This window comes from Anopheles coustani, chromosome 2, assembly GCF_943734705.1.
Source record: "Anopheles coustani chromosome 2, idAnoCousDA_361_x.2, whole genome shotgun sequence".
Taxonomy (NCBI): Eukaryota; Metazoa; Arthropoda; class Insecta; order Diptera; family Culicidae; genus Anopheles; species Anopheles coustani.
The window spans coordinates 76,419,204-76,526,409 of record NC_071289.1 but is presented as its reverse complement, the minus strand read 5'-3'; the positions used below and the strand labels follow the sequence as shown (position 1 = coordinate 76,526,409).

General features: G+C 44.2%; 18 protein-coding genes and 1 long non-coding RNA gene across 19 annotated transcripts; 7 read left to right on the top strand and 12 right to left on the bottom strand.

The window, feature by feature from the left end:
- Window positions 1-22,337: 22,337 nt before the first annotated feature.
- On the bottom strand, window positions 22,338-25,609 carry LOC131265060 (uncharacterized). The gene is made up of 2 exons (XM_058267321.1): window positions 25,493-25,609; window positions 22,338-23,432 (listed from the first exon to the last, which is right to left on the bottom strand). The coding sequence occupies exons 1-2, from the start codon at window positions 25,607-25,609 to the stop codon at window positions 22,338-22,340; spliced, it is 1,212 nt and encodes a 403-aa protein (XP_058123304.1).
- A 6,975-nt stretch (window positions 25,610-32,584) lies between these two features.
- On the bottom strand, window positions 32,585-42,270 carry LOC131265059 (pro-resilin-like). The gene is made up of 3 exons (XM_058267320.1): window positions 42,262-42,270; window positions 41,764-42,176; window positions 32,585-33,083 (listed from the first exon to the last, which is right to left on the bottom strand). The coding sequence occupies exons 1-3, from the start codon at window positions 42,268-42,270 to the stop codon at window positions 32,585-32,587; spliced, it is 921 nt and encodes a 306-aa protein (XP_058123303.1).
- LOC131262881 (uncharacterized) lies at window positions 40,563-41,660 on the top strand. The gene is made up of 3 exons (XR_009178237.1): window positions 40,563-41,321; window positions 41,392-41,440; window positions 41,520-41,660. It is a non-coding gene; the product is annotated as an uncharacterized LOC131262881 (long non-coding RNA).
- A 1,484-nt stretch (window positions 42,271-43,754) lies between the features above and the next one.
- Window positions 43,755-44,187, bottom strand: LOC131262876 (cuticle protein 19-like). The gene is made up of 2 exons (XM_058264962.1): window positions 44,179-44,187; window positions 43,755-44,108 (listed from the first exon to the last, which is right to left on the bottom strand). The coding sequence occupies exons 1-2, from the start codon at window positions 44,185-44,187 to the stop codon at window positions 43,755-43,757; spliced, it is 363 nt and encodes a 120-aa protein (XP_058120945.1).
- A 402-nt stretch (window positions 44,188-44,589) lies between these two features.
- Window positions 44,590-45,058, top strand: LOC131265058 (cuticle protein 19-like). The gene is made up of 2 exons (XM_058267319.1): window positions 44,590-44,637; window positions 44,699-45,058. The coding sequence occupies exons 1-2, from the start codon at window positions 44,590-44,592 to the stop codon at window positions 45,056-45,058; spliced, it is 408 nt and encodes a 135-aa protein (XP_058123302.1).
- A 1,148-nt stretch (window positions 45,059-46,206) lies between these two features.
- On the bottom strand, window positions 46,207-46,648 carry LOC131262875 (cuticle protein 19-like). Its single transcript, XM_058264961.1, has 2 exons — window positions 46,640-46,648; window positions 46,207-46,575 (listed from the first exon to the last, which is right to left on the bottom strand). The coding sequence occupies exons 1-2, from the start codon at window positions 46,646-46,648 to the stop codon at window positions 46,207-46,209; spliced, it is 378 nt and encodes a 125-aa protein (XP_058120944.1).
- Window positions 46,649-47,772: 1,124 nt separating this feature from the next.
- LOC131262873 (cuticle protein 19-like) lies at window positions 47,773-48,228 on the top strand. The gene is made up of 2 exons (XM_058264959.1): window positions 47,773-47,790; window positions 47,860-48,228. The coding sequence occupies exons 1-2, from the start codon at window positions 47,779-47,781 to the stop codon at window positions 48,226-48,228; spliced, it is 381 nt and encodes a 126-aa protein (XP_058120942.1). The 5' UTR covers window positions 47,773-47,778.
- Window positions 48,229-49,371: 1,143 nt separating this feature from the next.
- On the top strand, window positions 49,372-49,764 carry LOC131262870 (cuticle protein 19-like). The gene has a single exon (XM_058264956.1). The coding sequence runs from the start codon at window positions 49,372-49,374 to the stop codon at window positions 49,762-49,764; it is 393 nt and encodes a 130-aa protein (XP_058120939.1).
- Window positions 49,765-51,684: 1,920 nt separating this feature from the next.
- On the bottom strand, window positions 51,685-52,077 carry LOC131262872 (cuticle protein 19-like). The gene has a single exon (XM_058264958.1). It carries the CDS (start codon window positions 52,075-52,077, stop codon window positions 51,685-51,687), a length of 393 nt encoding a protein of 130 aa, XP_058120941.1.
- Window positions 52,078-53,614: 1,537 nt separating this feature from the next.
- On the bottom strand, window positions 53,615-54,001 carry LOC131265057 (cuticle protein 19-like). The gene has a single exon (XM_058267318.1). The coding sequence runs from the start codon at window positions 53,999-54,001 to the stop codon at window positions 53,615-53,617; it is 387 nt and encodes a 128-aa protein (XP_058123301.1).
- Window positions 54,002-55,104: 1,103 nt separating this feature from the next.
- On the top strand, window positions 55,105-55,491 carry LOC131265056 (cuticle protein 19-like). Its single transcript, XM_058267317.1, has one exon. The coding sequence runs from the start codon at window positions 55,105-55,107 to the stop codon at window positions 55,489-55,491; it is 387 nt and encodes a 128-aa protein (XP_058123300.1).
- Window positions 55,492-59,140: 3,649 nt separating this feature from the next.
- LOC131262871 (cuticle protein 19-like) lies at window positions 59,141-59,533 on the top strand. Its single transcript, XM_058264957.1, has one exon. The coding sequence runs from the start codon at window positions 59,141-59,143 to the stop codon at window positions 59,531-59,533; it is 393 nt and encodes a 130-aa protein (XP_058120940.1).
- A 1,422-nt stretch (window positions 59,534-60,955) lies between these two features.
- On the bottom strand, window positions 60,956-63,295 carry LOC131265055 (histidine-rich glycoprotein-like). The gene is made up of 2 exons (XM_058267316.1): window positions 62,906-63,295; window positions 60,956-61,396 (listed from the first exon to the last, which is right to left on the bottom strand). The coding sequence occupies exons 1-2, from the start codon at window positions 63,293-63,295 to the stop codon at window positions 60,956-60,958; spliced, it is 831 nt and encodes a 276-aa protein (XP_058123299.1).
- Window positions 63,296-65,163: 1,868 nt separating this feature from the next.
- Window positions 65,164-68,625, bottom strand: LOC131265054 (uncharacterized). Its single transcript, XM_058267315.1, has 3 exons — window positions 68,617-68,625; window positions 68,164-68,538; window positions 65,164-65,514 (listed from the first exon to the last, which is right to left on the bottom strand). The coding sequence occupies exons 1-3, from the start codon at window positions 68,623-68,625 to the stop codon at window positions 65,164-65,166; spliced, it is 735 nt and encodes a 244-aa protein (XP_058123298.1).
- A 2,447-nt stretch (window positions 68,626-71,072) lies between these two features.
- LOC131265053 (uncharacterized) lies at window positions 71,073-72,331 on the bottom strand. The gene is made up of 3 exons (XM_058267313.1): window positions 72,323-72,331; window positions 71,400-71,901; window positions 71,073-71,302 (listed from the first exon to the last, which is right to left on the bottom strand). The coding sequence occupies exons 1-3, from the start codon at window positions 72,329-72,331 to the stop codon at window positions 71,073-71,075; spliced, it is 741 nt and encodes a 246-aa protein (XP_058123296.1).
- Window positions 72,332-78,765: 6,434 nt separating this feature from the next.
- On the bottom strand, window positions 78,766-79,964 carry LOC131262874 (cuticle protein 8). Its single transcript, XM_058264960.1, has 3 exons — window positions 79,854-79,964; window positions 78,947-79,139; window positions 78,766-78,875 (listed from the first exon to the last, which is right to left on the bottom strand). Exons 1-3 carry the CDS (start codon window positions 79,962-79,964, stop codon window positions 78,766-78,768), a joined length of 414 nt encoding a protein of 137 aa, XP_058120943.1.
- Window positions 79,965-89,856: 9,892 nt separating this feature from the next.
- LOC131262867 (adult-specific cuticular protein ACP-20-like) lies at window positions 89,857-90,438 on the bottom strand. The gene is made up of 2 exons (XM_058264952.1): window positions 90,141-90,438; window positions 89,857-90,062 (listed from the first exon to the last, which is right to left on the bottom strand). The coding sequence occupies exons 1-2, from the start codon at window positions 90,436-90,438 to the stop codon at window positions 89,857-89,859; spliced, it is 504 nt and encodes a 167-aa protein (XP_058120935.1).
- Window positions 90,439-96,686: 6,248 nt separating this feature from the next.
- Window positions 96,687-102,080, bottom strand: LOC131265052 (uncharacterized). The gene is made up of 4 exons (XM_058267312.1): window positions 102,054-102,080; window positions 100,386-100,585; window positions 99,751-100,264; window positions 96,687-96,808 (listed from the first exon to the last, which is right to left on the bottom strand). Exons 1-4 carry the CDS (start codon window positions 102,078-102,080, stop codon window positions 96,734-96,736), a joined length of 816 nt encoding a protein of 271 aa, XP_058123295.1. The 3' UTR covers window positions 96,687-96,733.
- A 496-nt stretch (window positions 102,081-102,576) lies between these two features.
- On the top strand, window positions 102,577-103,109 carry LOC131265051 (cuticle protein 19-like). Its single transcript, XM_058267311.1, has 2 exons — window positions 102,577-102,585; window positions 102,660-103,109. Exons 1-2 carry the CDS (start codon window positions 102,577-102,579, stop codon window positions 103,107-103,109), a joined length of 459 nt encoding a protein of 152 aa, XP_058123294.1.
- Window positions 103,110-107,206: the final 4,097 nt, after the last annotated feature.

Sequence of the window (107,206 nt, the reverse complement as noted above, 5' to 3'; positions counted from 1 at the left end):
GCTGCACGTATTTTTCGACGTTGAATTTGCTTCTTCACTGATGTCACTTATTTCCTTTGTTTTTTATTTGTTAGGCTTCGATGATTTGTTCGAGCGAATAGTTTAATGAATGTTAATTAGGGAATTCACCGTTTGACGAACAAGTCTGTATGAGAGTCATATTGTTCACATTTAGCATAGTTGTTGAACTGTATTCACATTTTTGCTCAGCAAAGTCCACTTCGAAAACTACAACATAGTAACACTTAGCATAGGCTCACCACCATTTATTGATATATCTGTACGGAAATCGCGAGGGCAACTTAGCCGCTAAATTGAAGAGTCTCTTGAGGAAAACTGATAAAATACGTCTGCCTTTCTGCACGGCTTCGTAAAGACTGATACGGTCGGCCACAATTTCGGCTTTATTAAATTGGCCAGAGATGGTCCAATCGAGTGACTCATCACCGACCGGCCCCCACGGGTTCTACTTTGTACTGCCGTACCTCGGATGACGTTATGGCTCGCATGTGTTATATTTAGCGCACAGATCCCATAGGCTTATTTACATTTTCGAGCATCCCATTATGTTCAATTCGGACACCGGTTTTATGCTCGTGCCCCTGGGACACACCATCATTCTGGTCGACTTGATCGCAGTATCATCTTCTGGTAATCCCTTCCACTGCAAGCCCAATCCGTTGGGCGCACGAGGTATTTTAGAATACCTTCCATTCAAGCTTGATCAAAGAATAGATAAAATACATGTTTTGAGCGATGAGTTGATCGAGATATTTTGTAGTTTAATTAAATAACCTACCCTAGCTGGCAATCGGTGGAACCCGCTGGAATCCACCATCCAGCTCCGTGTTTCTTATTGTGACGTGTTGTTCCTTGATGTGACTTAATTTGATTTGGTTCATGTCGTTCGCATAGCGTAAACGGGGCACCTTCCTGCTGCCTCATTGAATCCTCAGCCGTTCCGGAGTGCTGGCCGAGCGATTTGAGTGCGTATTTTTCGTCCTCGTTTCCGATGGTAAAGTTGCTGTAGTGTGCGTATGTCACTACACCGTTCAAGTCTTCTAGAATGATTAGAAGTTCATGTGTACCATACCGCACCCTTTCGAAGATGTTCTGTAATCCAAGCCAAAACTCTGTTGGGGCTTTGCCGAACCCATCCTTATATTTTTTCCACCGTCTGTCGAAGCTAACCGTTCCATTAACACGATGTTGTATAGTGATACAGTCTAGAATACGGAAGTTTATATTGCAATACAGCTGATTTGAACGACCGTTCATTGAGTGTTGGATTACTTCAGCGCCCTTTTCAATTGAGTTTGCTTCTTGTTCCCGGTCGGCATTCGAAGTAGATTGCAGTGCCCCCAGTTTTTCAACTATGTTTGATAAACGTTTTTCCTGTGCGTTAAATTTTTGAGTCACTTTTGCTAAATCTTTCCTTAGCTGTTGCAGTGTCCAATCCTGTTTTTCAACATCATTTTTCACTTTTTCGATTTCTTCGTGTATTTTGCTTTCTAGATTGTTCAAATCATTCGAATCGATACTGGCAACTTTGCCCGGTACCAGTGCAGCTAGAATCACCATGAGTAAAACTTTTCCCTTGTCTAGCCACATTGTTTTCTTCGTTCGCTGCTGTTGGATCTACTCTTGATACCACTTTCGCCGACAAATCGCAGAGACTAACTGAGACGCCTACCGGTAGCGAAGTAGGTGTCGCTAATCGATTGATTCTTTTTTATCGGGAGATAAGTAGATAGTACACTTCGGTCGATAAGGTAACAAGAAAAACAGCTACTTTTCTATAGAAGTAAAAATTATATGGGCGACATTCGTCATCCAGTCGGTTCCGAGAAAACTTCACCGCTCAAGTGATACAGTTGGTAAACAGATGAAACCAATTGAAAAGAAATTATTAATAAAATCAGTGCATTTGGTGCAAAGATCGAATTGTGTTGCTCACTGGTTCTTAGCCATTGTGGACCGAGCACTATCGTGAGTTTTTAAGTGTACTACCATCAAAAATGAACTTTTGACTCGCCATCGGCTACATGGCAGTGGATAGCATATCGATCGATAATAGTGTTGTGCTTTATGAATCTTTTGGCGAGATTTATTTATGTGAATCTTTCACCTAAGATTCATTCAAATGGATTCATGAAGCTTTTGCGATTCGAATCTCCAAACGTTTGAATCTTTCGAAACTTTTACGAATCTCCATGATTCTTTCAATGGCGTGGATCATGAAACAAAAAAAAACAGGGTTCCCACTATCCATTTTTTGCTCATTACTGCCGAATTTTTGGAATTCATGAATCTCTCATGAAAAGAGTTTTGAACCTCTAAAACTCTCTAAAGAATCATTAAGATTCATGAATCTGAATCTAAATTACACAACCCTATTATCGCTCGATAACGTTCATCTTTCACCGTTCGCGATAGCAATATCGGACGATCAGGAAGTGGTTTTGACGTCCGAGGCCGTTGCCTTTATTCACGAATTGACCAATTCGGGGAATCCCCGATTAGTCATCGTCTCCGATAAGCCTCCAAGACCATGCCGTCTGCAACGGCAGACGTAGACTGTTGCTGCGTTGGCTGGTGAGTTTGGTTTTGCAACTACAGTGGGCAAATCGGTATGTGGGACACCTAAAAAAAGAACTTTTATCTGGCTTTGCGATCAATTTTTTAGAGTTCTTAGAACTGATAAAAATGAATTTCACTTATCATATCTTCTTTCTTTGTGTTCGTTTGGCTAGTAAAATTATGACTTTTTGCGTTTTTTCTTTTTGATTTTTAAGCTCTTTTTTTGCTCACGCTTTGTAGAAACATAGAGAAAGAAGATGTAATTAGCGAAACTCATTGTCATCAATTTTAAGTACTTTAAAATTGACCGCAAAGCCATACAAATATTCTTTATTCAGGGGTCCCACTCACTGATTTTCACACTGTATATACGTATTTTGAATATATGCGTCTGGGGGAAGGATAATCTACATACATATTCATAGTCCAATCTATCGAGTTCGATATGCTTTGCCATCGTAAAGCGCTTCGTTTTCTTCTGTTTCTTCTGGTTCTTCGCACCAATCAACGTCATTTATGATCGTCTGGCGATTCGGCCGGATGCTGGACGTCATTTTCGCGCCCATCATTTTGCGTGGGTTTTACTTCCACCGCTTCCCAATATCAGCAAGGTGTTTGCCGATCTGCATGAACGAGTTTTTTTCGAGGTAGTACCACATCCGGTAGGCTTGTTTTGCCTGCTGGCTTGTTTTGTTGGATTCGTCTGTTGGCTTGGTTTGTCTATGTTGCGTTTTAAAAATTGACCGCAAAGCTAGACAAACGTTCTTTGTTCAGATGTCCCATTCACTGATTTGTACACTGTATATACGTATTCTATATATATAACCCAATCTATCGAGTTCGGTAGGCTTTGCCATCGTAAAGCGATTCCCTTTCTTCTGCTTCTTCTGGTTCTTCGCACCAATCAAAATCATTTAAGATCGTCTGGCGATATGGCCGGATGTCATTTTCGCGCCCCTCTTTTTGCGTAGGTTTTACTTGCATCGCTTTCCAATGTCGGTAACGTGTTAGTAGTTCTGACTGAACGGGTTTTTCCGAAACGATCGCACATCTGGTGGGCTTGTTTTATTGATTTCGTCTGCTGGCTTGTTTTGTCTTCGTTGCATTTCTAAAGCGTGAATCATTTCGGATGCCTATTTAATTGATACATCTCATCCTTAAGTAGATCTTATAAAAAAAAAACAAAATTTACACCCCTAGACTTTAGCAGTAATGGGTTACTATTAGCGCATGATGTAATCTCAAATATCTATCGTTTGTCCCGGATGGTGTGTAACTGTGACCCTAACTGGACGTTTTTAACAGGTATCCCGTAGCTGTTAGCCGAGCGTTTAATTCGTTTAACACTCTTTAGCAAAGTGGAAGGACAGACGGACGGGCGGACGGACGGATTCAATCTCGAGATCGCGTACCTTTCTTTCATCTTTGTGCCGCGGCTCTGAAGGGCTTTGGGGCGATCCGTAGAGGTAGCCTTGGAGGTGTCCGTCCGATCCACCGAGAATGGGCGTTCCGATAGAACGTACGAGGCGGTGGCGGTGGCGGCGGTGTTAGCTGCGCACCTGTGTGACGTTCACTCGCGCCACGAAACCAGATCAACCTTAGTGGACTCCTTTTGTGCCTGTGTACGCGTGTGCGTCTGTGTGCACGCCAAGATATTTGATTCAAGACACACGCGAGAACATAATTTTATTTAATTAAAAAATAATATTAAATGGAAGTGTTCGATTCGAAACATCATGCTCGCCCGCGGTGTCAACACCACTCTCGCCCGCGTGGCGGCTATTGATCCACCGAGGTCTGAAACCTGTTACCAGCAGCCACGAGTGGCTGTCTGTGTACACCTGTCGGCCAGTCTTGCCGAGGGTCACCACTGTGGAGGCTGACTTCCAAAGGACAATGCAATTCCGTCCACTGGTGAGAGCCCTTCGTACGACCCTGGTTGCTTTTTATTGGAACTTGCTTTGTAGATAACTGATTTCGATCTATTTTCTTTCAAATACATCACTTTAAAAGTAGAATATAAGACGAAAGTGAGAATTTTCATAACACTAAAGGTCAGCTCAAAGAGCATTGGTTTATTTCATTTTCATTCTTTGTCTTCAAGAGCCCGACATCTGTAATAAGCGTGAGAACGGTTAGACGGTTGATTGTTCAGAAGCAATCAAATTTACGATTAATTACTGCCTCGAGGTGCCGCCTGGCGCCTTCCAATTACTACTGTTCGTGTCGCAGGCTAACCCTGTTGACATCTAAGATAAAATTAGCATGGGTTTTCCCTCTATTTTAATTCCTTTTTCTGTATATGCGCTCATCCGACAAGCCAGTCTCTATTGAAACAATTCTTCTACCCACGCAAATGACGGCTTTCGGTAAAAACATCAACAAATCGCGCAACAAGCGGTAATCGTACTCAATCACACCTACGCCCTCTCGTGCGGTGTCGCTTGTTATGTTTGCCAGAGGTCCGGGATGGAGATATGTATAATATGGTGTTGGCCTATGTTTGGTAGCGGGATAGAATGAGTAAAGGCCACAAGTGGGACAAATGTTAGAATCATTGACGTGAATTTACAATCAGCTCAATGTCTCAGAGAGGGTGACTAGTTTTTTTTTTTTAAATTCAACAAAGGTCATCGTCTTTCGTAGTTTTAAGCAATGTACTAATCAATTGAAGAATTATTACACTCTTGTTTTGCAGGAAATTGTAAGTACTTAAGAACGAAATTGAATTTACTTGTACTTGTCGGGGAGTAAGGGGTTTCGAAAAGAGCTACCCAGCAACGTTTCGGTGAGCGTCGAATTGATCCTGGGAAGGTATAAGATGTAAGATAAGAAATTCAGATAAGGAACACCCTCCAAACGAGGGCTCCCTTTGGTACTGCTTGCAACCTAGAACTTTACCGATTTATATTTGCATGTTCCCTTGACTCGTTGAAGTGCAGCGTCTCCTTATATGGCAATTGCAGATTACTTGTATATTACAAATACGTTGTTTTAACATTCATTACTACGGACGTGGCCTTCAAACTAGCAAACTCTCTTATATAAGTGCAAGAGAACAAGATAAACCAACAAAAAGTCGATTCGTTTGATTAATGTTCCTGGACCGATCGGTCGGTCGGTCGGCGAGTGTATGGCGAGGCGCTTTCAGCTGACCCCATTGATGATTAGGTGTCCGAAAAAGGGCAATTTCGTCTGACATTTGACAACTAATCCATCAAGTGGAAACTTTTTACCTCTCGGATGACTCAGCTACCGATTTTCGACACGGGTGCGCTCTTTATTCGCGCTTCGTGACGGACACCCAATCGCCCTCGTTGGTCAAATGGTTCCCCAAATCCCCCCAAGTTGGCCAGTTTGGGCCAGTTGGCGCGTAAGGCAAGCCGAACTTGAGGGAAGTGGCCAATCGATGGAAAACGGTTCGCACAGCAAAGGAGAAATAACAAAATTCAAACCGACTACCGACACCGGCCAGATCCAGTTAAAGGTGCCAAGGCACGTGACCTTTCCTGTTGACATTGGTTTGGCGCCTAAGCTGACGGACGACCGGAACGGATGGGGAGTATGTTTGGCTGTGTGTGTGTGTGTGTGTGTGTGTGTGTGTGTGTACTAGCTTGGGTTCTGGACCCAGTCGAGAGTGTGAGGAACCCTGGCAACGCGTTTGGCCGCTGCTGTGTGACCCTAACCTAACTAACCTCGCCGGATTAAGTCGTCTAAGGGGGGCCGCGGCACCACATCCTTTGCCCCCGATCGTTCCCCAGCGAGGAAAGCATCCTAATCGCTCCATTCTATCGTCGGCGCTTCGGGGGCGGCAGTTGTGATCGACGTATCATAATTTATTCTCGATGATCGATAGCCGTTGCCGCTGCGTCCAGGTTGCCGGCGACCTTTGGCGGCAGGCGAAACCCACCCGGGTGAAACATATTGATTCCACCCTTGGACGGGGGGTGGATTGAACCATGGCGCCCGATGTATGATAGCTTTGCTTTAAATTAAATTAAGCATTAATAAAGACTTGATTGACGGCTACCTAGGTGGTGCCCGAAGAAAAAAAAATCCACCCCGAATTTGCTGTGTGTTCGTTCCGCTGTCTGATTTTTGACAGTCAGGCCAATTCTTTACTTTCCTCTCTTCCTCCCTCCCCTCTTCGAGAATGGGACGCGGTTCACGTCTTGATCTCTCTGCGCGCAAGTGTTTGTTTGACCCCGATCGCGTGGGGCGTCCGGTGATTGCGGCTTTTGGCACACGCCCCGAAATGTCACAATTTTCGTGCCACCTTTCGGTGCACTATTGGTGTGGTGGCGGGGGATGGGTGCGTGGCCGGGCGGTGGGAATTGAGGTCACGTGCGTGCGGTGCAGCATGCGGCCTTCTCTCCTGCGCTCCCACTTCCTCTTTCGCGACACTTTGCAAAACCGTACAGCGTGAGTTCTCGGTTCTTAAGTCCCTTTCCCTCCCCACCTCGCTACACTGGACTTACCACCCTCTCCACCCTGTGCCCGGCATGTAATCGAACGCGGTCCGATTACGATCGCGCGATCTCACATTCCACACGCAAACGGTGAACTTGCCCAGCATAATTCAAGGTTAACCCGGGTAAGTCCGGGGCCCGCCGTTCGGCTCTTGGGCAGCTCTTTGATTTATGTCCAGTCGGTTGTCCCGGCGGCCCGCAGCGCACGGCAAGTACATTCTAACGCTGGCGTCTGCAGGCGGGCCAGCAGGTGAAACATATGGTTCACAGGCCCCGTTGATTGATCGTGCCCCGTACACGTACGCCACACATCGGTCGTGATACTGCGGGTGGTCGGCAGAATGGTGTGCGACGGCAGTGTGCGTGCAGTCACGTGATCTGCACGGCACCGCTGATCGCGTACGGGTATTTTTAGTTTTATTATTTTTAGTATTGCAGTTTTCCGTTGATAAGTTAATCACGCCCGGGCTTCATTAAATAGACCAACAAAAGGACGTTCCCCGAGCTGATGATAGGTTTGAAAAGTTCGCCGTAAAGAATTTTCTCCATCGTCTTTGTTACAAGTGATTTCAGTGATAGTAAGCGGCAAACTGGCGTAACGAAGGAATTGTTAGTCCCGCTCTCTGGCTGGACCAATTTAACCTTTCGCAAATAATTGCATATGCATTTCACGACTCGTTTTGCTATAATTGACATTATATATTCGCCTTTTGTATCGAAAGATTGCTCTGCACGGCGAATCGGCGGATCGATAATGTCCCGAAATTGAGTGACCCGTTTACGGACCGCCGTTAAGAATTGCTCAACACGGTGCCGTGCAAATTTCATGCACCTCACCCATAAAGTGGACGGTTTCGCGAAGGCTTCGGTTTGGCGCTGGCGAAGATAAAAGCTTTTGGTAAACCACCCCCAACCCCCACTCCACAGCATCCCCAGAATAGCTGCTTGCCAACAATTGGGTTCCATATTCGGATTTTTATCGTGTGCCGTACCGTTTTCGAGCCGACCACGAACCGGGCTCGGGCAGTTTCGAAGATGAAGCTGTCGATGGCTGACCGCCGGCCCCGAAACGCCAAACGCACTCCAAAGGTCCACGGACCGCTGCTCCGTTGGCTCGCGATCGGCTTTTGCCGCGGTTCCCATGGTACACATTCTTAGTGGTCGATCTTTATCTGGGTACCCTTCGAAACTGGAACGGTCGGTCCCTTTCACAATGGCCGCTGGTTGGCCGCGGCGCGCAATGATTAGATCGAGTTGATCTGGTTCTGTCCAGCCCTGTTTGCCGATCGAAATCGAAGCCCGTTTGCCGTTTGTGTTGTGTTGTGTTGGTAGCGGCCGGAGCTGGGCTGGGGTTTGCTTAAATCTTCGATTGTCGAATGAGCTGCTGGAAAGGCAAACATGAATTATATAAAAATCTTTTCTGTTTTTCTTTTTACTTTGTAAGGTCGTACATTACCATTTCGTTTTTTATTTGGCATTTTTCGCAATGCCAAAATAGACTAAAGTTGGTGTGAATAGTGGCCTTGCATTCTGTTGAATACATATTGAAAGCAGTGTGGACTTGTGCTTTTTAAGTTTTGGTTTCCTACGTCCTTTCAAGTCTTCTAATTTGTAGTAGTTAGAAGGTATTGGGAATTGATTTTTTAATGAATGTTTTACTTTTTATTTCGCTGTTTTTCGAATTTTTCATGAGATAATATTGAGAGAGCTTATTTAACCAGTCTTCTCTTCTCCCAAGTCTTCTAATTTGTAGCAGTTTGGAAGGTATTGGGAATTGATTTTTTAATGAATGTTTTACTTTTTATTTCGCAGTTTTTCGAATTTTTCATGAGATAATACACTGCGTCCCAAAATGATAGCCTCACCCAGTTTCTTCACTCATATGCTATTTTAAATGATCGCAAGGTAAAAAAAACGACAGAAACATATTCCTTAATCTAAAAGAAATGTGTTTCACTTCTAATTTATCAGAAAAAAATTTAATTATATCATTTTGCTCAAAAACTTAAAAAATGGAGTGTCCCATAATGATAGCCTCACTTCAAAAATCATTCAAATTAACAAAGCAACCCAGTTCCTAGCCACGTTATCCGTTGCCAAAAGTAATTTTTAAGTTCTCTTACTTTAATTTGTAATTTAATTTGAACATTGGAAGCAGAAAACAACTCTAGGAACGAGAAAAAAGTCAAATTGATGCTTATCGCTTTAATGGCAAGTCAAATCATTAGATTGGTGTGCTAATAAATAGATTCACAAACGTCATTAACGATTATGTAAAAGATTCCAATTAATATGAGCTTCAGAAGTCTCCTGGTCGTCTTCAAAATCTTTCCTCGCGTGATAATCGGAGGATTTTTTAAGTTGCTTTCAGTTCAACCAAAGGTTGCCGTAGGACGAAAAACGATTTCTGGTTGAATGTGCACAAAAATGCTGTGTTACGAGCTTTGAATTCATTTTCTGATATTGTAAGAGAGTGCATGAAGAAAGTTTCTACCCTCAAACTTCACCAAAAAGTCGATAGATTGGAGTTTGCTACAGCACATATGACATGGAAGAATGAGTGAAGAAACGTAAGTTGTCACTTTGTAGTCTTGTTCAAATTTTAAATTGATAATTCATGTTAGGTGGATTATATTGATGAAAAAAAGTTAAATATTGATGGATCGGATGGTTACATCCATTAATGGCGAGATTTAAGACGATAGCACGACTTTTCTATCGTCGCAATTTTGAAGGTGATTCGGTCATGATTTGGGCTGCGTTCAGCGGTCATAGTAGAAGTGAATTGGCTCTTGTACCAACACGTATGAACAGCGATCTGTTTATCGACATCCTGGCGAATCATTTGTAGCCTTATCTGGAAAATCACAACACTCAACAGCTCATTTTTAAGCAAGAAAATGCTGCCGGACACGCACGCAAGACAACAAGTACTCACCTTGCACGGTCGGATATCAAAACAATGTCTTAGCCAGCCGTTTCCCCAGACCTTCATCCAATAGAAAATGTTTGTGGAAGGTTAGTTCAAGAGATTTATGAAGATGGGAGACATTACGAGACCATAAAGGACCTTAAACTTGCTATCTGAAATGCTTGGCGTTCCTTATCAGTAAATACGTTAGAAAAATTATCGGAGAGCATGCCATCACGAATTTTTCAAGCAATAAATCGTAATGGGGGACCCACTGATTATTATATCATGACTTTTGAATCCATTTATGCTATTTTTGTTGATAATTTAATCAAAATCCTAAGTGAGGCTATCATTTTGGGACACCACAGATTTTAGTTTTTTGGACCGAAAGGGATTGTTCATTCGTTTTTTTCAACAATATTTATGCAAAGTAGTCAGTGTATGCTTATACAGCGTTTTACAGCTCACCTAGCAACCGGGGCAGTGTATGTAGAACATCAAGAATGATAGCTTACTGCAGAGTATTTGATGTAGAATAGCAAAACCCACAAGTGGCAACACAAACTGGTAAGTAGAATATCCATCACTTTCTAGGATCTACCAGAATGAAAGTTGTCTCATGGATGTTCGAAGTAGTGACGACCAGTTGAAAGGAACAGGATAAGGTAGGCTATGATCGCTTTTTCGCATCAGAAAACGAGCGCGAATCACAACAATCCTCGCAAAAGTATGTTTTCGACCGGAAAGCGATTTTCCCCTACTTTTACCTGCACCCCTAGACTGGTCGTGCCTACTTCGAACATCCACGCGACAACTTTCATTCTGGTAGATCCTAGAAAGTGATGGATATTCTACTTACCAGTTTGTGTTGCCACTTGTGGGTTTTGCTATTCTACATCAAATACTCTGCAGTAAGCTATCATTCTTGATGTTCTACATACACTGCCCCGGTTGCTAGGTGAGCTGTAAAACGCTGTAAATATTTGTGTATTTTTTGAAAAAAATTATATGCTCGGTATTCGCCCTGCACAGAAAAAACTAGGTGAGGCTATCATTTTGGGACGCAGTGTATTGAGAGAGCTTATTTAACCAAAAAAACCATGCAACCCAATCAAAATACCGTAGTCAACCTAAAAATAAGTTACAAGATTTCTTGTTATTGTGCCGTTCAGTGTAGCTGTTTAACCTTTGTGGTAAATGATTTGTTGAACAAATCGATTCTATTGTGTCGATCGGTGTTTTCGCTATTTTTTCCCTTCACACACGCACCTTGTTCGCATACGTCGAAGCGCATCGACTATCGGCACCCATTAGTCATGCGGTGGATGCATACAATTTGCATGAAATAGCACTTAACTGTCCTGTCTACGAGGCACTTTATCACACCACTGACAACGAACTTTGCCTCCCGACGCCTTTCGTATCCCTACCGTCACAGGTGCATTTCGTTTCGCCAATTTTTGCGTATCATTCCAGGCCCCAGCGCCAGAAGGCGATCGGGTCGGGTCAAGTGGTCCGGAGCCGCTCGTAAGCCATCATAATTCTTTCGAGCTCGCGCATAATCGGCAGCGACCGTTTGTTTTGATGCCCAGGCCGCGGTGTGGTCCGGGTCCCCGTGGCACCGAGTGAATTGGTTAATTTTTTGACGCGTGGCTGACATAATTGAGCGCTTGATTAATGGTCCGGCCCGGATGGGGTTTTGTAGTACATGTTGTCAGTATTTTGGCTACCAGCAGGCGGGAGGCGCGCGGAGTGCAATGGTGGCATTGTGGCTGACAAGGGTCAAGCCTAAGGGCGCGATCCCGAGCACGCGCTTGCTGGTACTCCCAGAGTCCTTGTTGATCGGAACGGGCACCTCGTGCGAGTGAAGGAAATTGTCTTTTCGATCGTTAGTTGTCAAACGGTCCATTTTGAAAGTGTCCGTTTTTCGGTGGAAACCGTGTTGAAATTCACACAGTGCTTGCCAAGGCGCAATCTTTCGGTTACTCTTTGACCGAAAGCGAGCGCGGAGGAGGGATATATTGAAATCATAAATACATGCAACATAGTTGACGGACTCGAAGCTGATCGGTTTTTAGTGAAAGAAATCCCACCGCAACCGAAGTCACCCTTGGGGCACAATTACGGCTTATCATACGGAGTTTTCTCCGTCCCTCGAACCGTTTCTCGGGTTCAACGGAAAACTGCTTATCGAATCCGACCGCTGGCAGCAGCATTAGTGTCACAGCGGGCGCCACTCCTTCCAGTGTGTGTGTGTGTGTGTGCCGAGTGTGATGCTTTTTCTGCTGGACGCCCCACGATCGGTCGAAAAGAAGTGACCGAGTGGATGGAAGGATTAAACGGGCGAACCAACGGGGGGAGCCGGGTGTGCGGCTGTCCGAAAGGATCCACACCCGGCCGAGTGAGTCCGCGCCAGGAGTTCGAGATCGGCGTCGGTTCGGTCACGGATTAGGAGTGCGAAAAATGTCAACTGGATCGCGAGACGGACGCCGCACGCGGTGGGTCGTTTGCGGTTTGAAAGCTGTGTGTGCGCGCAAAAAAGCGTTACGGGTACAGCATTATGCAGTGAGGTACCCTTCGGGCGCATTCGGTGCACCGCGCGGTGCAGAAGATAGCCGGTCCGGCCGCCAAAAGTCGAAAGCCGTTGGGTTAAAAATTGCCGCCGCACCACGAGCCGGGTGAACCGAACGCTTCAAACTTGCCGTCAGCCCACTGTCATGCTTTATTAAAGTGGAGATAAATTTAAATAGCATAAATGTGTTTCACGTTCGACAGAATCGGTGTCAGATCGTTAGCGCGTGGAAAACCCCGTGCAAACCGGGGATTGGGGAGGAGGTTGCTACAGAAGTGGTGGCGTTGGAGGGGTTTTCATGCCATTTGGAACAAGTTTAGCAAGTGTTCTAGTGGCCGCCACCAGAGTAAGGCCCGCTTGCCACCCCTTGTCCTCATCATTATCCTTCGTTCTCGTGGTGGAATGTGCGATAACAGCTGTACGGACGGCGGGCTTATCAATGTGGAGCAGGCGGTTGATGGAATTTTAATTTGTCTAGATGTGCTAGAATGGGTTTCTTTCTTTTATATCACGTCAATCATTTTTGACAAAACAGATTAGAAAATATATCTCGAACAGTAATGATTTGGTTTGGTTTCCACAAGCAGGGATAAATCGGAAACTTTATCGAAGTTGGTACAAGAGGTAGTTATCGTGTTTACACGATATTTAACTACTAAATTTCTTCCAATATTTTTTACTAGCTTGACGCCCCGGCGTTGCTCGGTGACGAAGGGATTGAGAAAAGAATTATGGTTTTAACTAACTATTACTTCAATGATATGTTTGAATTTAATGGTTACAATAACGACATATTTAAAATGTTTGATATTTTATCAATTTCCCCATAATGTACAGACCTTAGGGTAATATGTTGGATACACCTTGATATTGCATGCATAAAAAAAAAATCTAAAATATGCAGTAGATTTATTTTCACCGTTAATTCGTTTATTCTGCTCCAAAAGAGGTAATTATGGCCAAAAATGGCTTCGAGCAATGGTAGGAAAATGTAATGATATGTACCATCAATGTTGCCCCACAACATCCATTTTGGTCTAATCGTGATCTCTTTTCGAAAGGTAGCCAGCTTTTCGTGCCACGCATTTGGGTTCGGTTGGTTTGGTTGACTCGGGCGTGCAATAAAGATATGGTAGAATGAGAAGTGACATTCTGGTGATCCGTGATGTATGTTAAGGCTATCGTGTTTGCTGTTACGCCAATCTTAATACCATGGCGCCGCTCAATGTTAGCGTTCGATTAGTCTCCCCTGTTTTTTATTTTAAGAAAATGGCCCTCGCAATGGCCCGGTTCGGGTCACGCGAAAATCCCGCGCTCTTCTAATCCCGCGGGTCAGCTCCGAAGAATCCGGTGCTATAAATCATCGCGCCCATAAATAATCATTCGCGGCCCCGGCGGACAAGGTCCTGGCACACGCGCCTGGATTACGCCTCACGCGCAAACACGCGCCAACTCCCGATGTCCCACGCGCCCGACGCAGGGGTTTTCGTGCCGCACGCACGCGCGTGCTGATTTTGGGCGCACTTAGATTCCTTCGAGGGAGAACATTCTTTGTCGTTCGATGCGATGGCGGGTGTCGTGGGGAGGAGGAACACCAAAGTGGCCGCGAGTGGGTCGATCGAGGTGATCAGCACCCTCGAGCACGATCTGCGTAATGACAGCGGTGATGCCGTCCATTTCCTCTGGATTACCGCACCGATCAAATCGAAGCAGGTATCAATATGATAATGATACCGTGCGCATCGGCACGGGGGCCACCGGGAGACGGTGTCTTATGCTGGAGAAGCATACGCCGGGAATCGTATAGGAAAGGACCGCGGTAAGACCGTTTGTTCGCCGTGCAATTAAAGTTCGAGATAAAGATCGTGAAAAATCAGGTGAAACGATGAGTGCGTGCGAGGGCCGCCGAGGCGAAGCTTGAAGCTGGTCCGACTGGCCGGACCGGAGGTTTTCCTCCCCCGGGGGCACGAATGCGACGCGTATCTGCGGTGAAGGGGCCCCGGCTAGAAGTGCAACACCGATGTGTTATAACCACCGGCTGAGGTACAACACGTTTGTGGTGCTCAAATGTCCACGGAAAGTGTGTGTTTTATTCTTTTTCTCGTTTTATTCGCCTCCCATTCATCTCGTTAGGGAGGGAGCTATGGAGGGGGTGGGAGCGAAACATGCCCCCTTCGTGGGCCGAGGGAAGGAAGGTGACGCAGGGGGGTTATGAATAAATAGAACAGCAAACATTACACACAGTGTATGGCGATCGTTATCAGGCTAATACACTACACATGTAACCAGCCGCTATGCTGTCTGTAATTGTAACAAATCAATTTAGATCACCGGATAATGATTGGTTAGTGTGTGGCGGAGACCGGTAGATCGGCGGTCCGCTGCTGAAAGCCTGAGGAGTCGCCACGCCACGCGTGCACACAAACGGGCGACTTCTCGACTAGCGACCCCTTCCAGGTCGCCATGTTGGCGCAAAAGGGTGAAAGAACAAAACAAAGCAAAACAAAAAGCAAATGGATTACCATCTCTCGCTTAGCCCGGCTTTTTTTTTGTCCGCGCCTTGAAACCCGGGGTGAGTTTTCGAGCGTGGAGGTGTTGATCGTGCGTACGAATCCTATAATTTGAACTTTGCACCAGGCGAGGCGGATCGCCGCCATTGCTGCACCGTCATGCGGACGGGCTTGGATGGATGCTGGAAAAGTACTATACTTAGGCTAAACGGTGCTGATTTGGGCACGTTTTATCTCCGGTTGGGATCGCGCGGGGTAACGATCGGGCTATTTGACGGTGTTTATGTGTGGTATCGCAGCGAGCGGGCGATTTATCGCTCGCCGCGAATTGGTGTTTGGGTAAACATTTGAAGAAAAGCGAGTAAACCCGATGTTGCATCGTTATCTGATTAATGAAGCTTTTATCTTCCACAGGTGACAAGGCCTTGGTATGAATGAATGAGTTCAGTTCGAGTAAAGGTCATATATCTATAAGGTATCTGGTGTATGTTGAATTATCTAAAATAGTTTACAATAAGCTTCACAAAAACCTCTATAAAACTGGAGTTTCAGATAAAGTTGATCACTTTTATCGAGAGTGCAGAAACAATTGAATATTTTTCCAAACAACCGGTCTACCTCTACAAATATCTCAACAAGAGCTAAATGGCTTGTATCAATACATGAATCAATCCGTAACTAGTCAGTTCTAAAACGTTTTTGACCGATAAATAAATGAAATGCAACATAAAAACTATAGTTATACACAAAACAAGTTCTTTCGGGAACTAAGTCTTTTTGGCTTGACCTTTTGAATAAATTTTATTAAAAACGACTGCACTAAAATAGTGCGCTAAAACGCTTGGCAGTCAACGTGTAAAAGGGCAATAAATTAGTATATAAAGTGGTGAAACAAGCTTTCGAGCAACAATCACATCATTACTCAATTTTTGTTGATCTCTTCAAAAGATGTAAGTTATTTTCTAAGTAGCTATTATCCTGTTAGGGAAGATCTCTACGCATGTAAATATTTTATTTACACTAAAGTTTCAATTTCCTCAAAAAAAGTTACATCGAATATCTTTCTGATTCCTGGACAAGTTCTTTTTCTTCTTGGCGTAACGACCTCTTGGTCATGCCTGCCTCCGTTAAGGGCTTACGAGACTTGTTTCCCTGTTGTACGTGGATAGTCAGTCCTCTCGTACAGGGGAGGGTCCGGTCTAGGTTGGGATTCGAACCCACGCCGTCGAGGTGGTGAGCCCCGGCGCTCATGGGCCGATGTTCTAACCGGCGCTACCGCTCGGCTGTCGCGGACCCCCCGCGGATCCTGGACAAGTTGTTACATTCAAACTTTGCACTGACCAAGGAAACTTTGCCTTGAAGGATTCTACAGAATCCCAAATGAACGTTCCGTAGGTTATAGATATTGAGTGGACCACAAGAAAACGCTGATTTCACCCTTGCATGTGTACGTTGCGATAGTTTTTCGCTTAGAAAATGTTAATTTGAAAAAAAGTTATGAAGTCCTCTTAAGGATACGCTTCACTTCGTTTCCTAACAATTGACTTTATTCTGATGGTCTCCTTCAGAAAACGAGCCCATTAACGCTCCTTGCATTAAATCACCATCTCGCTTTGTCACCTTTCCTACCTGCACGCCCAATTAATCTTCTCATTCACTCACGCGGCGCGCCGGTTGTGCAAATCAATTAGCAACGGTTGCAGATTCCGTTTAATGAATACCGTACATGTCATCGACAGAATCGAACGGTCGTAATGTCACCTTTTGACGTTTCCGTTTGTGGCTCCGGTATCAAATTATGGCCTGTAATGGACGCGAACAGGTTCGTGGTGGTGCGTACTCTTATGCAGTTTGCTGGCCCCTCGCTTCCCTCCCCAACGGTATCGCGACCGGGTGCCCGCCGGGGGTCGGTCGTTGAATGGTGAATTTTCGCCGAAGAGGTAATTGCAGAAATCTTTCCAACCTGCTCCTTAGCGAAACCGAGCGCCACCATGGAACGAGACCATTTGCGACCGCGCGAGGTTTCGACAGCCAGGGCTGGGGTTTGATCCGATTTGATGGTCTTTCCAGTCGATTTCGGCTCAGAATTAGATTCTTGCTCGGGGGTTCTGGTGGTCCGAGTGGACGATTTCATCACAGTGGAAAACAGTGTTGCGGTCCGTCAGGTGAGACCTCGACGATCGTTAGCCCGATCTTCTGGGGCCCTGTTGATAAATTATTAATTGGCTGTAAGAATGTACCGTTTCGACCAGGACAATGTTGGTCTAGTTGGAGTATCATTTGCTAGTGATGGAGGTATTGGGCCCTACGGTAGCCTCCTAGAAGCTTGTACTCTCATGTTGGTTTGAACTGGTACTCGGGTTTTTCCATAGCCACCCGGCCCAACGAAAGGGCAAACCAGAAAGGTAAACCTGCGTTATCGACTAGTAAGAAAAGTGCCGGCTGATGACTCTTGCCCTTCTTGCTGTACTAATCTGATTTAAATTTTCTTTTAATTGCTTCATTTATATTACTTAGAGTCCGGTCCGGACGGTCGGCCAATTTGTACTGGTTTTCCCCCCTGGTCGTCGATACTACTTCCCCGCGTCGGCTCGATTACACCGGACCGTGAACTATGAGCGCGAAGAATTCCGACGTTCCAATTGTGGCGAGGCTCTCGTGCATGCGTGTCTATTAATCCAGGTTTCGATTTCGTGACTAGAATTAATTCGATTGGACATTCTTGTGCTTGTGCTTGGGCAACGACATCCTTGCCCGACCGTACCATCGTCGGCCAGCGATGCTTCCACAGGCGATGTTCACGAGGTGTGGATTTGTCTTCAGATTTTGATCCGTTTCGTTGGAGCAATGGGTGATATGCACTCGATCGCTGTACACCAGATCGTGCCGTAGGAATGGAGAAGGTAGTGATGGAGGTTCTGGACCTGTGGACTGTACTATGGACAGCACTGGGTGCACTGGTCTTTGATGTTTAGCTGCATGCCGCACTGCGGACGGTGCAGTGCGTTGCATATTTCGCTTTGCTGCAGGCACCTTTAGCACAACACACACACACACACACACACGCTCGGAGTAGCAATTTTCATGACAGAAACATGTCAAATCAAGACTTGATCGCCAGCTCGCACACCAGCTATGTGTGGCTGGAATTTGGACGTGCGTACCTGCTCGAGGTGGCTTGACACGGTGAAAGGTTACCACCGTGCGCTGGTACCGGCTTGTCTGGGCTGTCCTCTGTACCTCTGGCCGCAGCGAACAAGGATAGAAACAGTTTACCGTGAACGAGAAAGAGGATCACACAGCGATCGATCAAGTCTCGCAAGAGCCCTTTGGGTGCCTTCCTTTACCATACGCACTGGATCTTGGTTCTTATTGCATAAAAATAAAACCTTTCCTAATGATACCGATCGATTCGCCGATAATGATTGCCCTCGTACCCTCCCCCGAGGGCCCTAAAGTCCAAACGACTGGACGTAGGGTGATGGTGGTGCACACAGGGAGATAGTTTGCAGAAGGTAATATAATTTTTCCGCTCGATTTAATCTCTTTAATAGCTCGCTAACACTCGAGGGACATAAGAAACGGGCCTTTGCGGACATTTTTTTCTCTCTATTTTATTAAAGAGCCTTAAGCTCCTCGATTGCCGCGACGGTAGCTGCATGGTGACTGTAAATCATCCAACACAAACTGCTACTTACCTCGTCTAATGGATAGATAGCAGGGAATGATGGAGACTTGTGTATGTGTGTTTTTTTTTGTTTCACCATTTCATTCGGAAAGTGATTGGAATTTGCGCAAAAAAACAGTAACAAGACCTAACGAAAGCAATCGGCTACTTTGTTGCTGACAAATCCGATTGGACACAGGCGAATTGGAGGTCTCTCCGATGGCGCAAAAGGATAAGGACCGTGCCGATAAACTGCAGTCTTTTTGACGTCTAATGAAAAGCTCGTTAAATAGATTACTTCTATTGATTCGGTTGTATATTATGCATTGCATTAAGTGATAGTTGGGTCATGTTTGCAACTCTTGAGGAGAACTACACTTTCTTTGCAGCATTGAGCCTAAAAGGTGTAATACATTCATCTTTTATTGCATTGTTGAAAATTCATCAGTATCTTTCTCTGCTAATTTGAATATTTGGAAAGGGGTTTACTTCAATGCCCCATAGGTTAAGTATTGAGTCAGGTCCTTATGTTTGGAATCAGCCATGCAGAACTAATTCTTCTGGCTGGAGGAATTTATCACACCCAAAAGTCTTCCGTTCAAGTTTTGTCATTGCGAGATTGACAAGTTCCACCACAACAGATCGATGGCATTCCAGTGGGCCAGAAAAAAGAAACAGAATCGAAATGTGACCGAATGTGTCGCCCAGTTTTATCTCCCAGCAAGGTTGTCTGCCAGGACGCTGGCCGCGCCGGGCTTCGCTGTGACATTGTGTTGTCAATTTTTGGAATCCAACACTTCACAAATGCGTGTGTGTCGTTTATCGGTGGGTAGGGATAGACGAGTTTTATGATGTTTACCTTTTTGTTTCCCTCCCGACGGCAAACATTTCGACATCCGATATCGATCGAGCCGGGGAACCTTGAGTGGCATTTGGGATTGTTGTTCGATGGTCTCTGGTCTACTTGCAGACATTACGTCCGCAGAAGGTTCTTTCCGAGGGTCCACCTACTATTATTTCGCGCGCTACCACAAACGTTACCATTCTGCTGGAAGTGGTGACCTCAAAAAAGTCCAGCCACTGGAGCTACATGCCCCGGAATAGCTCCGTTCGGCGTCTCGTGTCACCTTGGCTGAGTCACGTTTTGGCCGGTGCCGCCAAAACACGCAACACACGTTCCAGCCAGATTTGCCAGACTTAAGTTGGGTTCCTTATCCTAGCTGCTCTTACTCCTGTTATTTCTTGCACCAATTCATCCTTCTTCATTCACCACGGTTCGCGGAAAGAAAAATCTTGCCCCGAGTGCAGTGTTCCGCAAGTTACCGTAACGGCCGTAACGTCTGAGTGACCTTGCACATTCGGTTCACTCCACTTTCCCTTCTAAAGTTGGGGCGTGCGAATATCTGGAACTGGAGCATTCGCTCGGCTTAAGTCTGGTGGAGTCAAGGACGGGGAACCGCGGACTGGTAAAACAAAAAGAAAAATGATCCGCCGACTGGACGCCACCACCAGACGAAACCGGAGGTCGTTGGGCCATTATCCAACCGCCAGGAAAGGAGTCCGTTTGTATTGTTTTGGTTTTGTTTGATCGGGAGTTTGAGAACGGGAGGGAGCTGTGCGGAATTTAAACTCTTGGTACAAGTATTCATAAGAAAGCTAGAAAAAAGGGTTGCCCAAAGCAAGCCGATAATCTAAGCTTACATGTGAAGGTTACATCGAGATTACTGGAACTACAGGATGTTGCCAGACTCTTCTGCTGCCGGATCTCCGCTTCAAAATGTAGCTCCAGTTTTTATCCGGCTTCCGAATAACCATAAGTTGACCCTGAGGCATGGCTGATGAAATCAGCACACGAAATTTTGATAACAAAACAGACCTCGGGGTTTGGCGCTGTTTTTTTCCCCGGATCTCCGGTTTCAAAGGGAGCTCCGGTTTTCGTGCGGGTTCTGGTATCGCACAAGTTGACCGTGAGACATGGCCTTTAAAACGGGCCAAATATGACGCAAACGCGTACAAAATTCGAATTACTGTGCAGACGCTAGAGGTAACGCTCTTCTTTTCCGGGGGTCATGTGTTTTTTACCGGTCTCCATTCTCAAAGGTGGGTCCAATTTTGAGTTGGTTCCAAGCAAATCCAAAAATTTTGCCTTTGGGCATGGCTGTTAAAATCAGCTACACGTCATTCATAAGTGCACAGAATTCCTATGCCCATGTCATGAAGGCCCCACTGGTGCCAACGATTAGCCAAAGTACGGAATGATTATTATAACTATTGCGTTTATTTGATTCCATCTTTGACCTGCCACGGTATCCGCGACACTTTGATGCGATAACTCAATCGTTAACCCTGGCACCATAGCTGTCTCCATGATTGTCATATAAAATGTAATGCAAGGAAAGGCGAAGACGCACAAGAAGCACAAGTTATTGACATCATGGTTGACTAGAACTGAAAGTCCCCTGATCGGCAATGTAGACCATTAATGCCAATAATAAGTGGTAGTCTGGAAAGTAGCAATGCGTGCAGCTGCGTTCTCACTCTATGTCAATTTTTTCATTTTAGTAGGCTCTCGACTGCCTGTTCGATTTAGATCCGGCATTGGGTAGTCCTTTCGATGGGTTGTCCAGTGCTTGCTGCCGCGTGTTAATTATAAGGTTATCCGCATAGTCGATCGCGCAGAAAGCGACGGCCATAATTTATCTCCGCATTTTGCGAAGCCCCCACCCCCCCGGAAACGAAGGTCGATCGATCGAGAGACGACTGATCGGTTGGAGTGCGCAAAGAGAGGGATAATTAGACGGACACATTCCGAGGATGGAATGAGCGTGGGGGTGTTCTGGACGGAATGGATCCACTTTCTGCAGTCGTTCCGTTGTGCTTGTGTGGCGTATCCGGTTCGCGGTAGGGTTCGTATGACTCCGTATACCGCACTCTCGGTAAGGGTTGCGTTGATTTGCGTCGGTAGACATGGTAATAGGTGAAGCTAATGGTGTATTTATATGTAGACCTTGTCCAGCGTATACTACTATGATCAGCACTTTGTCCCATTCTGCACTGGAAATTGGATCTCACTTAGCCACATTGTGGGTGCAAGAGATCACCTCAATCGCGCTGCTGGTCGCCATATTGTATGGAAATTATCTACGCTGTAAAAAATGTATTGACTGTTTAGTCCAAGCCATAGATTTAAATTGTTCTCTGATACTCGTTAATTGTATAAGCAAGGTAGGATTACATTTTCCAATCCGTTTTCGACAACTACCCGAAAATCAATCCTGAGGTGTAAACATTTGAATATCATACTTCTTTCTTTCCCTCTGACTCTTGGCAGTTTTTATAACATGTTTATTAAATAGATAACGATCCTAATATTCTAATAAAATCAATGTACTGTTTACAAGCACATACACACAGACTGGTTGGTTCGCGAGCGAATATTAGGTTATGCCCTTTTCTCAGTCCAACTGTCCGTTGGTGTTCGGGCCATAGTTAAATAATGTATCATCCAGTCATACTCCAAGCATACCACTGGTCATCCAAGCGGAACACTCCTTACTACCCTAGGGTGAGAACCCTAAGGGATTTACTATTGCACTATCTGGAACCTGGACATCGAACGAGTCCCTTAGGCGTAGTTCCTCGCGTACACTGGCAAGTTGCGAGTTGGTTGGCGGGACAGCATCGATTGAACCATCCGCAGTGAGGCCCGCTTCTGCTCGTCCGGGTGAAACAGGACGGGACCGGTGCGGGCTTGGCGGGTCGCTTTCGCCTTGAAGTAGCTGGCATAGTCTGGCCTGGTCTGGGGACCGCTGCGGGCGGCGAATTTGTACACGGTTGGCGTGGCGAAGTTCTTCAGACCGGGTGTGGTCAGCGGCTTCAGTAGGTTCTTCTTCGGTTTAGTGTCCACCTGGATGGTGTGCACCTTGGCCTTCTGCAGTGTCACCGGGTGCGACACGTGGTTGCTGTACTGCGCGAACGGCCGGTAGCTATCCTTCGTGTAGTACGGCCCGAGATCGCTCTCGGAGAGCTGCGAAAAGTCGACGTCGGGCGAGATGGGCTTCAGCTTGGACAGGTCGGGCGCCTTCACCTCCTCGATGCGGATGCTTGGCTTGAACAGATCCTGCTCGGCGTCGGCGGCCTCGGAGAAAAAGTTCGACGGGTCGCTGGAAGAGATGTAGTGCTTGTGGCTGTGCTCCGTCTCGACGGTGACGTGCGGCCGCAGCTCGTCGTACGCGTACTGCTTGTAGAGCGTCTTCGGCGGTTCGTAGTGCTTGTACGCTACCAGCGGCTTCTCGAGGTTCACGTGCGGCTTCAGCTCCAGGATCGACGGTATCGGGCGCTTCTTCTCGCTGATCTCCGCGATGTCCTTCTCGCGCTGCGGCAGATCGGAGCTCAGTATCAGATGGTCCTGGCCCTTGCTGAAGTGATTGATCTTCGACTGCGAGTGATGCTCGTCGTAGTGCTGGTGATGCTGGTGGTGCTGGTCGAAGGAAGACGGTTCGTCTCGCACGGGATGTGCGTTCGGGCCGTGCGTTTTCACCACCGCGTTGAACCCGGTCTTCGAGTCGGCCGTATAGTCCACCTCGCGGATCGAACCGTCCGGCTCGACGACGCTGTAGTGTCCTTTGACGATGCCATCGTCACGCGTTTCCCATTGTGACTTTACATCGCCACTGTGAAGATCCTTGACGCCGTAGCTGAAGGAGTACGCAGGATGTGCCTGTAAGAGGTGGAAGAAAGAAAATTAGTAAGAATTTCGGTAAAAGATCAAAATTATTTGTCCGAAACATTTGTCAGATCATTTGCCCAAGATTGTGAAACGATCCTTGGGTTGTGTAGACGAAACAACAAATGTCAAACATGTGCTCTAACAAGCTAATCATAAATCCAATGAAGATACTACTGAACGTTTTGTGGAAAGAAAAAAAGGTGCAGATACAAAATAATTAGACCATGTCACAGATGTACGAGCAAGTGTCGTAGAGTAGCGCGAAAAGAAGGCACGACCGCATGCAGGTGGCAGGCTAAACATGCATAATTAATCACGTGCAAATCACGGCGGAATGCATGTCAATGAGGCACCTGAAAATGTGCCACCCCTGGCGTATCTCGTCGGCGGTACTTGGTCTAATTTAATTCTCCACCGGCTTTGAACCGCCCATTTTTTGCCCCTCGCGTTTTGAGATCGACCGCCGTCGAGCTGCCTTTTGGCGATGCGTTTTCATGCAAATGACACACACACACAGACACGCATACGCACGATTCGCGGAGAGGTGCACATAGCCCCGGTTGCGGTTTGAACGGTTTGCTTGGTTACAATGTTGCGCGTGCCGTAGCACACATCGGATAATAAGAAGTTTATGATAATTTTCTTAATTTGAAAAATATGTTAAATCTAACGCTAATAAAAAGCTTTATTTGTTACGATGCGATAGTGCGTGCGTGCGTGCGTGAGAAGGACACGTCGGATGGAGGGTTTGTTTATGCTCACGGTGTGGAAGATGTTGCGAGGGATGGCAGGGTTCGGTGTTGATTTTATTAGCTGCAGTACGGCATCGACTTGGGTGCTCGTGCACTTGTCTGTGTGTGTGTGTGTGTGTGTGTGTGTGTGTGTGTGTGTGTGTGTGTGTGTGTGTGTGTAAAATTAATAAGACATTTCCTCTTGTTCGATAATTTTGATTAAGTACTGCTACTTTGCTACGGGACGTGCTGTGTTACGTTTAATTAATCAACCGAAGTAGGCGATGATTTTATGTACGTTTCGGCTCACTCCGTTTTTACTAAACGCTAAAAATAAGATACGCACGCGTTCTAAAACCAAACCAGCACACTGGTTTGGCCGGCAAATCTTGACTTGGCAGACCGTGAGCCTTCGATAAGGGTGATTTATTTTTCAGCTACAATTCTTGCTGTTTATTTATGGCGCCAGTGCAAGTCTGTCGAAAAAAGTGGTATGCGGCTTAAAATAAACTTTACAATTTTGCAATGCAAATCCAAACTGCATGCAGACTGGCCGCGGCCATGACGGGATAAGTCGTTGTTACTTATCGCAATCGTTGAGTACCATTCGCAATCCAGTTCGGAGTGAGCTTGCTAATGAGTTTATATTTGGACCGATAAGGTAGCGATATCTTTTGGGAAGCCTTTCGTGGGAAATGAAGTGGAGCTCGGGTTCGCGGAATTGCGTCTCGATTGAGTGGGGTTTTTTGTTTCTCTACCAGCCGGATGATTTTCATTACGATCAACCAGCCTCGAGGGGTAGGCTTCGTTATCGCCACCAGTGTGTTTATACAATCATGCCCACTTTTTGGTGCAAAACAGTTTTTGGGAGATTGAAGCATGTTTGTGAGCACCAAAATTGAACGCTTGAAGGAAAAGCGAATGTCGAGTAGGCTTCATGCACGTAATAATTACTTAACCCGAACGATATCGTTTTGAATCACGAGTTTAATTTTGCATATGGCAGAGTGCATCACCCGGAGCCCGGTCGATTGTAGTTTCATAAGTCAACCCGATAACGACCGCACCGAGGGTAAATCGCATATTTATGCCTCGCTTGACCTCCGCCGGGTGTGGGTTTTGCCGTAAAGTGCCGAATTTATCGATTCCGCCCGGTGGAAGTAACGGCAGCTAATGAGATCGCGCTCTCGGGCAGCGCTAATTACCGCACGGAATGGACTCGGTTAGTGACTCAACGCGCTCGATGAACGTTTGATGAACGGTTATAGGCTGGGGCTCTGGGGCCAAGGTCGATCTAGGTGTTGAGCAATAGTTACTTACATACTCCGGCGCGTAGGCGTGCAGCGAGTCCTTGTAGGAGGCTACCAGGCCGAAGCAACTAGCCGCCAGAATTGCCAGTAGAGAGTGCTGAAAGTAAACGATAAAATAAATTCGCATGAGCTACAGCGTCGGTCGGATTGCATGAGTCAACGTTCTTGATCCTTCGAAACGTGTTTTAAAACACGCGAGAAATTAATGTTTGGACATAATAAAATATTACTGCTATATGCATTGCATTTTCGCTACAAAGTAGGCCACCGATTTTCCCCCAGCATCGTCAAGTAAAGCTATCATTCGGAGGGAGGTCCTTCAGTGTCACTCGTAAAATAGTGTACGACATCGGTTGGCGTTGAAAGAAATTTCATTGATGATTTATTAGCGCCGAACTGCTGTTTCCCATCCAATTAAAATCTAAATTTACTCGCCCCCCCCCCCCCCCCCCCCCCCCCACTCGACTCCTTCGAGCCACCCCGGGGTCTCGCGCTCACAAACCAGAGCAATGCATGCGACAAAACGCACCTATTTCTGTCTTTGGGGCGTTATTAATTTGAACCACTTCGAGCAGCTTTGGGCCTGAGCTCATGGAACGCGCCGAAGAACGCTGTTCATAAATCTTCAATTCGGCATCGTGGCGCGGTTTTCCCAAGCAGTGGGAGAGTGGCCCCGCGCCGCAGACAATCACAGTGGACGGTGACAGTTTGATAAAATATCTGTGTGCCCATCTGTGGGTGCCTTTGATCAGGTTTCGGTGCAGGAAAAGTGCAACATTGCAACTGGCCGGAGCCGCTAAATCATGTTCGTTTTTGGAGCGATACGGATTGGGCCGAGGGCCAAAAATGGGTGCTCCCCACACGTGGGGTGATTGTGTGTGTGTGTGGACGAGGTTAGATGGCCGAAGATGGATTTTTGGGGTGTGTCGCTGTGAACGGAATGACCTGGGGAGGTTTGTGGTAAGTTATGTTTCCATGCTGTTTTACGTGGAACCAAAGTGGTGCTTTGTTATAATTGTTAATCGTAAATATCGTGTAAGTTTTAAGTCGAATAACAACGCAAACTCAGACACTAACAACATTAATGAAACTCATTCGTAAAAGGTGTTGAACCATGTGTAGTTCTTCCTGTAAAGTTGTTTACAAAACCAATCCTTGTTACGATGACACAAATTGTGCAACGTCGCAATGATGCAACCCGTTATGCCATCAAGCGAACCGGGTACAATTTGTCAAGATTTGGCAGCCGGTCCAGGAAGTGTTTAGTACCCGGGAAAAGTTTCCCCCATTTTATTTAAAACGCTTCACTGCGATAGGATGCACGCCCCGGTTTCCCTTCGGCCGTCTGCGTGAAAAGATAATCATCTTACTTCGCCCCGGACCGGTTAACGATTTGCAAACAATCGCGGTTCGAACTGCACGCGGGAACCGGTTGGCCGGAGGGCGTAGTATAGTTCCCGGACTGCGAGCCCCGCCGGATGTGGCTTTCCAGCGCCGGTTTATGGCACCGCTTTCCAATCCGTTGCCTGCATACGCAAACGGTCCGTCCCTGGCCCTGGCGATGGTTTGAAGGAAACGGGTTTTGCAGCACCCCTTCGATGGCCGCATGGGATGGATTAGGGGTGTTTTGTTTCTGCCGTTCGGTCGGTTTTTTTTATTTTCTCCACCCATCCCGCCCGCTTGGGGTGAGTGTGAAGTCCGGTGCATGTGCAATTGTTGGATAACCATCCAAAGGAAAGTAAAACTCAAAACCGGTGCCGGAAGTGCATCGAAACGGACCGGCTGCACACTATCTTGAAGGTGGCAGCCCGTTTGCTAATCTTAAACGTAAATCATACGGACACCGTCGGGTGCATTCGAATGAAGCAAACGATACTTTGTCACGATCGGTTAAGGAGCAGCAGCTAGGGTCGCGTCTGGGAACGAAAAATTCGCCAGCTTCGCCAGGGGAAATTGTGTGGCTTTCGCGAATTAAAATGTTGCATCAGCGGACACCGAGTGGATCGAGCGACTGACAAGTTGATGGGAAGGGGGAGGGGGGACCAGTTCCGGCTTCGGCAGTATGCTGACGAAGTCCCGGACGGAAGGAAACATTTTGCTATGGCAGGGCGTAATTGAAACGCAAACACATAGCGACGTAGGAAGAGATTTATTAAATGTTTATTTTTCAGCAAGTTGTTAACTCGCGGTGACATGACATCTAACGGGCTGGTTGACTTATGGGAAATCACACTGGGAGAATGAATTGATTATTTATTCCAATCGTTCCACAAATATCCATATTCATTTCTATACCATCAAATTCGATTTTGATTCGTTTTCAGTAGCACCTGTCTGTTAAATTACTCCGAAGAGAAATATCTCTTTGTATCGTAATAATTCTCCATTCAGAGATGTCATCTCTTCTGTCAATAATGTATGGTTAAACTGTTTGACAAGTTTATCGTGACTAAATTACCATTTCTTACACCTTTGCCCAGTCATCTTGCATGACAATTATGAAGTTCTCTAACGAATTTGAGTAAAGATTGGCGCGTCACCATTAGCCGGTATGGGCTAAGGTAAGGATACGTAGGTGGCTGGGGTTCCTTGATAGTAGGCGGAAGCAGATGCGCTGCTTTCAAGAGGGACATCCAGAATGGGAGGCGAATTGTGAGAGAAAGAAAGGAAATAAAGTGCGGTGGTCGAAATCAAGAAGGTAGAAAAGAAGCGATAAAAGCTGTGTTCCAAGATGCTCCGAATCACGTCACAGCCATTCAAATGCGTTCAAAGCTCGCTAAACATATGCTAAAATATGCCAATCGCATTCCTACGTCATCGGCGGAACCCATTTCTTGATTTCCTCCACTTTGTTTTTTCGTACGCGCCGAAATGTTGTGTGAATGTTTTCTTGTTTTCGTTTCGTTTCTTCATATTTCATTTCCAGTCAGGCTGAATCATCTTGATGCTTGGATCGAAGACGGGCGTGGATTTGAACTGGTGGAATCGATAGTAACATTCAATCACAAGCACGGAAGAGATGCGCGCGACTATCTGGCATCGTTTTGACGTTTGGTTCAGCTTGATGAAAGGTAATTTGAGAGGAGGGTTTCTGGTGAACGGAAAAGCGATTGATGTGATTTTCAAATGGGCGCCCCACAACAGATGGATCGTGGCAGCGACAGGGCATCAACATCAAGACATTACAGTGGAAGCTTTCAGCTAACGTGATTTATGAATCCTCATCGTTGAATTCATTTGAACACAGTTTTCTCCATACGAAATTCGGTAAACATGCCTTCTAATCTAAATTAACAGCCAATATGGAGCCTTACGCAGCGTACCGACGCGTTTAATTTCCATTCATTATGCGCCGATTATTAAATTTTATGTATTTCTAATCAACACTAATAGGCGCCCTAGACCGTATGCTTGGTGTCCGATGGCTATTGAACATGCACACGCCAGCATAATGCACCCTCCGTACCCTGTGGTACCTCCCCGTAATTCCAGCAGTCGAAATCGATATGTCGTTTGCAGAGGGAAAAACTTCTCACAGTTTCCCATTCGGATTGATCGATCGATTGACCCACTCAATCGAACGAAGTAATCGCTATGATTAGGCCACGATTGAGTGCTAAACGCACGCAATTGAGTGGGGTTGAGGGCGTGAAAATGGCCCGGGGGGCTACGGATTTCCACGATTATCGACCAGTTTTGCGATTTGTCCTTCTGTTTATCTGTGATTCGATGTGTCGATCTCTGTCCATAATCAATCGTCTGTTGTTGATGTGTTTGTTTTTGCGAAAATTTTCTCGTTGTGACATGCACATGAAGGAATGCAACCACAAGAGCCTGACCGTGTCAAACCGCACGCGGGCAGGGCCCATAATTAATTGTTTGAACCCATTACGGTGGCCGCAATGCTTTGCATCCGCAAGAGTTACGGGTTTTGCGATTGGCAAACGCATTATCAACATTCTGGGACACACTGACACACACACACACTCTCTGCGTGCGATCGCGATCTTGACGGCACTTCGGAGCGTGGAAATAATTACAGCTTTCGCGGGGCCGGCACCGAAAAGCTCTGCGCTTGCCATTAAACGATCGATTTATCTACCCCTCCACATCCCCTCGTCGCTCAGTCGTTTCCGCTCCTTGAATTTTTACGAAAGAGGAGGGTTTTTTTCTGCATCGTCGCCGAACGCCGGTTCCAAGCGCATTCTGCCACCCAGCGTGCAGAACACCTCAACCACGACGACGACGGCGACGACAACCACCGGGTAAATGTGGCCGCGTTTGACGAATGTTAGATTAAAATCACATTTAGCATGAAACGAGGTGCAAAACTTGCCAACCATGGAGTGTATACACAGTGTGCGAGGACGGGCATCGGCAACGGTTCTTTCCGGCGATGTGCCTGCCAGGGGAAGGTGGAAAGCTGGAGTTCCTTTGGCAAAGTTGCAGCATCAAGGCACGGTGTGTTGAACTTGCGCCAAAAAGCACAAGTCTGGTGAAATTCCATACAAATGTGGTAGAATAGCTTCCAAGCAAACAGGGACGTTAAATGAAGGAGACTTATCGCACCTTACTTTTGGACAAGCGAAGGATTTTCATCCCAGGGATGTTTGGTTTGCTGTTTGAAAATTACGGACGTTGATAACTAAGAGTTGAGAACGGATTACGTTTTACTTTTCCAACCAAGATGTGTATACATGCTGATGTTTGTATATTTCGTTTTGGCAACACTTAACTCACCTTGAAAAGCAACATTTTCACCAACCAGCCGATTGATGAAAAGCCGTTTGATGCTTGGTTCACTAGAAAGTTTTGGATTTTCACTTGAAATGGTCCTTTTCAGCACATTAGCCCGCGAAAAATCTTTGTCACAAATTTTCAAACCGATTTTCTCACTCTTATCACTTTTCACCAGATAGTTCGATGCACTTCAATTGTGTACTTTAAATTACTTCTCCTCCAACGCACTGCGTAATAGCGGGTCGAATTTTTAAATGGCCACAATTCGCAACTGTTTGTTCACTGCAACGTCTGCACCGTTTGAAGGTCTTTTCGCCAGTCAAGCGGTGTGCATCTTCTTTGCACGTTTATATACACGCCACCAAGCAGCGCCGGTGCCAGTCCACGGTAGGCGCACGTCTGCGAGGTGGAGCAACACAAAAAATAACCACCCCAGCCTGCTCGGCAAACGGTGCAAAGGCACCGAGCGGCTTCGTGCGTTAGTTTTCTTGGGCAAGATCAAGAGCGAAGTTTTCACCGAACGGTATGGTAAAAGCCTTTCTCCCGTCCCGAGCTGGCTGATGTCTTGCTGTCTTTCTCGTGCACCTCGGTTCCACCATCGACTTGGACTCTTTAGTGACATCACGACGGCGATGACAACGACGACGTCGAACGTGGCCACGTTCGGGCCGGATCGGGAGGATGTGCGCAAGCGCGACGGAAACGCCGGGCAAGCGAACAAACGAATGGGCGCGCGCGAACGATCGTAAAGAGCGGCAACTTCCTTCAAGTTGTGCGCCCCCATTGGGAAAAGGTCCTCCCTGAAGGGTTGGAATGGCCCCTCGGTAGGAGAACCATGCCCGCGCACGGATGGAAATGGAAAGTGGAAAACCGGTTCGCGTCGTTCGCAACCATTTTTCCCATCCCTCGCACATCACTTTCCCGGGCGTCTTGCAGCTTCCGTCCGAAAGACGTATATCGTCCAGTGGGATGAATTTCCCTTTCGATCGTGGGGTGCAACATTTTACCGGTTGCGAACGGTTGCTAATGGAACGGGTACCTAATGGTTGATTTCGAAGTTTGTTCAATTGACGAGCAGGACATTATTTTCATTTATTGCGTGGTTCACTGTTCGGTGGAAAGAAATATGGTGCACTTTTCTCTGGTTAATGATGATTGTTTGACACTTTGTGAGGATGAGCAAAAAGAGAAATGCTTTGAGGAGCGCTAGCGAAACTGTGTATTTTCTATGAAACTATACTGGTTATGATTTGATTCATTCCTGAATTTGGTTTGCGTTAATAATATATAATGAATCTATATAATAACAAGCATTTAGTAACCAAAACTAATTACAATAAATAATTAAATTAGCAGTTTGTTGTTAAAGATATGACAAAGAAGCACAATTTCGTCAGTCCAAGGCAAAAGACTTCAATCTCCGATAAAGCGACGAACTCAAACAGAAGAAAGTCTACCACTTCTGAACGATAAAATCCGCATGGAAAAAGCGGGCCCTAGAAACTAGTGCGGCCCTTGCCCCTGCCTCGATGCACTAGGTTTAGGTCGGGGCTAAATTCCCCTCATTCCTGGCCGGCCATATTCGCAAAAAAGGGAAAACGGTCAACCACCATCGGGTCGGTTACCCGGGCGTGCGTAACTGCGGTGACGCAGCCATCGCCGAACTTGCTCGGGGTTGGGGGAAAAAAAGGAAACCTCTCGATCGCGCAGGAACCAGTTTTCCCGGGAGTACACTTTCAAACGGTTCAACGTTTTGCGGGGCAGTGATGCGAGCGTTACGCCGTGGCCAGTTTTTCCGTTGTCTTCCCTTAACCGGGCGAAGGGTTTTGTTTTACCGGAGCTGGTTTTAATTGCTTAATCAGCTGGTCGATTAAACTTAAGCTCCTTCCGAGGGAGGGAGAGGGGTGGTGGAGTGGGACGTGCTTGATTTGATATCATTATCAATGTATGTCGACCGGGTTGCTCGAACGGTCAGTTTCTTGGCGGTGCGCAAAAGACCTCAAACAGGACAAGGGAAACCTTGACCAGTTACGTGTCATCTCATGATTTATACATGTGTTAATTTTTCAAACATAAGAAAGCAGGGTTTCTGTTGAAGCCAAGATGATCGATACACTGAGACAAAAATGTACAGATGGACGTTCTTTCGCTAGACGTCGTCTCAAGCTGTTAGCATCAACGGCAGAAAACTGGTATATTTTCTAACACACGCTATGTTCAGCGCAATTGCCTACATTTAGGCTTGTTTATTTTCAGTCGAGTAAGTAAGTCGAGTACTTTAAAAATTTCGACAGAAAGCAGATTTCTAAGTAAAAGTGAATAAATAAAATATAATAGAAGGTTTCCTGCATTTTCTTCAACCTCACAAATGTTGATTGATGTTGCTGTAGCTATATCCGGCCGCTTCCTCATAGCCTCCACCGGAGATTCCGTGCTCCGTCTTGTACACCTGCGGGTGGTGCGCGTGTCCTACGCGCTTCACGTGCGCCTGGAATCCGTTGTGCTTGTCCGAGGAGTACTCCACCACCCGCTTCGTACCATCGGCATCGTACAGCGTGTAGCCACCCTTCACCACGTCGCCATCACGGATCTCCCACTGGCTCTTGTGGTCCCCGGTGTGCGCATCCTGTACTCCGTAGTCGTACTTGTACTTCGGGTACGTATAGTAGTCACTGTGGTCGTATCCATTTTCTGGGTACGCCTGCGCATCCTGCGATGACTTGTAGCCGATCAGACCGGCCTCGCTGTAACCGGACCCGATACCCGACGATTGGTACGAGTCGATGGCGTTCGCCCCGTTGCCGAAATACTGCGACGAATGTTTGGTGAGTATTTTGTATCCATTACCGGCGACGTACGCACTGCCCGTGGCCACCAACATAAGCACCACCGTAGGAACCTAGAAGACAGACACGATGTTATTCGTTTTCCACTTGCACCGCACGGTTTTCACTCTTGTCGGTTGATTCGTTTCTCTTTACCGAAATCATATTCATCTTGGATATATTTAGATCACACAGGACAAACGAATAAACTTTGTTTTGATTGATTCAACTCAAAGAGCAGAGACTGACTGATACCGTTCTGAGACATTGGCTTAAGTATATATACTGTTCTGAAAAACGTGCGCCCCTACCATCTGTGAAACAGATCACCCTAAACACACATCCCTCGGCAAGGGATTTCACTTTGCGTGAGAATTGTTTTCCCATCTTGGTTACACCTCAACCGGCGCAAAGAGAATCATGTCCGGAAAATTGGCAATTCTTCGCGGGTTCTGTCCCATCCATGTGAGTTCCAGCTATCGTGCCGCCAGGTGTCATACCCACGATGTATTGCAAACCGGTCGCACACGCATTGTATTTAAAATTTAGCCGAACACACACAATCGAAGGCCAGCGTGTGGACGGGAGCCTTTTTCTATGGGAAATTGCAGAAAGTGAGAACGAGTTCGTCTTGCGTGGTGCGTGTGCAGCAAACTCCGGTTGCAGCGTTCAAGGCACGAGATGGAGGCGTATGCAATTATTGTTCTTTGGCTGGTTTCGCTATGCCGAAACTGGAGCACAATAGTGCCAATGCAAACGAATGCAACTCAGGGAAACGAATCGGAGAGTGGGAGTGAGAGAGGGGCACACAAGATGTGGAATTTTTTGGGGGTGCTTTGCTGCCTTACGTACCACTCGGCTTGCTAATAACTTTATCGTTTGCCCCGCGTAGCCGGGTAACTGCGCTGCGTGACTAATTTATGAAAGTGACCGAAAAAATGGACAAATTTGAAGGTGGAGTAAGTTGATTTTGGACGTAATATTGTTCGGTTTGGGTGGGAAATTATAATCCATTCAAAGCGGTAGCGAAAAGTAGTCGTAAAAGAGGAAGGAAAATGCCAATAACTTTGTTGATTGGGTGCTATTAGCTCATTTATGTTCGACTAATTGATTATTTTCAAGTTTTCCAAAGTGTTTGCCAAAATGATCCCTATTTTTAAATAACCGTAGATTTAATTATTATTGTGCAATGGAAGAAAACATTTGAATTCATTTTGGCACCTTAACTGACGTGAATAAATTCCTTTTATACCTTGTTTAATCACTTTGTCGTTACACAACATGAGTTTGCTTACAGTTTTTCGATTGCCTCTATTATCACTTTGTGGAAAACGTTCCATCCCAAGGTGTGCCGATGAAAAACAACCAATTTCAATTGGCACCGATTTGGCATCGATTTGTTTTCCGCATGGTGGGAACCCTCATCTGAGATCGCTACCCATCTGCACTGACATTTCCACTGTTATCGACCGTTTAATGAGACGATCCATGAATGGGTTGTTTCACGTTGCGTAGATTTTTTCCGCCTTCGTCTGCAATTGTCGTTGCGCATACCCGTCTCGTCGTTTGGGCCGCCCATCTCCAATCGTTTTGTCGAGCGCGATCTTTACCGCGGATCCCCGGCAATAGAGAAAATGAATGATGAAGTGCAAACGATTTCACAAATGGTTCGATTTGCTCGTCGGTCTGTTTCATTTCCAGTCAAAACGGTACCCTTCAGCTCGTGGAGGTGTAAATTGGCACCGTTTCGAACGCCGAGCTCATCACCAAAGGTTCGCCTACGCCTTTACATCGTTTCACCTTCATCAGGTGCGTGTGATCTTTTTGGCGCAACCAGCGTACGTAAATTACGAACCTAAAGCCACACCACCCTCCACTGGGTCGATAGGTTTTGCAGTCCAACATTAGACAGCATCTAAAAAGGGGAGCCTCAAACTAATACAGATTCTGCGTGGGATTTTTCTTATGATACATATGTGTCTTCGTGCTCGGATCAACTGCGAATGCGTTGCGATGCTTTAGTTTTGTTTTGGAGAGTTTTCGAGGGCTTTCCGTTCGCTTAGCGGGGAGAAGAAAAAATGAAAGGGGCACGAAACAATGAAACGTCAATTACTTCATCGGTGAAGTGAACCAGAGTCTAGTGGCCCGGGGGGCGCCAGGAAACGAACCGGTTTGGATTAAACGATCTCTTGTACAGCCATAGAGCACAAGGCACGTGGCACGTCCACCGTCGAGCACCAATTAGGAGGAAATCCGTGTTAAGCTTCTTACGGTGGATGGCTTATGGCCGGTTTATGACCGGTGCATGAAAATTGGAACAATATAGCTGACCGCGGGGGCCATGCTGTATTTTTGTTGTTCGTGTTAGGTTTTTTGGATGATTTCGGCCCTTTGAGCTATGTAACATTTTTTCTGTGCAGCACTTCGAATGAGTGAACATGATCACTCAGTAGTGTTATTGTATCCACGTTTCCTAAGACGAAATTTGTTTTTTTAAATGCTTTAAGAAAATATTAGGTCTGCAATTAAGTTCTCGCTGTTTGTCAAAAAATATCGCTTGTAATGACAGTTGGCCGATATTGGCGTATCTGAATCGCCATAATTTTACCTTAGACATATAGTGAACAAACTGTCTTATCAGATTGGTGATTTAATTGTTGCATAATATAGTTATACAAGCTGACCCAACGAACTTCGCCTCGTCAAATTTTAATAACCAGCTAATTTTGAAATAACAAAGCATTGGAACTCAAAGGAAGTCCCTTATGTTCGTTGATGTCGACACATATCAATAGCAGATCCATCTTTAGGACACGGCATATCAGGCAAATCCAAAGAATGTTATAAAATTCTGCTAAACGATTCTTGACTTAGTCTTCACTTATATCACGATCAAACAATTTATATGAGAGCAATGGTCCAATGGCATCAGTTTTTAAAGGCAGCTAACGGCTGCACGCGCATTCAACCATTCGTAGTTTCGATACTATGCGCAAAGTTTAGATAAAGATTTGTAATGAGTTCAATTTTCGATGAAGTGTATTGCAAAATAGCAACACTCACGTTACAATCCACGATCCAGTACAGATTTAACTCTACAATTCTAATTTTCATTTGTAATTTTTGAACTTTTCGTTTTCCTAATTTTTGTTTGGCCCAAAAGGAACAATTGATCCCACAACATCGTTAAGATTGAGTCTCTTAGTTTTAGTTGTAAATTGTATATTTGATTATATTATGGAAAAAACCGTTTTTACAATTCTTCCCATTTTCTGGATTTTCCTTAAATAATTTCACATTTTTTCTAACTCTTCCTTGGTTAAAAAGGAACATCATCCCATGACATCTTCAAGATTGGCTCAGCCGATTTTAAATATTAGCGTTACAAACAAAGAAACATTAATTTTTATATGATTTTTCGTATGAAAAAAGCCCTTTTTCGAGTTTTCTAGTTTTCTTCCTTTTTCTTAGAAATTTAAAAAAATATTCACCCTTATAAATTCATAATTGAGTCAAAAGAAATCAACCACCAGCAGGCTTCGTACGAATTAGTCCAGTCGTTATTCAGTATCCGTTATAGAAATTTTTTTTATATGGAAAAAGCCGTTTTTACAAATTTTCGAATTTTCCGGCTTTTTCTTGAGAATTTTCAAATTTTCTTTTTTGCTAAACCTTTCTAAGGTGAGAGGAACAAACTATACAAAGATTGGTCGTACCAATGATAATGATTCCAGCCGATTTTAGCATTCATTTTTATAGATATTGATAATTACTTTTATGGAAAAATTATTTTTATCGAGTTTTTTTTTTATATTTTCTGGCTTTTCCTTGAAAATTTTCAAACTTTCCATTTTTCTAAACCTTAGTTGGACCAAAAGGAATAAGCCATAAGAAGACTTCGTAGTAAAAAGTCCAACCATTTTTTAGTTTTCGTTAGAGAAGGTAAATTATTTTTTTTATATGGAAAAAAGCCGTTTTTACCGAATTTTCCCATTTTCCGGCTTTTCCTTGGGAATTTTCAAATTCTCTTTTTTCCTAAACCTTCCTTGGGTAAGAAGGAACAAATCATATAAAGACGTCATCAAGATTGGTTCAGCCGATTTTGAGTTTTAGCATCACGAACATACAAACATTCATTTTTATAGATATAGAGATTATCTGGAAAATGTCGAATTTCGAGCCGAACTATCATCGAAATTTGCGGGAAGTGCTACTTTTCTTCTTCAATTCGAAGAAAACAGCTGCTGCAGCGTTTCGGGAACTGCAACAAGTTTACGGAGACGATACTATTAGTAAAACTACGTACCGTGGTTGGTTTGGGCGCTTTAAAAATGGCGAATTCGATGTTAACGACCGTCAGCGTCAAGGAGATCGCCATGCTTCAGCTACTTGGTCGACGAACGGATACAAACGAACTCCTACAACCCATCAACACCGTCACTGAAGAACGTTATCGAACACAACTGATGCAATTGAGCCAAATTTTAAAAGAAAAACGACCTCAATTCGCGTAGAGGCACGACAATGTCATTCTCCTGCGCGACAACGCTCGGCCTCACGTTGCTAGAACAGTGAAAACTTATCTGGAAACGCTGAAATAGGATGTTATATACCTCACCGGCTGTATTCACCAAACCAAGCCTCATCATAATTTAACCGGTGCCGGTTCTTGACACATGATCTGAGTGAACAAGAATTCCCAAACACTTGCAGACTTACTTGCAGACCTAATAATTCTGGAATTTTTCATTGTGTGGAATGTTTTGAAGAAAGATTGCTAACTTTTTCCATCTCAATCGTTGATCGACTTATACACTGGTTGGATTAAATTGTCCATGCCTTGCCATATCTTGTACGGTGGATGTGCAGCAGTTTTGCACATTTCTCACGCTCACCAACCCCCTTCCTTTTGGGGTAAGCTGCATTTCGTCGGGTGCAAAATTTTGTTTCTCGTGGTCCCATCGTGAGTGGCCATTTTTTCTCCCTCCTGGCGGTTTTGCGTGCCCTCCCGGGGTACAATTTTCGCCGGCTGGTGGATGGATGCATCGGTTCCGCGTCGCAAATCGATCGCAACTGAACGCTAATTAAATTACTTGCAAACCGTGCACCGCCTGCCGAAACACTGCGGGACCTTTCTCCCGCGGGGCGTGAAGGGTGATTGAGTGCTCTCGCTCGCCGGACTGGTTTAGATTCAATTTCTTTCGTTCGGTATATTTTTTGTACTTCTTTTTATGTAACCGGCGTTTGGAGCCGCCGAGCGTCAACCTTGTGCGAAGGCCCGGGCAAATCGGGAAGCCTGACGGCTTAATGCCGGGGAGTTGCTTGGTACGATCTACTAGCGATCAGCCACTGTTCCCAGCTCTTTCGGGCTTTCCGCTTTAAAACTCTCTTTTTAAAATGTCGTATATAAACTGGTGCAAGTGCGGTAGTCAGCATCATTCCATCAATAGCTTTCGAACAATAGACAACGAGTTTTGGTAGTAAGCAAGTGTTGAGTGGTGCAGGATATTTCTCTCGAAGTGCAATGTTCCGAGTGAGTATGAAAACAGTGTACACGCCCAAAACTGTGAGCAAAGTTTGTGTGTGAGTGTTTAAGTTTTAACGTTATCCATTTTTATCCTCTGAACGCTCGACAGTTTGTTAGCTGTTTTGTGTTGGTAGCTGTTGCAACGGCCGCCTATGCACCTTCCGGTAAAGGATACCCGAGCACCAAGGTTGCTGCAAGGAAGATTTTCCATCATGCACCGGTTGAGGATGAGGCTAAGCCGGAACCGGAACACCACCACCACCACCACAAGGAGGAGGAGCACGATCATTTTGTTGATTTTTATGCCCCGATTAACTACAAGTTCGAGTATGGCGTGAAGGATCCGCACACCGGTGACCACAAGACGCACTGGGAGGAACGCGACGGGGAGGTGGTTCGCGGGGCCTACACCATTCTTGATGCGGACGGCAGCTCGCGCCTGGTCGAGTACACGGCCGATCCGCATCACGGGTTCAACGCGGTGGTGAAGAAGATTGAACACCCGCACGTCCCGGTGAAGGAGCATGTGCACGAGGAGCACAAGGAGCATCACCACGAGCCCCAGAAGCACCACCTTTTCGAGCCCCAGCAGGAGCAGCAGCAGCATCATCATCATCAGCATGACTATCATCAGGCAAACGAGCATCAGGAGCAGCAGCATCACCAACAACACCAGCAGCATGTGGTTCACGAGCACCACGGTTACGGACACGGAAAGAGCTTCCAATGAACGTTGTACCTTCCAACCTGCAGCCAACTGTCCTTCGTACCTGACCGAGTGGTTGTAGTTTGTTCATCACGTATTATACGATCATGCACAGTGGTTTCATAATACAACCAAAGACTGTCATTCCACAACGATGGCGCATATTTGCTTTAGATTCGTCTCCAGAGGGAGATTGGGAAAGAAAATTGGGAACGGCTGAGGTTTTTTTTCAGTAATGGACGATAACAACAGCTGATTGGTGGAATTTAAATATTCCGTTATTCATAGTAAGCACAAGAACACGAACTACTTTCAATGTTAGAAGCAGAAGTAGTTTGAAGCACTAAAATGTCGAAACTTATAAATTGAAACATAATAACATGTTTTGTTGAATTTTCGACTTGTCTTATTTACGTAACAAAAGACAGTTTTCGTAAAGCTTGATCTGAAATGTGGGAAAATTTCGTATTGTGACAATAGTGAGCCAATAATCTTCCAAGGGCTTTTTTTCCCTGTTCTATGACTGAATTGATAAAATTAATTAGAATACATTTATAGTCACAGCTGTATCGTTTAAATAATCATATTATTTATGGGCTAAGAAAACTAACAACTTTAAATTCTGATAAATGTTTATGGTTCCAGGTATTACCACACGAGTACGACGATTTATTATTATTTATGTGGCACGACATCCCCTAGTGGGACAAGGCCTCTCTCCGAAGAGAGTTTGAGTACGAAGAAGAGAGTACGACGATTTATGTTTATGTTTATTGCAAAATGGAGGCAAACCGGACTTAAAATCTATTTTTTATTGCTTTAGGAGAGTGGTTTAGTAAAATTGGGTTAAAAATAAATCTTGTAGAATTCCGGTTCCCTTGTTGTAAATGAAAAATTTCTAAAGTCTTTTAAGCCACCTTTAAATGGAGGAAACCAGTTCGACTGGTATTGTATGGGTGTACTCTTTGCGTAAAAGTTGAAGTGTGGGTAAGAGGACACACAATATTACAACAGTACAAAATGCGAAAATACCTGTTGACACAGGGAGTAGAGAGGCTCTCGGGTGTCACCCTCATCAGTTGGTTGTCAAATTCACGCGCAGAAAGTTGGGTTATGAAATTAGTGCGCGTAGTGAACGGTAGCGATGGAGGTGGAAAAAGTTTTCCTATTCGTGGTGTTACTTTTCGTTGTACCGGGTTGGAGCGTAAATGAAACATTCTTAAATAACTTTTCTACCAAATTACATGAGCTCGAAGCATTTATGAAACATTATAACGACAAACTAGAAGTAACAGCTGAAATAATTGAGAAAGCCGCGGCATCAATCAGAGAACGAGACAAAAATAACCATAATAATCCTGATGAAGTGTCACTGCTGGCTGGGCTGAAAAAGATAGAGTCTGAAATAGAAAAAAAGCTTACCACAATGCAGACTCTCGTGCAACAACGACTGGACTCATTTGAGTCCAGGATGGAGGAGAATTTAATGCATATAGAGTCCTATGTAGAAAGAAGACTAACTTCGCTAACGAATGATGTAAAAACCCAGTTTGCTTCGCATGAGAAAACTTGTGTTTTGAAAAAGTGCCATGTGAAAATAAGTGTATGTGAACCACAGGGCGAACGAAGTGAAAAAGTGAAACGGCACAAGGATCAAACCCCAATGCGACGTGCTAGAGGAAAGAGAATAGTAAACCATACCGAAAACGTTTGTCGACGGCAAGCTGCAAACATTATGAGCTTCCTGAAAAATGAGATGATTCCAAAACTCAATCGCCTGGAATACGTTGTGAAACAAAACTCTGAAAAGTACAGTGAAGATGTAATAAGGCTTGTCGAAGAAAGAACAAGTAGTTTGGAGGATATCATGACCTCTACCGGCTACTGTCGAGTTAGCGAAATAGACACTACGCTTTGTGAGAGTGATTGTTACGACGGGCTCGATGGGTCAGGTTTTACCGGTTCGTGAACGCACACTGCAGTATGTTTTGTTCAAAGTCCATCCTCTTTTAATGTCATTTTTTTGTTTTTGAAATACGCGGTGAGTCTAGTTCACAATTTAGGAGCTTTAAAATGTACAAGCATTTCCTCTTATCTTTTAAACTTCCTAGAAGACGATCTTTGGAACTTGCAATGGACAAATAATGTTGACGTACTTGGGTAATGTAACATAACATTCGAAATTGCTTTATTCTATTTCTGTGGCTGGTATGTAAATGTTTTTTGCTTCCTATTTCAGGAGCTCCGGATTTCGGATTTGATGAACTTTCGAACAACTCCCATGATTCGATGCGCTGCACGAATAATCTTTATATTAAGCTTTCGTCTTTAACCTTTAAGCTTTAACGTCTTTAAATAAAATAACAAAAGGAAAAGGATGATTTAAACATGCGATTTGCAAGAAAAACAACAGATTTATTCAGGAACAACTAACCGGCAGTGATCATTAAACGACGTGCAAACTATAGTCAATTTAAAAATGCTGATCCAGCTTGCTGTAGCTGTAGCCAGCGCCATGATGACCATAGTGGCCTCCCTGATATCCACCATAGTGACCACCGTGGTGTCCATACACTTCCGGATGGTGGGCATGTCCGACTCGCTTCACATGAGCCTGGAATCCGTTGTGCTTGTCCGAGGAGTACTCGACCACTCGCTCGGTTCCATCAGCTTCGTGGAGGGTGTAGGCTCCCTTAACGACGTCTCCATCCCGATGTTCCCACTGGCTCTTGTGGTCTCCGGTATGGGGGTCTTTCACGCCATACTCGAACTTGTAGCTCGGATGCGAATAGTAATCCTGATGGTCATGATGATCCACACCGTATCCGTAACCAGCTCCACCCCAATAGTGCGCCGAGGCAGCAACAGCCAGGCAAACGACGGACAGGATGATGATCTATCAATTTAATGGAGAATCGGTCATTTAACATTAGGTAACTTCTCGATTAAATGACTCATAAGATATGTTTAATTTTACTTACTTTGAACATTGTTGAAGGCGTTTTTAGCTGCTTTGGCACCTGTTGGCTAGAACACTTGACCGCTGAATGATGTCCTACTGGTGTTCGCGTAGGTTATTTATATCGTCCGAACGTCCGGACGGGCCGCGTCTAGTGTTCTTGCACAAAATCAAAAAATGGTCGCTAATTAATGCGCAAAAGTGGAGAGAAGAAAAAACCAAATCACCGACAAGCCCTTCGACAGAAGCAAAATCAACAAACAGCCATCGGTTTGGTTCGATTTCGCCAATTTGTGGCTCCCTTGAGTGACAGGTCGCGATTGGTTTTGGCATGCGACGGCGCTGTTGGCAGGAATTAGTGGGCGTTCTGGAAAACTGTTTCACGGCTGTTCAACAACTATTCGGTTCGACCATTCGACGTGCCGCGATGCGTGCCATTGCGGTTCCACGGCTTGCACTTTCCGCATTCTACTTTGGTTTATGTCCACGGGTTTCTTCGAACTTGCCTTCGTTTGTGAAAAGCGGTTGCGCTTTGTTTTTCGTTGCCATTTCGGGGCCCAGCCCAAGGTTAGCTGGCCCTCAGAAGGGGAAAATCTCATTTTTCTTCTTGCGCCAGCAACGATGACCTTGCGCGCTTAGGATTCCCCAACCCCGTGTTGGGGCGATGTCGGAATCGCTCTGCGCGACGAGGTGTTATGTTTTATGCTACGCTTCGGCAACAATTTCCTGCCAAAGGGAGCCTTGGGGAGAAAATGATCGGAAAACATGAATGAAAACTGTGCCAGTGCGCGGAAAGTAGATGGGTGGAAACGAGACGGAGCCGAAGGCAGGCAAATGTGCGCTTTGACATGGTCAGTTAAGATGTTACGCGTGGCTAACTGGGCATGAAATTGGAACAGATCATTTAATATTTACAAATTGCTGCTGTAAATTCGATGCTACCATGTGGGCATCTGCTTCTGATTTGTAAGTTCATGTACTTTGGGAGTGTTCGTTATGAATAGCATAAATTTAAGGTGTTCCGAGAAAGGCACAAAGTTTTAAATTCAACAAGTTTTTTAAAAGGTGAATGATAAAAAACAAAACAAAATAGAAGACGAAAACTTGGTGAGACGAAACATTTGACGAAATTGGGGAATTCCCGCGAACGTTAAACAAGAATACGTATTTTATTATCGGGTTTTCCGTAACCATATATCGTTCCGAAACCGGCATCACAGAAACGTGTATTGAAAACTGGTTTTCGGAAGACTTTGGTGACTGGAGAATCAATTCAACCAAAGCCTACGATTCCGCGAAAGATAAAAGAAGGGGAAATAGGAATACGCAGATTTTATGCAGCATTAGACGGTACCAGCGATAAGAATTCAAACAACGGGGTCTGATGTATTTAACTGTGAAGCTGTTAAAGCATTAAAAAAAGATTGCATATTCATGGGGTTCATTCGTTTTCCAACGTAAATTGATAGTTTATTCATTTTTCGTCATGAGGAATGTGCTGCTAGTGATCTCTAATTAATTGTATTTCGACAACTTGCTGTAACTGTAACCATGACCGTGCCCATGCGAACCAGCGAATCCCTGCTGATGTCCGTACACTTCCGGATGGTGGGCATGTCCGACTCGCTTCACATGAGCCTGGAATCCGTTGTGCTTGTCCGAGGAGTACTCGACCACTCGCTCGGTTCCATCGGCTTCGTGGAGGGTGTATGCTCCCTTGACGACGTCTCCATCCCGGTGTTCCCACTGGATCTTGTGGTCTCCGGTGTGGGGGTCCTTCACTCCATACTCGAACTTGTAGCTCGGATGCGAATGATAGTCCTCGTAGGCAAGCGCTACCGCAAAGACAGCTACAAAGGCGATGCAAAGCTGTGAATAGATTGTAGAATCGTTATCAATCTAGGTACTTGGTTGATTCACTGCTATTTAAAGGGTTTACCTTAAACATTTTGATTGTTAGTTGTTCGTAAGCGGTTGGGTTGGTAGCGAGAACGAATGGGTTGTGATGATTTGGTTCCTTCTAGTTTCTGCTTATATACTCATTCAATTCGAAAGAAACTATCGATATAGTTAGTAAAAGCCTCCAAATGCACGCTTGATTCAACCACACTCGGTTGCAGGTCGCTGGCACGCAAAGCTCATTTCGAGAACGGGTTGCTTTTCCTATGTTCTTCAGGAACCAATGGCCTTCACTTTGTTAAGACTAATTAAAAAGGACTGTTTGTGATGAAGAATAATTAGGCAGGAGAAACTTTCTTTACCATGAGCTTCACCACTCTAACAAACATTCTCAAGTTTGTTGTTCAGTATAAAATAACAACATGCCCTTCTGTAAACCATCAGTACTAGCATGTTCAACAAGCAGCCAACACAAAACGCATCAAACAAAATGTTTAAAGTAAGTTGAAATAAACAAACACGACAGTAGCAAATGAAACTAACTATAATTTGTTTTATTTTTACAGATTTGCGTTGTTTTTGCCGCCGTCTTTGCGGTAGCGCTTGCCTACGAGGACTACAATTCGCATCCGAGCTACAAGTTCGAGTATGGAGTGAAGGACCCCCACACCGGTGACCACAAGAGCCAGTGGGAACACCGGGATGGAGACGTCGTCAAGGGAGCCTACACCCTCCACGAAGCTGATGGAACCGAGCGAGTGGTCGAGTATTCCTCGGACAAACACAACGGATTCCAGGTTCATGTGAAGCGAGTCGGACATGCCCACCATCCGGAAGTGTACGGACATCAACAGGGATTCGCTGGTTCGCATGGACACGGTTATGGTTACAGCTACAGCAAGTTGTCGAAGTATAATTAGGAAATTTCAAGACGATACTAAATATCATGTTCACAAGATTAAGCAAATGTTTGTTGTTGTATTTTTTTCTTGAAGCCAAAGTCGTTTTTCCACCAGGTTAATAATTTCAGGTTTTAGACTCTTGAGCTAGAATTTTCTATCTCTAGAGTGCGTTCCCAAAAAGGTTCTTTGATTCAATCAAATTCGACCAATCTCTTCGAATTGAGATGTAGAATATTTAAACCTATTAAAATATATCAACTCAGTTCAAGAATATTGTTTTTTGATTTCATACAACAAGTTGCACAAGTGAAATTATTAAAATGTAGCAGAATTCTATCCATTGCTTAGGAAAATGAGACAAGCGCATATCGGGATATATTTGGAAAATATTAAAGTAAGAAAACATGTCCATATTCAATCATTCTCGTAACATTCAATCTCTAATTTGTTTTTTTTTTGTTTTTCATGCGTTTCAATGATAATGTTGAGTATTTACATTTATACCAGCGGAGACCGGACCCTTCTCTGTACGAGAGGACTTACTGTCTGTGGATATATAAGGGGAATAGCTCTTACTGGAGCAGCCGACAAAGAAGAAGTAGAACGACAGCACTTGCAACATATGCGTCAATGTGTAAAGAAACATTTAGATTATTTCATGCACGAGTATTTTTGATATGGGTAGTATGGGAGTATTTAAACACTGCTGGGGGAAGCGCGGCGTGTTAAAGGAGTATATGAGTTACAAATGAAGTGGCTTTACAGTCCCGAAAAAGTAAACTCTGTGAACTTTGTACAAGTTACAAAGCTTTACAATATTGATAGTTATATTATTTGCTGCAAAAAAAAAAGATAAAAAGATATGTCGGATAACAGAAGTTACTGAACTATTACTAACGTGCTTAATAAGCGTGGACTCTTGAGTATTCTAGCTCACGCAGTTTTGAGGAGTACCTTAAAAAATCGCAGGTTTTCGGAAGAGGAATCCTACAATATTTGAATTATTTCTTCCGAGCATATTATGAAAATGGCTCTTAAGCCTCGCATTATCAACTGCAAGTAGAAGTATTACAAATGCTTCATTGGAAAAGAAATGTATTTACATAGACAAGATCACAGTTTTAGACAGGGCTGGTTTTAAAAACAGTTCACAATGTTCTGATCCTTTAATGATGCTGGCTCAGCTTGGCGTAGCTGCTGGCGTGTCCGTGGCCATGACCTCCATACGAGTGTCCTTCCTCATGGTGTCCGTACACTTCCGGATGGTAGGCATGTCCGACTCGCTTCACATGAGCCTGGAATCCGTTGTGCTTGTCCGAGGAGTACTCGACCACTCGCTCGGTTCCATCGGCTTCGTGGAGGGTGTAGGCTCCCTTGACGACGTCTCCATCCCGGTGTTCCCACTGGCTCTTGTGGTCTCCGGTATGGGGGTCCTTCACTCCATACTCGAACTTGTAGCTCGGATGCGAATGGTAATCGTGGTGTTCGTGTTCATAACCGAACGCGGCAATGGCCAGAGCGAGGATCATAACAATCTGTGTGAAGATGGAGGAAATTTGATCAACGATCTTTGTAAATCACTCCCTAGTGAAATCTTACCTTGAACATGTTGTTAAGGGCTTTGGTGTTTGGAAGTAAACTGGAACTGTATCTACTGAACGCTGGTCGAGTACTGATGCCAAATCTGCTCTCCGATCGCGACTTTATACTCAGTTTGGCCACTCTGAAACGCTCCAAACCAAAGCTTCTCAGCGACGAACTCGAACCACAGTTGATAAGTCTCCCTTTTTCACGTTCCCTTTCGGTTTCGGAGGGTGGACGAAAAGCTCACCGCACCCACTCGTTGACGGGTGACGAAATCGTTAATAAACTGCACTTTCCACCGTGGAATGTGGGACACACATGTACACACACACATGCACGAAAACCGCCGTCAAACGCAGTCAAGTAGGGCGCCGAGACGGGAAAGAGTGAACGAGCGTGAGTTTACGATCACAACACGCCAACGGGGGTCCGACATTTGGTAAGAGCTTTGCAAATTTGAGGGTCGAAGGAAACTGGGGAAAACTTCGTCAACAAAGCTAGCACGCTGCGTGCCAGCCCTTGGGGGTGGGATTGAAATGTTTATCTTAAATTTTGATTTTCATCTTGAACAAAAATAATTCGTAATTGTTTGGGTATTTTTTGTTTGCGCCACAACAAATTCACTCTCCGTTTGACTTCCTGATCTTTCGATTGAACGAACGACTTTTCCGATGAACGAAACAAGCGCAATATGGGCGCTCACATGGACCCCATGCTTGCCGGAGGTCTTGAAGGTAGATGTAATCGATGGACACTTGTCCACATTGCAACCTGCTCAAGCATTAAATCAAAACATGCGCACGGCAAAGGGTGCAAATTACCGTCGACTTGTTGCACGGCCACGTTTCTACGGCCAGCGCGTGCCGCGGGGGTGTATTTTCGTTGCTTTTACTCACAATCCCCAGTTATGGTGGGGTCGCAATGTTTTTGCTGCTTTTTCTTATCCACTTTGGACAACGATTAGAAAAGCATGTGCTAAAATATTTATCGCTCGTATGTGCTGGAGATTTGCAAGTGGATTTGGAAAAACAGTGCCTCCTACGGTGGCGTTATGGTGGAATTTTCTTCCAGCGCTATAAATTCGAGTAACCGATTGTCAGAAGGCATCAGTTCAATTTACCTGCTTCACCAGCTTACATCGTCAATCAATCACCATGCTTTGCAAGGTATGCTCGAAAGACTTACATAGATGGTCAACGCATAAATTAATTTCGAGGAAATTCTTCGTTATATAGTTTGTTGTTCTAGCTCTTGTGGTGGTCGTTGCGGTCGCTGAGCATCACGACTACCATTCGCATCCGAGCTACAAGTTCGAGTATGGAGTGAAGGACCCCCACACCGGAGACCACAAGAGCCAGTGGGAACACCGGGATGGAGACGTCGTCAAGGGAGCCTACACCCTCCACGAAGCCGATGGAACCGAGCGAGTGGTCGAATACTCCTCGGACAAGCACAACGGATTCCAGGCTCATGTGAAGCGAGTCGGACATGCCCACCATCCGGAAGTGTACGGACACCATGAGGAAGGACACTCGTACGGAGGACATGGCCACGGACACGCCAGCAGCTATGCCAACGGCAATCTGTACCAGCATCATCATTAAAGTGTCCTTGTTTTCTTTGTTGCCAGATTGTAATACATGCGACCAAATAAATAAATGTAACTGAAAATAATATTGTTATAATGATTGTATTTGGTGATGAATATTGAATAGAATAGCTATTATTTACAGCAACGAAGACGATTCTGAAAGATAAACATTTAAATTTAGCTAATACAGTTATGGGCATTCTGTATTTTGTTAAAATTATCAGTGAAGAATATTTTTAAATTTATCATTGCAGTTTCGCAATTGATGGAGATTATCTTTGGTGGATTCAAAAACTTGGATTAATTCATATCCCTGTTCTGTATTGACCAATAAAATCGACTTTTATGCCTATAAATCATGTTGTATCATTTCCATGGCAAGATTTGTTCGTTTTTATGATACTTTTCACTTATGGTACCTTTTTCATAACATAACGAAAGAATTTTAATTTATATGTTTTATTATCTGATCTACGTTTACTGATTAACGATTTACTATTAAAATAAATTCTTTTTTCAAATTTCAAAACAGTGTAAGATTTCAACACATTTTTGAGAAAACACTTACTCTTACATACTCAGTCTCATTTGTAAAAACATACCATGTTTAAACTAGGACGTTGGAAATGAGTGAAACTTTCCAAGCACTACAATAATTAGAATAAAAATGTCATTATACTCATTTCAACACTGTTACTTATCAGTAGAATGAATACTATTACTATTATTCTCATCATTAATTATAGATATTAACTCATCTCTCATTTACAAATTTTTTCAAAATCTATCTCTCTCAAAGTAAGCTTGCAATGATTTCAAATAACATCGTAGAATAAGAAATTTGGTTATCTTTTAGATGATTTTAATATTCTATGAACTATCTCGTCTAAAATGGTTTTCTTTTTAAGTGAAATTAGCAAAAAATGTCTTAACCTTGAATTTGAAATGGACCTTTGCATGTCCGCATGCTTCGTTGATTTGCGTGGCCAAATCGGGTCAAAAACGATTGATGGTGAAAGAAAACTGTGTTTCCATATCCACCTCCAATCTCGAACTATTTAAGCACGCCCGAGTCGACTACTAGCCACCAGTCGATATACAGCCACAGCCTAACCAACATCGCATCATACGAAATCACCAAAGAACCCTTTCCAACATGATGAAAATCACCATTGCCGTCCTCGCCCTATTTGCTGTTGCCGCGTTCGGTTACGAGCACGAACACCACGATTACCATTCGCATCCGAGCTACAAGTTCGAGTATGGAGTGAAGGACCCCCACACTGGTGACCACAAGAGCCAGTGGGAACACCGGGATGGAGACGTCGTCAAGGGAGCCTACACCCTCCACGAAGCCGATGGAACCGAGCGAGTGGTCGAGTACTCCTCGGACAAGCACAACGGATTCCAGGCTCATGTGAAGCGAGTCGGACATGCCCACCATCCGGAAGTGTACGGACACCATGAAGGAGGACACTCGTACGGAGGACATGGTCACGGACACGCGAGCAGCTACGCCAACGGCAACCTGTATCAGCATCATCATTAAGTGATCAAATCATGTATCTGAACGCTGGCATTAAGTTAATAAAAATTCGAATAAATTAAACAAAGAAGTTTTTGTCTTTTCAAAACAATGTTATCAATGTTTCAAATCTGCAATACACCCATAGTTTTGAATTTCTTACCAAAGTAGCTTCTAGAAACACGATTTGAAGGGAGTAATTTTTAATGAAATTTTCTTGAAAAGTCAAGTTAAAGGACATTTAATGTGACAAAACACAGGACCGCAAAACTTTCGATATGGAAAACGTTTCCAACTCAAAGTTTGTTATGAAACTTCCATCACGTGAGCCCACCAACAATGATCAACAATCAGATACATATTAAGTAAGTAAAAGATGACTTCTACTGATATTGGTCCCGGAATTTTGTATAACGGAACGGCATAATCCTCAAGTCTCAACACATTGATGGGTAAAGTTATACCCTGATCAAACAAGATGATCCAGAGTCGCGTCAAGAATGGTTTCAGTTAAGGCAGCAGAACCTGAACAACATTAAATTTCAGGATTCCCAACATTTTCTTCAAAGTAAACACGCTCATTATGTCGGAAAAACTTAACTGATTCACGAAGATAATGAAGTTATGCACTTTTCTTGTAGCAAGGATGCATCTGAAGCAGATTGGCCATATGTTGTGGTAAATAGACATAAACAAACAAAATCTTTACCATCTTTCACATTCTTTCATTTAAATGAAGTATTCTGTTTCAAAGTTTCGTAGAAGGAAGCATGTAGTAGCGTTTATTGATAAATTGATTGACTAACGAATGACACAATCAATCTCACGAACGGTGCAACCTTGAAAACGGTTCTCACAATGGAATCCAAATCTCCAAACATACCTACACCATGCTTTTCCTCCCTCGAACGATGCTTGTGGTGCACCCAATTTGAAGATCATGCGGTTTCACGCTTCACTATTTCCTGAAATGGATCAACTGCAAGCCCCTGTCGCTCGGCTTCCCATCGTTGGTTTGTGAAAGTGGCACATATTGGCCAACGGCACACCAATCGTTGGCCCTACAACTGTGCAGTGCCTAGATTTGGTAGTTTTGTGTTGCATAATTGTTGAATTAGATGTACGACACAAACACAAAATAGTGACATAGGTTTCAAGTGATTAATAGAATAGCTTCCGAAACAAATAAAATTAAAACATATTTTCCACGGCACGTATAGCCAAGCAGAAAGACCTCCCATCTTGTTAACACGTGTGTAACTAAGAGTTAAGCTACTGGTTCACTGCCGGTGCATTTGAACAGAATCCTAACTAGTTGCATCTGCTTTAATTGAATTGAGTTAATGATCTGATCGCTTTGATCTTTCGTACTGTGTCAGAGATTTCAGTGAGTGAAATCGGCATAAATCAACGAAGCTATTTAGATAATTATTAAACTTATCTTATGTTCAATTCCTACGTATTGAACATGTCTCTCATGTTTCAATTTTATTTTTTTAACATTGGGAAATTGTATGACATCTGCGTTGTTCTGCCTAGGGATGTGATATGTTGCTCTTCTTGCACGCTGATTACCGCTCATCTTCTTTTTTATATTGCGTTTGTTTCATGTATGGAACCGCTATCTCTCTTTCAATTTATGCTTTTACTTGCGATCACGATTGCATTTGGTGCCGAGAGGTTCACCATTCAGTTTGTTCATGTACCGCAATCTACATGCAACTCTAGCTCATTATTAATGCTGCAACAATAGTCGAATTCAAAAGCAGTTTTCTTACGACTTGTGGGTTACACTTTTAAAAGCTTTAACTTCACCTGGAAATTTGTATATCATTTCAAAATTTGCACCATTTCAAACACAGAGCTCAAAGATTTTATCAAATATTACAAATATTTTATTCACTTCACTGTTCCATTTCAGATCACAATTTAAACCACGGTAATTTAATGATGATGCTGGTACAGGTTGCCATTGGCGTAGCTGCTAGCGTGTCCGTGGCCATGACCTCCGTACGAGTGTCCTTCCTCATGATGTCCGTACACTTCCGGATGGTGGGCATGTCCGACTCGCTTCACATGAGCCTGGAATCCGTTGTGCTTGTCCGAGGAGTACTCGACCACTCGCTCGGTTCCGTCGGCTTCGTGGAGGGTGTAGGCTCCCTTAACGACGTCTCCATCTCGGTGTTCCCACTGGCTCTTGTGGTCACCAGTGTGGGGGTCCTTCACTCCATACTCGAACTTGTAGCTCGGATGCGAATGGTAATCGTGGTGTTCGTGTTCATAACCGAACGCGGCAACAGCGAATAGGGCGAGAACGGCGATGGTGAACTTCATCATTTTGGAAAGGGTTCTTTGAAGCTTTCAGTTGACTCGATGTTGGTTAGGCTGTGGCTGTATATCGACTGGTGGCTAGTAGCCGACTCGGGCGAGCTTAAATAGTTGGAGAATGGAGGTGGATATGGAAACACGGTTTTCTTTCGACATCAATCGTTTTCGACCCGATTTGCCCACATAATTCTACGAAACATGCGGACATGCAAAGGTCCATTTCAAAATTCAAGGTTAAGAAATTTGTTGCTACTTTCATTTAGAAAGAAAATCGTGTTAGGTAGGATAGTTCATTGAATATTAAAATTATCAAAAATATAATCCACCTTTTCTTCTTCACTATTAGTTCATTGCAAGCACTTTGATTCCCTTATCTTCTTTTTCTTCTTGACGTAACGACCATCTCGGTCATGCCTGCCTGTTAAGGGCTTACAAGACTGTTTCCTTTTGTGTACGTGAATAGTCAGTCCTCTGGTACAAGGGTGGGTTCGGTCTCGGTTGGGATTCGAACCTACGCCGTCGAGGTGGTGACCCCCGGCACTTACCTTACCTTACTTATAATTTACAAAAAGCTTAAAAAACTAATTCATCCTACTGATAAGTGGCAGAATATAAACCAAGAATGTTGACATTTTCAGTTCATTCATAATAATACTCAAGTAGTTTCACCCGTTTTTTCCGGTCAAGTTTAAACTCGGTCTGATCTGAACAATAGAGACCGAGTTTCAAAATCACAAATGTTTTCTTAAGAAAATGTTAAAATTTTTCAATGTTTTGAAATCAGGAAATGGAATCTAATTTAATGGGAAAGCTTTGTTCAGCAAACGCAGGTCAGAAAATAAAACATTTAAAAATAAATTTTTATTCTATTACTATTTAATCAATCATTTCAAGTTGCTCTTGGAAATCTGGAAAAGGGCTGAGTGAAGTCAGCTGTCATGCATGTTTTTATAATTTAAAAATCATCACAATAACGGATAAATTTTCCAACAAAAAAAAAGTTACAATATGTATCTTTCATTATCATTCATCTTGCTGGTAGCAATACTCATTCTAATCTACATGGTTGCGTCCTGCAACAGTTTTTTCGGTCAAACTTTTTTTCTCGAGTGCGAGTGTTAAAAAATTTACACGTGTTTTTACTTCTTTTGTTCTGATCCGAAAACAATCCGTCTCCCAGCTGCAGTCCTTTTTATCTTTTTTTAAATCGCGTCCGACAGCTGGTCGTCTCTTTCTAGGATGGACCCTACGGTCCTTGACCAGCTAGCGGACACGGCTTATCACCAATACTACTGATGCCCAACCGGTAAAAGTTATAACTGCCCGATCGGACCGTTGTTTTCACAACAAAATCATCATATCAATATTATTTTCAGTTAAATTTGTTTATTTGGTCGCATGTGTTTTTTTTTTTTTTTTGATACTGAACTCATAAATACAATTAGATGAGAAGAAAAACACAGCACATGTTTCTTAAAATTGTTATAAATTGCTTTATTTTATGTTTACAACTTAATATCGGCTTTCAGATACGTGGTTTAATCACTTATTGATGATGCTGGTCCAGCTTGGCATAGCTGCTGGCGTGTCCGTGGCCATGACCTCCGTACGAGTGTCCTTCCTCATGGTGTCCGTACACTTCCGGATGGTGGGCATGTCCGACTCGCTTCACATGAGCCTGGAATCCGTTGTGCTTGTCCGAGGAGTACTCGACCACTCGCTCGGTTCCGTCGGCTTCGTGGAGGGTGTAGGCTCCCTTGACGACATCTCCATCCCGGTGTTCCCACTGGCTCTTGTGGTCTCCGGTATGGGGGTCCTTCACTCCATACTCGAACTTGTAGCTCGGATGCGAATGGTAATCGTGGTGTTCGTGCTCATAACCGAACACGGCAACGGCCAAAAGGGCGAGGGTGGAGATGGTAATTTTCATCATTTTGGAAAGGGTTCCTTGGTGTTTTCGGTTGATTGCGATGTTGGTTGGGCTGTGGCTGTGGGTCGACTGGTGGCTAGTAGTTGACTCGGGCGAGCTTAAGTAGTACGAAAATGGAGGTGGATATGAAAACCGAACTTTCTTTTAGCAGTGAATGCATGAGATACAATTGCACTTGTGGACATGGAATGAATTTGCTAAATTAGAGAGAATTTTTTAATTGCTTTGGAAGTTTAAAAGAAGTTGTCGAAAGCTTAGCGTAAAAGCGTTGCTAATTTAGAATCATGTCAATGACCTTCACTGATGAAACTTGTTATCAGCCAAAAAGTTCTCATATTAAGACGGCATCGGGATGCCGCTTCCCGTGCTGTCTAAAGATATTAACATAATAAACTGAGGATTCGATTTCTGCGTGTATCGAGCATACCTTTGTTTAAGTAATTTTCACAAACACAATCACAAAAAAAAGATGATACTGAAAAGTTTCAAGCTATAGCTTTTGGTACATATATGATTTTGAGAGGCCGCGTCGAGACAGCTTATAGATCCCGTCGTTATCTTCTAGTTGCCTAAAGTACATTCTATCATACAGTGATGATGACAGACTCGGAATACGCCCCTTTTGTTTTTGTAGGAGTAGTTCATACAAATACTAACCGTACGTTTATTCATTGGCATCGTATACGAAATTGAAAATAATATCTGTTCTTTTAATTCCTGAAACATGAGCGTTATTTTAGAATAATTAAAATTAACACCAATAAAGAGGTAGAAGGAGAGAAGGGTAGTATGAGGAATACAGAGGTTTTAAACCATTCGACTCCTTTCGTCTCTTCGAGGTGAAGGAGAATATTAACATCATAAATAGATGCAACTTTTCTCACAACCTTGGAAAATTCAAATAAGGCTGGTTTCTTCCATACATCGCTTCATGTCATGTAACAAAAGCTCGCGTTCACTGCTATAGGAAAGTTCGGTTTTCATATCCACCTCCATTCTCTAACTATTTAAGCACGGCCGAGTCGGCTACTAACCACCAGTCGATCTACAGCCACAGCCCAACCAACATCGCAATCAACCGAAAACACCAAAGAACCCTTTCCAACATGATGAAAATTACCATCGCCACCCTCGCCCTTTTGGCCGTTGCCGTGTTCGGTTATGAGCACGAGCACCACGATTACCATTCGCATCCGAGCTACAAGTTCGAGTATGGAGTGAAGGACCCCCATACCGGAGACCACAAGAGCCAGTGGGAACATCGGGATGGAGATGTCGTCAAAGGAGCTTATACTCTCCACGAAGCCGATGGAACCGAGCGAGTGGTCGAGTACTCCTCGGACAAGCACAACGGATTCCAGGCTCATGTGAAGCGAATCGGACATGCCCACCATCCGGAAGTGTACGGACACCATGAGGATGGACACGCGTATGGAGGACATGGTCACGGACACGCCAGCAGCTATGCCAAGCTGGACCAACATCATCATTAAATGATTAAACCACGTATCTTAACGCCGATATTAAGTTATAAACATAACATAAAGCAATTTTTGGAAACATGAGCTGTGTTTTTCTTCTCATCTAATTGTATTTATGAGTTCAGTATCCAGTATACATAACAATTTGTGTTTTATTTTGTGCTCCTTCGATTGTATTCGAAAAAGGCGGGGTGAAAGTGAAAGTCGTACACATCATTTTAAAAAAATACGAAACATCATCAATTTTTCATTTCTAGCTCTAAATTTGTTTTGAAACTTCCACCATATGAGTTCACCAAGAAATGTAATTCCACTGACCAACCAGCCTGCAATGACCAAAAACCAGATGTATGTTAAGTCATCGAAGAAAAAGATGACTTCCTGGAATTGCTCATTGCCCTGCATATGTGGTCTTACTTTTTCCAACGCGTGCATATGTGTTTTAACCAGATGCATCCACAGCCCAGCGTCATTGAAGCGCTCGAAATAAGTCTCAAACAAGTCGTAGAACGGTGAGCGTTGGTGGAACTGTACCCGAGAACGGTCTACTATTACTGGTTCCGGAATCATGAATAATGGCACTGCGTAATTCTTCAGGCCTATTGCGACAATCGTCAAAGCCATGCCTTGACTCATGACGGAGCAATGGACTTCATTTCTACGCTTTCCAAGCCGCCGCTCTTCACGTCGGGTCTCGGATAAAGAGAGATAGTTATGTTTTAGACCATGATCCATCTCTGCCGCATTCGGTACGGCCAATATGCGATAATCTGAAAGAGCAAAGTCTTTGATGGTGTTCGGTAGTTTGTAGAACTTTGAGAATGTCATTAGCGATATCAGTTTGGTGTTGTACGCTTCGGAAAGGAAGAACAGCAGAACGATCAGGGTGAAAGTAACGATACGAAACTGAAATGGATGCTCGTACTCGTTACCTCCTCCACCGAAGAATGTGATTCCAACCAGATCGTAGCGGTATATCTTGGGAAACAGAAACTGTAGCACCCGGCAGGTCACAAACAACGCCCCGAGGACGATCCAGATTCCCATCGAGAAAGGTTTCAGCAAAGGCTGCAGAAAGTCACGTTCCTTACGCTCAGGACACACCAAATACCAGCCCGACTGCTCACGGAAGTACAGCGTATGCGAAAAACTTTGCCGAATTACTTGGTCGTTGTATCGCAAATCCGCTGTAAAACTATGTTTAGCATCCTGGGAGTACAAAGTAGTCCCATTGCATCGTTGCTGGATAATAATGTCGAAAAATTTCGGCAGAACCCCAAATACTACGTCGTCGTATGGCATTATGTACGGATAATCCCATTCCCCGTACAAGACGAACTGATATCCATTGAGATCCTGCAGTTTGTTGGGGAAAAAGTGTGCTATTGGACGATGGTCGCCGGAAAAATAGTACTCCCGGTTGGTGAACGGATTCTTGGTCCAGACCGTCAGTTTATCGAGTGATTCGAGCTCGACCTGGACAACAATGAAGTTCATGATTCCTAACTTTTTCATCAATGCAAATACGCTCGTTCTATCGCGAAAACTTGACTGGTTCATGAGGATCACGAACTTTGCACTTTTCCTGTAGCAAGGATGGTCATCGAGATTGAATAGTATGCGTCGACTCGGGAACTAAAGGAAACAAACAACAACTTGAACGATTGTTCACAAATGTGATCTTAAACGAAACATTAGCTATTACTTTGACAATACCTCATTGTTAAAGCCCGTTACATCCAACAGCACTATCGATGCCAATCGGATTATTAAAGCGTTAACATACACTTTTGAAGTTAGTGTACGAATCGGATAGTTTTCAAACAGCCGTTTTAGAAGCGTCGGAGAGGGCTCTGGCAATGTAGAATTGTCCGTGGTGTAGATACAAAGCTCCGTTCCATATGTTTGTGTGACTTTATCGTGTGAAATAATCGCATCTATCAGTGTCAGAAGATCACACCGTGAACCCGCGAACAGATAGAACATTAGTGAACAGGGAAGAATCAAACCAATCCTTTTGCTACGCGACAACATTTTGTGTCTTTTCGAAGTTGACTAACGAATGACAAAAGCTGGAAGTTGTCCCACACAATTCACTCAGTGGGACAGTTTGATGTGGTATTAATTTTTAATAGTAAAATTGCCGGAAGAATAATCTTATACATGTTTCAATATGCTGTAATACTAAAATGTTAAAACCTTGCCCCTTAATGGTATTTGATTGGGTCCTAATGGTGATGGTATAAATTGAAAACAAAAGATTGAACATAGAACTCCGAAATTATAGTCCAGTTCCAATATTAACAAAGGCATCTTTGTCGAGATATTCCTAGAATTTCTCTTTGGCGTTTGACATATGAATGTAGAAATCTCATTTAAAAGAGTATGACAATTTGCTTTGTTACTATTAAACCGAAAGAGCGCACGGTAGACTTTTAGATGTATCGTACAATATTGAACTTCCAATAACCAAATCTCAGATGGTAGCATGTGGTAGCGTTTATTAATAAATTGATTGACTAACGAATGACACAATCAATCTCACGAACGGTGCAACCTTGAAAACGGTTCTCACAATGGAATCCAAATCTCCAAACATACCTACACCATGCTTTTCCTCCCTCGAACGATGCTTGTGGTGCACCCAATTTGAAGATCATGCGGTTTCACGCTTCACTATTTCCTGAAATGGATCAACTGCAAGCCCCTGTCGCTCGGCTTCCCATGGTTGGTGTGTGAAAGTGGCACATATTGGCTAACGGCATACCAATCGTTGGGCCTACAACTGTGCAGTGCCTAGATTTGGTTGTTAATTATTATGCAATGGATGATTAAAATGGTATGATTTGATTTTTAAGATTGTTTAATGTGGACGGAATATGTTGGATGTAGGTTTGTGTTTTACGTGGTTATGGATAACATTTGTAGTCTCAATTATATCAGACTTCCAATTATTACCATTCTACAGCGCTTCTCGGAGGTAGTTCAATCTACCTAGAAAACTACACTCGATTTTCGTTGTCAACAAGCTTGCGAAACGTTTCCATTTTTTTATATTTGTTCATATCCGACGTTTTAATGGATTGTATTATCCACCATTCAATAATGAATATTCCAACTGTCGATCTATTTTTTCGTTCCCTGCATGCACAAAATTCTCCTTTAATGAAAGCAGCGTTCCATTTGATGTCGTTTTAAATTGATTAACATGGAAAACATTGTTAAATATTTTCGTTCAACTAGTAACTTCATGGCAAGAAGATATTTTCAACTATCGCAAATTATAATAATGGAAAATAGGAATTGATGAGAATGGCTTTCCGCGTACGCAAAGGCAACATACTTATAACCGCAAATTTGAGCCACAACCGAAAACGTTCGTAACGCCTAGGAGTGAAAAACATGTCAACATCGTAAATAGACGCCAAACACTTTTATTTACCTTGAAAAATGGAAATTAAGTCTGGTTGTTTTCATGCCCCGCTACGTGTCGTGCAATTGAAGCTCGCATTCTCTGCTAAAGGAAAGTTTCGTTTTCATGTCCACCTCCATTCTCTAACTATTTAAGCTCGCCCGAGTTAGCAACTAGCCAACAGTCGATCCACAGCCACAGACCATCCAACATCGCATCAAAGGACAACACCAAAGAACCCTTTCCAAAATGATGAAAATCACCATCGCCACCCTCGTCCTATTCGCTGTTGCCGCGTTCGGTTATGAACACGAACACCACGATTACCATTCGCATCCGAGCTACAAGTTCGAGTATGGAGTGAAGGACCCCCACACCGGAGACCATAAGAGCCAGTGGGAACACCGGGATGGAGATGTCGTCAAGGGAGCGTACAGTCTGCACGAAGCCGACGGAACCGAGCGAGTGGTCGAGTACTCCTCGGACAAGCACAACGGATTCCAGGCTCATGTGAAGCGAGTCGGACATGCTCACCATCCGGAAGTGTACGGACACCATGAAGGAGGACACTCTTATGGAGGTCATGGCCACGGACACGCCAGCAGCTACGCCAACGGCAACCTGTATCAGCATCATCATTAAAATTCCAATTTTTTTTTAAATGTGATCTGAATCGGAATATTAAAAAGTAAAAGGAATTACTCAAAAATAATTGTTCTTAATTTCTTAAGCTAACGCAATCGAAAAAAATAATTAAAAATTCAGTGCGACACCGAGTGATAGAAGCTTGCAGTTTTGCCATTTCAGACAGTGTAATGTGAAACTATGATCTTCATATTGGGTGTACCACAAACATCGTTCGAGGGAGGTAAAGCCTACCATGCATTTTATGCAGACGTTTATGTTCGTGAGTTTATGAAATAAAAATAATTTTAATGTAAATTTAGATTGGGGGTCCGCGACAGCCGAGCGGTAGCGCCGGTTAGAAAATCGGCCCATGAGCGCCGGGGCTCACCACCTCGATAGCGTGGGTTCGAATCCCAACCGAGACCAGACCCCTCCCCTGTACAAGAGGACTGACTATCCACGTAAATCAGGGAAACAAATCTTATAAGCCCTTAACGGGCAGGCATGACCAAGAGGTCGTTACGCCAAGAAGAAGAAGAAGAATGTAGATTTGCGTCTTTAACAACTAATCAGTTCACCTTAATCCTATCTCCAAACTTTGTTCACTTAATGCAAGGTACTCAAATCTTTTCAAATCGTATTTATTACTTGCTGAAAACACTTGCAAGGATTGAAAAAAACACTTGCAAGGATTTTCACATTTTCACAGTGTGCTGTGTTTTGCACAGGATGCTTGTAGCTTCACTTAGTTTTGGTAATATTATTTGTTCTTTTCACACCAACACTATTGCGGCCAGGTCATAGAGCAACATTGATAGAGGTTCTAAACCTTTTGTAATATTTAATTCTGGTATGTGTGTTGAATTATTTATCCTGCAATTTTACTATTAAAAATGTATACCAACTGTCATGACCCTCTGAGTGAATTGTGTTAGACAACTCCCAGCTTTGGTTAGTAGTTAGTCAACTTCGGAAAGATACGAAATGATGTCGCGTAGCAAAAGGGTTGGTTTGACTCTTCCCAGTAGTTCTATCTACTGTATCTATCTATACAAATGTTCTATCTGTTCGCGAGTTCACGGAGTGATCGATAGCGTCTATTATTTCTCACGATAAAGTCACAGACATAAGAGAACCGGAGCTTCGTATCTACACCACGGATAATTCAACATTGCCATTGGACATTGGATATTACTTCTCATTCTAAGGATAATGGGATTTTATATACTTGACCGTCGTATGTTTAGTCATGCAATATGTGTGATCTAAAATTAGAAATTAGAAATTAGTTGTATAAAGAACAAAGCAACTGAATATTGAGGAATAAAATACAGACAGATGACAAATGCGAAAAAGTTCGGTTAAAAACTTCTTTTTTCATTTATTTAATTTTTCTTTAATTTAATATCAGTGTTGCAGATGCTTGATTTAATGCGTTTAATGATGATGTTGGTCCAGCTTTGCATAGCTGCTGGCGTGTCCGTGGCCATGACCTCCGTACGAGTGTCCTTCCTCATGATGTCCGTACACTTCCGGATGGTGGGCATGTCCGACTCGCTTCACATGAGCCTGGAATCCGTTGTGTTTGTCCGAGGAGTACTCGACCACTCGCTCGGTTCCGTCGGCTTCGTGGAGGGTGTAGGCTCCCTTGACGACGTCTCCATCCCGGTGTTCCCACTGGCTCTTGTGGTCTCCGGTATGGGGGTCCTTCACTCCATACTCAAACTTGTAGCTCGGATGCGAATGGTAATCGTGGTGTTCGTGTTCATAACAGAACACGGCAACGGCCAGCAGGACGAGGGTGGCGATGGTGATTTTCATCATTTTGGAAAGGGTTCTTTGGTGTTGTCCTTTGATGCGATGTTGGTTGGGCTGTGGCTGTGGATCGACTGTTGACTAGTAGCTGACTCGAGCGAGCTTAAGTAGTACGAGAATGGAGGTGGATAAGGAAACTCAACTTTCATTCGCCAGTGTATGTGCGTTTAAGTTGCAAGACAAACAACATTGTAGGTTGGTATGAAAACATTCATTTTCACTCATCAAGGTTAAGCAAAATGTTTAAGCATTATTTTACACTCAGTTTTATAACTTGTTTGTCTATATAACTTCTTCAGAATGAAAATTGCTCAATAAATTTGCCAAGAATCATGTATGGTAGCTAAAAATATATCGTTTTAGTTTCTGTATCGCGCCTGTTCTGCTTACAAAGTGATTTAAATAATTTATGCTTCAATTGAATCATTACATTCTCTCCATTATTCAGTTTTACGGAATCGTTTCACATGATACAGGGTGGAGTAGAGAAATATGACAATTTGAAATGCCATTAAACTGGAAAAGCACAACCGTACTATGTTTGGATATTGTTTTATTTTTATCTAGTGCTCTATTGTTAGTTTTATTTTATTTTAATATATCTCTTTTCGTCCCTTTTTCTGAAATGTTGCTTCACTCTTCCGAGCATAACTATGGGAATTCTGTCGATGGTATGGTGTGTTTTATTTTTTCGTTGTTTCAGTCAGTCCGAGGTTTATCGTTTTAGACGATCGATTTGAGATAATTACATTTGAAAAGTGGCAGGAAAACGGTGAACGCCCGTTAGTCGTTTGCCTAACGTATGAAGACATTTGATTTGTGTGACCATAAAATTAACCGAACCTTTTTTTTAAAAGAGCTCAATATAATCCCATTTTGACTACGTTTCGTTAATTAGTATCCATTTCAAATAGCAGAGCTAACATAGGGTACAAGTTCGTTCGGCCACCCTTTGACATCATTTCAGTCGAGACCAACAAGAAGACCTGTTTCCCCCTATACAAAGCGAAAAAAATCCGTTAAGCTTTTAATGGGCTGACTTAACCGAAGAGAAGAAGGTAATATACCATTTGTTGATCTATTTCGTACTATTTATTGTATTACTTATGCATAAGGGTTGTAAATACTAAAGTTCTAAAGTTTTCCAAAACATTTATTTAATTTATTCCCTCAAAATAGCCATATTTTAAACATACCATTAGCGTTCTGTAGCATTGATTTATATGCTGTGCAAATTAAATATTTTGCAGCTTTGGATCAAAGCAGTTTGTTGGTACTCGGAATGACCTAAGGAACTGGGTGTGCCATGAATTGGATTCCCATCCAAGACCCAACCATGTTCTCTATAGAAGAATAAGCCAATATAAAATGTATGTACTTAGGAGTAAACATGAACGAAACGGTCGAAGTACAAGAAAAAATAGATTTAAATGCAGAATAAATTTTATCAAAGCATGTTTTTAACGATGCTTGTTTTTCGGAATAAAACCTTAATGAATACTTCGAATTAGTTTACTTTAAAATTTTATTTATTTCACATGCAGTAGGCTACACTGACTTCTAATCGCATTAATGATGATGCTGGTACAGGTTGCCGTTGGCGTAGCTGTTGGCGTGTCCGTGGCCATGACCTCCATACGAGTGTCCTCCCTCATGGTGTCCGTACACTTCCGGATGGTGAGCATGTCCGACTCGCTTCACATGAGCCTGGAATCCGTTGTGCTTGTCCGAGGAGTACTCGACCACTCGCTCGGTTCCGTCGGCTTCGTGCAGACTGTACGCTCCCTTGACGACATCTCCATCCCGGTGTTCCCACTGGCTCTTATGGTCTCCGGTGTGGGGGTCCTTCACTCCATACTCGAACTTGTAGCTCGGATGCGAATGGTAATCGTGGTGTTCGTGCTCGTAACCGAACGCGGCAACAGCGAATAGGGCGAGGACGGCAATGGTGATCTTCATCATGTTGGATAGGTTTCTTTGGTAGTTTTACTGCTGCTCACCGAGATACGTTCAACGATCGACTGTGCCTTGATCGGTAGCGTTCGCAAGCTTAAATAGTGTTCAGCCTTGTGTGGAAAGCGTCATTTTCGGCTCCCATTTTCACGTGCCAGCGGTTGCATTGTAACCTTGATTCGTATTTTCTTTGACTGGAACTGTGGGTGGGGACATGGTGTCGTTTCGATTGGGAGAGAAGTCATGACTTTCGATTGATTTCCCAGTGGGCTTTCTTGTATCGTTCATTTCGGGTTTAAAAGAGGTAGTACGCTTGATTAGTTTAATTAAACCTGGTTATCGATTTGCAATATTAGGCAATAGAGCCTTTTAACTTGTTCTTGTATTCATGTGTGCTTTATGAATTATCTCGGTAACATATGTATGTATAAAAATATTGATGAAAGATTGAGTCTCAGCAAACGCTTCACTTGATGCGGTGCTTCACACGAGGCAATTAGGGGGAAAAATAATAATATGCTTTCAATGTAGCCAGCGTCGTTGTCCGGCGGTGCGGTGACTAGTTTTATGTAAGCCTGAAGCTTCTGTCAGGAGGGTAAAACATTCCTCGCAAATGAGATGAAGTGTTATGATTTTTATGTTGTTGTTTTGTATGCCGTCATAGGTTGACCACGCTAAAGCCACGCTCTTTGCCCATTTATTGTACGGGGTTTAGTTTTGTGCTTGTCGCTGGATGCAAGTGTTAAGCTCCAGACTTGACGGATCATGCCAGACGTAAAGGGGTGTGCCTGTGGCTATTTTTCCATTGTAGGGTCCGTCGATCTTCACCTGGTGACATAATACTGAAACGATGGGGGATGTCGCATGCAGTATGCTTCGGGATATGGTAAGTTATCCAATAGGTTCAATATGAGCTCAATGGTGCAATGTTTCGACAAAGGGATGCGATTATGAGATTTCACATATTGATACTAATAAATAATGATCTTCCACACCAAATCTATCTCAGTAATTATTTGACTATTATCATAATTTGATATTAGTTGTATTACTGGAATACTTTGTTGAAGCTTGACTCATCTCAATGATAATATCAATTTTATTCTGTTAATACACGTTTTGTGACAGTTTGGGCTGCCTCAACAAAATAGATAAGGAAAATATTATTTATTATTATTGGGAAAATAAATTCTAATGAAGGCAATCGAAAATGCAATGATTGCAATTTTAATTAAACTGGTCAATTTGCAAATGTCTTATTTTTATGCATTCAAGTAAAATCTCTAGATTTTTCAGGCGTCTCATATGACGAAAACGATTTATCCTGACACTTAAAAAGGGAAAGAAAATGATTAAATCAATTTTAATTAAACTGGTTAATTTGCAAATGTCTTATTTTTATGCATTCAAGTAAAGGCTGCGTACTACTAGGCTACTCTTAAAGGCTACGTACTATCGAGTGTCCCCGAGTGAATATCCCACGTTTTATGTTGTTATCTTAGTATTTGCTATTCTGTAATAGAGGATTGATCAAGTAGGAAACGATAACGATGTGTAACGGGAAACCTAAATCGTCTTTCGTTTTCAACAAAAGAACGTGTGTTTTGTTTCCGAAAAACAATATGAAGTGCCCAACCAGTTGTATGCCAGTTGGTGCATACATTTAGTGAAATAAAACATTTCATCGCATTTCATTTGATATGTTTTTCAATAGTCTTTGTGGTTTATTTTCAGTTTAAGAGAACTGATTGAGCTCGGTAAGATATCACATTCGGAGTAGGAAGTAAAGAGGAGACCCCAGCTCTAGCACTAACGTAGGCCGACCGGGGGTAAACCATCGGGCACGGGAACTCATACTGGCGATGTGCCTGTGCCACTTAGTGGTGTCCACCGTACACCTGCGGGTGGTGCGCATGTCCAACCTTCTTCACGACAGCCTCGAAGCCACTGTGCTTGTCCGACTTGTACTCCACGACGCGCTCCGTGCCGTCCGGCTCCTGCAGCGAGTACTGGCCCTTGACGACATCCCCGTCCCGGACTTCCCACTGGCTCTTGTGGTCACCGGTGTGCGGGTCCTTCACGCCGTACTCGAACTTGTACTTCGGGTACGCGTAGTAGTCCTTCGGCTCCTCGTGGTGATGGCCACCGTATCCGCTGAGCCCATGCTCTCCCCCGCTGTAGTACTGGGCGGAAGCAACCACGGCCAGGCAGGCGACGACGGCGACGATCTACGTGGGAGGTGAGGGTATAGAAAGTGACAGTTTCAGCTTCCGTTGCGTTGCATATCGGTTTGCAGCCGAGCGGTGCGGAAAACTTACCTTGAACATTGTTAGCTTGATTGCTGCTGCTGCTGAAGGAAATGTGAACGATGGAACGGTTGACGTGCAACTGATACCTGGCTGGGGCACGTGGTCGGTTATTTATACGTGCGGGTGCTTTACGGTGGCGCTCGCGCTGCCATAACTCGATGGCGGTTATAACATCGCCACGCTGTGGGCCGTCACAGTGTAGTGGGGCATGCGCCAACTCTGGCCGCGACGCCAGTACCTCCTCCACACACACACACATACATGGGTAGGAGGATGGTCCGAAAGCGAGCGTAAACCAATGGCCGAACCCCGGGGGCCGCTACTTCTGGTACACGAGCCTGGTCAGCGCGGTGTCCATTTGTGTGGAGTGGCCCAGATTTTCCCAGAGCCCAGTACGCACGCACCGCCGCATGGGGCTGTACCGGGAGTTTCAGGCCGTTGGTCACGGCGCTTTTTTGTGGCACGAGGCGAGTAGAAACAGGGAAGAGGTTTTGGGCGCACGGCAAAAAGAAAAATGCTGGTGTAATGTAATGTTCTGGTGTGCTTTTAATTTTTTGTTTGTTTGTTCGATTGCTTTCGCTGCCCCGAGCGAGGCAGTGAGGTTTTTCCTGAGCCAACCTTCAAAGTCCGCTGAGTTGTCGTTGCACACAAGAAAAACAATTGGAAAATTATCAATTTTAAATTAATCGAGAAATGTTTGAGAGAAGCAGCGTTGTAATACGAGGTCGCCCGATTGGTCGGTGTGAAATTGATGACCATTTGGAAATGGAATCCTCCAACGCACGCCAGGTTAATTGACATTCTAGGTCTGGTTGTTTGTTTGTTTGTATGAACGAACGCTTTCAGTGATGATTTCAACAGATTTTCTGAGTGCCAAATTTCGATCGGGGTAAGAAGAATATGGTTTTCTTGCTTCGAACACGATTGCATGGATCTAGAAGAGATCGAATGCTTAAAAAAAGCACCCAAGATGTCCCTGAATGGCACGTATAAATATTCGATGCAGCAAAGAATTACTCATCAGTTCACTGAAGAGTCTCAAGTAGTGTTGTTTGTCGCAGTTCTACATTTGCCACCAATTTCAATCATGTTCAAGGTATAGTAAAACAATGATCAGCCAAAGGGACTACTAAACCATATCGAACGGTTTCGGAATGCTTTTAGGTCCTTGCTCTGCTTGCCTGCCTGGCCGTGACCGTCTTCGCTCAGTATCCCGGCCATGGATACGAGCACAAGGAACACTATGCGCACCCGAAGTACAAGTTCGAGTACGGCGTGAAGGACCCGCACACCGGAGACCACAAGAGCCAGTGGGAAGTCCGGGATGGAGATGTCGTCAAGGGAGCCTACACGCTGCACGAGGCCGACGGCACGGAGCGGGTGGTCGAGTACAAGTCGGACGCCCACAATGGGTTTGAGGCAAATGTGAAGAAGGTTGGACATGCTCATCATCCGCAGGTCTACGGAGGAGGACATGTTTCCCATGGACAGCCCGAGTATCACCACGGAGCGGGAGCCAGCTACGCCAGCGTTGACAAACACTACTATTGAGAAGCCACCGGTGGACCGAAACGATACCAAGGATTTTGTTAAAGTTGTTATGATGCTGCGAAAACGAATAAATTGTTGTTAACGTTAAAATCAATTGAATATGTGACAAGTTTAGATTTTTTTTCGAAAATCAGAGAACGAATTGATTGATTTACTAAAGAATTAAGTTGATTTAATCTGGGTTGAATAAGATGGACAATGTCTATCTAATGATCATGGTTCAATTTAAAAACTGTTAGATCGTTGTGATCAAATCAACAACGAATTAATTTTTGCGATTTTCAATGAGATAAGAGTTCGTTTATTTTCCATAAAAAATAGCTTAAGCAAAATTTTTGCTTAAAATACTCATGTTCAAAAATACATAAAAATGATAAAAGCAGTTGTAAAAATCACGTTGCAATTGCTATTTTAACTCTCGCTGGTTTTTATCACAGATATTGAATTGAAAGTCTTCGTATATAAAAGGTTTTTGGTTAATAAAAAAAAACAAACCAAAATGGTTGATGCCCATTTTCTTACCAGTTGTATAACAATCGACTGATAAATGTTATTGGGGAATGATAAGGAAAAAAATAATTACGTTATGATAGCAAAGACATAAAACCAACATGATGGTATTGCTTTGTAAATGATCAATTTATTTCATTAGGTGCTTCTCATACATGCTCTTTTGTTACATGTTTTGTTTTGTTATTTGGATCTTTCTTTATATAAACATTTATTTAGTATCATCAGGATTTAAATTTTGAATTTTATTTAGCAACGTAAAGCACTACAAAAAAACATTATGTATCTAATTGATCTTCAAGATGTTTTAGTTTTTTTTTACAATAGATTTCTTCGACTGTTTTTTCTTTGTTATGATACTTTTCTTAAAAATAAAGCAATCATTGTTATTTAATTTTTTTGCAAGAGACCATTTTATTGTATCACATTCTTTTGGTTGTTTGTTTTGGATGTGTCTGAAGAGTTGTTTCTAGCCAGAAGGTGGATCGCTTAGTAGTGCTTGTCAACGTTGACGTAGCTGGCACCCGAGCCGTGTCCATGTCCGTAGTGTGCCGGGGCAGGTGCTGGCGCAGGATGGCTGGCGTAGTGCTGCGGATGATGAGCATGTCCAACCTTCTTGACGTCGGCCTCGAAACCGTTGTGGGCATCGGATTTGTAGTCGACCACGCGCTCGGTTCCATCGGCTTCGTGCAGGGTGTACTGTCCCTTGACGACGTCACCGTCCCGGACTTCCCACTGGGTCTTGTGGTCTCCGGTGTGGGGGTCCTTCACGCCGTACTCGAACTTGTACTTCGGGTGCGCATAGTGTTCCTTGTGCTCGTGTCCATGGCCGGGATACTGAGCGAAGACGGCGACGGCCAGGCAGGCAAGAAGGGCTAGAATCTATCCGTTAAATGTAGGATAAGAGAATGATTAAAATCGTTGGAATTGAATATCACTTGAAGATGATTCTAAACTTACCTTGAACATTTTGTTGTGTTTCTATCACAATTTTCACTTCGGAGATGTTTTCGATTTGAAAGCTGCCGATGAACTGATGCATTACTCGTCTCACGCCATGAATATTTATATCGTCGAGAAAGATGCGACTCTTCGAAATTATTGTCATTGACGCGTGCATTACGCTGGTTACTCTTCTACCATAATACGCTGGCCAATGCAATATTGTGATCCACTTTCGTGTGTTTCTATTTCGGGCGCTGGGGCTATTATCTGCGGGGTCACTTTTCGGCTCGCATTACGTTATGAGTGATGCTCATTAGTTTTGAAAATTTCTCTGCCGTGCAGACAATTTCACATATTGACAAAGCCTGCGTGAGGAGGCGGCGTAATGATTCATGGTCGTGCAAATGTATTGAAGGATTTGCAAACACGAGTGCCTCCATTTAGTAAGATGGTGTGGTCTTGAGATTTTAATCTGTAATGTCCATTGAAGTGTGTTGTTTCACAATAGGCTCAATGATACATGTTATGATCTTTGTCTGTTGCTGGTAAATAAGTTTACCTTGAATTTATTTTTGACCACACTTTCATTCTACAAGGTAATTGTTTATTCTATCTCAAAACTTATAAGACATCAGAATAGTTATAATAGAACCAGTCACCCTTAGGAGAGCAAATAATTAATAATGTCGTGAAAACTATTGCACAGATATCCGCTAAAGCACATGTCAGAAACCAGTCTTTATGAAAAAAACATACTAAAATAGTATTTTTTATTAAACCAGGATAAAATATAATATCGAAGAATACTAAAAGATTGCAAAACTATTCTCACTGACCTTTGATGGATTTCTTTGAGAAAGTATAAAATATAGTGCGAGAAACAAGAACTTTGAAATAGGCTAATCAAAGACTGACATTTTTTAAGTGTAATACTCAATCGATTATGTTTTAATTGGGGTTTGTTAATACTAGAAATTCCAAATCACGATCACACTTCAGGTTGTTAAGTTAACCCTTTCACAACCAAGGGAAATATTTTTCCCATCTACAAAACTCGTTACGGCTTGTTCAACTATTATCAAAACGATACTTTTGAAACGAAACATCAAAGTAAACAATATGTCAAAGGCGGCATATGTCTTTCTGAACCAATGAACAAAAACGAGCTATCAAAATTCATTCGTGCGTTCAACCAACAACAACAACAAAGTATTTGGAAAGTTTATTAGACTTGATGAATTTATTTACTTTTTATAGAAAATGGCTAAGATCTTTTTTCGGAAAATGTAATATGTGATTTGTATGGGAACGAAAATAAAAGAAATTCCGATATCATAACTATAGTCGTCATTTAGTTACTTTTTTTGGTTCATAGGGAAAAATATTTCCCATGAAATTATAAAAAACATACACAGACCGCTAGGGTTTTCTGGTGATATTCTCGTATTTTACACCCCAAATAGCCAAAGTATTGTGTTGCCAATTTTAGTCTTGAATAGCTTATGGTCCTGAAAGGGTTAATTTCCCCTTCGTTTTACACTGTACAGTTCTGATAACAACTTTGAATGCCTTGAATTTTCTAACTTGAGTTTGATGTGAGAATAGGATTAAAAAGTAGTAATTACTTCTTGTTAAAATTATATCATCATAAACAAAATTAAACAAACAAATCAATACAGCTTCAAGCATTTTTCGTTAGCTTTTCCATACAGAGAATTCTTTTTAGCTGGTAAACTTTGTTAAGAATGTTTTAAACACTGACCTAATACCTACAGTAGCATTTATTTACAATGTGCTAAATATGTTGTAGATCGACCTTACACATGAGAGTTTTAGAGAGTAGGTATTTATCAAAGATGTTAAATGAATTAAAATGAAATTTTTCCGTGGTTTCAAAGCCTTCAACAACGATGCAAAGCCTCCATAGTGTAGGTATAGGAAATGGTTGAAATTTGGTTTCAATGGCCTCCCTTCTTTAATCTAAACCACAGTTTGTGAAAGAAACTAATATTACATAGATAGTATGTACCCATTTGAGAAATAATTTCATTTGGTGATAATTAATTTATGTTTTAATTCTATGTTTTTTATATAAAGATTGTTTATTGGATCCTCGCATTGCTGCGCATCAATTTGCGATATTAACCTATAAAACTAGCAGCCAAAATAAGCAGCTCTACTTTTGCAGAATAAAGCCCACAATTAATTGAAGCAAAAGAATAGTCATGTGTTTTTCACTTTTAATCACAGATAGGTTTATTATAAAAGAGTTCAAACGAGTGGCTCCATTGTGCCGTTAGCGATTGCACAGTGTTGCAACATTCGTCCGACGTCATGCGCAGCGTTAGCAAATAAATAAGCAGCCTCGGCGGAAGGCAGTATGCGGCTTGATATCGATAATCTCCTTGTAATCTCAACGATTGCACCCCCGGGGCTCTTCTTTGGCCATGCTGAGTCGTTGCGTGGGCGGCTTAGTGCTGCTTCCAGACCTTGGCGTAGCTGGTGGCGCCCTTGCCGTAGTAGTCTCCGGTCGCGTACGCTCCGGCATAGTTGCCGATGTAGCCGTAGGCGTTGTGCTGCTTCGGTTCGGGATGGTGCGCATGGCCAAACTTCTTCACGACCGCATTGAAACCGTTGTGGTCATCCGAGGTGTACTCGACGACGCGCGTAGTTCCGTCGGCTTCCTTCAGCATGTATCCACCTGAACGGAGGAAGAGGATCAAACGTTGGAGAGGTCATTTCAGGAGTTGAATTGGTGCTTCATAAGGGACAGGATATTAGGAACAGCATTGCGTTACCTTTCACAACATCACCGTCGCGGAATTCCCACTGCTTCTTGTGGTCACCGGTGTGCGGGTCGTCGACGCCGTACTCGAAGCTGTACTTCGGATATGCGTTGTACTCGTCGTACTTCTTGGCGTAGCCCACCTCCTGCTGACCGTACTGGTAGTTGTCGTACAGATGAGAACCATGCTTGCCACCATACAGGCTGCTGTAGTCGTTGCCTTCGGCGTAGCTGGTGGCCGGAGCCTCGTGGTACTCGTGAGCAGCTCCCAGATACTTGTCGTTGGCCAGGACGAGCTGCGGCTCCTGATGATACTGATGATGTTCCTGCTCTTGCAGCAGCTCGACTGGGTAGTGGACGGCCAGCTGGGGCTCCGCCGGGACGTGGTGCACCTGCTCGAGGACGTGATGGTGCTCCGGCACGTGGTGGTGCTTGGTTACGAAGGCATACTGGGCCGGTTCGACAGGGGCCGACTGGACGGCAGTCGCTGCCAGGATGGCGATGGCGGAAACAAACTGAACAGAAACGAAACATTGTAAGTTGCATGTTGGAGTGCACATCGGAAACTATTCAATCACATATCAAAAATCCAATGGATTCCAGATGGAATCGTTTTGTATTATTGGAAGCTCATCCGGAACCAGTTGAGGATTGAATGAATTTGAAAATATATTTGGAGAAACTCTCCCATCCTCTGATATAAGAGACCAAATTCGCCATCACATGAGACCACTAAGAGACTTCAGTTGATTTAGTGTGGTCTAAGCCATTACTTATTTTCAGTTTTGAAATTTATTTGGTTGGAGAACGTTATACGCTATTGATTTCATCACTTTGACTCCATTGGATAGTCAAATGTTCTTTGTTCATTGGTTGATGCATGTTTTAGTACTTCGGATCAAAACTCTATCATCATATGATGCACTAGAAACTCACTCGCAGCATTTTCAGGCTCGAACTTTTACTCCACTTATGGTTTGAACTCTGTCTTCTTGAACTAAAACACTTTAGGTTAACACTCGGAACTTTGTTGGCGGAACTGGTTCGTTTTGCACTCTACACCTCAAGCGGATCGTCTGATGGTGTTCTGCGCTCGGCGCAACGGTTTTATACGATGGTACGGTTTTTCCTTCGCCTCCGATGGTTTCAGCCATCAGGGTACTAGTGTGGAGAAGAAAAAAAAACGCAGAACAACCGTTCGTACGCCATTGATTCTCGAGGACATCCCTGCTCCTTCACTGCCAACGCCATGCCCACGCTCCGGTTCAAAGAACTTGGAAACGGACATCACCGTCAATTAATTGAAACACCACCCATGGCGGTGTTGGTGTATCGCGCGTTCTCACTGCATCGCCTCTGGGCCAAAGCGCAGCCAACACCCACCCTCAACCCCCACTCTGTCACCTCCGTTGACTGTACAATGGATTTCTTCAGCGGGCGTTTTCCACCATTTCCACCGCTTAGCAAAAGCGAATGAAAAAAAAAAACGAATGATTTTAACAACTCTGACAGTGTGTTCGAATAGGGCAGACAGTGAGCCACCGTGAAGCCATTGAGATTAATTTTTCCACTTCCACCGCACCGGTTTGGGGTGATGAAAAGCAATGCACGCACGCGTACCATCAACTTCTGCCAGGCCACGTGTCTGCTCCACCACGACACCTCGCGAGGTTCAATTCTTCCAACCGAAAGAGGGTATGTAGTGGTAAGCCACCGCTAATTACCCACCATATTGCTGGTCGATTCGGTTCGGTTTGTTATTTTTTCTGGTTGATACACTGCCAGAGAGGGTCAAATCGAGGGGCACTTAAAGTAGATTGCAAGGTAACATTCTTGTCCGACGGAAACGCCCTTTTACCCTTTGCTTCCGAATGCTTTGTGCTACATTTTTGCCAGTGCATTTTTGTGCATCGTACCATCGTGCGTGAAAATGCATTCAGTTTTGGGGTAATGAGGCGTGAGAACACTTAATGAATTTTCCGACAAGTGAACAGAATTAATTGTAGCGTTGTTGCCACCTTGATCAACTTCTAAACTGGTGCGTGTTTGCGTTTATGTGTCAATCGTTCTGTGGAATGTGCAAATTGTATCCTTAATTTGAGCTAATTGAAGGGCGAAGGAGCACACCCTTGGCCACGATGCATTTTCATACCAATTGCATTTGAAAATATATGAAAAGGCTTTTATTATTGTTTATCAAATGATTACTTGAGAAATTTCGTTTGGTTCACGACTCTCTTGGTTTTAGCACATCTTTATACTTTGTATTTGAATTATGTTTTCGAAATTTATCACATTACAATTATCTCAAAGTATGATTAATTTCGTTCAATTTCTTTGTTTATATTGAATTGGTGTGAGATTAATTTTATTGTTACTATTTTCTGGTTCTTATGTCGTCTTATACAATTGATTAACGCATTAGTTGCATAAAACCCCTCCAAAACATTTTCCATTGGCCGACAACCTGGCGAGCATTGACCTGCTTTGTGATCGATTGATAAAACCGAGCGTTTTGGAATCGAAAATTAATTATCAGCTCGGAAAACGAGCCATCAACAGGTAGGGGCCATTTTGCGCCGGAAATGCGTCAACCGATCGGTTGAAAAACGGCCCATGACAGGTGTCCACCGCTCATAAAGTATCGCTTTCCCATCCGTTTGCCGACGGCTATGGCCGTTGCATTGCGAGACGATTCGGAATTTTATGTGGCCCCCCTCAATATACCGAACCGATGGAACGAGATCGAGTTGACCGGTGGCCTTTACAAGATACGATCAAGCTGTCAGTGCTGATATTATTAATTCCGTCAAACTGACAAAGGAAAGAGGAAAAATAACCGAGCGGAGGAAAGATGAAAAAAAATAAGCCGGAGCGACGTAAGAAATGTAAAATGGTAATGTTTTGGAGTGTGAAAAATTTCCTTGGGTAGATGAGTTGGAGCTCCACACAAGAACTTTTATTTTTCCAAGGTATTAATAAAAAGGATAACAATTTTTTTGATCGTTTACCTTACGTACGCTTTCGCCATTGATACTGCGCCGCTGAACAATTAAACAGCACATGAAACAAATGCGAATAGGTTCATTACATACCATTAGATCCCATTCTGAAGAACGCCGAGTGCGACATTAAACATTACGTAACATCCACCATTATTATTCGCGTTCTACCAGTAGAGCACATTTACCTTGGTGTTTGGTTGGCCTTTTTTTCTTCAAATCGCACCTCATATGAATCAGATGAACGAAAGCGTACACCAATGTACTCTGCGGCACTCGGTCAAGCTCGGGCAGGTTGTAACGGATTTGATGATGAAGGGGGGTTCGGTTTTTTACGATCTGTGATGATGAAAGTTTTGTGTCGCGCCATGACCAGCGCAATTTTAGATGTTCCATTTTCAAGGCAACCGAGGGAAAAAGTGAAGCCGTGGAAAAACTTTGACCACCGATGGTGGTCGCCAGCGGCGCGGCTCAAGGTGATGATGTGAGCTTGATTTAGGGTTGGATGTTTGTTTTATAAAACGAAAATCTGGTATGGATTTGAAATATTCCGGTGTATGCGAACGTAGAATATAGCATTAATATGAATTTAAACATTGAGTAAAATGAAAAGCATTTATTTCATTTAATTTTTTTTTCTGAAAACTACTTCGTTGTCTACTCCTTATCATATACCGAAGAAATGAGTTTGTGTATGACACAATCAATCTCCCTTTATTTGAACTGTGTTCTGCAAATACACATATGAAACATAGAAATGAATGCTACCGTTTACGATGCGTTCAACCCAAATTTTGCAATACAAAACCACAGGGCTTTTTTTGCACTTGGTCAACCATTGATATGCTTACCGAGCAACATAAATACGATTCATCATAGTGTGAGAAAACAAGGAGTTTATGCTGAAAACCTCGACAACAAAATTGGACCAGAATTGACAAATTCCCGCTCGATCCATTTAGTGAAGCAATCGCTAAAAGCATAAGCATTAAACCGCATGCTCTGGTCCACCGGTAACTGCCGCTACTTGTTGAAATGGGTCCAGGTTGCAACGTCCATACATATTTGCATCCATCGCGCGGGCGAGCCTGGGCCATCGTTGTTCGGCGGATCGATTAGTGTAAACATGGAAAAAAAGTATGTTTCAAAAAGCGCACCGAACCGGTGATGGCTGGGCAGTAAGAAACAGTTACAGATATGCCTCTGTTTTTGCTGCCGGTACATCTATGCACGCTAGGGCCTAGGCACAGGGACAGCAGCGGTTGTGATCTTTGTTACTAGTTTTCCACAGCCCACCCGCGGAGACTCCCCGCGAACGCAAAGGAAAAAGCGTCGCTGGAACATAAGAGACACACACGCACGAGTCAACCCAACGCCGGTGACACACGGGAAAGGCTTCGCGTTCGCGGTCGCCCGGCAACGAAATGCTGCGAATGCGATGGCCTCACCGATTGCACCAGCTCCAGGGCACCGTTGGGCAAGGGCTCGCGCGGGTTCCGCGTTATGGATCAATCGTAGAAAAACAGGGCTTAATTGCTGCATCGAGCGCGTGCTGATTGATCGCTTTATTTCTCGGCGTATGGCCGTGGGGTAGATTTCGGCGGTTCACCCGGATTGTGATCGTAGCGTTTTTCCAGCGAGCCAAACGGTTACAATCGCTGCTTCAAGACGCGTGCGTTGATGACACTTTAATAGATGCCTATTGGAACGATTGCATTACCGCACTGAGGAGGCTAATTTCGCGAAGGTTTCTATTAAAACTCGGTTGCGAATTAATTCACGACGTTTTTTTTTGAAGAGCAAATGTTTATATGTAACTAGTGTTGTGCTTAATGAATCTTTTGGCGAGATTCAAAAAGGGGGGTCCCTCAACCGACTTTTGGTTGGTGACTTTACACCATTTGGTGTGTCTTTGGGATTCATGAATCTCTCGGCGAAAGATTCATGAATCCCTTATAAGGCATAGATTCATTCAGATTCATGAATCTGAATCGGATTTACACAACTCTAGTTATAACATGCTTACCAATAAGAATTGATTTTCCGATCTCTTTAATGGACGTTTTTATATCCTAAAGATTAATGATTTTTGTACCCTGAAAAATATTTGATTGTCGCCATTTTATTTAGAGATTCCAAAACAAATTCATACATTTCTAGGGAAGCCAATCCAATACAAAATGCAGTAAACAATTTGCGGCAAGTAACCTTTGATGTCCGATTGGGCCTGGCTTTTTAAATTTTCATAATTGAATTTATGCATATCTTTCATTTCCCAAATGAACCACGGTTTTGCAGCAACATGCAAAAGGTAGTCTAATATATTCACTGGGTCCGGGGTTAAGTCGCTCGCGTGGTTCGCGAAAAGCCCGCGTTGCGCCGGCGCCGTCAACGATCCACGTTAATTTAATTCGCGGAAACAATCGCGCACGACGCGTGCCTAATGTGGTGGCCACTGTATGCTACCGTCAACAAATGCGCCGATCTTCGAGACCCCCTCGAGACTCTCGCCTTTCGACGCCGTGCGCAGAACGACTGACCTACTTCTCGACAGCGGTGGCCCGGGAGCCTTCAGCCGCACGGTTGATGCAATAAGCGAGCGCGAATGAAGCTGAAAGTGAAGAAAATTATGTTGAACTTGAATTCGCCTCCGCCTGCAACTTGGCTCAACAACTGCCTCGGCTGCTCTCTGTGAGCATTAAAGTTGTGCTATTAGTTTTCTTTTACCCCTCGCGGGCATTCGTTTTTCATGCTTGCCTCTGCTCCACCGCCCGCTGCTTTTTATTGCACCCTCACCCAGCCTCCGTGGCGTCAACACATCTTCCCTGCTGTGATGCTCTGGTAAAGCTTTTCACTTTATGCTTCTCGTTTGGCTTAACGGCGTTGGTGAATCGAGAGCGTTTGTTTGCGTTGGCCGTTGTTGTTGGCGCCGGGGCCCTCGGTTGGTTGGTTTGTTTATGATTAATGAGAGTGAGAGTTTTCCACCCGCCCACCCGCCCGACGCTGTTGAGGGAGTCAGGTCTACACTTCAGTTGGGCACGCCGAGCGCTGTTTCTTATATCAGACCTGTCCACGCGCGTTCGTCAAGATGTTGTTTTCCAGAAGGAGATGAACAACAATAAAACCGGACCAGTTGGAGTTTTTTCCAGGTGCTTCGTCGGTCGATGGGGAATATTACAATCGGCCAATCGTGGCAGTTGCATAATGGCTCTTCCCAATGTTGTGGAGGTTGGACTCTGGATGGGTTGTATGTCGTACAATGAATATGATACTGTATGATTGTTAATTATTAATTGAATTGATTAGATTGACAAATCAAATTAAAAATTGATCTTAGATAACCATGTTTTACCTCTTTAGGTGTGCATTGATTAGTTTTGCCAAAACATAAAGAATATTTAATGAAACAGTAAATTTCTTTTATCGATTTACGTTGCTTTACGAAGCTCGCTATACTAATCTTTTTTTATCTCTTAGTCGTCTGTTAAAGCGTTAGTTAGTGTGTTTCGTTACTACTAAACTTGTTGTACTAAGCAATTCGTGAAAGCGTGAAGAGCTTTAATAGTAGATTTCTAAAAGCTTGCACATCCATCAAACATAGCGGATGAACTCATAGTGAACATAAATTTAGGGGTGGCGAGGATCATAAAGCTCTTGACATACGAGCGGCAACAAGCAGCTTTTTTGATTCCAGTGGCTTTCAAACGTCTTACTTGTGTAACTTCAACCTCACGAAAGCTCCTTTGCTTCAAACGCATGACGATTGGATTCCAGTTTTTTAATTCGTTCTACGATTAAACGTCTTTTGTCGATTTGCAGTTGATTGAACCCTCGGCAGAGTTTTTTTAGCACTGAAATGGCCCTGAACTTAAGGTTCGTTTTGAGCAACCTGTCTGTGTATAGATGGAACCTCATTAGGAGCAGAGCAAACTTCAATCATCTGATCAAATGAAGTGATGGCTTTGGGTTGATGAAAGCAACTTTTTATTGGCCTTTTTAGTTTTCGTTTCTTTCGTTCTCGTTTTATTTCTTTAGCTTTGAAGTTACGAAGAAACAATAAATTTATAATAATATTGCCGGTATTTGCTCTTTGAACATCTTAAGAAGCTTATATACAATTATTTTTATTGAAATTGAACCATCACATATTTTGTAATGATTTTTTCTACTTTTTAAAATCCCCTATACACATAAAAAAGGTTCGAATCAAAGCCTGTTCGAGCCGGCCATACCTTTAAGATTTGACAGTAAAACAAAAACATACAGATAAACACTACACTATATGCTCACGCGATCGTTTTTAAAACTACATGTGTCACAGAACTCAACTCATTTACGGTATTGATCCCCCCTTGGCTGTTGTAGGCTATGGCACAGCTACGATTTATGGCCTCCCTGCACGAACGCTACCGGTTTGGTGTTCCATAGTGGCTGCGGTGGCGGCGTTTTTTTGCCCGCACTGTGTATGCTGTACTGTTGGGAGCTTCCTGGCAAAAGGCATGAAAAAAACCCCAAACGAAGGTTACAGCTGTTCCAAGAATCTGAAGCTGCATCTTACCCGGTGCCGTTGTTTTGATGACCGTGCGGAAGCCACTGTCGCCTTCGACTTCGTAGTGAACGGTGCGGACGAATCCTCCCGGCTCAAGGACACCGTAGCCACCGTGCACGTAGTCTCCCTTCCGGTTTTCCCAGTGATCCAGCGACACACCGGAGGGCGGATGGTCGATGTAGTACCGGAAGGAGTAATCGATCTGGCGGAAGGAATCAAATGATAATAAATCCGTCGGAATGGTAGCGTTGCTAAAGGTAGTAAAATTAAGGTAGTGGCGAAGAGCATAACGGTTTACGGATCGCTAATTGAAATGTGATCTTATGTCAAAGATATCAAGCAAAGCATATGACAGCTAACAGTGTCTTGCCCATATCGATATGAAAAAAAGAATTCAAAGCTTTAAAATTGACTGCAATCGGCATGTTGTTCATGCACTCCAAGTAACTTCATACCAGATCTTGGGAAGTTTAGTTCAGTCCGGGGTCTTCGGACATTTTTCCTCAGTCCAACTGGCTAATCCGAGAGAGCACCAAAGTCGAAGATACGTACGTACGCTTTCGCTAATTGAAAGTAATTTAAACGCCGTAAATTCTCGCTGAAAAGTTCAACACAGTACCGATGCTGTATTGGTATGATTTATTGCCAAAGCTATGCCAGTAGGCTCTTAAGGTGAATACCATCGACCTAAACCGCTTCGCTTGGGGTTGTTTGGGGTAAAACTGTCGAGCAGTTCCAAGCTGCAGCAAGTTTGTTGTAATCAGAGTAAAAATTTTCAAATTCTCATGTTGACATGATTGCGCAAAGTGGAAAAGCTGCTGAGGTTTTTACGATTTCGTTTGATGTGTAATTAATTTGAATCCAGTTATTCGGTACACGCTTGGCGTATAAAGTTGCACTGCTAGGGTGTACTTACGGCAGCTTTCTGCTGATAGTTCGATACAAACTCGACCAAATGGTCGCCCGCCGTCAGCAGGGCGAAAAGCTGTACAACGACTCCAACCGCGGCGATCACAAACAGGTTCATCTGGAATGGAACATTAGGTAATTAGCTCGGGAGTTATTTATAGCACACAAAATCAGCCCTCCCAGTGTTAATGGTGGTCTTCACATTGAAAGCGATACCCATTGCATGGTTGAGGTATGATTTGTTTGATAGATGATGTAGTCGCCATGGTTTTGGTGGGCTCGTGGCATTTCTATCAATTCTTCTTTAAAAACCTGTTCGTTGAAAAGATCGCTGTAAAGTCAGCGCTTGTGTAGATCTTATCGTCGTGCGTTAATCACAGCGAAATGTTTCCAGCGGCTTATTTACGAGCGCCGAAGAACAATTCTACCCAACCCTCGTCTGGCGAACAATGGGCCGTCATAATCATGCCATCGTCTTACCATTCCACTTCCTGTCAAAATGGCACGCGAAATGATCCCGATGGATGTACGAGCCACGGCTCACACCGTATCGGGCCGGTTCGTCGCTTGCGAGGCGTTTAAGTTCAAAGACTCGCCCCCTGTGGCAATGTCGTTTACCTCTTGCTGCCCGTTCCGTTCACTTGCTCCCTGATTTTAGGCAATGACCTTGGTATTTGCGTCGCAGCGAAGCGACTCGATCATTGGCTCGGATTGATCAAACGTGCGCTGTTCGGGGGGAATTTTTATCCTGTGCTTTCCACGCGCAGCCATCCGAATTGCCAGCGGGCGATTGGTTTCTGCGAATTAATAAGCTGGACCTAAGCCTTTTGCTAGAGAAAAAGAACACCTTTTTGTGTGGTGTCACCTTCACGGGGAAGGAGTGCGGTATGTTCCCAAATGATCCCATTCTGTAGCAACGGTGCTGACGGTGGTCGAGGATCAACCATGTGGTACGTGGGATGGAATCAAAATGGGTCTGACATTTGAATGAAACATTTATCCCGAGTGCCGACTGCGGCCGGTTTATAATTCCTCCCGAATTTTGACATGATCGATCGATCGCTAAAGTTCAGTTGTTTTGACAGTGAGTTTGGCGTTCTCGCTGGTCACCGACTTAGCAGCTCAAACACTGATTTAGATAACAAAGAACCTGAACACTTTTGGATGAAGCCATGAGAAAAATCTGGGAATTGAAGCTTACTGTTGGATGACTCAAAAGGCTTATAAATATCTACATATGCAGAGGAAACTCACACTGATTTGAATGATCTCTTCTACAAATACGTATTGCAATATAGGAACGAATAGGATAAGAATTTGAAGTCTTTTGTTTTCAATTTCGATATTGTACTGTAATGAAACACTTTCAATATTTTGTATGCGAGTATTGTTTTTCAACGCTTCTTTAGAACGCAATACAGAATATAAACATCTGTTAACCTTCTACTGAGTCGTTGAATTTTGCTCTCGCATATCGGGACCTCGGTTTGCAAACAGATGACAGGTGAAGAAACAAGCAGAACTCAGTATAGAAGGCTCATCTGCCTCTATTTTCCCATGAGTCCAAGGACATTCTAGCTTTGTTCGTGAACTTCCCGCAAACGAACCCTTGTGGAAGATCGTGACGATTCGTCTTAGTACAGGTTGCTGAACCAGGCAGAGGATATGCTGTTGCTCTCAACCAAACCATTCGAGGAGGCTGTTTGTTTATAGGAAACGGAACATAAAACCACGTCACGAGCTGCTGTCGGTCGGTTATTGGATTGTTTACCTGTTTAAGGTTCCGTTGTTTTTTTTCTTTTCCTTCACAGGTTAGCGGTGATTTATTCGGACGTCAGTGCGCTTGGCATGGCGTCGACGTTGATGAAACGTCTTCTTTAGCTAAGCGGTTCATCTTGATTTCCGACACGAGGAAACAAAAGCGCTCGCCGATGTGGGATCATTAATGGCCGTTTATTTCCCTCCCTTCTAGCTCATCCTCACTTCCTCATCGACTTCATTCGACCCTTGGATCACCCGATCCCTTCCCATCCATCCCGACCCGGACTTCAACCCTCGAGGGAGGTAGGGGTTCGGAACCATTTGCCAATTTATTTTGCCAACCCCTCTTGATCGCGGTATGTCGCGTTTCGATGCGATCATCACATCGTTTCCTACCTTTCGTGAACTTGGCATTGAAGCTGGCATGATCGGTTGTGCCGTCATGTGCAAATAATAAGCCTCTCAAGGGCAGTCGAGTGCCGCGCACGGTTTGCGGAGTTGCGACTTCACACTTTTACCCCGAAGGAGATGAAACCGGCGCTCCCGAGGTGTGCGACAACGGGTCGGAGATTGGTTTGTGCCATTCGATATTTACTACACCTCGTGCTTGGAAAATATGTCTGCCCGTTTCCATTTCCCCGTCTCAAACTCTCGGCCCGCGAACTTGCAGTGGATGAACCAATTTCGGAAACCGGTACGGCAACGCGGGCCGCTACCGGGTGCAAAGTAACCGACAGATCCGATACGATCGCGGTCGATAGCGAGGCGTCGCTGTATGTCGGTTGGCGATGCCGACGCCACCACTATTGTTTATTCTCATGCAAATCAGGCCACGGATGGGCCGATTTAACGGGTGTCGTACGGCATCTTGGCATCTTTTTTCTTGCTACCTTACCCGCTTCCATGCGTTCACCCAAGGACACACCGGGTTATAAATGTCACACCCTGGTCTACAGCGTATGTTACGTTACGCCACGCCGAAGGCTCGGAGACAGCTAGTGTCGATCGCGGGTCGCACCGATAGCGCTAGATATGCATCTTTGGAATGAAAATTGAAATTGGAACCGTGAAAGGTTTCCACCGTACCGTGAGTTCACGGGGTAATAACCTTCGAAAAGCACGTGGCTTAAAGCAGATACATATGTTTTGGTTACAGTGTCAAAGAATCAACGTTATAAAAACATAAATTTAACAAGTAAAAATCACTTTTAACGGCGTTGTCTGGTGGAATAATCGTTTCATCTTCCGCCTGGCGTTCATTTTTGATGAATTCGATTGATTAAGCAATCGTTTGTGTAAAAATAAACGATCGTCAACATCAAATCTAATCCAGTAGTCTCAGGACAATGAAAATTGGCGATTGGTTATTTTTGGCCATCATTGAAATTAATTAATTCTGTATGTGATTTCAACTATCGTTCAAAAATACAACAGTATTGAAATATAACAAATTGCAGCCTTTTAATGATCACTTCCACACAACCACTATTTGAAAACTAAAGCCCTACAAGCAATAAGAGGCCTGATTCATTGAATGCACTCCGAGAGGGGTAAGCTTTGTTCAATACATCGATCCGTTTCGCTAACATCATCCTTGGGTTGATTAATGTCTAGCGTCATCATGCATCCGAGTACGGGATCGAGGACTTTTGGCCAATCATTGCCCCGATGACGTTGGTCCTAGCGCAAAGAATCTCTAAAGGGCAATCTGCACCACGCCACTTGCCGTTGCGCAACAACCACATACGCTAGATGGCCTCAGCGAACGACGGAGTAAAGTTCGTAAATTCAATCATGATAACCATCGCAGCGCTTCTTGGGTGACCTACGGTGGTCGGAGACCGAGCCGACCCTTTCGCTGCAAGTACGTACATACACGAAGGGTTCATGAACTCTATTCACACCTTACCCCCCGGGGGAGGGAATGGGAGGGTTGGGTGGTTGATCGTAAATTAAATGGCTTTCTGTTCGAGCGCCGGTGGCGGGAAAATGGCAACTCCCGCTTTGAGCGATGATCTCAAAATGTTAATTACTTTCCGGAGGGCCCGAGGCTGGCCGCCAGATTGGGTGGTGGACCAACCCATCCGAAGCGTGTCGCATCGCCAACGTCATCCGTCCGACGGCGACGAAGGCCATCGGATGGAGATGGGGCTGAAAGCGGTTGAATATTTTCGCCTTTAGTACGCCCCGCTCGAGCCACCGAATGTCGGCGGTCATCGCGTCTGTCTGGTGTGGAGCATCAAATTAGACCGTTATAATTAATTTTTCACCATCACCGTGTGACCCTTTGACGCGTCGCTGCCAAACATTTTCGTGAGTTCAGGGTCGGATGAAAGGTCGTGGATAGGAGACTATCTTAACGATCGTAGGCTGTTGTGGTATATGCATTTTTTCATGATGAGAGTTGAGCGTGGAATCAGTCTTCGTTGGCCCTGCATCACATCATGCGTCACACGTTAACGAGGAACTCTTTATTGGCCATGAAAACGTGGTATAATTTTACAGTTAATTATGATTGTTCACCTTCATCTTGAATTTTCTAATTGTAGCAAAAAATCATACACGATAGATGCAGAATTATACATTATCATCAACTTATAGTCACACTAGAAAACTGGTTCAAACTAAGCCTGTATCTTCAACAATTTGTTATTCAAATATCTCCGACCTTGACATATTTTGCAATAGCATATTTGCATGTAAATTAACTCCTCTAATTGAACTGCAGCCGTGAGATCAGGAAGCTCGAAACAGCATTGCATGGTTGCACATGCTCCTATTGATCGTATTTGAATCCTTCATCAGTGTTACTTGTGTGCCCCGATCGTGACATATTGCTGAATAACTCCTCGGCGGAGCCTACACAAAACAGCAGCTGATTTTCTGACGGAAGCAATCGATTTGCTCAAAGACTGCTGCAAGTGTATGTGCTAATGAAGAATTTATACGATCGAACAACGATTTGTAGTCGCACGCCGAAAGCGCCGGGCAAGAAATCGAAGCTAATGCTGAGGTGACGACAAACGGTTTTAGAGGCCGCTCGGTGGTAAGTGTTCGCTTGCCGGTAGCGTCACCGCCATGGCAAGTCTCGATCAGTCCGATCTGATAAGTGCGGCACATCGGTTCGACACACCAATTCTGGACCGAAGTGATTTGGAAAATTTAGGTTAGCACCATTTTCCGGCCATTTCCAGCGGTTTGCTGCGGTACCGGACGGTACGGCTATCGGGCCAGTAGCATCTCTTTTGCAACACATAAACACACACACACACACGCACGTGACTGCATGCAAGGTGCATTTCCACGGGGACTTCAAACCAACCAACCAACCAGTGGTGGGGTGGTGCAATCAGCTGTGATCTCTCGAGCGCCCGCGCTGCACCTTGTTCGACGGCTTCGCCATCTCTAACCTTGTGGTAAATAAATTTTCCTTTATGGTCCGGTTATTAACAATTTATCAGCTCACTGGGCTTGGAATGGAGCGCCACTGGCCACCATCGAGCAGGCAGCACTCCTACCCGAGTCCTATTTGGATCAAGCAGTCGATTTTGCACGAGCGGCACACTGATACCAGCATGATAAAGCATCGCACTTCTAGCCTTTAGATTTATTTTGAAACAGCCGTTGAGAAAACGATAAGGAAAATGATTCTATATTGAAATAGATAAAAAAAACCCTGCGCGAGAATCAGATCGTAAATCTTCTTAACATCCCATAAAAATGGTTTATGAAACGATCGACCCGCAAGATCGAAGCAACACCCAGCTGACAATGATTAAGCACCCATCGGCCGCGGGTTCACAGGGTCGCCGTGGGGCGTTGGCTGGCGGGTTTTATGGAAAAGGATTTGTTCGCCCAAAGGCGGGCTCGTGTTAACAGGCAGCCCAGCGTTAATTGAAATTTCTAGGCAAGCAGTTTTTGGCTAACAGCGAGTTAGGGTAGTCTTGATGAATAATGCATGTTTTGTTTCATTATGTCCGTCCGTGTCGCATACATTGTTGCACATTTTACCAATTAACTAAAGCGTTCGTCGCTTGCACCGATGGCGTTGAAGTCTTTTGTACTCGTTTGCTGTTTCGTGGCATTTTATGAACCCTGTATGATTTATTTATCTACCATTTAGAAGTTGGACGTAAATAAAGAAGTATACAAAACTCATCCGCTTGTTGATTATATTGTTTCGTTGCTGCTTCTATACTTAAGCTAAAAAAATGCTGCTGCTTCATAACCTTTGCTCGCGCAGTTGAAGGTTGAACGCTATGGCGTTGGAGAACGATCTTAAGTGACTAAAGTAAGATGTGCCATTAGGCTAATGGTTAGAACCCGCGAGGAATCACCGAGTTCGATCATCGATTGTGTAGTTTTTTGCATAGGACAATAGGCTGCGTGTGATGGAACTGTAGATAGTTAGAAGTGCTTTGTATGGTGACGTAGGAAATGTCAAAGTTCATCCTGTGTAAAGTTACCATTATCAGTAGTTTAGATCTATTTAACATGGTGGGATATTTAAGAAAAAAAATCTCATTTTCTCCTATTCTATTTGTGAATGAACTCCTTCGTCGCAGAGTAGGTCAAATGGCAGTTCAACTTCATTCGGCGCTGACAAATGACACTTCTTACTCATATGGAGTTCAGCTCCATCACTCACCTAACGCTCCTAGTGAGCTCTGGCGATAATGTTTGTTATGAGTGACACAGAAAACGTATAATAATTCACTGAGCTTGTCTACGATTTGGATGCAAAAGCGGCCGATAAAAATAAAAATACAACCAACAAACGTGTGGGAATTTCAAGCAAACGCAGTTCACAAAAGGTTCGTGGTGTTTTGCACTGGTTTCGTTAAAGGTGAAGAAGTAAAGAAACACAAAGTGCAAAAGCTCGCCCCGCAAGATAAATGATGTCGAAAACATGAGTTTCCATTTCTATCCAGCACAATCTGAATGCTTAAGTTGTTGACCATTCGGTCCGTTTGCAGTGATTAATAATTCTTCATAATTTCCCGGCGATAGTTTTCATCGTCGTTATCACAACACAACCGTGGGGGTAAATGGGCGGCACGATTGAGTAACTTTCCTTTCCCAGCGGGAGACAACCAATCACTGGGAAAAGTGATTGCTACCGCTGGAAGAGAAGTACGCTAAATGATCGGTGCATCGGTCCGTGGACGGTTTTCGCTCGGACGGTTATGTTTTTCCATTTGGCACACGATTTCAATTACGCTAACGAGTTTTCACTCCGAAATTTCTCACCACCGCCTTAGACCCCGGTGAGTGCTGGATCATCTTTTTACGATCGATCATAATCCGATCCGTGATGATTTTGGTGCACGCGATGCGACAATAAACCCGGGCCCGACTTGCCCTCCCAACGCGGACACGGACGGCTTGGGCCCATAATCCTATGGTGGAATTTATCATTTTGCAACCGCTGGCCGTAAATCAAGCGGTTCGTTTACTCTCACTACTCCGAGCACCGTGCGCCACATAAAAGTTAAGGTGATTAATCACGTACTTTGCTTTTTCGTCAGCTCACGGCGAGAGATGACACCCGGGGTTTCTTTTATCTCCTTCTCAGCCCAGTTTATCCTCGCCTTTAGGTTCTCGTGCTCAACGAACTTTTGCCTACCTTAAATCTGCGCGGGAACTTCTGGATCTTCAGACGTGGAGAGTGTCGTGTCGGTGACGACTCACGTCGTGGCAAGGGATCCTGCAATGGAACTTGAAGATGAAATAAAAAAAAAACGACACTACCCCAAAGGTGTCACGAAATCAGTGGCGGCTTTTGATGGATGTGCGATGTAGTCAACTCTTTGCACCACTAACCAATCACTAAGCAGGCTCTGTATTTGATTGCACCACGACCATCCAAGTGCTGGGTGAACTAATTGAGTTTTACAACCGCTTGACAAACGACACTTGACACTTTTTTGCGGATCACAGTTTCTTTCCTTTTCCAATACCAATAATCACTCACACACGTACACTATCTTCCTCACCGTTTCTTTGCTTCACCTTGGGTTGCTTGGATGGATAAGCGATGGCAACGGTTCCCGTCCAGGATAACCGAGGCACACCACGGAGTGAAAGAAAGAAGCGACCGTCGGTTTTCTTTCACCCTTGGGAAAATCGGGAAATTGGCGGGGTTTGCGCAAGGAAAGCAAACTTCTGCACACCCTGACCGGCGGTGAGATGTGGCAACCAGCGAGATTTGCGACGATCAATCGACCCATCGATCGATCGATGGATGATGAAACTCTGCCCGCCGTTCGTCTGGAGCAGCACAACAAAATTAGGTTTCCGATGCGCACCCTACCGAGAGTGGCACCGTGCGCCAAGGAAATTACTCGCTCGTGGTGGTGTTAGTGGGCTGCCATGTGAATGTATGTGCCCCGAACAGCGTGAGGAGAATCGTTAGGATCTTAGCAAGGGCTCGGAACGTGCCTCCATTAAGGGAGGATGGTAAATGGAGAGTGCAAAGGAGAAGGCTAAGACATGTAAAAGATTATGGGCAACGAGCAAGCGAGAGGCGAGGCTGTAAGAATCTGTAATAGTTTTCGGGGGGTGGTAGTCGGTGGTGATTGGAACAGCTAGGGGGTAGTTGAGGTAAAACGAGTGCGCCTCCAAGCGCATTGGAACGCAATCAACGGCATCAACAAACGGCAAGCAAAAGATGGCTCCGGGGAGAACATTTACCGGTGGAAGACGCCATCGGGTCGACAGTCAATGCTGCGAACCCCCCTTCTCAAAGTGACGTCTTTCGTCGTCTACGTGCCATGGAAGATCGCGTCGGATATGTATGTCACTACGGAGCGTACCAAGGGATCGCTTAGAACATTCGTTGGACATAAATTGTTTTCTTAAAAAGATTATTTTTTACTTCAACGTGTAGATCTTTTCTAATCTTGAGCATCACAATATCTCCTATTATTACTTATGAGTTTTACGGTTACAAGTCCTGCGAAATCTCCCACTGTTCAGCTTCATTCGCTCGGCCAAATAATTGAAATTATCCCACTGTGCCAATGGCAGTCTTTACACCATGCACGATCACCGCGGGTACCTGTTCACTATCGAATTCGCTTTTTATTCTCCCACTTGCCATAGGTATATAAAATATGAGATAATATCTGCGTCCATTGAGGATGAGCCTACCAGAGGACACCGCCGTTCGATTCGGTCGTGCTGATGGCAGCTCGGGTGAGCGGGTAGCACGAGTTTCGGATATTACTAACCTATTGATTGTACAATGAAGTAATCAACGGGTGGCCGGGGTCCGCGACTTTACCTGAACAAAACTTGTCGAAGGACTTTGCTTGCGAAAGGTGGATGGGTGTTTTCCGTGGAAGCCGGGATGGGATGCGACGGTGCGGAATGTGATGATGATGATGATTGTTTCTTTCGCTGGGCAGTGCTAAACTTGGGCAGGTTTATTGTAAACAGATGTTTTCGGTCGGCTACCAACCAAACGGGCTGCGGTTTGTATGAAGACGCGAGCGGAGTTTGAAGGTCTTAGGAGGTACATTCCATTTTCAATACATTTTAGCCATAATAGCATGTTCCAGCTTACCGTTCGTTCGTTGGACGAGTGGTTCAGGTTAAGTATCCAGCTATTTGTAGTAAATTTGTAGAGAGTGGTGTCTCCACGTTTTTTTTTCAAAGCCATGAGATACGAGAGGCTAAGGTTGGCACCATTGGTCACTTACATTAGACATTTACAATGCGGTACTAAAGGTAAATTCCAAGCGGTTGTCGTTACTGTTTTGCTTACTTCTGTATGTGAATATGAATAATGATTTTTCTGTTTGTAAACATTAAAATAACAATTAAAAAGGAAAACATCAAAATATCAAAACCAAACACTCATCATAATTGCAAAGCAACAATTTTTACAATTTTATTACCTGTTGACAGGTCATTATAAAAACGTGGAGTTTGCTTGATTCAGAAATAAAAAGGAGTTAGTAATACCTATGTTTTATACGACACGGCTAGCGAACATAACATCATCAGCAATTCATTGCATCGTGCCACTCTTCGGACACAATCGCATGTCACTGCAGGGGATTGTTTGTCAATACCCACACACTACGTTTCTAATAAACACGGTTTCGGTATAGCAACTCCAATATTCACCCCCACAAATAGCGTGTCTGATGTTTGGCTGATCGCGAGCTATTTATTTTATGCAGATTCATACCATTATGACGCGGAATATGTACACTAAGGGGCTTTGTTGCCTCTCCGACAGCTTAGCTAAACTTCTTCAGCTTGCTGTAACTCTGTCCGACTTTGTGACTGTGGTGTTCTAGCGCTGCAGATCGCTCCATCTTTTGGCCTTCCTCTGGGTGAATCGGTTTACCGATTTTCTTCACGATCGCTACGAAGCCATTTTTATCGTCCGCCCGATACTCCACGATGCGCTGCGTACCGTCTGGTTCGTCGAGGGTGTAAGCTCCTGTGGTAAGCAAAGGAATGTAAAGGAAAAACTTCGTGTTATTCCACCCACACTGAGCAGCCCTTACTCCAAACTTACCCTTCACGATGTCACCATCCCGCATTTCCCACTGACTCTTGTGATCGCCGGTGATTGGATCCTTCACACCGTACTCGAACTGATACTTCGGGTAGGCGTAGTAATCGTCCGGTGCGTCTTTACCCAACTCCTCGTTGGCCATCTCCATGCCGGCATCGACCGGTTCGAACTGCATCTGATCGACGCCTATTTGCGGTTCGTGTTTGACTACCGTTTCGTATGCCTGGCGTTGCCTCTTGGCCGGCGCTCCATGCACGAACGCCACCAGAACAACGAGCTGAAGCAGTAGTTTGAACATTTTTGGATGGGTTAGAATTCACCTGCACCTTCAACAGAAGCTTCCAAACTGATGATGAGCAAACATTGGAGGTTTGCTTTTATAATAATAATTACCCAATGGTTTCGTTCGATTAAAGTTGTTACAGCGGTAGAAAGTGGGTAAGGCGGTTGATTCGCCTCACTACCCACAGGGCGGTCTAGTTCTTCGGGGTGGTCTTGGGCTAGACCTTAATTCTTGAACTTGAACAGTGTTTGGTTTACTTTCGTGCGCAACATGCAATGGTTCGGTGGAAGAAGAAGTTGTTTTTGATCTAGACAAACCATTTACAGGGTTACATAAATTAGAGAAAGAGAGAGAGAGAGAGAGAGAGAGAGGCATTTCCATTTTCAATTTATTTCATGTTTAAAAGGAGAATATAAATTTTGCATAATATATTTTTATTTTGTCCAGAATCGGAACAAAAATGATACTTTTTGATTCCTCCCTGAAGGTTAACAAAAATGTGAATTTTTAATTTCTCCCTTAAAGTTTTAGATCGAGAGCAACGAGAACAAGTTTGTTTGTGTGATTTAAGGACCATTTGTTATGGAAGCTTCTTCAAAATATGCAAACTATTTGACAGAAAAGCAGTACCACTAACGCCAAGGCAAACCCTATTATCGTTCAGGATGTTGTTTCAACGCAGAACATAATCGTTGATGCATCTCTCGACTACAACCAACTCTTTCACGGCAATAGTCCAAGCCATCTGGTTGTGGCCACTGCAGCAGCAGCGCTACCCGAATGCAATTTGCATAGCCGGGCCACTCTGATTGACGCTGCCTGCAATCATTCCGTCATCGGGCTGCTTAAGGCTTCGAGTGGATGGGTTTACAACCCACAGCTGACCATGGGCTCATGGGGGACGGACGGGGCATACAGTTTGATCCGGCTAGACGGTAATCGAGTAAGGGTCAGACAAGGATGTTACTGCACCGAGTGAAACGCATGTCACTGCAGCGTGCGATGCACGCGATGCACTTCGAAGGTTGTTGTGTAATGCAGAACGCGCTACCGTCCGGGGAAGAAAACAACGACGAGGCATGATTGGCCTCTTTTGGGGTCGGTAGGTTTACACGAGGGCATTCTTTTGATTGAGTCTTCTCAATGCTACCGAGAGGGATACTAAACAAAACAATTAACGTGGAGGTTACCAGAGACATCTTCAATCTTTTTTTTTTATGGAAGAATTTCTTAAATTGCACAAAGTATAATGCTACTGAAATTAATAAAAACAACAGAATTGATGCTCTTATAGTTCCTTCGCAGCTTCGCACATAATCCTTTTATTTATCCGACCATTTTAAGTTCTTAACAGTCGTTGACATGGATCGCTTTCGAAACAGAACACAGTTGTTTGCCTTGTGATGAAATGTCAGTCATGCATTGCGTCACCTCATCCGCAGGGATGTTGCAAGACCTCCTCTTCAGCGGGAATAGTGCAAGGATATTGAGGAACCGAGGACGTCCGCTTTGGTGTCTTCGGGTTTAAAAACTAGACTAACAGCAGGAGCGATTGAATAATTCATTTAAATTGCCCTCGGTTTTGTAAATGGACAATGAGAAGAAACCAGCGTGCACAGGCGTGGGGTGAAATGGCAACGATGATGGTCCTGGGCCGTTCCTTTCGCCTCAACCACAAACAAACCACAACACACCTCTGGATGTTTGTCCGCGCGATAAATTGCCCGCCGAGTGCATTGTACGGTACGGTCCTGGCCGTCGTCATCCTTCCCGGAGGCACAGACCGCTTCCTCTCACCGCTTTCGTTTAAAGGTCAAGAACGCCGAACGCGCCTTCTTTTAAGGTCTGTTTTGCTGCACGGTGTCGCCCTGGACGCAACCGCATCTTTGTTGGCCTTTTTCACGATCGACAACAACAGTTTCGCCGTTGTGCCATTTAAGAGCGTTGGTACACTTTTCAGGTTCTCCTCGGCGATCCTGTTTGGCCGGATGGGAACCAGTTTTGAGGTTATGGAAGCCATCGTCTTTTCGATGGAGCGAACTTTTACGGGACAGATTTTTTATTTACTTTACGTGTTGTCGCAATCAGGAAGTCTTGTTTGTGACGCATTTGTCCAACTGCCCCGGGGTGCATTAATTCCCCTCTCGGTGTATGCTTGAGCAAGCGTGGAATATTGCAATAAATTGCTTCCTAATTTACTCGATTAGTTCGACGTTTGACGGACGTTTGGTTCACCTTTGTGGGGGATCACCTCCGAGCTCGTGGACCAATTAAGCTGGCGCTTGATTAAATTAAAATTCATTTCCAACCGGACAAATCGCAGCACGACGTCGGGTCCTCGATGTCCACGATGTGCTGATGCGATCCGTTCCGTTCTTGGCACCTTTGGAAGCGAAACGCATCCACGAGCCTCGACAAAACATTCGACCGCACAATCAAGCGATCAAGTGATCGTTCGCTTGACATAATGTTTCTTGCCTTCCTTTGGTTTTCGCAGTGCACCAAATCGAACCGGACCGGTATCCTTATGTGGATACGCTTTTGGTTTGATATTCGCTAGTGAAGTTCTTTGCCATTTCCCAGCCCACCTGTAAAAGGCAAACGGGCCGTTCTAATTCTTTCTACCGTCGCCATTATCCGCAGCGGCGAAGGAGTGACTGTCCAGCACACCGATCCCCAGCAGTCCTGCAATGTGCCATATCGATTGATTGATCCACTGGCAGCTTCCGATCCGTGGGACAGCGTGGCCTTCTTGAGACAGCCCGAGGTGTGTGTGGGGCTCGCAAGAAAACAAGGCTTGCCGGTATCGATGGCGATCGATTTCAAAGTCGGCGCTCAGCGTGGAGAAGGGGATGTAACCACACGTGTCGGTATTTACACAGATGGGTGCTACAATGTTTCCAGGCACTTTCGTGCGCCAGCGATCCGGGTGATCGATAAGTCCCGGTTTGGATTGAGTCCCGCGATCCATTTGAAGTACGGGCTCGGAGAGTGGCTCACCGGTGTCGATTCACTCTTGATTGTAGTGATTAGGGATGATTTATGGCCGGCCGGAGTGGAGTTGAGTAGTAGTAAGTGTCAGTGGTGAGCGGGTAGTTGTAGTAGAGCCGCTCGAGAGTGGAGCGACTGGACACCTACGATCGATAATCGACTATAGTATTGCTCATGTCAAGAAAATGAAGGAGTTTGTCATCGGTAATGGTGAGGCTCAACACATTTAAATCGCTTGTACTACTTTACGGTGGGCATATGGTGCTGACATGCTTTTTGTTTATGATCCTTGAATTAAAAGAAAAAGAAATTGATTACCTAAAGGTTCAAGAAATGAAAGAAAACCCAATTTTAAAGCGATTCTTGTGTCTGAATTTAATATGTCTGGATTAATGTAGTTCCATATTCCTCATATAAAATCCTTAAAAAAAAATAGACAAAGTTCTAATACATGTTGTTACATTTTCTTAAAGCACTTTTACCTGTAAGCCTTGCCTTTTAATATTGGCGTTTGATAACCTTTCAGTTTTCAGTATAAATTGAACAGGGTCTCATTGTAGAAGTCGTTTATTTTAGTTTGGATCTTATCGAAAAGCATTCGCTCTGGCCTCAGTAAAATTATCTAAAACGGCGCCTCATATCGGTAGAGTTAAATACCAAAACCATTTAATGCTCCCCGCACGATCCAGACAAAACCTTTTACGGCAAAATTGGTGCCAAAAACGGTAAACGCCCCGAAAAACACGTACGTACATCGCTCGGGGCCAACCAAGAAACGCCCAAGGATGCGCCGAAAAGGTTAACCACGCGCACGTCGAGAAAAAACACGAACGACGACCGAAAATTAAAAAAATTAAACAACCCCCCCCTGTCAAAGACCTACCTTAACGGCGAAGCGAAAGAAAAAGCTCCCAAACCGTTGCCAGCAGGTCTGATGGCACGAAAGATGCACGTCGCACGACGATGGGTTTGGGACGATCGTTTCGATAAGTAAGCATATCACGCAGGGTAGAAAATCTGACCGTGTGCCGAGCAAAGTTCGAGCTGTCAGCTACTTTTTTTCGCGGAGATAAAAAATCGTTCGTGGGCGAAGGAAGCAGAGGTGGAGCAGAGGAATCTGGTAGGATATCGCGGCGTAAGCTGGCGATAAAGTTCATGTTCATGCGCTCCACCGGTTTGCTGTCGCGATGATAAATGGCAACAAGTTGCAACTACTGTTGCACCGAGCAGACGCTGCAAGTACATGCGTGATGGCTTCGGAATGGCTCAAGTTCCTTTGCCCTTATGAAGAACTGCCTCCCGTCCCGTTAACGCTTGCACGGTTGCGTCAAATTTCACTCGCAGGGTCGCAGGGTTGGAAGAGCGACATGGAGAGAGAGGACACGCTAAAAAGGCTCGTGTACACCTGGTGCACCTTGAAGATGGCATTTAGTGGTCGCGATGGCGTTTCCTCCGCAGCGAAGGATATCTGGTGAACGCCTGCGATCTTTAGGTCCTCCCGTTCGAGGCCGCTTCCGGAGAAGCGGGAGGTAGCAGGAATGTGGAGAAATTCTCGATGGCCGACGGTGGAAACCGGGCGATCTTCGTCCTTTCGCGCGTCCAGCGCGATGCATCGACCCAGTGCTCCAGTTACGTCCGGAGTTGCGAGATGTCGCCTTTTTCTCCTGGTTCGATCGCTTAAAGTTCAAGCGTGCGATCTTTCTAGTCCGGTCGGCGCGGCGACGGGCGTGTGGGGGGAAAATGTCAAATTTGCCGGTTTCGCCAGTAAAACAGCGCGCGCACGGTCGTGGAAAAGGTCGCTCTATAAAACGATCGAACTGCGCTCCGGTAGTCGTGAAACGTCGTCCGAGGACGTCCGGCATAAGCCTTCGAGGCGTTCCAATTAAGATAAGCAGTTGGACGTTTTGTTTGATTTCCCTTTCGCACTTTCGTTCCGGTCAGCCGGGCCAAGGTCGAGTGGTCGCAGTGGTGTCGTCTTTACGGAGCGGTCGAGGCAAGATCATATCTTCGGCATTAGAATATGTCAAAGAAGCAACTGAAGATAAACTTTTGATCGCTCTATTTGCTGTCGCAGCAGATTACTTTCGAATCTTAACACAAGGATGTCCTTAATCAAACTCTTAGACGTGCATATAACCTCAAGAAATAGGCACATGAGATGTGGAACGTCTGACGCACTGACATGTGATCTCATTCGGCATGGATCTGCATTCGCAACGTGCCTATTAAGTTCCTTTCCATTCTTCCAAATACAGAAGCGCAATAATAACAGCCAAGCATTCCTTCACCTTCTTCAACGAGTCGGTGGATTAACTCTCAAAACAACAGCATAAAAAAACAATCTCCCCCAGCCACTTGTGACACGTGCGCCTCACGGAGCACAGACTCGGTAATGTGCATATCATCTTCACCGGTAAAGTGAATGTAGAGCAGCATCCAAGAACGAAAAAGCGGAACGGCAGCCCGTTCACTTTGAAGCGAAGAAGCGTGTTTTGCATTCCGACGCTCTATCAACGAAAGGCTTCACGAGATGGCGCTTTAGAATGTGCTGCGAGCGGGCCTCCTACGTCGCTTTAAGTTCTCCTTTCCCTTTCGTCATTGACGAAGCCTTAATGGCACCTGTTCTGATGCGCGCTTGAGCCTACGAAAAAGACCCTAAGCACCACCATGTTTGATATGCTTCAGTCGAGCGGAGTTGTTCTGGCCAAAACGAAGGAAAATAATCAAATAGAATGACTGTTCGTACTTACCCCAAGATGAAAGAGGAGTGTTATTCCTTAAAAGGCCTTTTCGGATTTTAGTGGCACCAATTAGTCACTGTAATTTATCACTAAATTGTCGATGTTATTTATTTACAGTTTTCATCGTATTTTGTTTTGCTCACTTCTTCTACGAGCTCTTATCAAATATTTGCAAAGACTGGTTTTGTCTAGTTGTACAATTCAATCTGATACTTGTCGTAATAGAGTTGTTACACTTATCCTTTCTTTTTCATTTTTTACGTTCTCTTTATATTTTGCGTAAATGCAAGGTGTGAATGTCTACATTAAGTATGTTTTGGGAAAACTTCTGACCTCCCTTAGCTAAGTGGTTCGATTTTGTGAAGAAGATATTTTAGAAAAGTGGATTGAAATTTGAAACAGCTTGTAGTTTTTTAAGCACAGGAATACTTATGTTCGAAAGTTTTAGACTTTGCACTTGTAAGATGTTTGTTTATGAAAACTCTGAATGATTTCTTCATGCTAAGGATAATTTCTTTCAACGTCTCTGGTATTTTCACTCACACATATTTGTTTTGACTGTGATGTAGTCTCTTATATTACAGACTATTATTTAAAACCATCTTCGAAGGAACACTGGTGTAGAAAAACTGCTGCCTGGTAGGATCGTAATACTGAAAATAGAAGAAAACACAAAAGACAATTACCAAAAGCTTTAACATACATCAACTTTTCGTTGGCTCAGAAAATAGCGCCCAGAAACACGTGTATAGGCGAGTTTTATGCTAAAAGGCTTTTCCTCGGAATTATGCTTGTGCTTTCTTTTACACGGTTGGAAGCCCCTTTTACGTGGCGACATTCCGTTAATGTCAGTTACGTCATGTGCACCCTAAAGAGGGTCAGTTTTTCGCATTTTGGCACCTTTCTCACTTACTCGTGATTATCTCATCTCGGAGAGATGCGAAAAAATTTGTCCCCGTGCGGTGATCTTATACGACCGACGCCGTCAAAAGGGACAGTGAAGAGAATTCATAAATGAAGGTGCGTTTAATTGCGTAGCAATGACCCGAGGGAGCCAGCAAATTTCTCCACTCTGGACTATAATTTTTCTCTTTTTCCTCCCTCGTTATCGTTAACTGGCAGACTCTGTGGGCCGTTTTCAAGTTTTTTAACTGATCGATGGGCAAGAAAATGTCACCAACCGATGGTGGCATGGGAATGAATTTTGACAACAGGAATATTCGGGTAAATTAATGAATCATAATTGGCCTAATGAGGTTAAATTGTGCTCATTACGCTTGAGCGGTCCTGTCATTACCATAGTTACATGGGCAAAATTAAAAATAGGCAAAAGGGAAGATGCATCAATGGGTTTTTATGTTCCCTTAAATGACTGCAGTGAAAGTGGAAAATAACAACGTGGAGTAAAATTTTAAATGTTTCTTGTTTTATCTTTTTTATTTGATCAGTTAATTTTCTCATGAAGTGGACAATTATTTAAATTAATTGTCAGTTTGAACGATAATATTACGTCAATTTAAGAAAATTCGATGGCAAACAAAAATTTAAAAGATATTACATTTATGAAAATTGAAAGTAGCCGAGGGTCACAACGATCATTTCCCAAGAAAACCAATCACGGAAAATGCAATTTTTCTCATACCATACTTAAGGTATAATTTTAATTTTTTAAATTACTTCTAAAATGTAAAAAAACTCAATGGCTACATTAAATGAATAGGCATATTTATCTTTTAGAAATTTTCTTGGAAATTTAAATCTGTAATAAATTATCCTGAGATGCAATCACAGTGAATTTTTACTAACCCGTAATTTTGTTAGTAATTTCATCGCATTTAGAAATTGTCCAATTCTCAAAAACGAAAACTCTTACTCTTGCTGGATTGAGGGTAGTTGGAAGATAATTTCGAAGCATTCCGAAAACCACGTACATGGGCGCACACTTGAACACTGTCGAATCTGGCGCGTGCCGACGCTGGCTCTATTGGCCCTAAGCCTTCTCTTTCTCCACGTGATTCTAGTCCGGATTGAAGTACCTTGCTGGCGCAATTCGGGCGAGTCTTTCTCCTCCGCTGGCGCTGGCACGAGATAAGGTGCCGACATCGGGCCCAGGCAAGATGTAACCAGATAGCCGACCGTGTCCACGCCGTGTTACGTAATTGCAATTTGATTTGAATCTGAACTCCCCGATCGAAGTTCCCGATTCGATCTGGCCACTGGTCGATCGATCGCAAGCGTCGTTCGATCGGGGTTCACGTTTTCTTTGGCGCGCCTCCGTAAGGCTACCGCCGCAAGTCGAAACTCTAATCGTAACCTTCGATCGGAGCCCTATCAAAGGGAGGTTAATTAGCGGCAATCGAGGGTAGTGTTCGTGTAATTTGCCCTGCCGAAAAAAAAAAACGCCAGGGAAAGATGAAAGGGCAGGCTCCCCAATTCTAACCTCAAAAGGTGCTCCGAGATTCATTATCGGGTCATTCATTAGCGAAAGCACGACACAGCATCCGGTAGGGCGACAGGCTTGAAAGAAAGCAAGTGGCCAGTGCCAGACGTGATCGCAAGAAAAACAGGCCGAGACTGTACTTTTCTTGCGTGCAAGGTGATTATCCGGCTGGCTTAAGGGGTTGCAAAGGGGGAAAAAAGGGAGAAAAATTAAAACACACCAGCCCAAGGAAGCGCCCCATTATTAGGCACTTGTGTTTCCACGTCTATCCGTCGCTTGGAAGTATGTTATGGGGACTTAGGAGGTGAGTGTCCTATCGTCATACCACTCTCCTTCTGCATCCCTCTCTATCATATCATCATGTTCAAGGGTCGTCGAGGAAGTCATACTCCACGTAGAGAGCGCCAGCCACTTGCTACCTGATGACATAAGCACTACATACGCGCATAAGCCCAGACATCTGGAGCATGAAGCGCTGGACTAGCCAAACTCTCGCGGAGATAGTGTGACACAAGTCGCGCGTGCTTTTCCCACTTTTTCCTTACCCTCCCTTACATTTAACCTCGCTTCCGCCTAATTTATTCGAGGAGTGGCAATCGGCACAGGGATCGGTTACATTCAGACGGTGAAAAAAGGAGTCGAAACAAAACAGATTTAGGAGGAATGGAAAATAGGAAGAAAAAACTAGAAAATCATAATAGGTGGTGAACATAATAGCGAACCTTTCTCTCGACCCTTTCTCCACTCGGTATGCAAAACATATCACATAGAATATGATAGCAGGTTCAGGTGGAACCGAACACCGTGTTCCGAAAGCTCGCAAGGCTGCGAAGAGGAAAAATAGAAAGGAACAAACCATCGACGCAGGTACATATATTTCGCCGGATAGTAATAATTTCAATTAGAAACGAGTGAAAACGTTAATCACGAACGGTTATCAATAGGAAAAGAAAATTAATAGTGTCACGGTAACTGTTCGGTGCGCACGGAATCGATTTGCGGTGACAAAAAATTCGAGCGTAACCACAAGACACGAACCCCCGAAGGCGGGGTGGAAGAAATCATTCAATTAACAAAACTTCCTTCATAGGAAAAGTAACGTAAACGAGGGGGTTGAGTGAGGGTGTTTTGTTGTTTGCTGTCGAAAACACTCACCACAATGTACGGCATGTATTTAACCTTCTCGTAGGCCTTGTACTTCTTCAGCTTGGGATTGTACTTTCCGTTGAGCTTATCGTACTTATCGTACTTGCTCTGGAGCTGCTGCTGCTCGTTGTGGTAGAGATCGTTGGTTTCCAGCAGGGTCTGCTTGTCGGAACCGTAGGTCACTTCCGTGTGCCGTGGTACGACCGCGTAGTATTTGAGACCTTTGTTAGGAACGTACTGAACGGCGAGACTTGGCACGATTTGGGGTTGCTGTTGTTGATGGTGTTGTTGTGGTTGACTCGGTGCCGCGGCGCGGTTTTGCGGAGCGTCGTTGCTGTTCTGGTAGGTTGGTTGAGGTTGCTGGGGTTTGTCGATGATCTTTCCAGTGGGAACTGTTGACGTGGCGATGGGTGTAGGGTTCGTCGGTTGCACTGGTTGGGCCTGATGCTGTTGCTGATGCTGCTTGCGCTGCTCCAGGGTGATGTCATTGTACTTTGGTCGCGACGGAGGTGGCAGAATGTACCTTAATTTATAAATCAAAAATATACGATGTATGGTAATGTTAACGTCAAGTTTTTTTTTGATAAAATATTAAACCCCATCTTTATAAAATAAAGTCATTCTTTAAAGTTCATTTCAATTACCTGTAGGGATTAGGATTCGGAATGTCATCAGACTGATCCTCCCACACCGGAGCAGGGTCGCGGAACGGTGGTTGCGGAACTGGCGCGGGAGTGCTGGTCGGGGGCACTATTGGGCCCGTGTTGGTGTTCCAATCTACCCGAATCGACGAGACACTGTGTGCGACGAGCAGCAGCAAGGCCAATGTTGCCACCGATGGCTTCTAAATAAGGGGAAGGGAAAAATAAAGTCGTTAACTTTGCAAGCACAGAACAAATATCAAGAGGCGTAATGAAACCGTTTGGATGTTTCAATGCCACCTGAGAGATCTGTTTTTCAACCCATTTTTAACCATTCGTTCAGGTTAGAAGATATTTCAATTAATATGCAGCGAGCATTTCACGGCGTAGGATTCGGAGCCCGAACCTCTGTGGGCCGATGATAAATGATCCTATAGCAAAATGTGCCATTTTTGTTGAGGCCCTCTGCTAGGAAGAAAAAAGTCCGTAATGGTTCATTTGTGAATAAGGCAAAACCTCATCGCACAAGAAAAAGAAAATATCCTCGGGCACTCCTAGTGACTTTACCCCAGTGAGGTGAATGTATCGCAGCGGGAACATCTTAATTTGGGTGGATCAGTTTTTGAAGGGTTGATCATCTGCCTCACATTCCACGCGCTCCGTTGGGAGGTGCCCGGGAATGTCGAGGGTCATCCCGCTACCACCGAAACGTTGTCGCAATGAATTCCACTTCGATCGGTGAAGAAAATGGCACGATAATATCTTAATGATGATTATCGCTTCTGCCTGCGTCCCACACTTAACCCAGTTTGTCCGAACGCCAGACGCCGACGTGTGACGTAAGCGGCGAACCCGCTAAATGAGACCCCTGCCCAACCCGCACCCGGGGGACGAGAAAAGGTGTGCCGATACATCGATTCCCCTGCGACAACAGGTTTGAGTGTCAGTCATCGGTGATAAGTCAGCAATCAATTAAGGGAGCTAGCTGAAGTGTTGTTATTAAAACGTATAATAATTCATTTCCCGCAGTGCCCGAGTGCCTGCTCCGGTGAGGTGTTGACGCGGGAAATGGTTGTGATGGTTTTCTAACTGGCTCACAACGACAACGAAACGAAGCCACGCACGGCCGCTCCGGATTGAGTGGTCCAGTCATCATGATGTCTGGTGGACTCCGGGTTGCAGACTGGAATAAGGAGGAAGTATGAGCCTGCATCCAGAGGTCGGTCAGTGGACTCGAGTGCAGCCGAGTTTTATCAATAGGCGGCGTAACGCCCATATTTAATGCCGGCATTGCGCAAGGGCGACCAGACGCCGCTTTGCTTGCCAGACCGAACCGTACACATTACATGATAACGTGCGCCTAATGATACGTCATTGAGAAGGCATTTAAATCCAGTTATAATCTGCTCGCAGTTAGTCGCAACTTAAGAAATGCCACATCAATTATGCGTGCTGAAGATTGTGTCACTCAAACATCTTGGTTTCAGATGAGAGCTTAAGGAGAGAAATAAGTAGTTGAAGTATTTAACATGTTTGCCATTTTAATCAAAGGAAAAACATTTATATACAACGATAAGAAACGTCCGGAATGGTGCAAATATTGATTTATTTCGAGCCAGTTTTAATTAACTGTCCAAATTAATTTAATACCAGCATATGAACAGCATATACCTTACACAATGTCTTGAGCGGCTTCATTCCTCTTTGCCACACATAAGCCGGCCGACTCAAAATTCCTCCCCTTCGTTGCGCTACATACGATTTCGCCCGGCATTTCCCGGCATTGCATTGGCCATTTGGTTTGCTTTTCCCTTTTTTCGGCATGCGGCAGTTCCATCCATCCGGCCACGCCGGGAAAACCAGCCCGCAAAAGGTGCTTGAAACTTAGTGGAATGCATTACATTACCGCACGCTCCCGCATACGTTGGCCATTAACTCTGGCATCGCATGGAAAAGGGCATATTTAGCTAACCTTTAGGGTAGCTGAAGCAAGCACCGAAAAATCCTAAATTATTTTCCTTCGCGTTTCGATGCATTTGTTGTGCAGCGTGTTTTCGTCTGCATCGACGGAGGTAACACTTTTATTGGTGGTGTATAAAACCGACCGGGTGCCAAAGGAAAGCAGACAGTTGTGAAGACGCAGCCAGTGTAGAGTGTAGTGCATCCAAGACAGGCGAAAACAAAGTGCATCAAAATGAACCAAGTGTGTGGAAATGGTGGTTGAAGTGTACATAAACCCAGTGTTGAATGATCTTGTGTCTCTTGTTCGGTTTCCAGTTCTTGCTGATCTCAAGTCTGCTGGTTGTCACTGTGTTGGCTACCGAGGAGCACGTCGAAGTAGCGGAAGCGTCCGTCGAACATGAACACGTCGTCCCGGAGGTGGCGCAGGACATCGAACATCACGGATACGTGGACGACTACTATGCGTACCCGAAGTACAAGTTCGAGTACGGCGTAAAGGACCCGCACACTGGTGACCAGAAGAGCCACTGGGAGGAACGCGACGGTGACGTCGTCAAGGGTGTCTACTCGCTGCACGAACCGGACGGCACCGAGCGGGTGGTGGTCTACCGGGCCGATAAGCACAACGGCTTCGAGGCCCATGTGAAGCACGTCTCGCACGAAGTCCATCATCCTGCGCCGCTGCACGCCCATCAGGAGTATTCGTATCTGGGCGAACATCACGGCGAGCACGGGTACAGTTACAGCAATCAGCATATCGAGTAGCCGCCGGGGGGACCAGGTTGATGCCAGATCATCGGGAACCTTCCCACAGGCCAGCGTGATCTTCTGATGCGATCTCAAACGAGTGTTTCGTTGTGCTTTATTCTCAATAAATGTTTTCCCCCCGCGGAGCGATTATGCAACGTCTACTGTTCCACTTATGGTCTTGGATGCAAAACATTAGTGAGAGGCGATCTTTACAAAAAACCCAACCACTTCTGATCCTGCACATTGAGGATAGCTAATCTAATTTTAGGGTAACAAACAAAATAAAAGAATACATAATCGCACATCATTAATCGCATGCACGAATATGCAATAACTTTAAAAGAGGGCATGTCAGTGGGCTCGCCTCTGGGGAATTTCACTTTCAACCGAAAATGGCAACGACGCTCACATCTGACCAGCGAAACATGAGCGCCATCAAAACATGGTGTTCTCCCACGCGCTTTAATGTTTGGGAGTGAATTCGAGCTCGCTGGACATTTGGTTCGGTACAACCCGGTCATCTCGACCCCAACATAACTCCCTTGTTTTACATAAGCCTAACCGTGACTGCGTGTCTGCGTGTTTTGCCCACCAAACCCAGACGTCCAGCCCGGGCGTTGGGGCGTGCATGATTGATCCGAGAAAAAGACGATGACACGAAAAGTAATTCTTCAGTGTCTCGAAAGGAATCCGAACCGAGTGAAACTAATAACATAAGTCGCTTACTCGAACGCGGTTCGATATCTGTTTCGGCCGGGAGGAGCCGGGTACGCAGTCCCAAAGCTTCCATGGGAACACGACATGAAGAAATGAGATCTCCCTTTCGGGTGGAAATTGAATGGATTGATTAGTGGATCTTTGATTACGCCGGCCGGGGCGATGCAGGGAGGCCTGTCTGGCTTGCTATTCTCTGTGTTAATAATTCGTATGCAATAGTTCGATGGTCTGGCGAAGGAAAAACGGCAAGACTTCATTTGTCCCACGAGTGGATTAGTTTTCCATCGGTATGCCCGGTACTCGGACGCACAGGTCCTGGAACTGGGTCGCAATAGAAAAGGCAATAAACGGGACAGCTGGAAAGAAAGGTTGATTTTTATCAGCGTACCACAACCTCCGATGGTAATGCGATACACTCGTTGCGTAGGGTCAGCGTGGACGAGCGAAACGCATGCCGGTCGGCGGTCGAAGGAAACAGCATAATATGCGACACGGGCGGTTGCATAAGGGATCAATTAATTTTCCCCGAACGTTGGGAGGCTGAGAAATTGATTTTTGGAAGGTACTGAAGGGACGCGAGAGTGGTTGTGGTGTCGCTCGTGAAAATTAAGGAAACATGCCGATCGGGATGAGGATTTTGACGATAATGATGATGTCTTGCGACGTCGCAAGCTCGGTGAGACTCGATCGGTAGTCGTGCCGGCTTACCGGAGAAAAGCTTTCAAGTAGAACCATGTGCCAATCAACGGACCTACCCCAATGGTTGATAGAAATGGCTTTGTGAAAGTACACACGATCAAATGAAATTCCGTTTTCGATTGGCCTGTTTGATTGGTCTTGGTTGCGTTTTCTTTTTTGTGGGATAATCGGTTCTGCCACCAGGATGGCGATGTGAAAGAAATTGACAGCCTTATTATCTGATGTCCAAAACGCCAACCAACCCAATTGCCTACCACGGGTAAGTGCTCTCGAACGCTATCCACTGGATAATGTGAGGTATGTTGTTTCGTTTACTTTTCGTTAACAACCCCTCATATGGGGTGTTGTTCAAGAGGTTGGCCCAAGAATTCCACCCGTTCCATGGCTGATCCGCTTTTTTTTACAGAAAAGCTTTTCTTGTTAATCTTAAGTGACCGACTTGGAGATTGATGTAAAACGTGTTTCTTACCCGAGTGCAGATTTATCTTTAGCACTTTACTCTTATGAACCGGCACCGCCCTAAATACTTGCTGAAAGGTTAAAGGTACAACACCCGACAGCAATTTTAAGAAGCGGTTCTTTTGACAATTTCCCCAATTTTATTCATTCGATTTAATTGAATTTTAAATGCCCCTGTTTAGTTTTAACAAGACCCATGAAGAAATCACCATTTAAGGCCTACGAAGCATGTAATTGCGATGGGGGTTCAATTTAGCACGTAAGCACGGTCAGTAAATGGGATAATTATTTCATAAGTATGGCGAATGACTTGCCTCCGGGGTTCGGTTTTTCAATTAGCCAATTTACCATTCATTTATACAAACAGCCGGTAAGAGGTCCAGTCCGGTCCGTTTACCCGCACCCTAACTTCTCTCAAACGCGTCTTGCAGAATCTCGATTATTGTTTGCCGGCGTTTACATTGTTGCGCCCGAGTGTCACGTGGTGAAATGCGGTAAATTGTGCACTGACCAACCCTCGGAACAAACACATTCCGCAGCGGTTTGGTGACCGCGTTGTGCCAATTTCTGTCACCTTTCGTTTGACTTAAACCGATCAGCGGAGCAAGGGTGGCATTCGATCAACGCGGATCAACTGGCAATCCAAACACACTACACACACACATGTCAAGTTCAGCAAGGTCCAATAATGGCACTCGAGGACCGTGGAGGTAGAAAAGGGTTGCCTGCTATTTTGCGATGCCGTCATTGGAGATCCTTTTTCAGCCCAATTATGGAGGGGGTTCTCCTCTTTATAAGACGCAACGAGCATCACATAGAAGAATTGAGATTGATTGCAAATTAGAACTACATGGAGTACGAGTTAGGGCTCCACAATCAAGCACCAGTCTGTGTGCACACCATGAGGGATATATTGTTCATTTCGTGTGCAATTAATTAATGCGGCAGTTGGCGTGAGGTCAGCATATTTCGCGAAATAGACAAGGATTGGCTTCTATTAGATTCCGGTGGGACAAGTTTCAATTAACCTACAGATGGCGATGATGTAACAGCTTCTCCAGGTCAGAAAGGTCTTAAATTTAATAAACTCTACTATTTTTCGCAATAACAGCATGAGTATTCACGAGTATAAAATACGTTGAAATATTTTTCCTTTATTTTTCCTACATCTGTAATCGACTTTGGTAATGTCAAGTTGGATCCCATCAAATATTCTTAATACCCTGTGCAAAGTAAAAAGGATCATGACCGGAACACCTACCAGAGCATTCCGCAATGTGCTCCTGTGATCCGCTTTTAGCTCGAAGCGATTGTCATTTTCCGGTCATCGATCATCATGGGGAGGGTCGTGGGGCCAATAAAGCGGTCTCTTTCTCTCGGTCTTATTTTCAACGGGCTCACATTGGGTGGAATGGCCTTAAATAAGCTGCACACATTCACACGCCCTACCGGCTACCGTGGTGCTGTTTTTTTTTATAAAGTGATGTGATTATTGCTTCGTTTGCAGCATAAATCTAAGAGGAGTGCCCTCAAGGGGTGGGATTTGCGGCCGCTACCGCAGCATGAAAGGGGCCGGCAACGAAAACCGCCCAAAGGTCTCCGGACATGATGAATTGGAAGGAACTCGAGGAGAGCTCGGCGTGCGAGTGGCACGCGAGCGCGATCGGTATCGGGAACTTATGTTCAGCATGCCGATAATTGTGACACTGGCAAAATTATAGGTTTTTGCAAACCTTTCAACTGCTTTGCAAGAGTTTGTTCAATAAAAATAAATGTCTTAGGCAGGTGTAGTTTAAAATCGTTTTGTTACCGTTAAAAATCAAACCAGATCAGCTTGATCATTCCCATGGTTGTGTAACAAAATAATCAAAAAGAGTGTCAATCCATGTTTCAGTGGAGGTTTTGTTAAATTAAATTTACTCATAATGTGCGAATACCACTCCACCCATTGAGCCCAACGGCAAGTTATTACATCATCTCTTGCACAGGAGATTATCAATATTTATATGACCTTTCTTGCTGTAAATTCACAACTTGATGGCACGACACACACACACCCACCATATTTTAAAACGTCCTTCCCTGCCTCTATTTCTTGTTCTTTTCACTTGCCTCGAGCGCCTCTATTTCTGCGATCTACCAATCAATCAAATGCCGCCCGTTCGTCGAACGTAGAATCATTACCATAATGAAGCAAACAATTCGTGTCAAACTCACACCTCCCGGTGCATTTAGCC

Excerpts from the sequence above, each read along its gene's own strand:
- LOC131265056 (XM_058267317.1), top strand. The coding sequence starts at position 55,105 with ATGATGAAAATTACCATCGCCACCCTCGCCCTTTTGGCCGTTGCCGTG.
- LOC131262872 (XM_058264958.1), bottom strand. The coding sequence starts at position 52,077 with ATGATGAAGTTCACCATCGCCGTTCTCGCCCTATTCGCTGTTGCCGCG.
- LOC131265054 (XM_058267315.1), bottom strand. Across the intron at positions 65,515-68,163 it reads CGGGTGCCAGCTACGTCAAC|ATCGTCGCCGTCGTCGCCTG; the intron begins GTTGACAAGCAC and ends CCTCCCACGTAG.
- LOC131265058 (XM_058267319.1), top strand. The coding sequence starts at position 44,590 with ATGTTCAACAAGCAGCCAACACAAAACGCATCAAACAAAATGTTTAAA. Across the intron at positions 44,638-44,698 it reads CATCAAACAAAATGTTTAAA|TTACAGATTTGCGTTGTTTT; the intron begins GTAAGTTGAAAT and ends TTTGTTTTATTT.
- LOC131262874 (XM_058264960.1), bottom strand. The coding sequence starts at position 79,964 with ATGAACCTGTTTGTGATCGCCGCGGTTGGAGTCGTTGTACAGCTTTTC. Across the intron at positions 79,140-79,853 it reads ACTATCAGCAGAAAGCTGCC|ATCGATTACTCCTTCCGGTA; the intron begins GTAAGTACACCC and ends TCCTTCCGCCAG. Across the intron at positions 78,876-78,946 it reads CATCAAAACAACGGCACCGG|GAAGCTCCCAACAGTACAGC; the intron begins GTAAGATGCAGC and ends GCCTTTTGCCAG.
- LOC131265053 (XM_058267313.1), bottom strand. Across the intron at positions 71,303-71,399 it reads CGACGGTGATGTTGTGAAAG|GTGGATACATGCTGAAGGAA; the intron begins GTAACGCAATGC and ends TCCTCCGTTCAG.
- LOC131265052 (XM_058267312.1), bottom strand. The coding sequence starts at position 102,080 with ATGAAGCCGCTCAAGACATTGTGTAAG. Across the intron at positions 100,586-102,053 it reads CGCTCAAGACATTGTGTAAG|AAGCCATCGGTGGCAACATT; the intron begins GTATATGCTGTT and ends CCCCTTATTTAG. Across the intron at positions 100,265-100,385 it reads CCGAATCCTAATCCCTACAG|GTACATTCTGCCACCTCCGT; the intron begins GTAATTGAAATG and ends TTATAAATTAAG.
- LOC131262871 (XM_058264957.1), top strand. The coding sequence starts at position 59,141 with ATGATGAAAATCACCATCGCCACCCTCGTCCTATTCGCTGTTGCCGCG.
- LOC131265055 (XM_058267316.1), bottom strand. The coding sequence starts at position 63,295 with ATGATGAAGATCACCATTGCCGTCCTCGCCCTATTCGCTGTTGCCGCG. Across the intron at positions 61,397-62,905 it reads ACCTGTACCAGCATCATCAT|CCACAGCCCAACCAACATCG; the intron begins TAATGCGATTAG and ends GTCGATCCACAG.
- LOC131265059 (XM_058267320.1), bottom strand. Across the intron at positions 33,084-41,763 it reads AGCTACAGCAAGCTGGATCA|TGCGTACGTCGCCGGTAATG; the intron begins GCATTTTTAAAT and ends GGCCACGGGCAG.
- LOC131265057 (XM_058267318.1), bottom strand. The coding sequence starts at position 54,001 with ATGATGAAAATTACCATCTCCACCCTCGCCCTTTTGGCCGTTGCCGTG.
- LOC131265060 (XM_058267321.1), bottom strand. The coding sequence starts at position 25,609 with ATGCGAATTTATTTTATCGTTTACTTTCAGCACTCTCTACTGGCAATT. Across the intron at positions 23,433-25,492 it reads ACGCCTACGCGCCGGAGTAT|GCACATCCTGCGTACTCCTT; the intron begins GTAAGTAACTAT and ends CACCTCTTACAG.
- LOC131262870 (XM_058264956.1), top strand. The coding sequence starts at position 49,372 with ATGATGAAAATCACCATTGCCGTCCTCGCCCTATTTGCTGTTGCCGCG.
- LOC131262867 (XM_058264952.1), bottom strand. The coding sequence starts at position 90,438 with ATGTTCAAACTACTGCTTCAGCTCGTTGTTCTGGTGGCGTTCGTGCAT. Across the intron at positions 90,063-90,140 it reads GGATGGTGACATCGTGAAGG|GAGCTTACACCCTCGACGAA; the intron begins GTAAGTTTGGAG and ends TGCTTACCACAG.